The 137202-nt window shown below is 36.1% G+C and overlaps 9 protein-coding genes, 2 long non-coding RNA genes and 1 other non-coding gene across 16 annotated transcripts in view; 6 read left to right on the top strand and 6 right to left on the bottom strand.

The window, feature by feature from the left end:
- The window catches only part of LOC149502776 (uncharacterized), a 2426-nt gene extending 1844 nt beyond the window's left edge, over positions 1-582 (top strand). Inside the window, exon 2 of the mRNA XM_089728489.1 lies at positions 389-582. Coding sequence (XP_089584615.1) covers positions 389-582 — 194 coding nt within the window. The remainder of the gene's footprint in view (positions 1-388) is intronic.
- Positions 583-4970: 4388 nt separating this feature from the next.
- Positions 4971-23203, top strand: Ppcs (phosphopantothenoylcysteine synthetase). Of its 4 annotated transcripts, XR_016323245.1 has the most exons (8): positions 5804-6025; positions 8375-8523; positions 9197-9425; positions 10388-10602; positions 11081-11266; positions 12414-12516; positions 12727-14032; positions 14213-23203. XR_016323245.1 is itself a non-coding variant. In XM_028170393.2 (7 exons), exons 2-7 carry the CDS (start codon positions 8392-8394, stop codon positions 12873-12875), a joined length of 1014 nt encoding a protein of 337 aa, XP_028026194.2. In that variant the 5' UTR covers positions 4971-5794; positions 8375-8391; the 3' UTR covers positions 12876-23203. The 4 variants fall into 4 exon arrangements, 3 of the variants coding, with proteins under 3 accessions (XP_028026194.2, XP_028026196.2, XP_089584385.1); XM_028170393.2 differs by lacking the exon at positions 5804-6025 and adding an exon at positions 4971-5794 and having other exon boundaries at positions 12727-23203; XM_028170395.2 differs by having other exon boundaries at positions 12727-23203.
- Positions 23204-25203: 2000 nt separating this feature from the next.
- On the top strand, positions 25204-37892 carry LOC114240038 (uncharacterized). The gene is made up of 9 exons (XM_089728490.1): positions 25204-25276; positions 25490-26764; positions 27678-27885; positions 28263-28391; positions 28982-29078; positions 34288-34386; positions 35655-35803; positions 37114-37287; positions 37665-37892. The coding sequence occupies exons 1-9, from the start codon at positions 25204-25206 to the stop codon at positions 37810-37812; spliced, it is 2352 nt and encodes a 783-aa protein (XP_089584616.1). The 3' UTR covers positions 37813-37892.
- LOC149502777 (uncharacterized) lies at positions 29641-32119 on the bottom strand. 2 transcript variants are annotated; one of them, XR_016323232.1, is made up of 4 exons: positions 32064-32119; positions 31816-31887; positions 31239-31359; positions 29641-31147 (listed from the first exon to the last, which is right to left on the bottom strand). It is a non-coding gene; the product is annotated as an uncharacterized LOC149502777 (long non-coding RNA). The 2 variants fall into 2 exon arrangements; XR_016323231.1 differs by lacking the exon at positions 32064-32119 and having other exon boundaries at positions 31816-31946.
- An 11847-nt stretch (positions 37893-49739) lies between the features above and the next one.
- On the bottom strand, positions 49740-49903 carry LOC114240053 (U1 spliceosomal RNA). Its single transcript, XR_003624479.2, has one exon. It is a non-coding gene; the product is annotated as a U1 spliceosomal RNA (small nuclear RNA).
- Positions 49904-68246: 18343 nt separating this feature from the next.
- On the top strand, positions 68247-68689 carry LOC149502778 (uncharacterized). The gene is made up of 2 exons (XR_016323233.1): positions 68247-68466; positions 68504-68689. It is a non-coding gene; the product is annotated as an uncharacterized LOC149502778 (long non-coding RNA).
- A 5745-nt stretch (positions 68690-74434) lies between these two features.
- LOC114240000 (uncharacterized) lies at positions 74435-94534 on the bottom strand. Its single transcript, XM_028170451.2, has 8 exons — positions 94370-94534; positions 91137-94160; positions 90114-90217; positions 89378-89529; positions 87251-87539; positions 86724-86861; positions 85524-85761; positions 74435-84088 (listed from the first exon to the last, which is right to left on the bottom strand). Exons 2-8 carry the CDS (start codon positions 93936-93938, stop codon positions 83582-83584), a joined length of 4230 nt encoding a protein of 1409 aa, XP_028026252.2. The 5' UTR covers positions 93939-94160; positions 94370-94534; the 3' UTR covers positions 74435-83581.
- Positions 94535-96098: 1564 nt separating this feature from the next.
- Positions 96099-101715, top strand: LOC114240005 (ER membrane protein complex subunit 2). Its single transcript, XM_028170458.2, has 7 exons — positions 96099-96303; positions 97579-97692; positions 98424-98574; positions 98872-99015; positions 99127-99283; positions 99751-99846; positions 100590-101715. Exons 1-7 carry the CDS (start codon positions 96270-96272, stop codon positions 100749-100751), a joined length of 858 nt encoding a protein of 285 aa, XP_028026259.1. The 5' UTR covers positions 96099-96269; the 3' UTR covers positions 100752-101715.
- A 254-nt stretch (positions 101716-101969) lies between these two features.
- Positions 101970-108873, bottom strand: LOC114240004 (tRNA (guanine(10)-N(2))-methyltransferase TRMT11). The gene is made up of 9 exons (XM_028170457.2): positions 108671-108873; positions 108224-108598; positions 107806-107940; positions 107389-107578; positions 106519-106592; positions 105841-105979; positions 104496-104694; positions 103126-103296; positions 101970-102126 (listed from the first exon to the last, which is right to left on the bottom strand). The coding sequence occupies exons 1-9, from the start codon at positions 108725-108727 to the stop codon at positions 102012-102014; spliced, it is 1455 nt and encodes a 484-aa protein (XP_028026258.2). The 5' UTR covers positions 108728-108873; the 3' UTR covers positions 101970-102011.
- A 275-nt stretch (positions 108874-109148) lies between these two features.
- On the bottom strand, positions 109149-112212 carry LOC114240006 (esterase CG5412). The gene is made up of 4 exons (XM_028170459.2): positions 111650-112212; positions 110525-110722; positions 109789-109929; positions 109149-109385 (listed from the first exon to the last, which is right to left on the bottom strand). The coding sequence occupies exons 1-4, from the start codon at positions 111915-111917 to the stop codon at positions 109213-109215; spliced, it is 780 nt and encodes a 259-aa protein (XP_028026260.1). The 5' UTR covers positions 111918-112212; the 3' UTR covers positions 109149-109212.
- A 2204-nt stretch (positions 112213-114416) lies between these two features.
- Mcm3 (minichromosome maintenance 3) lies at positions 114417-128463 on the top strand. The gene is made up of 14 exons (XM_089728012.1): positions 114417-114795; positions 115133-115410; positions 115946-116120; positions 116741-116979; positions 117551-117790; positions 119031-119195; positions 120486-120684; positions 121928-122076; positions 122986-123076; positions 123445-123660; positions 124644-124784; positions 125714-125821; positions 126854-126984; positions 128061-128463. The coding sequence occupies exons 1-14, from the start codon at positions 114724-114726 to the stop codon at positions 128260-128262; spliced, it is 2406 nt and encodes an 801-aa protein (XP_089584138.1). The 5' UTR covers positions 114417-114723; the 3' UTR covers positions 128263-128463.
- A 378-nt stretch (positions 128464-128841) lies between these two features.
- On the bottom strand, positions 128842-134735 carry ppan (Brix domain-containing protein peter pan). The gene is made up of 10 exons (XM_089728016.1): positions 134364-134735; positions 133888-134040; positions 133183-133353; positions 132362-132484; positions 132006-132067; positions 131344-131497; positions 131115-131215; positions 130146-130274; positions 129664-129770; positions 128842-129215 (listed from the first exon to the last, which is right to left on the bottom strand). The coding sequence occupies exons 1-10, from the start codon at positions 134547-134549 to the stop codon at positions 128887-128889; spliced, it is 1515 nt and encodes a 504-aa protein (XP_089584142.1). The 5' UTR covers positions 134550-134735; the 3' UTR covers positions 128842-128886.
- Between the last annotated feature and the right edge of the window lie 2467 nt (positions 134736-137202).

Below are 137202 nucleotides of genomic sequence, written 5' to 3' on the forward strand. Positions count from 1 at the left end.
TACTACTGGCCAACCTAGAGGTAATGGTCAGGTTGAGAGAGTCCATCAGATAATAATTGATGCTCTAAGTAAATTATCAGCAGATGATCCCACCAAGTGGTACAAACACATCAGTAATATTCAGAGATGCTTAAATGGTTCATTTCAAAGAAGCATTAAGATGTCACCCTTTGAATTACTGACAGGAGTCAAAATTAATAATAAAAATGAAGCTATCTACAATTTAATTAATGAAGAGAATCTTAAATTTTTCTGTGATGAAAGAGAAGACTTGAGGAAGAAAGCAAGGGAGAACATACAAAAAATTCAAGATGAGAATAGAAGAAATTTTAACCGAAGACGAAGAAAACCCAGGGAATATGAAGTAGGAAATCTTGTTGCTATCAAGAGGACACAATTTGTGCAATGCATCCAAGATACTTAGGACCTTATGAAGTCATGAAAAAGAAGAGGAACGACCGTTATGATCTCCAGAGGATTGGTCAAGGTGAAGGACCCCATCACACCAGTAGCTCCGCTGATATGATGAAACCTTGGGTTGCTGATGCTGTCGAGTACGAGTCATCTGGGACAGACGACTGAGCAGGACGGCCGTGTGGGAATATTTAGGTGTAACCATTGGCCACACCGACCTGACAGATGACAGATGGTGCATGAAGTATAAGTGACAGATTGATTAAGGCGAAATAAGAAAAGACGTATATTTTTGTGAACTGATGATTAAATAAAATTTAACAAATTCGCTAATTTCATTGTGCACCGCGATCCCACATATATATATAATCTGAATCTCGGAAACGGCTCCAACGATTTTCATAAAATTTAGTTTTTATTTATTTATTGCTTAGATGGATGGACGAGCTCACAGCCCACCTGGTGTTAAGTGGTTACTGGAGCCCATAGACATCTACAACGTAAATGCGCCACCCACCTCGAGATATAAGTTCTAAGGTCTCAATTATAGTTACAACGGCTGCCCCACCCTTCAAACCGAAACGCATTTCTGCTTCACAGCAGAAATAGGCAGGGTGGTGGTACCTACACGTGCGGACTCACAAGAGGTCCTACCACCAGTAATTACGCAAATTATAATTTTGCGGGTTTCATTTTTATTACACGACGTTATTCCTTCACCGTGGAAATCAATCGTGAACATTTGTTGAGTACGTATTTCATTAGAAAAATTGGTACCCGCCTGCGGGATTCGAACACCGGTGCATCGCTCAACACGAATGCACCGGACGTCTTATCCGTTAGGCCACGACGACTTCAAAAATCCATCCAGCTTATCCAGTTTCCGGACAGTTGGGCGAGCACAGGCTCAGCCAGGAGGGCTTAGCTAATACCTTATCGAGCGCTTCCGAAGGAAACCTATCAACTCAAGATCAGCCGCTTCGCCAATAATGTAAAGTAAAAATGAATATTTAAAAATGAAACCAAATATAAAAAAAAAAAATAGAAAAAAAAGACATGCCTGCTGAGTTTCTTGCCAATTCTTCTCAGGACGGAGGCTAGTTTTTGTGAATTCGCGGTAGTACATTTGACGTTCAACAAGTATGTACTTTCATTTATGTTGAATAAAAAGAAGATCAGGCGACAAACTCAGCGGACTGATGCATGGAATTAGGTTACACGTCGAACTCTTTGCCGAGTTTGACGAGTACGGTTAACCGCGCTGTACTGAAATAACAGTACAGCGCTTTTTTTTAAACTCCTGTATCAATCAAACTCCATAGAAACTGGTATCAATACTTTCAATCCCAAGATTAAAAGGTAAAAGTAGGTTTTAATTTTGGACTCGCGACAACCTATTTGAAAATCTTATTAGATTTCATGTTAGAATCTTCAAAGGACAAACCCGAAATCCATACAAACTTGGGCCTGGCGTTACAGTGCTAGAATTTGGGCATAAGTTACAATACCTAAGAAGGTTTCATGAGCCCAATTTTCAGGTCTCCCAGCAATGGCCAAATTGGTAAAATCAGACAATGTTTACATTTTAGGTTATGTTTATTGTTCGAGATATTTTAATAAAAACGATATTTTTGAGGCTATTTCCTACTAAAGATAAGTAATTTTTTACGAAACCTGTTGCAGCAACAGGTTGCTTTAAAATAAAAATGGAACCTGTTACGAGAAATCGCGCGTTAGGTTGTTTACGAAAACGAACGAAAGCCAAAAATTAAAAACAACGTAATGCGAAACGCGCTGCGCACGAAATGATTTTTTTAAGGGATTTTATGACCTGGTAACTTAGACCTTTAGATCAGTCTTATTTTAATTTTAATGAAAACTTTTTAATATGAAAAACTATATTTATATGATAACTTTTTTATATAAAATATAAATCATTACGTGCTCCCATATTATCTCATCACATTTCATTTCATTTTATTTCATGCCTTTTTTATTTTAATTTTTTATTGCTTAGATACCCTTCGACGAGCTCACAGCCCACCTGATGTTAAGTGGTTACTGGAGCTCATAGACATCTACGACGTAAATGCGCCACCCACCTTGAGATATAAGTTCTAAGGTCTCAGTATAGTTACAACGGCTGCCCCGCCCTTCAAAGTGAAACGCATTACTGCTTTACGGCAAAATCCAAAATATCTTCAGTTGGCAACATTAAAGATAACATAACACGATTTGATACATTTGTGTTTTTCTATGGCATAGTCACATTAATATAAAAATGCAAAACTACCCTTTCATGCTATATTTAATGTTGTCAGTTGTAGATATTTTGAATTGCCGCCATTGTAAGTAGTTGTGTCACGATTCGATGGCCATACTCTATTTACATTGATTAAAATACCTATAAAAACAGTCATTTATCCTAAAGCAAAAGAGTATTAATTATTTTTTACACTTGATTTCCACTAAATCGATCCTATTTTATGGATGCTCTAATTCTAATCCGCACGTTTGTGGAGCTAGTTACGGATATTTGAAATAAGTGTTGCAGATGTTTACAAAGATTGTTTAAAACAAAAAATTGAATTCAACTTATTTTCTACACTTGGCCATTGTCAATGAAGCTAAGATTTTAATAGGTTAATCAAGCAAAATAGACGAATTTTTTGGTACATATCCTATTCGTGTAACGCTTAGGCCCAAAATGGGGTTTCTCCTTTGTTAGGAATGCACCCAAGATATGGAAAGACCAATTAATATTAGGTACACACTATATTAATAAATAATATAAAAAAACATTAAAAGAAAGCATAAATTAAAAAAATGGAGTAGTCTAAAAACATTAAATATTCTTTGGGAAAAACAGAGGATAGACTAAGAAGGAGAAACCCCATTTTGGGCCTAAGCGTTACACGAATGGGATATGTACCAAAAAATTCGTCTATTTTGCTTGATTAACCTATTGAAATCTTAGCTTCATTGACAATGGCCAAGTGTAGAAAATAAGTTGAATTCAATTTTTTGTTTTAAACAATCTTTGTAAACATCTGCAACACTTATTTCAATATACATACGTAGCTAGCTCCACAAACGTGCGGATTAGAATTAGAGCATCTATAAAATGGGATCGATTTAGTGGAAATCGAGTGTAAAAAATAATTAATACTCTTTTGCTTTAGGATAAATGACTGTTTTTATAGGTATTTTAATCAATGTAAATAGAGTATGGCCATCGAATCGTGACACAACTACTTCCAATGGCGGCAATTCAAAATATCTACAACTGACAACATTAAATATAGCATGAAAGGATAGTTTTGCATTTTTATATTAATGTGACTATGCCCTAGAAAAATACAAATGTATCAAATCGTGTTATGTTATCTTTAATGTTGCCAACTGAAGATATTCTGGATTGCCGCTATTTAGTTGTGCCATGTTTGGCCGGCCAGACTATAAACTTAATCTCATTGAATAACGTAACGTAAAGCACCAAAATCTACTAACAAAAATCATTAAAAGAAATAAATAACTGTGCCATTTAGTTATGACACGAAATCATGTCGGCAACTGCAGCAATACAAAATATTTTCAACTGGCAATCTTAAATATAACATGAAAAAGTTGATTTGGTACTTTGAGTTTTTCTATGGTGTAGTTACATTAATAATTTTACTGGTGGTAGGATCTCTTGTGAGTCCGCGCCTCCCGCCCGCCTATTTTTGCCGTAAAGCAGGTTTCGGTTTGAAGGGCGGGGCAGCCGTTGTAACTATACTGAGACCTTAGAACTTATATCTCAAGGTGGGTGGCGCATTTACGTCGTAGATGACTATGGGCTCCAGTAACCACTTAACATCAGGTGGGCTGTGAGCTCGTCGATGGGTATCTAAGCAATAAAAAATAAAAATAAAAAAGGCATGAAATAAAATGAAATGAAATGTGATGAGATATTAAGGGAGCACGTAATGATTTTTAGTTTATATAAAAAAGTTATCATATAAAATATATAGTTTTTCATATAAAAAAGTTTTCATTAAAATTAAAATAAGACTGACCTAAACGTCTTAGTTACCAGGTCATAAAATCCCTTAAAAAATCATTTCGTGCGCAGCGCGCTTCGCATTACTTTGTTTTTAATTTTTGGCTTTCGTTCGTTTTCGTAAACAACCTAACACGCGATTTTTCGTAACAGGATCCATTTTTATTTTAAAGCAACCTGTTGCTGCAACAGGTTTCGTAAAAAATTACTCATCTTTAGTAGGAAACAGCCTCAAAAATATCGTTTTTATTAAAATATCTCGAACAATAAACATAACCTCAAAATGTAAACATTGTCTGATTTTACCAATTTGGCCATTGCTGGGAGACCTGAAAATTGGGCTCAAGAAACCTTCTTAGGTATTGTAACTTATGCCCAAATTCTAGCACTGTAACGCCAGGCCCAAGTTTGTATGGATTTCGGGTTTGTCCTTTACGCATTAAACTCATGAGATTTTCACGTACAAATTTGTTAAGGGTCAGTATATCATAACAATTTTCTACTATACTTATGTGTATAATCTATGTACTATACCACAAAATTCGTGCCTTAATTCGTTTCAGAGTTTGCTATTCAAGTACAGTTGTGGAGCTAACATAGAAATATATCGTATTTAATAAATTATATAACTTTTATGACTGAAATGTCATTCTAGCTTAATGTATCTTTTCATTCATGGCATTAATTGCCATTCCATAACTTTTCTCATTAACTCGATCCATAAACGCACTCAAACTGTCAAATTGACATTTCACTAATACCAGACTTAAAAAATACCGAAGCACTTAGAATATTCAGTTTACTCGTAGAATAGTAAAATCACTTTGTAGTATCACATTAATTTAAAGAACCATAAGTTTAAAATGATTGCGTATTTTGTACTTTTTTCCATGTGATATTTCGAGCTTAGGTCTATCCATAGCTTGGTAAAATTCAAATCTGAAACATTAATAAACATTTGCTACAAACTTTGAACAGCTCATTAATGCTTCAGCTTAGTACTCTCATAGGCCACATTGGAAACAAGAATTTTGATTAAAATAATTCTGTCCAATCAAAACCAGAATCATAAGTTTCCTGGAATTTCAAAAATTAGGCTGACAGCACGTATTCGTTCGTTTTGACATTTTCTATTTCCCGTTGAGATAACTCCGGGTTATCTTTTATTTTCAATTAATGTAAAGAAAATCTAAAGTAACAAAACATCGATCGTGATTGGAAGGCTAGGCCTCAATCGAGCAACGTCCAAGGCCATTTTTCTCAACAAAATATACCTATATCAGCACTTATACACATAGATTATACACTTAATATACTTGAGACGTCAAGTGGACACAAGTAGGTGCTCATTGATTTTTAATAAAGGTTTTCGGTGAATATTGCGGTGTTTAGGGGTTCCATAACATAGGGCATAATATATTGGAGATAGTAATGTAAACAAACCAATCCTTGGCGCAAGTAATTCTTAAAATAGAATTACACGAAACAGATAATTAAAATTTGTACAATTACAGTTTAATTCCTACATCCTTTTAAATAAGTTGTGGAAAATCTAAAAATTGGATTAAGGTGAGCAAAAATAATTTTATAATTACTACAACTAAGTATATTATAATTAAATTGACTAGTAAATTCATGAAAAAGATGACCTTAGAGTCAATTTATCAATCAAAATATTGGTAATTATAATTAATAATTTAAATTTTTAGGAGACTTAATCAATAATGTTTAAGGATAAAGTACATGCTTTGAATTTACATTCAGCAAATTAAATTGATCTCAAGATGAAAATTAAGTTTTACATACCTGAACAAGCTCAGTATTAATTACATATTTTTATTTGAGTCTTATAATCGTAATTCAATTTAATATTACTAAGAACTATATTTTATTTTCATTAACTAAGGCCCTTGAGAGTATTACATTATCTTAAATAGTCACTATCACTTATAATTCTTAAGCAGTGCCAGGGGTAGGACTACTGTTACTTACAATGAAGGACTTTAAAATGATAAATAACCACAGAAATAAAGAGCAGACTTTAATACGGAGTTAAATGCAGCACAGCAGTGATGATAAAATTATGATACAATTGCTGCTGTAGAATCAATCATCAGACTAAGATAATTGGCAAATCAACAGCCTTTAAAGGTCTATAACTAAAATACTAATAGCATTTATTTTCTGACCATGTAATCATAATAAATAAATTAAAAAAACAAATTTACAAATTCCTCCTCCATTATGGATTCCATAAATAAATTGACACAAAATTTCAAACTCCAAATACTTAACCCTTTGATTATATATCTATTTCTTTTCAGCATAATTGATATATTGTCTTTGTGTAATGTTTAGGTGACGATTTGTTTTATTTTAATTTAATACTATAAAAATTCATGACCCTTGTCAGAAGAAGACTTACAAAAAAATTGGACTCATCGTGTATCAAATATCCCATGCTCACTAATCCAGTTAAAACAAACTACACATTACAGATACTAAGCTTGTAAAACTTCTTTTTCATAACTTGAATTAATTGTTTAGCAGTAATAAGTGATTCAATGTATTTTGTCTTTTTAAAAATTGAATATAGTCTTTAAAAGTGAGTGAATAAAGTTAGGCTTTTATTGTCTTACTGGTTCTAAAGTACTTAAATTAGTAAGGCTATTCACTGCAAATAGACACAGTGAAGAATTGAATGAAATATTGTAACTGGAATCTCAGTTTCTACAGAAGAACTTCAGTTCTCTCTAGGTTTTGTACAGTATGTTCCAAGAGAAATGCTCTGAGTAATTGTTTGAGATGATCCCACCATATCGCTTTACCGTCATACTATCTGCCACTACAATGTATTTCCAGATTTACATTTTGTCTCATATCATCTGGCTTTGGAAGAAACTTTCCTCCACAATATTTTTTTTTTATTTACTGACGTACACTATGGTAGACAAATACCCGCCATCATGTAGGGTGTATGCTAGTATAAAAAGCCAATAAGAAAATGTTAAATGATTCAGATAAACAGTAATAATCTAATAACTTAATTTTTAAGATTTAATGTAAGTGCTTGTGTCCCTTATTAAACATTCCAATTAATTTAGAATTATCTGTCATATACAAAATGTAATGTCATGTCTTGATTATAAATGTGTCAGTCTACTATTAAAATTAACTCGTATTTTAAACAAATCTTAATTTTCTTGTTCGAGTGATATGATTAAGAGTTCAACCTGAACTCTCCAGAGACTGGTTAGATCTTCTGGTTTCCACTTAAAACCGGTGAGTCATTCGTTCATCTTCTAAATGATAGAATATTTATCAAAATGTATGAAGTATTTAAATACTATCCGATACATGGACAAATTTGAAATGTATCCGAAGAGTGAATAAGTCTAAAGTAAACTTTGCTCATTTACTAGACTTAGCATAAAGTCTTCACTTTAGTATGCCCTTAATAAACCCGAATGATTCGAAGGCAGCTTGCTAGCTGGTGGCCGTATATTGCACAATTTATAAATTTAAAAAAAAAAACAAAATGAATCTAGTATCTTTAAACAAACAATTCTTGTATATAAATAATCTGAATCTCGGAAACGGTTCCAACGATTTCCATAAAATTTAGTATACAGGGGATTTCGGGGGCGATAAATCGATCTATCTACGATTTATTTTCAGAAAATATTGTTTTATTCATGTTTTCAATAATCAACATAAACATAAAGTTAGTTTTTTTTAAAGAAAATAACAAATAATATAATATAATATATCAATATGTAATTCGTATTTAAATATAATTTCTAAAAAACACAATTTGTCAAAAAAAATCCGAGCAATCCTCTATATTTTTTTAATCGCCAACATCGCCTTAATATGTTCGGATTCTACATTGACATAACTATAGGCCCTCGTTAACAGACTAGCCATACTTCGAGATGGCAAGCGGCACTTGGGAGGAGTTCTTCGCGGCTCACCTACCTCCGCCTGACTTCGAAGACAACAGATCGCTATTGAAGGAGTTCTGCGAACGCCATGATCAATACGGCAACAGGATTGCTCTAGTGACCGTAAGCAGAATTGTTAATGTCAATTCATATATCGCACGATGTGATAAAAGAATAGTTTTTCATGCTTTCATCAAGGACCTAAATATAACAAAAGTTTTGTTTTTTCTCCTACCGACGACGAAAGTTCGGTTTTCGTCCCGCTGTACAGGGAAGAAAGTAACTTTTTCTCCCTGGGTACTGATAAGTGCGCATGCGCGTTAGTGTCTACGTCTGCTCTCACGCACCTAAAATTCTCCGCCTTCTATCTTGAAACACGAGTTCTAAGTCTCAGTTTTTGACAATACAACGGCTGCTCCGCCCTTCAAACCCAAATGCGTTACTCCTTCACGGCAGAAACTGGCAGGGTCGTACATACTCATGCCTGCTCAAAAGATGCCCTACCGCAGTTCGCGAGTCCGCACGGGTAGGTACCACCACCCTACCTATTTCTGCCGTGAAGCAGTAACACGTTTCGGTTTGAAGGGTGTGACAGCCGTTGTAACTATACTTGAGACCTTAGAACTTATATCTCAAGGTGGGTGGCGCATTTACATTGTATATGTCTATCTGCTCCAGTAACCACTTAACATCAGGTGGGCTGTGAGCTCGTCCAACCATCTAAGCAATAAAAAGAAAACAATATTTTGCGGGTAAGCATATATTTTTACGTGCTTAATCCCGTCTATATTTTCAGTCAGGTGGAACGACAGTACCACTAGAGCACAATACGGTACGTTTCGTGGATAACTTCAGCGCCGGCACACGAGGCTCTGCTTCTGCCGAGTATTTCTTGGAGCATGGCTACGCTGTGATCTTCATGCACCGGCAGAAGTCTTTGGAGCCTTTCACGAGGCACTTCAGCGGGCAGAAGTTGCTCGATATGCTGGATATTCAGGAGCGAGGACCGAATACGACAATAACCGGTAAGATTTATTAATATATGGCTTCTTTTTTTAACTTAAATTCTGTTATGTACAGCATTTTGTTGGCACTAAAGTCAAAACGTTTAGTTCGTGATAATTGTGGGAAATAAATGTTCACTTCGATTCCATATAATTCACTTTTTTTATTGCTTAGATGGGTGGACGAGCTCACAGCCTACCTGGTGTTAAGTGGTTACTGGAACTCATATACATCTATAACTTAAATGCGCCACCCACCTTGAGATATAAGTTCTAAGGTCTCAGTATAGTTACAACGGCTGCCCCACCCTTCAAACCGAAACGCATTACTGCTTCACGGCAGAAATAGGCAGGGTGGTGGTACATACCCGTGCGGGCTCAGAAGAGGTCCTACTATCACTAAATTGTTCGAATCGATTGTTAGAATTCTTCACAATTGCTTGAGATGATACCATCATCTCGTTTTTACCATCGCACCGCCCGCCATCGGAGTAGAGTTCATCCATACTACCTGGACCAACTGCGTTCATCCACAATGCGTTTCCAGAGGTATTTTTTGCCACGTACCATCCGACTTTGGAAGTAGCTCCCCTGCACGGTGTTTCCCGAGCGCTACACCTTACACTATATTGCAGTACAACTATAATAACATAACAGCCACGGCATTTCAATGTCCAAATACAATTTTCAAGCGGAAAGATTGCCGAAAGACGGTTAAAGTAATTAAGATCTGCTTAAATTTTTGGTGTCTACAGAAGTAGAACGAATTGAAAAAAATTGCCCCCCTCTAGTTATACTTTTGATTATTGGAGGACGAATTTATTAACTTATTAAAATATTCAAAAATTACCCATATTGCCGCATTATACCGCAAATGACAGTACCGTCCTATTTCGGCCTGCACGTTACATCGTTAGCTGTTAACGCCCCCCGCGATCCCCCAGTCCCCCGCCCCCTATCGAAGTCAAATAACGCTTCGACAGTGAAGCCGGACAGCGTGGACGTTCTCGCTCCGATCCTGCTGCGGTACAAGGCGGCGCATTCGGCGGGAGCGATCCTGCATGTTTCGTTCACGACGGTGTCGGAGTACTTCTGGCTGTTGCGGGCCGCCTGCGAGTGCCTCACCAACCTCGGACCCCGGGCCGTGCTGTATCTGGCTGCAGCGGTTTCGGACTTCTATATCCCCAAGGATCGAGTTGTAAGCGAGAATAGGCCGTTCTGCTTTCGTTATTAGCTTCAAATTCCTATAACTCATTGCGTCTTGGATCGAGAAGTCGGTCGCTTTTTAAGGTGGAAGTCGGAACGCATTTAATCTTTAACAGCCTAATACCAAGATAGAAACTTCGACATCTCACCACTTATCGCCGCTCTGAAACTGCAGAAAGCCAATCAGAAGCGACCATCTTCTATTGGTCATACGTTTCTTATGCTATGCTATTATCGAATGGAATTCAAAAGAAAGAGAATAAGGACGAATCATCAAAACACGAATCCTAAACTTGTAAACTTAAGTTTCAAGTTCAAACTTTAACGCAACTATAGCCCATGGCATTATCAATGTCAATAAATTCCTAGACTATCAACCTTGAGCACTCGTGTTGTCACCTGTCAAAGTCACCTGACGTTACCTATAAGATGAGTACAACTGGCGATTAACGTTTGCATCATACACTCAGCCCACTCATAAGATGCAGTCGGCAAGTGGAGCCCCGGTGATCCAGCTCCAGCTGGTACCGAAGATGCTGGCGCCGCTCGTGAACCTCTGGGTTCCGGAGGCCTACGTGATCTCCTTCAAGCTGGAGACGGATGAGAATCTCCTCGTGCCCAAGGCCAGAGCTGCCCTCGATAAATACAAACATAAGGTACCTATATAGCACTAGGAGTAAGTACTTGGACTCTAAATAGCCATTTCATTTCGCCATTTATTGCATAGTTGGGTGGACGAGCTTACAGCCCACCTGGTGTTAATTGGTTACCGGAGCCCATAGACATCTACAGAGTAAATGCGACACCGACCTTAAGATATGCGATCTAAAGTCTCAGTATTGTTACAACGGCTACTCCACCCTTCAAACCGAAACGTATTACTGCTTCACGGCGGAAATAGGCGGCGTGGTGGTAACTATCCGCGCGGACTCACAAGACGTCCTACCACCACTAATTACGCAAATTATACTTTTGTGGATTTCATTTTTTTATTACACTATGTTATTCCTTCACCGTCGAAGTCAATCGTGAACATTTGTTAAGTACATATTTCATTAGAAAAATTGGTACCCGCCAGATTCGAACACCAGTGCATCGCGCTCAACACGAATGCACCGGACGTCTTATCCGTTAGGCCACGACGACTTTGAAATACCGAATCGAAAGAAAATTTGAAAATCGATTTTAATCGTTTTTAAAATGAATAATAAAAAACTAACTTAAATATTCTCCTTGTTTCAAGTCAGTATTGTTAAAGTTACCTTTTATTTTGAACCCTGTCATTTACGTAAGAGAGTTCACTAAGTGAAATAATGTTGTGGGTATTTTTAGTAACATGATTAAGCATAAAACATTTATAAATTACCGTTTTTACTTAATCCAGTCCATAGAATAATTAACACAAAATATCACGTTTACAATTTAATATCGTTGGTCCTTTTTTTTTAAAGGCGAGCATACGACTCGTTTATTGGTAAGTGATTACCGTCGCCCATACACATTAGCAATGAGATTGGCACAAGCAAGCCGGTTCCCACTGAACAATTATTTATGATTAAAAATTCAAACTTCTATGACGTCACTTGCTATATAATTTCTATACTACCCCTCGATGCGGAAACGAGACAGCATCAACATTACATAGACATTACTGAGACCTTAGAATTTATATCTGAAGATGGGTGGCGCATTTACGTTGTAGATGTCTATGGGCTCCGGTAACCATTTAACACCAGGTGGGCTGTAAACTCGTCCACTCATTTAAGCAAGAAAAAAATAAAAAAATAAAAAAAATGTTTCCAGATGGTAGTGGCTAATTTACTTCAGACGCGCCATCATCGTGTGATACTCGTGACTCCGGACGAGACGCAGGAAATATTACTCACCCGGGAGGAGGTTCATGCGGGTATGTCTGACCGCCCCAACGGTACCATGTTTGAATGTGTCTAGGAAATCGTCTCACGAAATACTTAGAAACCAATAAATAAATAAAAAACAAAGTTGATCGTCATTTTTGTTGCTTTAAATAGGTGAGTTCTCCGAAATTAATAGATATCATAATTCAACGCACATGTCGCACTGACTGACAAATAAAACGTAATGTTTGTTTATGCAGGTGTTGACATCGAAGCATCCATAGTTCTGGAGCTGGTCCGTCTCCACGCGGAGCACCTGGCCCCCTGCGGCGCCCCCCCGGTGGCCCCCCACGGCTCGCTGGCCCCGCTGGCCCCCCACGCGCCGCCGACGCCGCGCACCCCGCGCTGACACTCGCGCACCCGACGCCGTCTCTACCTCACCGCCGACTAGACTGCACTAGCGCCCCCACAGAACAAACCACACCTTTGCGATCACAGTCGGTAAAATCAATAAATTATATCCTAGCGGTCCATATTTATGTTGAGTTGTCAAAGCTTTATAATGCTTTTTTGAGAGCGTTATAACTCATCATGAATTAGTGCCATACTTAAACCTTACTTTCGGAGACGCTTTAGATATTTGCTTCTAGATTTTCCATACAATTGATATGCATTGGATTTATTAATTAAATTTGATAAGCGGTGATCCTTGATGAACGCGACCTTTGTTCACGAATAGATCCAAAAAAGATCCAGAAGCTCTACTAAAATGATTATATAGTAAATAAAACTTTGATAAATTTTGTTATCAAGTTTTTTTAAATAGTAAAGACCACTTGAGGCTAGCCATATAAGCGTTAGTATATTCCCATATACAGAAAATCATAATAATATAATTATATAATTGGAAGCAGCTTGTTGTCGACGTATTGCCATAGTTAATGGCTGCAGTATTGTAAAGTAACGTACAAAAGTAAAGTAAAAACACACCCTGTGAACAAGAACGTTACAGCAAATCTGATGAGCGGAAAACTCGTTAGCACCAATAGGTGCCCACTAAACAATAAATGGGCCGTGAACTTTTGCATGCGTATAGAGCTGCAATAGATTACCTTTATTGTATAGTGAAATATTCGTCAAAAATTGGCTTAACACGTTGAACGCCACACGAAAAATCGAGTATTTTCATTCCCGCAACGGTGCTCACCGGTGAACCTTAGTGAGCCTTATTGAACCATTCGGGCCGTGAGGGTCACCCGTGAGTCACGTGAGGGTTCCAACGTAAACGCTTTCTACAAGCCACAGATTGCAGCTATCAAACAAAACGGGTATGGAAGATAATGGAAGTGAACCGCGTGGCCCTTAAGCCGAACCAAACAGCGTGGTTTTCAAATCCAATAGAATTTTATAGTTTTTATCAAAATCAACCCTTTTAAAATATCTTAAAAACACTAGTAAAAGTCGGTAATTTTTATCTATTTATTGTTTTACTTATAAGTGGTATCAAGTCTATATATGAGGCCGTCTGCGCAAAAGTGACCTAAGCTTACCATAGCTAGTATGGAGGTGCGGCGGGTAGCCATCATACAACGCAAGATAATTGACAGATGCCTGAATCTCGCTTACGACATTTTCAAGATAAGCTCGCATAGATACAAGTTCCGAACAACAACATTCGGACCGTCGGTCTACCGAGCAATATCACCCGCTCGGTGGAAGATCTTCCCTTTGTCGTAAGCCTCAGAGGCAATTAGGTTTGAATTTTCATGAATTTGAATTTGAGTAAGCAAAAAACACTACGCGCAAAAATAATGTTTACAAAGCTATCTGTTATCTATGGGTGAAACTATGGATAGACCGGTTTTGCATCAAAATTGATTATATTTTAAATAAATACCAATATACGTCATATAAGCTTGAATAAAAAAAATGTGGGTTAGGCCACTTTTGCCACTTTTAGCCTATCAAAATATCATAAAAACTAGACTAGTAAAATTCCTGAATTTTTATCTATATATTATTTTACTCATAAGTGGTATCAAGGCTATATATGAGTCGTCTATTATCAAAGGTGGCAATCTGTGCATTTGGACAAAATTTTTTTATTGATATGACAATACAGATTGATTTGAATATAATCGTCTCCTTCAAAGAATACGGTTCAAAACCTGCATTAAATAAAGGTTAATAGTTAACCTGTTATTTATCTAAGATGTCGTTCCGAAGAGTTTTGTGACTGCCAATGGAATACAAAGTCAATAATTCGTTTTTCTGATTTACCAATCATTGTCCAAGAGTCAGATTGCCGGCTTTGATAATAGTCGACTCATATAGCCTTTCAAAATATCTTAAAAACTAGACTAGTAAAAGTCGGTAATTTTTATCTATTTATTACTTTACTTATATGTAGTATCAAGGCTATATATAGCCTTTTAAAATATCTTAAAAACTAGACTAGTAAGAGTCGCTATTCTTCCGTGCAAATTATCGCATTTTATAAATTTTTTAATGAAAATCTCAAGTTGATAAAAATTATTGATTCCCTGATTTTGGCTTGGCCCGAATGGTTATAAAAAGCGTTCAACGTGTTAAGAAGCGATAATTTTTTTTCTACAAATTCCCTAACTGCGTGTTCCTATTACCTATATACAATGTGTAAACAGTGGGAATAGAACCAGTGGTTCTATAAGTCCTGTGGGGGGCGAATGCCGGGGCGAAGAAGACGTGTCGATGTTAATGATGATGAACATTAGAAACATTATTCGGTGATGAGTGTACATTTAAAATGTGGTGATTACGTGATGAATTTACGTGTTATAAGACCAGTCGCGGAGCGGGAAGAATTTCGGACCATAACCTGTTATTACCTGTCTTTGTTACTCCCGCGTAAATATAACGAGTCTCGCTCGCACAGATGCAATGACCACCGTCCTCAGGGATTGTAAACCTTTTACCTGAGACCGTAAGGTTTGTTCTTGTTCGCACGTTGGCCTTGAGTAGTAAGGCAAGTAGTAAATAAGGCAACCAGTAACTCCGATACAGAGGCATCGGATTCTGATTTTTGAATTTTCATTTTATTTGTCGGCCGAGTTACTGTAATTGTAACTCGATTTTTGTAACTGTTATAATCTAAATAAATAATTTATTATAATCATCATCATCATCATTCTTTCCTATTACCCTCTGCTGGGGTGTAGGGCTCGAATGAAATCCTTCCATTTACATCGGTCTTGGGCAGTCTGTTCTAGCTCTTCCCACTCTCTTTCACCCTCTTGCCCCAGACGCTTAACTCCTGCTCCACTGAGCGACGCCAAGTTGTTCTGGGGTGGCCTTCCTTTTTCCAGACACTATCCAAGTCAGTGCTCTCTTTTATAGGCGGGTATCGGACTTTCTCAATATGTGACCAATCCAATGCCACTTTCGCGTAAGGATCTCCATCTCCATTGGTGTTTGCTTGGTGATCCTCCACAGCTCTTTGTCAGTGATCGTCTCAGGCCCAAAGATTTTCAAAATCTGACGCAGGCACTTATTCACAGACACTTGAAGTTTTTTTATCAAGTCCTAGCGAACAAACCAAGTTTCGCTCCCGTACAGTAATACAGACCTTAAATTGGATTGAAATTATTATAATAGCAATAATTTATTCAATACCTAAGTTAGTAATTTTTTGCTCCTTTAGTCATTTTATGTAAACCGCACTTAATACAAAAAAGTTTTGTAACCACCGTCAGTAGGTAAAGGGGTCATTGTACCAAATTCTTGCTGCTTCGCGAACTGGGACTGTAGTCGTTTGTAAATGTAGAGATTAAAAATAAAGAGACTCGCGTCGAATCTCTCGGTATTTTTGTAAGCGTTTGAGGCGTCCATTATTTCGTTCTCGAATACATTACCAATGGTTTTCGAAGCAAAACCCTATGAAATTCAAACCAAAAATTAAAAAAAAAACCTAAACTAGTAAGTTATCTTTTTGAACATGAAAATGAATAAAGTTAATTATGTGACTATTAAAGTAAGTTAAAAATTTTTTTAAGTTACGCACGATTTAATTTCTCTTTGTTTTTCAATACAAGTAACATGTGCAGATATTTTATACCGTAATATATCTAGCGGCAGATTATATGTCATATATAATATAAAAACTGAATACATAGAATTATACGATGGTGTATTGAGAAAGGCATTGATAAAATATATTTTCTTAAAGATGTGTTTGAGAACTAATGTTAATACAGTCGCTGTCGACAATGTCAATACAGTCGCTATTGACAATGTCAATACAGTCACTGTCGACATTTTATTTTTCCTACCTATTCTAGTAACCTGGAGGGGTTATTCTAGATTCACAGAACTAGTAAGTGAGCTCGCGGAGCTAAACCTGACGTTGTTCCTAACACGAAGCAAAGCAGTTCCTAGCAAAAGCCGTGCTTCGCAGAATCTACCACCAGATCGAGAACGCGACCCACTGAGAAGATCGGCGAGACGCTATCGACAATGTCTATACAGGCGCTGTCGACAATGTTTATACAGGCGCTTTCGACAGTGTCAATAGAGTTGCTGTCAACGGTGTCAATACAGTCGCTGTCGACAAATGTCGCCATAATATTTTTTTTAAATGTAATTCTCAAATATATAATATGAACTTGAGTAGATTTAGGGAAAACTTAACATATGTATTAGAGTATAAGACGGATCTAGTTTATTTTCAACTCTACGACACTGATTAAAAATGTGATTTTTTTATTATCCCTGATTGACGTTAAGGCCGACTCCGACAGACGGATCAAAATCACATTCTTTTTTTTTTTATCTTCATCAATTTGTGGCGTCGAAGAAATGCGGGATCTAACCATCAACCACCTCCACGTGATATAGACAGTAGACAAAATATCAGCTTTAACTTTAATACCAAGTAGTATTTTTTTAAATTTGTCTACTTTTTTTTTTATTTATGCTTGTAGTTAATTCGTTTAAGTAATGAGTTTATCGACTTTGTGTGTAACAAAATAATTATAATCGAGGGTTGAAAGGCTATTTGATTTAAGCGATATTCTTGCAACTTTACGAGAGAGCTATTTAAAGCTTAAAATTTGGATAAAATATCATAACAAAAAAACTTTTTCAGCTACATATTTGAATGGATTAATTATTTTGTAGATCAATTAAGAAAATCGAATTTTTTATGCCAATACCAAATAAAACGGAGCTTTAATTACAAAGATAAATGTCGTGTATTAAGCGAAATGTCGCTTAAACCAAATAGCCTTTCACCTCTCGATATATATCCACAGAGGCAATTAGAGATTGGGTGACCATTTTTGGGTCACCCAATCTCTAATTGCCTCTGTGTTCGAGTAATATTCTCCGTGTCATCTGTGACATGCCATTAGGGTGTGCGTAATTAGAAACATGTAAATTTTATAATTTTAAATTAACATTATACCTTGACAGCGTAACTAAGGACTCGCGACATATTAGTTCGCACATACAATCATAGAGAAGTTGCTCACAGAACTTTACCTTATTAACACATGCAAATAAATAAAACGGTCTGTTGGCAACGACATAATAACAGCTTTTAAATTTATTAAATGCATATAAACACTTTTTTTTATGTCAGTCTGTTTGTTTCCCAGTCCGAACTGGATGGTCCGATTTGGACGGGACTTTAACTGGCAGTTCCAAACACACTGTAACTAAGTTACAAGCAGTAACTTAGACTTATTTAAATTGAAACAAATACATAATAATTCTACGTCAAAAAAGAAACTCGTTAAATTGTTAACAAAATTCGAGTTAAATAGGGATAGAGTTTGGGCAGTAGTTATTACATACCAAGAAAATTACTTCGTTGTGGAGATAGATGAAATTTACCTTGTCTTTCTTCCATTGGGCATTAATTTAAGCTTGTTGAAATGATTGTAAAACGACTTTCAATACTTAGGAATAAAGTATTGTTTGATTTGTCACGTCTGACGTTTGGACTGATGAAATTATATGCATAATGCTGGTAACTCTGCTGTTTTAAAAGGAGACAAAGAGACTTTTTAGAATAGATTTATTAAAAATTCATTGCTGTTTTCTCCTTCGAAATTAACTGATTAGAACACGGGAGAGGTAGCCGCATCTCAAACTTCAAGTATTTATTTAAAAATAATAATTATAAGAACCGTTTTTTTTTGGCGTTTAAAAAACAAGATTTTGTTATTGTTATTAAAATTCAATCCTCATAGTATTTAATTCGTTTTTTTTTTTAATAATGGAGCTGATATGAGCTTTCGTGTTAGAATCGACAAATTTGAACCTTGATTTGTTTTTAGGCCGATGTCTTGCGAGAAGCCGCAAATATGTGTAGCTTAGTAGAAGTACTAAGCTACCTAAAAATTTACCTGGAACTTGTAAGATTATTATTTGAAAACCCATCATCGCTTACATTCAACTGTAAATTTAGGAAGAAATCGATTATGATCTTCAGAAAAAAAAACTATAATAATATAATCTATATCAACTTTTATAAAATACGTGTAAATACCATTGAAATGGATAGATGAAAATTAAAGGTAGATGAACTTTAAAAATGTTAAGCCTTATCAGATAATGAGTCTTCCCGTGTAAAAAGATGTAACGATCATATTTTTTTAATCTGGTAACATTGATATTTTTTCGTCTAGTAACATTGAACTTCATTGTGCAGTGCGACTAAAATTTAAGGAGATTCAAAAGAAAACCGCTATTTTTCTTGTTCCGTTGACATTGTTTAATTAAGTGAGGGTAGCTTAATAGGCTAGCACGTTTCCCAGCGTAAAATAATAAAACCGACTATTTTAGGATTATCAATTTTACGGTTTTATTTAACAAAAAAATTATCGAAGAATTGAATCTTAAAATTTTAACATATTAGTACATATCAGTAAATTGTTTGACGTGTGTACGATGTTAAATGTATTCTCTCGTTTATGGTCGCGTGTGAATAGATTATTTAATCTAACTATGTGTGTTACTTCTTAATTATTGTCTCTGGTTTCAAAGTGGCACAAGTTTTTATTTTTATTCATCTTTATTAAGGCGTCTTAATTATTTATTAAAAAACTTTCTATAATGGACCTAAAGATCGATTATAAGACTTAAATTGAAAAAAAAAAAACAAGAAATTAAAAAAATATACCCACATATTGAAAACTTTGTTTTGAGTCGAATTGTGTTCCAAATAGTTCCAATCAGCACACGGAATTGCAAAACTAAAATAATAATAAAATGTATCTTATAACATCTTTTAAACAAAAGTTTCAATGTATGCTATAAAGCTTATACATTACTGGTTGAGTATGCAGAAGTTGTTATGCGAACATTGTGCACAATTCGTATATCATTACACGCTCCTGACTACCAAGCACAGCTGTCAAATCAGGGGAGCTGAACGCTACAAACTCCTCAACATGATGTACAGGTATATCCCGCCGACAGATGTGCATCCTGTCAAACTTCAATATGTTCCCATTTCAAATGTCAACTTTTTGACATGTGTCACTTTTCAACCAGCGATTATTTTTTTTTTATATTTACAGAACAATGGTGCCTCTATAATAAATCGTTGTTCTATGGTAAAATATTAATTAAAATTAAGCAAAAAAAAATATGTTTTACGCCTTTCGTTTATAGCGAATTAGGAAATTTTATTATTATTATATAATATGAAATTACTGTTTGAACATTTGACTATTGTTATTTATTTATATGTATTGTTGATTGATAATGAATTAATTTGATTTCAAATTATCTCACTATGTTCCTAGCGTAATGAACGTTGTACATTGTTCACTATTAGTAAAATCGTGTTTTTGTGATCGTATAGAAATTAAAGAGTTTATATTTTGTAAATGCTGTATAATAATACATCTTTATTATTTTCAGCTTTAATTGTATGTAATAGATGGATCTACTCAAAATTCTATCACGTTTCTTAGTTTAGTAATACATTTAGTATAGTGATAACGATTTGAATATTTATCAGATTGTATTATATTATGTGGGCAGTAATCGAATTGGGCAGCGGAACAGAATATACCGTATATATTTACAAATATACAAATTCATTCTGAAAAATCTTTTGAATTGCAATAACTTTCATAAAAAAACAAAAATAAGAATTTTATAATTTCGCTAAGGTTTTGTTTTGCAGGTTGTATTCTGTTACACCCTGTATATAATAACCTTAAATTTGGAGGGTAGAGTTAAGAATACCTGTCTTTTATAGGGGACATATTAGAAGTGTTCAGCAAAGTAAGCAGCAAATTATAATTTTTAAAAACCTACAAAAATAGCGCCAGCGTAGCAAATGGTGTGTAATATGAATGTGACAATTGTAAACGGAGTGAAATTTGCAAATTGAAATTTAATATAATAATTTTTGAAAAAATAATATAAAATAGTGGTGCCGTACTACTTGGTCGCTTTTCGACGGTCACTTTGATACTCAAAGAGTATGCTTCTTAAATCTACCCTCCATCATCTTAAAATCTCTAGAATGATAGTGGAGATGAATAAATATCGATAAAATTTACTTTAAGAAAAGTTCTTTGCATGTTTTATCTATGTCATGAATTTGCAAATATTCCGTTAAATACTTCTAAAGTCTTACAGTACGTTCTTTTCGGTACAACGTGCGGTTGTACCTCTGTTAATGTTCACTTTTAATTTATTGAATGAGACTTCTTTGTTATCAATGGCGCGTCCTTTCAAATTCAGTTAATGATTGACGAAATTATAGATGTAAAGGTTTTGTGTTGCAAATTGTTATAGTCATTCGTTTATCTTGGCATCGCGACATATCCACAACATTCGGTTTTTTATGATTAATGGATTACTGGTGGCCCGGAGGCCTTTCCAGTTTCGCCAGGACAGGTGGGCGAGCAAGGGCTCAGCCAGGAGGGGTGGGATTTGCTAACAGCTACCCGAACCCCTCCGAAGGAGACCTAACAACTCAACAGCATTCGTCTAAAGCAGTGGTCAGCTACCCGTAGCTCTATGACTCCTCAGCCACGGTTCTTCCGCGAAATGTCTAATCCAGGCACGGAATATTACTGCCTTCCTTCCGGAATATTACGATCTCAAAGTTATCGGTGTCAGAAATTGGAAGGAGAAAGCCTTGAACAGAGCAGTCGGGAGACATACTGAACCAGGCTAAGGCCCACCCTGGGCTGTAAGTTCTAAGATGATGATTAGCTATGTAAATATGGCTATTTTGGTTGACAAGGTTGCCCACCGTTGGTCTAGAACATCAATGTCTCTTAGTACCGATATGACTTAGTGATATGTCTGTGTATGACGATGTGTCCTCCTTAAACTTTTAAAATTTTGAAATAATGTTTTGCTGTGGTCTGTAGCTCGAATCACGTTTGTTCGCGATATCGGTAATATCAATCGATTTAATTGAAAAATAAATAAATAAATGTTATAAAAAATATGCCCTGAGATTAAAAACTGCTTCGTTCGACTTGTCTTCGTTGTTCTAAAGGCAAGATATATGTGTGTGTATATTTAAATATATTTATATGAATCTATTGTTGGTTATTCATAAATCTAGATATTAGTGGTTCAGTCCTCAATAGCTATGCGTCTACGTGTAAGACAATAAGGTCCAATATTCGAAGTTTTATTATGACTCGAGTACACGATACTGTTTTAATCTTGTTATAAAAATGAATACGCGGTTTGTGATTTCGTGAAGAAAGAAAAATTTTTACAACTTTAGTTGTAGTCTACTAATTTTGGTATGATTTAAAAGACTGCTATAATTTTTTATCTCGCTTTTAATTTTGACATTTGAGGTTTATTTTAAAGACTTAGTGAAAGTGCTTAGTGCAAGTTTTTTAACTTCTCGATCAAGTAAAAGTTAACTCAAATTTTTATGGAGTTGGAACAGCCTCTCTGCATTTGCCGCTAGCATATATTTGGTAAAGTCATATAAAGTACCCGACGGTAAATCCTACTTCGGTTTTGGTAGAGCGCTATCTCTGTCTCACGAAACACTGGAAGTCCGGTATGTAATAGGACCTTGAAAGACTGACAAACGTCACAAAGGTAATGTGCGACAGAGATAGCGCTCTACGAAGCCGAGATAAGTCGATTGTCTCTTTCTATATGACGATGTACAATATTTATCGCCGGGTCCTGTAGCCATCTCCTTCTTGCACATAGAAAGAGATTCGGTGTGATGAGACGAATGTTTGAATTTTTAAACACTGCGGCACGGCTTAAATATAGTATTACAAAGGCTTACTTTACTGCAATTTATTAATTTACTATTAAACTGAAAATAAAACAGATTTCCTTCGTAATCGTTTGGTAGGCTAAGAGGCTATTCCAACGGACTGGTGGGTAAGCTTACGAGGCTTAACCTGGGATGACTTACCAACACTCCCCTCTTGTGCTCAGCTGAATCAACCACCGGATCGGAATCTCGACCCACCGAAAAAAACCGACGAAAAACTCAGTGGGTTTTGTCTCTTAGTACGTACGGTGACCGATGCTTGGAGCGCCTAAAAGCATCGAGAATAGAACAGTATCGTGTTCATCTCTAACTCTTTTTATCTTACCAAGTATGTGTAGCGACTCAAATGGGTATATATTATTGTCTATCTTTGTGATATTTACTATATTGTACTGAGCTCGATTTCTCTAAATGTGTGTGTATTTTAATGGAACGTGAATTAAATAAATAGTTTATCATATTTTAATGTAGTCTGGTTGTTTTATTTTTGCGGGCGGATTGACGACTCGCGGATTTATTGAGTGGTAAACCAGATAGTATCGTTCCGGCCACTTCGATAAAGCGGCACGACACGAGAACCCTCTCATCGTGGCCGCCGGTAACTACATACCCGATCCTGCGGAAAGAATGGAAAGCAGTCGACGTCGCCCTAAACACGTCATTTCGGATCCTCTCGATCCACTAACGGTGCATTTAGGTACCTCAAGCACCGGTCACCGTTCTCGTTGAACCCGTCGCTTGCGACGAAGGGCTCGACGAGCAAATTAACCCTCAGACACAGCCCACTGAGTTTCTCGCCGGATCTTCTCAGTGGGTCGCGGTTCCGATCCGGTGGTAGATTCTGCGAAGCACGGCTCTTGCTAGGGTTCGTGTTAGCAACGTCGTCAGGTTTGAGCCCCGTGAGCTGACCTACTAGTAAGGTTCCGCTGATATAGCCTCTCAAGGCTATCAGCTTAGGTAGGAAAAAAAAATCGTTCCGGTGCGAATGCCATTTGGAGTTTTAGTTTAGTTTCCAATGCCGCCTCTGATTTGAGATATCTCAGTCTCTTAACTTAAGTTTTATAATGGATGTCCCGCTCTTTGAAACATAACACTTTAGGCAAAAGGCAGGAGACAGGCATAAGCATACGAGATCATTACGCAGAAACAAAATAAACCCACCGGACATGCATAACGTTTACGTGACTAATGTGATAGATAGGTTGAAATTAGCATTAAGAAGAAATTGATATAATTCGACATTCGAATTGAAAATTACATAATATAAAGAATTAATATTGTGCGCGCCTAAATGTGAATACTATTATGCTAAATTCAACACAACACATTAATAAATATATATTAAGGCCTACACAGCACACACAGAAAAATCGGTATTTTTCTTTTATTCTTCTATGTATTTATTCATGAGATGGCATAAAAACGGTTCGGGATACTCCTATTGTTGAATAGCAAAGTAACCTTTTTAAAGAATATTTCCATCGACGTTTCTTATTTCACTAAATACTATTGTCATGACCCGTCAAAATTATCTTGAAATATTTGTAAATACGTAATATAATCTGGTTTTCTGGGTTACACTCGGTGTTTAATTGTCTTCCATGCATTAATAATCTCAGTTGAATCATGGTAAGATGAACGAAAAAAATATTAGTTTCAAAATCTATTTATTAGTTTTTTGGTGAGTGGTTACCGTCGCCCATGGACTTTAGTAATGCTAGGGACAGAGCCAAACCGTTGAGAACTCTCCACAAGCCTCGTTTGAAGAAGGACAAGTCATAGCGCTCGGGAAGTACCGTGGAGGGGAGCTCATTCCAAAGCCGGATGGTACGTGGCAAAAAGATCTCTGGAAACGCATAGTGGATGAACGCTGTGCCTTCAGGTAATATGGATTGAACTCTATTCCGGTAGCTGGCGGTGCGATGGTAAAAACGAGATGATGGAATCATCTCAAACAAGTTATCAAAGCAAAGTGTAAGGCTTTGCGCTGGGTAAAGTGATAGTTGTCTAGAAGAGATAGCTCTTACCGATAAGACCAACCATTGTTCTTTTTCACTTTAATGTATTGATTTTATATTAGTGTACAATAAACCAGACTTGAGGAGAGCCGCAAACCGGGCTCAGTGGTGTGGATTGGGAGAGGCCTATGTCCAGCAGTGGACGACTGTGGGCTGTTGATGATGATGATGAAACCAGACTTTACTCCAGTCTCCTCGTAATGCTTAGGTTTTGAAAGACCAAATTTTTCCTTCCTTTTTCGCGGTTTCGCGCTAACAATTACATTCAAATTACTCCGTTAAATATTTTAGTTAAATAAAAGTTTTACTGACTCTGATTCATTTAATTTTACCCAAATAAACCCATTAATTGAAATGAACACTCTTGCTATATCGACTTCGAATTTTTTTGTTCAAACGTAAGATTTATTTCTCATTATCATGACAATGAGGTGGGTAAGAGAGGTTTAACCATGAATGTGGAAGGCTGTAGAGGAAGTGGTAGACCTAAGAAGAAATGGATGGATTTCGTGAAAGAATATATGTGTAAGAGGGGAGCGAACGAAGAAATGGTAGGTGATAGAAAAGTATGAAAGGAGAAAACATGTTGCGCCGACCCCAGGTGACTGGGAGATGGGCAGAAGAATGATGATATCAACGATAAACCATATTAAGATTAGAGGTACAATAAATTATTGATGAATTTTCTAATTAAAGTAGTTCAAGTGAAGACAAGTTCTAAATTAGATAGAAAATAAGCTAATTCTATAAACATTTTACAGGAATATGAAGTTGAAGATGCTATCGAAAACCTTAAACAAACAGAATCCCAGAAGAGTGTAACCATCTCTAACGTGTATTCCCCCGACTTTAGCGACAGCAGCTCAGATAGAAACATTTCATCCGATAAAAACACATACGTAATAGCCATAGATGAGAGCGATGACAGTGAAATCTTCCCTCTACATGGAAACCAGAGTGTTATTGACCTTAAAGAAACACAAAAGACATCAAATAGTAAAGAAATTTACAATCCATCTGATGGAGAATACAAATCAGTTTCAAAAAGCGTACAGAAATATGTTTTCGTAGCTCAAGAATCTTTTACACAAACTAGTAAGACTATCATGGAACTCGCCAAAGCTGATGCCAATGAAAATTATTCATGTGACAATCACGAAACGCAAACATCTTTAGTATCAATCACAGAAAACAAAACTATAAAATATAAATTTGAAATTTCTAATTGCAAATCAAATTTGAATCGGTATTACAATGATGAAAAATATTCCCGTAATACAAGCAGTCCCTATACTAAGTTTATGCAAAATACTTTAGAAAATGTTTCATCTAAATTACCCGAATCAAATTATGTAAAGACGAATGAAAATATTAGCAGCGGTTCGGATAAATATTTTGTTGATGACGAGACTGTGTCTAATGAAGAACGCTATGAAAACACAAGTAATTTTGAAGACAGTATAGGCACAGATCTAGACGAAGACTCTCTGATGGAACGCAAAAGACAAACATCAGACTGCAACAGCGGAAGCGACACCAGTGAAATACCGAAATCAGTAGAGAACGATATTGAAGAACTCTACTCTAAGCTAACAGAACATTTCGAACATAACACACATCCTGCCGAAAACAATGAAAGCAACGTAAAACAAACAGGACATTTAACGCCCTTGACGGAAGAATCGACGATTCAGAAAGACAGTATTGCGAATTCAACATCTAATTATATAAATAGTACAAATGATGACAAAGATGTTCTATTTACTAACAATGCGGGTATCAAAGTTAAATTACTTCCAGAATGTGAATATAAGGAAGAATTCAAGCTACCACCGATAAAGAGAGATCATTTGTACCTCAAAAAATTGTTTTTGTCTGATTACAGTTGTAATATAAATGTAACTACAGAAAATGATACTGCTAAAGAAGTTAGGGAAGGACTGATTGATAGATGGGAGATCAGAAACAAAGACTTGGCGTCTGGCGAAGGTTGTGTTGATAACACTAGAAATGGTAAGGAACAAGCGGTAGATTGGTTGTGAATTCGATCTGATTTTTTTATTTGAAAAAGATAGGTTAATAATCTGGATCCAAATGAAACTTAATATTCATGTCTCAAATCAGTATTCATCTTTGTGCTCCAGTAAATCCTTAGCACTAGGCTTACCTGCCTAAAACTCTAAAAAGAACTTACATTTAAATTCGTTTAATAGCGAGAATAATTAAATACTTTTGAAACAACATATCCGAAGCTTACCTTCAGCTCTAACGCTATAAGTAGGCCTAGGAACCCCGGTAACCGTACTCGTCGAACTCGGCAAAGAGTTATACGTGCAACCTAAACCATGTATCAGCCAGCTGAGTTTCTCGCCGGATCTTCTCAGCGGGTCGCGAATCCGATAGTAGATTCATTCGCGAAGCAGCTGCCCTTGAGTTGTTAGGTCTCCTTTGGAGGCACTCGGGCAGCTGTTAGCAAATCCCACCCCTCCTGGCTGAGCCTTTGCTCGCCCAACTGTCCTGGTGAAACTGGAAAGGTCTCCGAGCCAACCGCCATCTTTCCAGCGATCTTTCCAGCCATCTTTTCATAATTTTTTTTTTTTCGTTGCAAGAGTGTACTGAAATATTCTCCGATAAAATGCCTAATTTCTCTTAAATAAAATCTAACGAATACATATGTGCCAATGTCCTCATTAAATATCCCTTCATCGTCTGTCGACAAATTGTACGTTTTACAAAGATTTTGAAAATTGACATCACAGGGGAAAGCTGCGGTCTGTATTCGATAATTTAAGCTTAACGATAGTATCACAATGCGATTTAACGTTGGAATTCGATAATACAAAATCGTGCGTCGTAATTAGATATATAATTCAGTCAACCAACGGGCTATAAATACGTTTCAAGGCAACCTTGATTAATCTTCCAGACTTTACAAATAGAACCCCACGAAATAACTGCTTCCAACTGCCACCAATTGCTGGAGAAGTTCACGAAAAGCCCAGCATCAACACGGAATCATACTCGACTCATAGACACGACAGATCACCTACAAATCACTGCCATGCTCCCATCAGTATTAAGACTAAAATAGAAGAGTTGAAAGTGAGCAGTAGATCGTCCAGACGAGGAATCTCGTAAGTACCAACGCAACATGTAGCAACAACTAATACTTTCCTTTGATCTTTAGCTTTGTACCCTGCGGCAATGAAGATAAGCTGAACATGGTAACAACACTTGCCGGAATTTCGAACTAATTTAAGATACGCACTTTGAGACTCTTGAGATTTTGACAAAGTATTCTTGGGCTTAAAACCTTTCTCCTAAATAGCCCATATCTTTAGAAAGTTCATTCTCAAAAATAAAAAAATATTAAGGCTTACACATACCAGTTTTTTTTATACGGCTGTGAGCTTTAAGAAAAGGTCAAAAAGTAAAAATCTCAAAAAGTGCACATAGCAGATGTTGGTTTGACAACGACGATTTATTTAAGTTAGGTTATCTTTTATGGCAGTCCATCGGAAAGTAGAAGCATATCTCCGGGAACCATCTCACCGGACGACGGTAAGCTGTGCGAGATCGCAGAGCGCGGCTGTGAGGCCCTTTGTGTGGAAATGTTAAAGAGACTTCGTTCTTCTTCATGGTTATATTTTTTCTTATTTTTTATTGCTTAGATGGGTGGATGAGCTCACGGCCCACCTGTTTTATGTGGTTACCGGAGCCGATAGACATTTACAACGTAAATGTATCACCCACCTTGAGATATAAGTTCTGAGGTCTCAGTATAGTTACAACGGCTGCCCCACCCTTCAAACCGAAACCCTAATTACTCCTTCACGGCAGAAATAGGCAGGGTGGTGGTACCTACCCGTGCGGACGCGCCATACGTTCCACCACCAGTAAGGAAACTTGTTATTTGGAAACACACGAAACAATTTGAATGCCTTCCAAGAAAGGCGATTTTACGGGTCATCAGTTCAGTGTGAAGATGTCGTGACGCTCGGGTAATACAGGATGGATGTTTATTCCAAGCCAGGTTAGTACGTGGAAAGTAAGATATCTAGAAAAGAAATGCAAATGAAAGCAGTGATTCCAGACACTTATGAATAAACTTTACTGTGTGACAAGAAAGGTTTTTTTCATTTTTCAAAAAAAACTACAGCTATCACACATGAGTATGAGGAAGACAGTTGTATTTTTGTTGAATGTTTATTATCCTTTTGTAACGAACAGGTTGCAAGTAATTGATACGTTGGAAGATATCCCGAAAGTATTAGAAAAACACTGGAATAACATCACGGAGCAGAGAATCGCTGACTTAATAAGACAAGTAGGTATACATAGTTTTTCAAACATTCTAAATTAGTGTTACGCGCTAGAGTTCGGGATAAATAAAGTTCTACCAAAGTACAACTAAAAAAAACTGTATTCAACACTTAGAACACTTAAACACTTCACAAGCACTTTAAAACACTCAACAAACACTTTAAAACTCTCAATTCCCTTGTTCCGCTTCGCTTCAGGTGATCCGTTCGCTGTTTCGCTTCGGGTAGTTCCGATTACTGACTGACTACGTCATAGATTATACACTTAATATATTTGAGATAGATGCGCAACTCTCATTTTTATTTTTGCTTTAGTTAGAGCCCAGGACAGCAGGCGTCGCTGCTGTCGATTATTAATCTCCCTACCCCCCACCAGGTGGCTTTTTTAGTAATTTTAATATTTTTTATAATTAACTCTCTTTATGAAAAAATCTTATCGTTTAGAATCGCTGAAATTCCCGGTAGTACTTATGAAATATTAAAGAACGTTTGATTGTGTTCAGCATTCTAATCGATAAGACCTTTTCATACAGAGAGAAAACAGTTTTTTTAAATAAAAAGCTGTAATTCTCTGTAAGCTATTTAATTTCCCTATATTACAAACAATTTACTGTTAAAAGATAGTATGAACGTACAATTGTATAAAATTTCGAATAACAATAACTCCTCTAGATTAATCCTACTAGAGTACTTAATAACATTAAATCGAAAGTTATCTAAAAGTTAATTAAGTCTAGATAATCAAATCATTCAATGTCACTTAAGTCATTTGTGCGAAATATAAACATGTCAGCTTTCCATTACAAACATAGTAGACAATTTGAATTAAATTTAATAAATTTGTTTCTTAACTATAGCAGTTCTTGCTTAAAGTTGATCGTGACAGATCATGACCTTGTATGAAAATATTACATCTATAAACACTACCTATGCTTCGTCATACAATAATTGTCATTTATACTAGCATTGTAGAGATAATACACACACTAAAGTGAATACTAAATTATTCTTAGCATTCTTATAAACATTTAGAAATTTAAGAAACGATTAACCCACAATCATGTTCATAACATGTGACATTTTGTTCTGCACAAACGTTTTATTACATGATTTGAAAAACAAAAAATGTTTAAAAAATGTAATGATGATTTAAAGTACTCTTAAATATTGATAGTTTGTACTTAATGACGCTTATAGTAATCTTAGACATGATTACATTAGTTATACTTTTATTCCCTATCTAAATTATTTCTATTCTGACGTTTCTAATGCTTTAGCTTTGGTAATACTAGATGAAACAAACAGCAGATTGAAAGAAAATCATCTTAAAGTTAATTACATTCATTACAAACCATTAGTTTACATTTTGTTAAAAAAGAAACTGGTGTTCGTTACATGCAAATGAATTATAAACATACACATGCAAACATAAAATGTAAATTTATCTTTTAATCCAAATTAAATGTACACTAATATTACATCTAAATAATAGAAAGGGTTTCGAAAATTTTTATTGCACTCAACAGCAGACGAGCACGCAACACGGCCCGTGATAAGTGGTCACCAGTGCTTATAAACTTCAGCAGTGCCATAGGGGTTGCTGTCTATCACTTAAGTTTTAATAAATTATTAATATACTCAGTCACAAGCATATTGATTTCACATAATGAAAATGTAAGAAACATAATCATGTTTGGGCATTTTCATTTATATCTGCTCATACAGAAAACACAACTTAGCAAATATATTCCACAGTAAATCTAAATAATTGCAAATAATGCTTTTAAAGACCGTTGACTTTTGATCATTAATTAAAATCATCTTCTCGTAGAATTTACAAAAGGTTATTTACAAAAATTTATATCAGTATTTTCATATATTACTAACTTACTAATTACAACTATTCAAACGTAATACTATAACTATAAGAACTAAACAACCTATTTTAAAACAAAATTGCCATCAATTTAGTTCTTATGAACTATTTCAATTATTAATTTATCAATTATAAACATATTTAAAAAAAATTAAGATCCCTTGAGAGTTCACGTTCCTTGCTGAATCAGTTTCTCTTCTGAAACGGAGAAACAAAGTATCTTAAGTATGTAACAAATATTGAAAAAATACGACCATGAAAAATTTAGTGTTAATGTAATCTTACTTACAAATTAATATATTACATAACACGTTCTGGTTCAAATATAGTGCATCAATATTTTCATGTTTCAGACATTTTAGTGCTCCTTATAATTTTTCCATAAAATTTTGTCATTATCAAACCTTTGTCTACAAAAATAAAAACATTATTTTATATTGGGTAGAAGGATGAACGTGGTCACAGGCCACTTGGTGTAACTTAGTTATCAAACACCAGGAAACAAAACGTGAATGCCATCATCTAACTTTGGATGTGAGATCAATTGTGCTGTATTTTATTTAAACAGGAAAGCATGACTGATTGATCATTCCAAAAAACTAGTTCGGGCCCACTTGACAATAAGCATATAATACGCTGAGTTGCAAAACATAAATACTTCCACCCACTCGAGACAATTTTATTATCTGAGGTGTGTGTGTGATAGTACGAGACTTAATACCGACTGTTTTGATCAAAACTTAACATATATGATAGCTAGGCAGCAGAAATAGGAAGGACCATTAGTTGGTGCTAATTCATTTAATTATATTATGAATAATAATTATGTTAGCAAATAATATACCGGGAAAATAGTGTCAACTCACCGTTATCAAGGCATCCGAAATAGCATTTCATTTTCGATCTTCGAGGCATGCTGATTTTTAATAATAAACATTCTGTAAGAAATGAAAATAGTTACACAGGCTTACGAAACGCTAACGAAGAAAAAAGTATTGGAGCCAAGTTATGTCTAAAGAGAATTCAAAACAGAGTTTCTCAATGTCTAATCGTCTAATATTCTCATAAAGCTAAAAGTTGCTCTAAATTAATACTACAACGTAAAATAACTCACACCAAGACCAAAAAAAAACGATTTAAAAAATTAAATCGTTACGACATTTTGAAAACTTTTTTTTTTTTTTTGCCCTGGAATTTTGAAAACTTCAAAGCAGTGTTTCCACTTACGTTTTTTTTAACACATTTTACCCTAGTTTCTTTTGAATTTACCCTAAAATTTCCTAGACAACTTTCATAAATCCTTTATATGAGTCGACTATTATCAAAGCCGGCAATCTGACTTTTGGACAATGATTGGTAAATCAGAAAAACGAATTATTGACTTTATATTCCATTGGCAGTCACAAAACTCTTCGGAACGACATCTTAGATAAATAACAGGTTAACTATTAACCTTTATTTAATGCAGGTTTTGAACCGTATTCTTTGAAGGAGACGATTATATTCAAATAAATCTGTATTGACATATCAATAAATTTTTTTTGTCCAAATGCACAGATTGCCACCTTTGATAATAGACGACTCATATAGAAAGCGTAAATAAAATACAGAAAATAAACCACAGCATATTATTTAATGTAGGTATATATAATATAAACGCCCCCAGAAGATCATAGATCTATAGGATTAGAATTTTCAAGGAAGTCGACGCATTGCTTTTATATTCTTTTGCTGCACAACCTAACACTGTTCGGTTCTAAAATTGAGCAATTGTTTGCTGGCAAAGTTGGGAACTTTCTATGAAGCAAGCCGTTCAGGGTTTCATTAGAAAGCCTGTTTCTTTTGTCAGTTTTTAAATTTGAGAACACTGAATAATCTTTCCACCTCAGTCTTTGAAGAAGGAACTGCTAGCAAAAGTGAAATGACAATTACAAGGTTTTCGTAAATGAAATTACCATGATAATCTTTCATGGTACATGAAGTACCTGTATATTACAATACAAGTAAGTTCTGGTGACATCAACGAAAATAGGTAAATAAAAATTTGGCGGATTATACTTATTGGGATTCTGGGGAATCCCTAAGAAAAAGCAGTGGCTTAATCTATGATTTACTTTACTAGAGGGTTACTGTTGAATCAAACCTTTATAGTTTTTATACACAACTCTGTTTTATTCTTTTACTTGTCAACTCGACTTAATGTCATTCTCTCTCCATAAAATAAAATGTTCATTGTTTTACTTTAATTATCGTTTATTTTAAAATTCACAACAGTTACTAGTATAGGCTTTGCTTTTTACCCCGAAATATCCTAAATCCTGGTATTTTTTAAATTGTCTTTATCATCCAAAATATCAGCTATTTTTCCCTAAAAAAGGGAGAATTCCCTAAAAGTGGAAGCACTGCTTCAAAGTACGCTACATTTTTTATGAGTCAGAACTCATATCTGCCATCTAGTGAGTTTATTAGATCATTAATGCCTAAAAGTTACAAAAATGACGTCGCCACAGGAGTAAGATGACGCTAGTTGTATGTTATTTTCCTTTGTATGGGAGTTGCACCCCCCTGGACTACGTGCCATCTCTACAACGCTTTTATATCCGATACCTCATCCCTAGAATTATCAAGAATATTCCACAGATCTCTAGTAGTAGTTTCCGCTATCTGTCAATAGATGGCGTTGTACTTCTCGAGCGTACTACGTGCTTCTAGGTCCTTCGATATTCGTTCGACTATTCGGCGATAGATGGCGTTACTCTTACCGGCGTAACAATAGTTATATTTTTATAGTTAGCCCGGGCCTCTTTTTTTGAAGTCGTCGTGGCCTAAAGGTTAAGACGCCAGGTGCATCCGTATCAAGCGACGCGGCTGTACCGGTGCTCGAATGCCGCACGCAGCTGCTAAACAACAACAGCAAAAATTATCAATTGCGTAATTACTCGTAATGTGCCGTCTTGTGAGTCTGCACGGGTAGGTACGAGTACCACCACCCTGTCTATTACTGCCGTGAAGCAGTAATGCGGTGGGGCAGCTGTTTTACTGTAAAAATTGAGACCTTAGTACTCATATCACAAAGTGGGTGGCGGAATTTACGTTATAGATGTCTATGGGCTCTAGTAACCACTTAACCCAGGTGGGCTGTCAGCTCGTCTACCCATCTAAGCATTAAAAAAAAGACATCACAAACTTCCATATGAAATCGAAGGCACAACTATATTGTCGATGCGTGTGTGTTCAGCCTTCACACCGGACCTCAATACTGCTGCGCAGCAAAAATAGGCTGCATAGTGGTACTTACCCGTGACGACTCAGAATGTGGTATTAATATATTGACTAAGGTTAGCAGCCACGTTGAGTCGCCAAGAACACAAGTCGCGCGTTCGGCGTGCAACACGCTCGCTGTAATACTCAAGAATACCAATTATACCAAGAAACCGGTAAGTAATATTATTTACACAATCAGCATCTCTAGGTTTATGAAGAGATCAAAGATACGTGACAGACAGTAACTATACTGAGACCTTAGAGCTTATATCTCAAGGTGGGTGGCGCATTTACGTTGTAGATGTCTATGGGCTCCAGTAACCACTTAACACCAGGTGGGCTGTGAGCTCGTCCACCCATTTAAGCAATAAAAAAAACTTAAGTCATGACAGTATATTGCACCTTTTTCTTTAAACTGGGGAATCCGTTTACTGGATATTAGGCGTAACAGACAGGGTTATGTCGGACTCCAGCGCCTCCAGAGAAGAAGAGGGAGAACAGGAAGACCAAGGTTATTTTCCTCCTCCAATTCGTCCCAGGAGACAACGCTTTGAAAAAGGCACACGAGTCACCCACCCCGCAGAACCGACTACCGATTAAACCCCATGGAGCTCCATCACACCGGATAGACGAAACCTAGGGTACCACATAGTGAGCGTTGAAAGTCCTTCTTCACCAGCAGTATGTTGTACCTTATGCAAATTACACGAAGGACTAGGTTGCTCTGACTAAGAGATCGTATGATCGACATATGTAAATGCGTTGTGCGCCACCCACTTCAAGACATGAGTTCTAAGTCTCAGTTCTATAGTACAACGGAATGCCCCACCCTCCGAATCGGAAAGCTTTGCGACAGAAATAGGCGGGGTGGTAGTATGCACTAGTGCGGACTCACAAGACGCCCTGACAACAGTAACTCATCGAAGTTCAGGTCTGTCGCAATCACTCGTGTTGTTCTCGTCCAATTTTCACGAAATTGTAGATGCTCTCACAGCTCGTTTGGTATTTTAAGTTATTACCGGAATCCATATAAATTGCAATCTGAATACCATCACCCAATGGCTGTTCCGTACATCGACCCAGAATGCATGACTGGTTCATCGCAGAAAAAAACTAAGTCCACGAATAACTGGTGGTAGGACCTCTTGTTAGTCCGTGCGGGTAAGTACCACCGCCCTGCCTATTTCTGCCGTGAAGCAGTAATGCGTTTCGGTTTGAAGGGTGGGGCAGCCGTTGTAGCTATACTGAGATCTTAGAACTTATATCTCAAGGTGGGTGGCGCATGTACGTTGTACATGTCTATGGGCTCCAGTAACCACTTAACACCAGGTGTGCTGTGAGCTAGTCCACCCATCTAAGCCATAAAAAAAAATAAAAAAAAGTCCGTGCAGACCCACAATGACGTCTACCAGTCTGGTCTGAAGATTCACAATCGTCACAGGATTTCTACGAAGCGATCACGCTGCTGCTGTCGAAGACCGGTAGCTACAGCGGACCGGTGCGGAGAGCTGCAAACGTCGCGTTAGATGAGATAGTCTGCAGCGTGAATTTCACACACGCCATCACAGCTCTCTGCATACACGGGACTGGGTTAGATTACAACATCATAACAGAACTAGTCCTCAGAGCTGTCACATGGACTTCTTTGAAGTTTGAGAACCAGCAACGTCGTTTTGGTGTTTGTCTGAGGCATTGCATGATGAAATAAAATATGACAATACAGAACACCGACGATGCGGTAGGTCGTATGAACTCGTCTACCTTAAAACTAACTAAACGTCTCTAAAATCTTATGAGTCTTGTCTGAGCACGCAATGTAAATAAAACTAAACGGTCAACAACTACACACTAATTTGATGCGTGGCTTTTCAAACTACCCACAAAATCTAACTAAACTATTAACAACTTGTAACAGAATCTTTAGGTACTTTCGAAATACATTGCTGAAACCTCGTGACTTAAGATGGGATATCATATTCACATATAATTTATAATATAAAATGTAAATAAAATTATTTAATAAATGTATTTTAAAAACTAAAAAAAAATTACGCTTATATAACGAACCGAACCGCCATTTAATTTCACATATTTTTTTTTATTATCCTGTTAATGCTGGTCACAGGATATCAGAGCGAAATTGTAAGATAAAGCCCAATAAGTTTCTCGCCGGATCATCTCAGTTGGTCGCGTTTCCGATCCAGTGGTAGATTTTCCGAAGCACAGCTCTTGCTAGGGCCAGTGTTAGCAACACTCCCAGTTTGAGCCCCTAGAGCTCACCTACACACTAGGGTAACGCTGATATAGCCTCTTAAGGCTATCAGCATAGGTAGGGAAAAAAAAGTAAGATAATTTTAGTGTCTTTGATGTTTTGAAGGCAACGAAAATGACATTCAAAGATTTCATTACATGACACAAAATGTTACACATCTATACTATTATTATAAAGCTCAAGAGTTTGTTTGTTTGAACGCGCTAATCTCAGGAACTACTGGTCCGATTTGAAAAATTCTCTCAGAGTTAGATTGCCCATTTACTGAGGAAGGCTATATAGGCTATCCAACTTCATGAGTCCGATAAAAGTGGAGCACCAATAAAGAATGTTTTAAAATATTTTCACTTTCTACGTAAATGAAGTGGGGGGTAAAATTTTGCGTTATGGCAAAGTAACTATTCCACGCGGACGGAGTCGCGAGCAAAAGCTAGTATATGATAAGCGTTTAAAGAAGCGATGAAATGGTCATTTGTGAGTTATTAGGTAGGCAGCGGCTTGGCTCTGCGCCTGGCATTGCTGAGGTGCACGGGCGACGGTAACCATTCACCATCAGGTGGGCCGTGTGCTCGTCTGCCTACAAGGGCAATAAAAAAAAATCGTGTCATGAAGACTTTTCATATGACAGCCACAAAAGCGGGCTAGTGAGATGCGCGGCGTGCCGGCTGCTAGTGGTGGCTTGCGCGCTTGCGGGCGGTGGCAGGGCTCTGCTTCGGTCCCGGCCTCCCACGGCCGCGTGCGCCAGAAAACACACATTAAGATCATTGGCTGCTCTATTGGATGACAAAAATACAGAGACGAGGTACATACTTTTTTTATCAGTGCATAGATGGGCGGATGATGGTGTTAGGTGGTTAGCGAAACTCATAGACATGTACAGCGTAAATGCCGCCACACACCTTGAGATGTGAATTCTAAGGTCTTAATATAGTTACAACGGCTGCCTCACCCTTCAAACCGAAACGAATTACTGCTTCACGGCAGAAATAGGCAGGGTGGTGGTACCCACCCGCGCGGACTCACAAGAGGTCCTACCACCAGTAAGTGTGTTCTTAGTATTATTACTTTTGGTATAACCACTAGAACTCGACTAGTAAAATATACTATCAAAATTTGAAAATCGTGGTAAAAACTCGTCAAGCATTTTGTATTTACTACGAAACAACCATTTTTTCAAAGAAAATACGCTGAACGCCTGTACGCGATTCTCCGACCACTACCGAACTTTGAGGCTTACTATTTGAACGACGTAGACATAGAACTGGCCACCAAGCAGATGAAGAAATACGACCAGCTCGTCCTCTGTGGAGGGAAGAAGAAAAGATGATGACAAGCAATCATTATGTAAGACCCCATCTCTATTAATGACACAGTTCCAATGAATATCGATATACTGAAATAACAATCGATATATTTAAAACTATTATAAAATACTATTTGAAGTCGTCGTGGCCTAAAGGATAAGATGTCCGGTGCTTTCGTATCTAGCGATGCACCGGTGTTCGGATCCGGACTTTAATAGACTTTAGACTTTAGACGAATTTAGACTCTAAATAATGTTATGATATTTGCAGCGACTTGGCGAGAAATAGTTGAATTGGAACTCAATAAAATACGAATAAAAGTGTTTGATATCTGATATGTTTTAAATAAATGAAATGTTTTTTTTTTTTTGTTGTACAGAAATAAAAGAATTGTTTTGAATAAAAAAAAATTAGGTTATTCTTTCTGGGAATTTGATATTTTTAGTAGCCCTCCAGTTTAGCCGTAATCATGAGAATTATTTTTAACGAAAGTGTTCGTAGCGTGAAGTCTGAGGTTTTTTTCAAGATAAACTACAATATATTGTTCTGACATGTTACAAGTTTCTTGCTTAAGCCTTCGTCAAACAGAACGCGTACTTAGCGCCGCGTACTTAACGTCGCGCTGTTCAAATTGACTAGATGAGTCTAATGCTCCTTGACGCAACGCATTCGCCAAATCATAGTGCCTTTCGATAGCAGTATGAAAATTTAAAAGTATTAAGAAATCGAGTGATTCAGATGTGGCATTGTATAAGCATGGGTATTTTCTAACTATTTATATCATTTTTTCGGGCATTATCTAGTATTTTAATACACATTCACTCGGACGCTAAAAAAAAACTTGTAAACAATTACAACGCCTGACGTCAAAGCGTCCTAAGCGCCGCGACAGAGCGCTGCGTACTTATAGCGCTGGGGCTTTGTTTGACGGTATGTTACCATAGTAGTACAACACATCTCGGCGTCATTGCGCGCCGTTAGTTTAGCGCTCTGACGTGCGCTAATTACGCGTTCTGTTTGACGAAGGCTTTAGTGGTGAATCAAGGTCATTAGACGCAACGCGTTGCACTGACCTCAGCTTTATCAATGACGACCTTCTTATTCATAATCAGCCTTATAGTAAGGGATAGTGTTTTCTTGACTTGACGCAAGACTTTTTTTCTATTGTTTAGATGGGTGGACGAGCTCACAGCCCACCTGGTATTAAGTGGTTACTGGAGCCCATAGACATCGACAACGCAAATGCGCCACCCACCTTAAGATATAAGTTCTAAGGTCTCAGATTAGTTTTAACGGCTACCCTACCCTTCAAACCGAAATGCATTACTGCTTCACGGCAGAAATAGGCAGGGTGGTGGTACCTACCCGCGCGGACTCACAAGAGGTCCTACCACCAGTAAATGTCTGAATGGATATCTATAGTCGTGGTCAGGATCTGAGCTTTTTACAAGGTATCGCAAGCTTCTCGAGGCCTTGTTTTAAACTTTGGCTTTTGCTTCAGCGTGTACCTTACATTTGTAATGCAACATGTAATTGTATTGCTGTATTGGGATCAAGAATTATCAACAACACTAAATGCGGTTAACGACCACTCTATTAAGAGTGAAATGATTGAGAAGAATCAAGATTCAAGATTGAAATATTTTTTTTTTGTTTTTTTTGTTATTATTATATTTATAAATAGAATCCGGCGTGTTTGTAGAAATTGAAAAAAACTATTTTAATATACATAAAAGGGAGGAAAGTATTGAAAAGAAATAGAACACAAACCGATGATTATTTTTAATTATTTTCTGTATGTCTGACCCTTACTTTGCTTGGGCAAAACCCTTGAACGTTTCATCAGATTTTTATGTACTTATCACAAGTAAACAAGGATTCTTTTGAAGCAGAATAGACTTTGTTTCATTGAAACTAGATGTTTTTTTGGAATTTACTTTTATACTTTTAGATGTGAGATATAGTAGATATAGCAAACAATATTATTAATAACAAAAGTAACTGTGTGTATTTTACATTTTCACGCCCTAGCCATTGGAGCAATTTGATTTGAATATAGGAAATAGCTTGAACTCTGGGTAAGAAGACAGGTTGTTCAGAGTGTCGAGCATGGAATAAAGCCGACGCGGCCGAAATTGCCGTGGGAAAGTTACAAAAAATATATAAACTTTTTAGTTCCCTTAGTAATACAAACAAACAACATGGTTTTAAACTTATATGGAAGTCACAAACGTCACACTCTGGTTCGGGTGCGTAATATGTGATGTAATTAATCACTTATCGCAATCCAATGTTTTGATACAAATATCTCTATGTGCAAAATCAATAATAAAATATTATTTAGCTTTTAAGTGCACGTGCACTAGAGCAACCCTTATGAAAATTTATATTTATCAACAAAATCTCGAATCACAAATCAGTTTATATTTACAACGATAGTTGAGTGTTCGAATATTCAGGGTGGTAATGTTCTTCGTAGTGGAACATATTATTGTTTTGTGGCAGTAATCAACGGCATTCGAATTCAAAGTCGTCATAAGTTGGCAGAAACGCTCACGGCACACTTGATGTTAAGCTGTCACTGAAGCACATATGTATATCGCTTCGTGAATACCATTACCATTCATCTTAAGACTGAAGATCTAAGTCTTAATTGACCAATAAAATAGATGGCCCTCTTCAAACATAAACGCATTATTGCTTCGCGACAAAATTGGGCAGGCTGGTGGTACCTACCCGTGCGGTTGTTGAGTGTTGGCAGATTTTTTTTTCCAATATTTACAGCGTTTTTTTTTTAAATATACTTAAAGAAGAGTGAAAAGCATTATCAGTGACTTTCATACTGCCTTATCTACCCACCCACGACGCAGCGGTGACATTATCTTGACAGGCGGACAATCAAAGACGCCGCGGACCAGGGTCAAACGAATTACCAACTCACGAAGACTTATTGACAAACTGAACCTCCACAAGATCGAGGGGTCTTATGAAATTGGCCATAAAATCGTACGATTCTGATAAGACGGTAATTATTAACGATCCTACGCGCTACGTTCACTATCTCTTTTTGTAAATACATAATAAATGTAATATAATAACGTAAGATGCGATACGTTGTCTTCGCTGCAAGTCATTGTGGCTCAAACCAGCGGCTCTCAACTTATTTCTACTTGGTAACATATTTAAATTCTTTTTACAAGTTCGCCAGCTTACATACATATTTTTGGTAGTTCTAGTAAGGTGGATTTAGGTGCATCTATCAAATTATATATAACGATCCGCCCTCGCTTCGCTGCGGGAACTGCAATTTATTATTGATTATGAAAATGAGAAGGCAGATTTTTTCCTACTTACCTGACACTTATCGTTAGGTATATCTTGGGATATTCACACTATATCTTTTTAAATTATAACCTATATATTATTCTGATGTATCAGCTATATTATTGTAAGGTTTCATCAAAATTCATCCAGTAGTTTTTGCGTGAAAGACTAACAAACATACATATATTCTTAGAAACTTTCGCGTTTTTAATATTAGTAGGATTAATCATCCTACTAATGTTTAATGTAGTTGTACAATTAACAGGTAGTAAACAGTTTTATATTGACTCAATTGCATACAATTCCACAAGATCAACTTAGATAAGAATGGCGCTTTTAGGACCCTCAAGCACCGGCCACCGTCTTCATCTAACTCATCGATCACGACGAAGAGTTCGACGAGCGAACTAACCCATAGACACAGCCCACTGAATTTCTCGCAGGATCTTCTAAATGGATTGCGATTCCAATCTGGTGGTATATTCTGTGAAGCACTGCTCTTGCTAGGGCTATTATTAGCAAATTCTCTTAGACTGAGCCCATGAGCTCACCTACCCGCCTGGGCGTCGTTGGAATAGCCTCTTAGGCTACTAGCGAATAGGTAAGGAAACTAGAAATTTATTTTAAAAAAAATTGTACTGGTGGTAGGACCTCTTGTGAGTACGCGCGGGTGGGTACCACCGCCCTGCCTATTTCTGCCGTGAAGCAGTAATGCGTTTCGGTTTGAAGGGTAGAACGGCCGTTGTAACTTTACTGAGACCTTAGAACTGATTGATGTCTTAAGGTGGGTGGCGTATTTACGTTGTGGATGTCTATAGGCTTCAGTAACCACTTAAAACCAGGTGGGCTGTGAGCTCGTCCACACATATAAGCAATAAAAAAAAATAAAAAAAAAATTAGATAAAAATATCCTTTTATATATGATAAATCTAGCTGCATTTAAAAGGGGCGCATGACACGCCATTGCTTTTGAGAACCGTTGGCCTAATGAATAAGTCGCCTGGCAAACTCTTAGCGAACGATATGACGATATCGCGATTCGAATCCCGCATATTGTGAAAAAATTAAGTTGTTAAATTTTTAAAGAATCTTTCATATGTTCTAAAAATAACTTATGTTCCCCAGTCTCTGATATTAACTAAATACTAATATTAAATAGTTTCTCATATTAGAGCTATTTTCTACATAATACATGTACATGCGGCCAATTATTAAAGATTTCGGATCAAGTCTCAGTAATGCACAAATGGAGGGGTGAGAGGCTATTGTGTTTAAGCAACATTTTTGCAACTTTACAAGAGAGGAATACAATGAAGGAAAAAATATAACAAAAAACTTCTTCTACTATTTGAATAGAGTAAACATAATTAAAGTTCAATTAAAAACATCGAACTGTAGATGCTAATACCAATTTTTTTTATTGCTCTTGTACGCAGACTAGCATACAGCCCACCTGATGGTGAGTGGTTACCGTCGCCCATGGACTTCAGCAATGCCAGAGGCAGAGCCAAGCCGCTGCCTACCGCTTAATACTCTCCACAAGCCTCGTTTGAAGAAGGACATGTCATAGCGCTCGGGAAATACCATGCAGGGGAGCTCATTCCATAGCCGGATGGTACGTGGCAAAAAAGACCTCTGGAAACGCACTGTGGATGACCGCAGTGGCTCCAGGTGGTATGGATGAACTCTACTCCGGTGGCGGGCGATGCGATGGTAAAAACGAGATGCCGGTATCATCTCGAACAATTCTTCAGAGCACTCCTCATGAAACATACGGTACAAAATACAGAGAAAACTAAAACGCACCTTTAATTACAGAGATAAATGTCGCGTATTTAGCGAAATGTCGCTTAAAGCAAATAGGCTTTTGCCCCTCGATATGTTTCTTCGCATTATAATCATTTTATGTACTGACTAAAATGTTAAAAACAATTTTAAAAAGTTCTGTACATATTAGTCGTTTTTATTTAAAAACTAGCTGACCCGGCAGACTTCGTAGTGCCTCAATCGATAAATAAAAGACCTAAGCTTTTGTATAAAATAAACTTAAAACAAACAAAAGGAATCCCTATCCGACGGGGGACACATCAAAGGGAAAACAAAATTGTTATTTTTATTTAATTCCGAGCATTTTCATATTTATCTATGTTTTAAACCTTCTCTGGACTTCCACAAATAATTCAAGACCAAAATTAGCCAAATCGGTCTAGACGTTCTCGAGTTTTAGCGAGACTAGCGATCAGCAATTCATTTTTATATAAATAGATATCAAAGTAAAAGGCTTTTCTTGCCGATTCTTCACAGTTTTGGAATTGCATTCTGAGCATCAGTCATTAGTCTTGACTACATTAAAGCTCAAGTTCTCGAGAAGATAAAAACTTTTTGGTCTAGATTTCGATGTTGATTCAATGCAAATATTTCTTCTAAGTATTTTCTTCGTTTTTCCCGAGTCAACATAACTAAAACAAATTTTACGATTATTAATACTTTACAGTTTTCGTTCGTAGCCGTACCGAAAACCTTAAAGTACTTTTATTTTACACTAGCGACCCGCCCTCGCTTCGCTTCGGAAACATTAAAACACACATGAAACCAAAAAAAATAAAAAAAAAAAATAAAAAGTAGCCTATGTTCATCAGGGACAATGTCGGCTTCTAATGGAAAAAGAATCTTTCAAATCGGTCCAGTAGTTTCGGAGCCTATTCGAAACAAACAAACAAACAAATCTTTCCTCTTTATAATATTAGTATAGAGTATAGATATTTTGATATTTTGACATTCAACAAGTGTATCATACTGACTCAACTTGAAATAAATGAATTTGAATTTGAACTCGAAACGTCAGAAAGAATAAAATTCAAATAATAAACGCGAATTAAAGCCGTTAATGCGTAAAACTTATTTTAAGTTTTTTTTATCGCATAGATGGTTATTATATGTATTTAATTTATTAATATGGAACGTATGTGATCTATATTAACTTTAGGATTTGGGAAGTAGCTTCAGGAGTTTATATTGTAGACCTAGAAAAGAGGAGAAACGAAATCCTTTGGTGGGTCTACGTGTGGTCAGTTTTTTTTTAGTTTGCAACGGCATGTAACCAGGGACGTCTTAAACTAGGCTGGGGCCCTTGGGCACACAAGAATTTGAGGCCCTTTTGGAAAGTAAAAAAAGCGAATTATAATAACATTTTGTTACTGAGTATGTCCATTTATTATAGGTAATCAAATACAGTATGATATAATATGTCATTAATGATATTAGAATGCTGCTGGTTTTTTGGTTACGATTTCGATAACGGTTTCTTTCGGGATTTCTGTTGAGCAAAATCTTCTATTATAGACATAGTATATGCCTTGTAAATACCTTCCGATTACTAATTTGTGAAAAAAGTGTAATGTGCCCTACAAAAATGTTTTGAGAATAAACGTGTGAGAGAAATTGTCGGTATTTCGGGGCCCCCTGAGAATGGGGGCCCTGGGCACGGGCCCCGTGTGCCCTTATGGTAAAGACGGTATTGCATGTAACATAAGTTTTGTAAAAACTAAAACGTCATCCGATATTGCGGTGTCGCAGACGTAGATACGACTGTACAAAAAAATCTGATGTAACATTTGAGTTATTTAACTAATCGATAAGATTGATAGTAGCGTCAGTATCTATTAATATTGAAGGCACTAGAAAATAGTGACTAGAACGCGAAAATTACCGAGGCTGGTATAAATATTATTATTATTATTATTTTTTATTGCCTTTGTAAGCAGACGAGCATACGGCCCACCTGATGGTAAGTGGTCACCGTCGCTCATGGACGTCAGCAATGCCAGGAGCAGAAAAATCTCGTCCTAAAAGGTATCGTTTTAATGTGTTGCACTGTACAAACCCAGCTCATATCCGATCTTTGATTAGCTTTGATCTGATCACTGACAAACTTCACCAAATTATCCGCTGGGCCGTGCTGACGATTTTTCGAAAATTTCATCGTAAACGATCCGGTCGTTTCGGAGTCTACAGGGAACGCGCACATATCGACTACTATTGTATATATGGGTTAAAATAAATAAATCAATCTTTTTTTTTCCTACCTATGCTGATAGCCTTGAGAGACTACTTCAGCTTCGCCCTAACATGTAGGTGAGCTCACGGGGCTCGAGCCTGACGAAGTTACTAACACGAATCCTAGCAAGAGCTTCACAGAATCTACCACCGAATCGGAAACGCGACCCACTGAGAAGATCCGGCGAGAAACTCAGTGGGCTGTGTCTGTGGGTTAATTTACTCGTCGAGCCCTTCGACGAGAACGATGGCCGGTGCTTGAGGTACCTAAAAGCACCGTTAGTGGATCGGGAGGATCCGAAATGACGTGTTTTGGGCAACATCGACTGCTTTCCAATCTGTCCGCAGGATAGGGAATGAAAAAATTTCAATGAATAGCTGTTGTATGTAATTTATTTTAAACAACTCTCGTAGAGGCAGCTTGAGAAAGGCCGATTTGTAGTTATCAAATTTTTTTTTAGATACATTAGACATTTTAGCTACTGTTATTAATTATATTCAAGCAATTTATGTAGGTATTTTTTATTGCTTAGATGGGTGGACGAGCTCACGGCCCACCTGGTGTTAAGTGGTAACCGGAGCCCATAGACATCTACAACGTAAATGTCGCCACCCACCTTGAGATAAATTGCATTAAGGATTATCAACGCAGGATTACTCATTATAATTTTTTTTATCGCAAATCGAGATGCGTGAATTCAGTGTGTATTTTATCAAAATACACTCGTAGATAATTTAACCAAGTACAATTTTTAATGATTTTTTGAATGAATATTTAGCACACCATTATTTTAAAAATTAAATTTTAGTTTATTAAATAAATTAATGATATCGCAAAATTAATTACACTCTATCGTAAGAAACACAAAATAAAACGTAAATGATAAAACAAAGATTTTTTTTATTAAACAAAACATTATCATATTATAAACAATAAATAGTGATTTTTAATTAAAAGAGTTCAATTATATGACATTAGACCGACGAACAGCATCTATAGGAACAACTTCGCAATACATTTTTTTTTGTTTAATTCTAAAACCGTAAATTATGTCCTAAAGCTACAACTATAGTCTTATACTGGAATTAAATGGATCTCACTGTGCCATAAAAAAAAATTGCAACAATATATTACGTATATACATTGGCTAACATAATTCTTGATCCAGCCTCCAAGTTCGCAACGTCCTCTTGAATAAGAAATACACATGATACCGTTGATATTTACAATAAATACTAATTCAATAAGTACATTAATTTAAAACACACAATACTTTCAACAGGCGGTGGTAGCCTTAATAGGCTCTTTGAATAACACCAACACTGGTTCGTGCTGTGTAAAAAACAAACACTTCTAGAACGTTCTACCAAAGAATCGATCAAGTCCTCCTCGGATTGTAACTGCATAGTTTCAGCATGCAGAACGATGAGCGCCTGTGAGCATGACCCTTCGGCCGCCGCGGCCGCCCGTCGACACCGCACGACAGCAGAAGACAAGCCAAAACAGCAACGACCAAATACCAAAGACGCATCTTTCACTCGAACAGCGAAAATATCGATACGTAATAATAATTCGACCGTCAGTTATTATAACGATCACTGATTTATCTCGAACGATTGTCGGTGAACTGAAGATTAAGTGTTAACATCTCTTTATATATCGCGGAGTTATCGCGCGCGTGGAGCACAACCTGCCGAATAACGATAAGAAGTTCGATGACAGCGTCGTTCCAATGTCACTTCATTGTAGTAAATTTATCTGTTTGATAGCGAGATACTTCGAGAGCACGCACCGGACGAGCACGTGCCTGCGACGGGTGTTCCGTTTTAGTGATGTAATCTTGAGCAAAAACTGTAAAGTCGTAAATGGCGCTTGGCCCTCTGGCCGTTAACCATGCGATACGGACGTGGGACTTGAGAAATTTTGAGATATTACTTTTAATATTTCAATTAATATTTTCAGTATCTTGTCTATGGCTGATGTGATGCGTATTAGCTTTAACCGTGGACTTTTTTTTATAATATCTCACTCGTTTTTCCAAAAAAGAGTATTCTCAAATATATATTTTTTTAATTTTTATATCTGAAAGTGGTTTAATCTTCAAAATAGTATTGTGAAAACTAGCTCAACAATTAATGATTTTTCATTTTCCCAATTACTTTTCTGACTATTGAAATTAAAATGTTGTACCGTAATAGTTAACTTATTTCAAAAATGAATTTATTGTAAGTTCACCAACAAAATGTTTCAATACTAAAGCCAAATCGAACCTACCTCAATTGAGTTAAGTAGGGATGCGTTATCTTATAGGTGATGCGTGAACAGCGACCACGCAATAATGAATGATAATAATTAGTATTAAAGTCAAGCGGTGACATCAGGTCATAAGATATTCCGTGATAATATTCCAGTTGGCGATTTATCAGCGCGTAGTTTTGGCACACCGAACAATAAGTACTTCTCCAACTTTCATAGCAGTAGTCCTCCTCCTCGCGTCGTTTCCTCACTGCTGAGGGTCGTGACCATTATATGTCGACAGGATTTTGCTCCTTGTAATGTCCCGCCAGCGCCTTCGATCATTGGCCGCATGAAGGGCGCATAGCAGTAGTAAGAAGTAGTTAAAAATGAGACCTCCGTTTAATTCTTTTTATTTTATTGCTTAGATGGGTTGACGAGCTCACAGCCCACATGGTGTTAAGTGGTTACCGGAGCCCATAGACATCTACAACGTAAATGCGCCACCCACCTTGAGATATAAGTTCTAAGGTCTCAAGTATAGATACAACGGCTGCCCCACCCTTCAAACCGAAACGCATTACTGCTTCACGGCAGAAATAGGCAGGGTGGTGGTGCCTACCCGTGCGGACTCACAAGAGGTCCCACCACCAGTAAGAAGTAAATCTACATATGTGTCTATATAAATTTCTGTGGTTAATTTTTTGTATGTAATATATAAAGATATACAGATAATTAAAACATCTTTCAAATAAATATAATATGTTTTATTTCAGATTTTGGTGAGAAGAATGTTAGTAGTACCGCACAGTATAATTTATTTACAATGAGTAAACAGCCTTTAGACGTATGCAAATGGTGATTACCTTCGTGTTGACTTTCAATATCTCGTTCGCCTCCATAAATTAGCAACAATAAAACTTCACTTTTCTCTTAAATACATAAATACATATATTACCTATCATTCTGTAGGATCAAGGGAAAATACATAACGATCAAGTATTAAACTGGTTCTAACAAGATATTTGAGCTACATTCAGACATGTAGATAAAAATATCGCATCTGAGATATACAAATTTACGCGGCAACATTTTATTCAGGTCTCCATTTTTTTAAGCAATGTGGTTATTGCGAGTTTTTTAACATTCACGATAGCTTAAAAGTTAACTCAAATTTGTATGCAGTTGGAACAGCGTTCCTAGCGGCAAACGTAGGCAAACGTTTCAACACCATACAAATTTGAGTTAACTTTTACGCTATCGAGAACGTTAACAAACTCCCACTAAGCACACAGAGCGATGTTTTTTTTTTATTGCTTAGATTGGTGGACGAGCTCACAGCCCACCTGGTGTTAAGTGGTTACTGGAGCCCATAGACATCCACAACGTAAATGCGCCACCCACCTTGAGAAATAAGTTCTAAGCTCTCAAGTAAGTTACAACGGCTGCCCCACCCTTCAAACCGAAACGCATTACTGCTTCACGGCAGAAATAGGCAGGGTGGTGATACCCACCCGCGCGGACTCACAAGAGGTCCTACCATCAGTAATTACGCAAATTATAATTTTGCGGGTTTGATTTTTATTACACGATGTTATTCCTTCACCGTGGAAATCAATCGAGAACATTTGTTGAGTACGTATTTCATTAGAAAAATTGGTACCCGCCTGAGATTCGAACACCCGGTGCATCGCTCAACACGAATGCACCGGACGTCTTATCCGTTAGGCCACGACGACTAAAATGTTTATTGCATTGATGATGGCGATCTTAGGTTATCAGTTTGATTCAGTTGTCCAATTCTACGTTCAATTCATCAAATTATTTATATGTTGGTTTTATAACCTTGTATTCAAACTTCTTTCCGATTTCTGTCTCGGAAGGATGCGCCTTTGAATGGAAAAGGGATGCTAGTATTATCTATAGCGTAGAAATCTTTCTCACATACCGAATATGGAGATTAATTCTTAACTTTAACAATGAAAATGGAGGATCGTCTTCCGTTTTATTAAACAAGCATAACTCATAATTGAGTCGACTATTATCAAAGCCGGCAATGTGACTTTTGGATAATTATTGGTAAATCAGAAAAACGAATTATTGACTTTGTATTCCATTGGCAGTCACAAAACTCTTCTGAACGACATCTTAGATAAATAACAGGTTAAGTATTAAGGAGACGATTATATTCAAGTTAATCTGTATTGAAATATCAATAATTTTTTTTTGTCCAAATGCACAGATTGCCACCTTTGATAATAGACGACTCAATTAAAGTTCGACAAATAATAGCGGTACTCATCCGTGTAGGGTCGTAGCATACCTTACCAATTTAGGGGGGATGCGGCAAACACAGTCCCCACTACCAAAAATTACGCGTCCGAGTGTTGGGCATTAGAGACAATCACAAGGGTGAACCACTTTGCAGTGCAATGAAGCGGCCTCACCCTTTGTGAACCACCTATTTGATCACTGTATCCTCTAAGCCAGGGAAGTATGTAACATACTCTACCACTAGTAACTAATTAAGATTTGAAAGCAATGGCGGATCCAGGGGAAGGGTCATGGGGGTCATGACCACCCCCTGAACTGGGTCCATAACTTAGATGGACCACTAATTGAACATAATGATTTTATTTATATATTTTGTCACCATACAGATTTTATGTAACTACATAGCTTCAATATTTAATTAATTTAATATAATATAATAATTTTCTATAATGACAAACGTTTGGGAACGAACGCAACTAAATTTGACTATGTGACCCCCTCCTGACGCCAAAGCTGGATCCGCCCTTGTTTGAAAGACGTATTGAATGTTGTTTTTATATATTTTCGCGAATCATGATCATAAGATTACTTACTTATTTTTACACTTTAATCTCGCTTTGTTTTATTATTATGTTTTAAAGCATTCGTAATTTCTGAAATAATTACATAAAAAAAATCGAAATTAAACCCTAAGTTTTTTTTATGTGTGACACTTTCCTGTTATCATACGCCACTGTCAGTCAACGTAAATGTATGATGTAAATCTTTGTTAATTATTATTATTATTATTAATACTTTATTTCAGTTTTTTTTTTTTAAACCATAACATTTTGTTAGTAATTATTACTTATAATCTATGTTAGTAACTTAAAAAAATCTAACACATAACTATCATTATTTACATTTTATACCATTATATATAATTTTTTTTCTCCTTCCAAGTGCCTACTGCAAAGGCTATTGATCAGCAGTCCCTTAATGTTTGCCTGACATAGCCTAGTGCAGCCGCGTGATTTGTGCTGATATTTTTCACAAAAACCAACGGTATCTGAGCGAGACGTGTGCTTCGTGTTTATTGCGAGTTTTTTAACGTTCTCTATAACGTAAAAGTTAACTCAGTTGAAACAGCGCCTCTGGCGGCAAACATATGCAAACGTTCCGACTACATACAAATTCGAGTTAACTTTTACGCTATCCAGAACGTTAAAAAACTCGCACTAAGCACACTGAGCGAACTAATGCGTATAAAACCATAAGTAGAAACACAGCGAAGAGGAAAGCCTTATAGAAGTATCATATAAGTTGGCCGAGGTCGTCACCCTCTAATGAATATAAATTAAGATCGCAGTACGCGGTACCTTCGGGGCTTTGATTTTTAGTAATATATGATTGTGCAGATTTAACCTTAACAGGAATTTCCTTATAGGCATTATTTAAATTATCGATTACTATACATCTATGACGCACTTTTAGCTCTACGGTAATCGGGTCAATGTGATTCGAGTATCCTTGGGGTTTCTACGAATATGCCAAGAATCAAGACTTTAGACCTCTTTTCTGTTTATCTAACTAGGTTAAAGAACTGGCCTGTTTCAGAATATCTTTTTTTTTAATTATTTTACATTATTGGCGCCTTTTCGGTTTTTTTTTTTTTTTTTTTTTTCCACAGGAGAAAATCGCCGGATCCCCACCCGCGCGGCAGGTGGGGTATGTGGGAGTTGAACCCACTAAAAACTCCTGCCGCTCACAACCGGCGCCCTACCTCGGACCGGGCCGGAGCCCAGTCGAGGCTATTGAAACGGCGGGACAGGGTTGACGCAGAGCACATTACATCCATCCCACCGTCCCACGGACGCCGGACCGGTGGCCGCCAGCGACACGACCACCGGTTCCCTCGTTCAGCGGGCCGAGAGCCCGCTTTGATGGCGCCGCGTTACACCTTCCCCCAGAGCGGTCGGGGGAACGCGGTCTACCATCACCCGGCTTCCTATTGCGGGTGAGCGTGCCAAGCACGCCACCCCACGTCTGGGTCTCTCCCAGCACAAAACGGGTGGGACCCCTAGCTCTTAGGGGGCCAGGTCACGGATACGACCCCGGTCCCGACCCCCTGCTCGGCGGCGGCGGGTTTCTGCGTAATGAGGAGAGCTTTCCCTCACTCGCCCCGCCGCTTCCTTCTGCGAGATGCCTTTTCGGTTGCCAGATGTTTGCCACTGATTTGGATTACTCAGCTCATTTTGTACGATGTGGAATAATTGTTTTGCGCTGGCTATATACCAATCTATATTTACGAATGTTACTAACCACAAATATGACCTAACAATGCTATTAGCTTTGGTAAATAATATAGAACAAGTAAGCCGACTCTTATTAGGTACGTAACATGTAATATCTTCTTCGGTTTTTCCGAGTCTTACATTTATACATAATTAAGATTACTTTTACGGTTTAATTTCGCGTTAATGATTTCCGACATTTTGATAATTCAGTTTTCGTAGTCACGGATGACTTAGGTTAATTAACATTAAATAATTTGCTAAGTTTTTTTTAATTGCTAAGATGGGTGGACGAGCTCACAGCCCATCTGGTGCTAAGTAGTTACCGGAGCCCATAGACGTCTACAACGTAAATGCGCCACCCACCTTGAGATATGAGTTCTAAGGTCTCAAGTATAGTTACAACGGCTGCACCGCCCTTCAAACCGAAACGCATTACCGCTTCACGGCAGAAATAAGCAGGGTGGTGGTACTAATGTGTGCCGTCTTATATTTTTATAATATAGTTCTGGTAGTTCCTAATCGCCTGTAGCCTCGTAGGGTTATTCCAGCTATTCTTTCAGGCTGAAAGACTTTGCTAACACCTGCCCTAGCAAGAGGAGAGTTTCTCCGAATCTACCACCCGAATAATGCATACACAAGACATTCGATTGTGAACGATCTGACGTCAGTCGTCATATGTACGCTATGCATTTTAATGCACCCTTAGATGGAGGTGAATGAACTAATTGGTGTACAAATACCATTTTGTAAATACAAAGGTATTTACAAGATGATAGGTTTTGTAAATATTATTGTGAAATGAAAATAAAGATGCGTGGCTAACAGCGAAAATAGAGTAGAATAGTATCAAAATCTAGTCAAAGGCCGGTTCATCATGAAGGAGGGCCCTAAACACGTCATTACGGATCCTCCCGATCCATTACCGGTGCTTTTAGGTACGTCAAGCACCAATCACCGTCATCGCCGAACCCGTCGCTTGTGACGAAGGGCTCGACGAGTAAATTAACCCACAGACACAGCCCACTGAGTTTCTCGCCGGATCTTCTCAGTGGGTCGCGTCTCCAATCCGGTGATAGATTCTGCGAAGCACTGCTCTTGTTAAGGTCAGTCTTAGCAACACTCCGGTTTGAGCCCTGTGAGCTCACCTAAACGTCAAGGAGAAGCTGAAATAGCCTCTCAAGGCTATCAGTGTAGGTAGGGAAATAAAAAAACAAAAAAAAAGAAGGAGGTCAAACCTTTCCATTAAATTAAACACCATTACTCCTAAATTCAAGCTCTCTCAAGATAAGTGAGATGATGTAATAATGATTAATATTTAATCAAAATTATGTTTCAGTAATTTGGATACTTTATGACGTCATACGAACTCATTAACCTAAGATTGAACATGTAGAACACAGTTTTAAAGTAGAGGATAGATAGACTCTTTAGGGTAAGTAGTTTTCGCAAGATTACGATTCCGGTCCAAAATTAAGACTGAAGTTGAAGATAAAACTGAAACTCGCTGAGTTAAGCATAATGGAAAGGTCATCCAAGAAGATCATTCAGTTTGGGGGCTAGGAGGAACGCACAATGGCATTTAAAGACACGAATACACAGCTGGTGGTAGGATAACGTAGGGTAGCGTAACGTGGGACGCCCCCTGGCTAGGTGGTGCGATGACCTCCGAACGCTAGTCGGCTAGAGGTGGATGAGGAGAACCGTAAACCGGGCTCAGTGGTGGATTGGGAGAGGCCTGTGTCCAGCAGTGGACGACTGTGGGCTGTTGATGATGATGATGATGATGCTATGGTGTCTTGTGGGCCCGTCCCGATAGGCAGCACCGCTCTGCCTATTTCTGCCGTAAAGCAGTAATGCGTTTCGGTTCAAAAGGGGAGGAAGCCGTTGTCCTGAAAAACTAAGACTTAGAACTCATGTCTCAAGGTGAATGGCAGTATTTATGGTGTTGATCTCTATGGGATCCGGTAACCAACGGCGTAAGCTCGTCCAGTCATTTTATAAATAAAAAGAATATAAATCACGAAAAAACTCACTCACAGACATTAATTTAAATATACAATCTCGTATGTAATACAAAAAATTGTTTGCAATAATCGCGCCATATTTCAATTTACGCTATCTCCTATAACACGATGATAGTATTAAAAACGTTTTAATAAGGTACCACGCCTCCGTATTAATTAAAATTAATACGATCATCTGACGCTCACACTGACTCAGTTATCCGAAAATAGATTTATCAAACGTTTTTTTTTTTCGCTTAATAAAGTGCGCAGTCTTTTAAAACGTGAATGAGGTAAATAGCGTACTGAGTTTCGCAATATGTGGAATATATTTCTTATCAATATGGTATATATGGTATGGTATATGGTAATTTTTTTTTTTTTAAATCATTATTATTATATTATAATACTTTGTATTAATTGTATGTATATTTACGGAGATATGTATGTGTATATGTATGTGTACATATATGTATAATATGCATTTCACTGGAATGGTACACCGCGCGTAGTTCGTTTCCAAATGATTCTTGTCCACCTGATGGTTGTCTGGAAGCGATCGCTCTTAGCGATAAGACCGTCAATTGTACTTTTTTGTTTTTAATGTATCGCACTGTTTATTTGTTTTTTGGTGTACAATAAAGAAAAAATTATCTCTCTCTCTCTCTCTCTCTCTCTCTCTCTCTCTATAAGCAACTGGATACTTAGTTTAAATCCCCTTGGAAATACTATTATTATTATTATTATTGCTAAATATATTTGCTCAATCTGAATCTAGCATAGATTAAACTACTTTCCTTGCACAGATTTTCTTCAACCCCCTCCCCAACCAAGGGAGAATTTTCTCTCCGAGGAGTATATTTTAGCTTTTTTTTTGCTTAGATTTATTGCTTAGATGGGTGGGCGAGCTCACAGCCCACCTGGTGTTAAGTGGTTACTGGAGCCTATAGACATCTACAACTTAAATGCGCCACCCACCTTGAGATATGAGTTCTAAAATCTAAGTATAGTTACAACGGCTACCCCACCCTTCCAACCGAAACGCATTACTGCTTTACGGCAAAAATAGGTAGGGTAGTGGTACCTACCCGTACGGACTCACAAGAGGTCCTACCACCAGCTTAAATCTTCTACCTTTTATCCTCTCACAGTACGTGCATCACTAGCAAGCCACATTTGATATATGTACCTAGGTTTTTTCTTTTGGCCAGGTGGAAATCGCCGGACTTTCACCCTCCACTGGGGATGGCGGGTGGGGCATGTCGGATTCGAACGAACTAAAAACCTCCTGGCGTTCTGTTTACCCGCGTCCCAGTGATGCCAACTCCGGGGTTTTCCCCCCAAATTTAGGGGGAAAAAATCTATACAGGGATTTTTTTAGGCGGTGAAATTTTTTAGGGATATTTTTAGGGATAAAATTTTATATAGAAAAATACTTAAAAATACTAAATAACTATTGTTATTAACTAATTATTTATTATTTTTATTTATTTCTTTACTTATATTGTAATGAATAAATACTTGGTCCGTCGTTGGGGAGTTTTGTTTTGAATTTAGTGATTTTTTAAATTGCTTTAGGGGGAAAGTTTTCAAACAGTTGGCGAGACAGAACGCATGAAAATGCAAAGGGAGGAGAGTGAAGAGTTTGATGCAGAGCACATCTCTCCCATCACCCTCCCGCTATATCTATATTCCCCTTGTGTAGTAGTCATGTCCTAAAGGATAAGACGTCCGGTGCATTCGTATCGAGCGATGTACCAGTGTTCGAACCTCGCAGGTCGGGTAACATTTTTTTCTAATGAAATACGTACTTAACAAATGTTCACGATTGACTTCCACGGTGAAGGAATAAGATCGTGTAATAAAAAACAAATCCGCAACATTATAATTTGCGTAGTTACTGGTGGTAGGACCTCTTGTGAGTCCGCACGGGTAGATATCACCAGCCCGCCTATTTCTGCGTGAAAGCAGTATTGATTTTCGATTTGAAGGGTGGGGCAGTCGTAACTATACTGAGACCTACGTAACTTATTTGTCTCGTAAGGTTTCTTTCTGTAGTGTAACCGATTGCAGTCAGCTCCTTATTATTTTCTCATCATTCCGGTAGCAGGTAGTAATTGTTTGATTGAAACTTTCATATCCCAAGGTGTCACTGGGTATTCAATTAATTTATCTTGTTGGGACATGTCCCATGACATGTCTTTCTACAAGGACTCCATCGTCGAAATGTTCATATAATTGAAAAAGTTCTCGCTTCGGTTTCCTCAAGACTGAGGGTCGTGATAACCCCCGTCCTTCGTTTAAAAACTACAGCAAAATAATCTAATAGCAGATGGCAACGTGATGTCGGAAGTAATTTAACAAACACGTGCTCGATAACGCGGTAATTACGAAAAAAATCTTTTGTCGATTAGTTTTTTAGGGTAGAAAAAAAATCAAAGATAATCATTGTAAAAAAATAAGTTTGATGTTCAAATTTTATCAACCAACCTACGTATGTGTTTTATTATTAGTATTACTGTTTATATATATTTGTTATCTCTACTGGTCGCGTGTTGTGACGCAGAGATTCCCTCATGGCTGAGCCTTTGCTCGCCCTGCTGTCCTGGTGAAACTGGAAACGCCTCCGGGACACCAGTAATCCCTCATTCATAAAAAATGCATGCTGTGGTTTCAAGGTCTCGTATAATCTCGTCAGGATCCGACCTAACGCGTCAACTCAAGAGTAAATAGAAGAAAAACAAATAACTAAATATTTTTTTCAGCCCACGCACGTCCACTACTGGACATAGGACTCCTTCAAACCGGTTATTATGACGAGCTCAATGTTTAAACTGTTTTAAAGTAATCTTATCTAAAAACTGCACGAAGCTATAAACCATCTTCTCTACGTCACAATACGCTAGCAGCTAGATAGCCGCTTGAAGTAAACAAAAAATACAATAACGGGCATTTGTTACATCAACAACATTATCTCACACGCCCACAAACATATCTCATCATATCATATTTTCGTATAAAATCTTATCGTTTGACTGATTTGGATAACGCAATCAGCTATGAAATAAATATTCTAGATAGACCTACTACAGCTAATGTAGATAATCTGACTTTTGACTGATAAACATGATTTATGTGTAGTTTTGATAATTTTCAATCCCAGCGGTGGAAACTCGAGTCATTTGTCAAAAAATCCATGGAAACCCGTCTTAGTTATTTCAGATTTACTAGGCATATGTCATTAAGCTTTCACTATATATTTATTCACTGTGTACTATAGAATTGAGACTTAGGACTTTTGTGAAAAATGCGGTACATAGTAGGTGGCATTAACATTGTTGATGTGCATTGGATCTGGTATCAACTTAATAACAGGTAGACCGTGAGTTTGTCTGGTTCTGACCCAGCGAGGTATCCTGGAACACCAATGTCATCGCCCGGACGGCCTGACGGGACACCGTACCGCGGGGACCGACGTGTTGGTCGGTGAGGCCCTAAAGGGCATCCTTGGACCCGCGGTCTGTTTCAAACATCTGCAGACGTTGCCCCTAGGCGCGGAAACTTCAAATGAAGTTCGACCTCATGCCCGAAAATAAAAGAATCAGTTAGCTCATTCAACCGCCTTAGACGACGACCAGGGCCAGTGGTTCTGACATTTTTTTGGTGGAGGATTGTGAGTGTACAAATGTGAATATCGCCTTCCAGCTTATTTCTGTCGCACGTTAATTGTGCCTTCTGATTCTGATGGTGGCTACCATGCTATATATATGAACTCTTAGAATCACTTGGTTGTGGACCATGAGCTCGTCCATCCATATAATGAAAGAAACTTACATGAAACGACATACTGAAATTGTACAAAATCAAATCTTCGATCGAAACTTTCGATTCCTCTCATTTTAAATATAATGATGTCACGAAACTTATGTGTTTTTTTATTACAGTTATAGGCATACGAGAACATACGAGTCACTGTAGTAAGTAGTCATCGTCGCTCATGGGCATCAGCAATGTCAGGGGCACAGCCAAGCCGCTGCCTACTGAAATCTCAAAGCGATGTTTTAACTCTCGCAAATTTTACTTTACATTTGAATTTCGTAGAAGCTATGTATATAGTGTAAGCTTTATAGATTATTGATACAAGATCATCTACTATACATACTGCTTAAAATAAGATCAACAGTGTTTGTATGCGATAACTATAATATGAACTATGTACATAGTAGTGGGAAAAACTCTTTACAAATTTTCACCACGGCGGTGCGCTTTTCCTAAATTTTGGAAGTTTCTGCGGGGGCGAGTATCGCTAAGAGATGAACAAAAAGAGGGAAAGGACAGGGATAGGTAATGAGAAGTAGACGTACCTGCCAATCCGTCGCTGGCTTCTTACAGGCTGCAGAATCCAAGGAACGTGACTATTGGACGACGCGTAATGGTGGCGACAGGCGTGACGACTTGACGGCACTCTTCTAAATTGTTTGTTCACAAAACTGGTATACCACTCGCGCAACGACGAGTATGATTGTCAGTAAGAGTTCGTAATTTAATAGAAAAGTAGTAGGTATCCAGTCCATTCAAATATTTAGGTGAAAAAACAAGCGGCGTGTGCGTGTACAATGCGCGCGGTATAGTCGGCGATAGTCTTCTTTTTTTGTTCTTTTTCTTTTTTTGTGTTTTTTTTATAACTGGCCATACGATAGGTTTTATGTCTACTCTCATTAAAAAAGAATCAATTGGTATTCTACTTCTTACCATGTATACTAACCTAGCCTAGCAGCCCTGTTGCGCTCAGTCAGCTGCCATTGCACTATTTATACTGGTAGTACGACCTCTTGTGAGTCCGTGCGGGTAGGCACCACCACCCTTGCTATTTTTGCCATGAAGCAGTAATGCGTTTCGGTTTGAACGGTGGGGCAGCCGTTGTAACTATACTTGAGAACATAGAACTTATATCTCAAGGTGGGTGGCGCACTTACGTTGTAGATGTCTATGGGCTCCAGTAACCACTTAACACCAGGTGGGCTGTGAGCTCGTCCACACATCTAAGCAATAAAGAAATAAAAAAAATATGCTCCAGAAAGCAATATAAAATTTCCTACATCTTCCGCTTTGTAGGGATTACGATGAATTTGATAAAAATTAGTTTAGTTACGAACTATTAAATATTCCGTAATGTTTTTATTGTTTTTCTAATTAGAAAAACGTTCTTCAATGTTAAAATAGGATTTAAAATATTTCCATTGTATATGTTTTGATGTTTTATACCAAGAAAACCGTGACCTAAAAGTGTGATTCGTTGAATTTCAACTTGAAGTATTATTACTGCCCTTGTCGCTTGATACCGTATGGAATATTTCGTTGAGATTACGTTAATTACCTCAGTTTTATCTTACCGCATTAGAGCCAGGTCAGATGACCAGCGCCGTAACTCAGGTCATGGGCTCCCAGTGCTCGATATGACAACGAAAAAAATAATTTGGTTTTTTAATTATTATGCCCATTTTATTAAACCTATTGGAATTTGAAAAATCCTTATCAAAAGTGACGAAGCCCTACATTTTGTTGCATCAGTCGCCAATATCAATCTAAAACGTCAATTGGTGATTAGCCGAACATCGGAAAAAATATCCGTCAGATAAATCAGATAAGATATTGTGCGACAAGAAACTATGTCATTATATCCTAGTGCGTACATTTTGCGATAAAAACAGAACACTGTTTGATAATTGTAGACTCCGTTGCCTGTTTCGAGCCCCGTCCGACGATAAGATCATCGAACTTACCGAGCTTAAGTACCTACCTACTAAAAACATAATGATTAATACTAAACTACTAATAGGACCCTGTAAGAATTTCAAAGTTAACAGGAAAATATCGAAGGAAGGAAAATAGGAAATTAACACAAGCTTCCCCTTAAGAAAAAAATATCTGTTCCTTTTTTTTTTTTTGTTACAATAATATTAATAGGTATTTTATTCGTTTTAAAATTGTTCATTAAGTCTTAAATTTGGGAAGGTATTTTTATATATTACGATTACAGTCACAATTTTTTTTACAAAATATAGTATTACCATAGTTTCCTTAATAATCCTTAAATAAGTAAGATTGGGTGGATCCAGTTCATAGTTAAATGTAATTAGGAACATCATTAGATAAATAGGTATATCACTGATTAAATTAATTACATTTACTTTATTTTTCTGTTTTGACAACCCTTGCAAGCTTTCGACTGATAGCGTGAGTACTCGGGTGGATGTGTCGCTCGAAATCGAAGGCGTTTTTCTCGACAGTGTACAACTGTGTTAATAAAGTGTAAGATTTTCGGAAAAAAAAACAGCGACAGAAAATCGATGTTGCCAACTACAATATTAGTTATTATTAATGTTTTATTTGGAATTGAGATTGGGAAACCTCAAATCGGTCGGACGTGCTTTTTGTTAATTTTCCATTTTATTTTGATTTTCATGTTAATTTTCTTTTTTCTTTTGTTTCTTTTTTAATATTTAGATCAGATAAGTTGTAGTTTGTATATATTTTAGTAGTTAGTTAGTATTAAAGTTTAAATTTTATTTATTCTGTGTAAATTTCATACTATTGGTAAGCTTTATTTTCTTCTCTTTTCCTTCATGACATGATGGACCCCCCGGGTGATCCTGGGGGGACAGCCCCCGATATAGGTCATGTAGTGACAATTTCAAATAATGACGATGGTAGTACCATGGATACAGATGGTTCAGTTTCCCAGATATCTAGTGGCCGTAAAAGAGTGTCAGCTCTGCCCAGAATCTGCAGGCACTGTAATAAAAGACGACGAAAACACCGTGGTGATAAGAAAGATATTAAGGAAAGTGATTGCCAATGTGTAGAAATTAGTAAACAAATACTTTCCAAAGTCGATTCCGGCAATAATTCTTCTATAGTAGTAGAGACCACACAAAACAATAACACAGACTCTCCACCACAACCACAGCCCCCTGTTGCAAGGCTGTTATATAACTCATCCGATGCTGCTCCTTATGTTGTTCACATTCAAAAACAATTTTCATCTCCCGACGATAATATTACTTTACATCCAGTTACATTTGGACGCTTTCTCAAAAGAAATTCTATTAAAAATATTGTGAATGGAAGTTTAAAAAGGATAGGCCGGAATAGATTATCCATTTCTTTTTCTAAGCATCAAGATGCAAATGACTTTGTTGAAAACAAAAATTTAGAATGTGAAAAATATAAGGCTTTTATTCCATCATTTTCTGTGAGCAGAATAGGAATAGTAAGAGGAGTTCCAGCTGAGTGGTCCGAAGAGGAAATAAAAGATAATGTTTCTGTTCCTATTGGCTGCGGTCCAATCATAAAAATTAGGAGAATAAAACGGAAGATGATGATTGATGGACAAAACCATCTTAAATGTACTGAGTCTGTAGTATTTACTTTTGATGGCCAAATTTTGCCTAAACGTGTTTATATGTGCTACACTGCTCTTACTGTAGACTTGTATATATATCCTACTATTCAATGCTACAATTGTTGTCGGTTTGGGCATGTCAAATCTCAATGCAGATCTAAACCAAGATGTTTTAGATGTGGTCAAGGACATAGTGGTGATAACTGCTCCATTCAAGAAGATTTTATATCTTGTTGTCTATGTAAGGGGTCCCATATTGCAACCGATAAAAAATGCTTAGAATATGAAAGACAAAGAGCTATAAAGGAATCAATGGCTAAGAGCTGTATTTCCTATTCAGAAGCTTCAAAGCTACATCCATTTGTCTCTCAAATTTCTTATGCAGATGCATTGCTCTCATCACCTAACATCACTCCTAATACTTTTCCAACCCAGCATCAACATCCTACATCTAAAGCTATGAACAGTAGTACTTCATATAAAAAAACTGTTTTTGTTAAACCAAAGCCTCCACCTACACTTAGCAAAGGGTATGACAAATCAGCTCACCAAGAAATTTTAAGGGATTTTAATATTCCCCAACCCTCCAATGGATGTGCATTAACTAACAAAGACAGTGAAAACCCATTGGAAACCCCAGTACTTAATTTAATTATCTCTCTTATAAAATCTCTTAGTCAATCGAATGAATTTACACCGTCCAACGCTGCCTTATTAGTCTCTGCAATTACTCAAATTTATAAACCAAATAATGGACAAAGTTCTTCAATGGAATTGTCAAAGCATCACTCCTAAAAAAAGTGATCTTATTTATTTATTAAATAAATATAAACCTTATATCTGTGCTCTTCAAGAGACATGGTTGAAACCAGGATCTTTATTTAAGATTCGTGGTTATTCATGTCTCAGGGAAGATCGTGTGGATGGGCATGGCGGAGTAGCCATGCTTGTGAAACACCCCCTTTCTTTTTCTCTCTTCTCTACTCCTTCTCACAGTAATAATTTTTCTATTATTGCTGCTTTAGTCGAAAATATCTGTTATGTATCTATTTATATACCTCATCCTTCTTCTGCAATCTTGAATGAAATTAAAGATATCATTTACATTCTTCCAAAGCCTTTTATGATCCTTGGCGATTTTAACTGTCGCCATGAATCCTGGGGTTACTTATCTTCTAATAGTTATGGTAACACATTAATAAATATATTTGATTCAGTGAATTTGTGTATATTAAATGATGGTCGCCCTACTCGACGTTCTCATCCTGACGAGGGCCCAAGTTGTCCAGATTTAACAGTCTCTACACCTAATCTTGCTTCTTCTTTGTCTTGGGATCCATTGCGATCTACTTTTGGTAGTGATCACTTCCCATTATTATTATCATTTCCAACCGGCAATAACAACAATAAAGTATTACATAAAACATATTCTCCTCGTCTAAAATATAAGCTTAATGATGCTGATTGGGATTTATATAGAGATCTAATAAAAAACAAAATTATTACACTTCCAAAAATTAATCCAGGTACAGAATCTCAGTGTGCAGATTTTTTGGCAAGAACATTTATTGAGGTCGCCAATGAAATTTTTCCTATTAAAAATAGCTCTTTGGGTTTTATTCCTTCTCCTCCTTGGTGGGATAATGAATGCACTCAGGCAGTAAAGAGAAGAAAATATGCTGAAATTACATACTGTGAATGTTCCACTGATGAGAATTTTGAAATTCTTACAAAGATAATGTCAGAAACCTCAAAATTTCTAAAGAAAAAGAAATTTGATGGCTGGAAAATCTTCTGCTATTCAATATCACCTGATGTCAAACCATCTCTTGTCTGGCAAAATATAAGGAGGTTTAGATCTGCATTCAAATATTCATCTCCAAAATCAATACCTTCTCATTTAGTTAATAGCTTTTTAGATAAATTAGCTCCTCCTTTCGTTCCCGAAGACTTAACAATTCCCTACCCTGTAAAAAATTTAAATAATCATAACTATTTTGGTCTAAACAGTATATTTTCTCTCACTGAATTAAAAGGTGTATTGTCACATGTTAAGGATTCTGCTCCTGGACTGGACGGTATACCTTATTCCTTTATTTCTCATTTAAATGATGATGCTTTATTTTATTATTTATCTCTTATAAATTCCATAGTGACATCTGGTAACATCCCCTCCACGTGGAAACGCCAAGAAATAATTCCCGTTCTGAAACCTGATAGGTGCTCTTCAGACCATTCTGCCTATCGCCCAATCGCACTTTCTTCTGTTTTGATGAAAATTACAGAACATCTTATAAAAAATCGTTTAGAATGGTTTGTTGAGCATAACGGTCTATTATGTGAATCCCAGTTTGGTTTCAGACGTGGGAAAAGTACTATTGATAGTTTAAGCATATTCGTTTCTGATATTCAATTATCATTCTCAAATAATAAATCAGTAATAGCTGCGTTCTTAGATATAAATTGTGCGTATGATAACGTAGTGATAAGTATTTTAAAGAGTAAGCTTTTACAACTTAATATACCACTGCTATTAACAAAGTTTATCATAAACATGCTTTCCGAAAGATACATAGTCCTGAAACTAGATGACGGGAAGTCAATTACTCGACTTGTTTCAAGGGGCCTTCCTCAGGGATCAGTACTTAGTCCAATATTATATAATATTTATACTCAAGATTTAAAATCATCACTTAATAGTGTAAATGTCCTTCAGTATGCTGATGATCTTTTAATTTACTGTTGTGATAAATCTATTGAAAAAGCTAGTTCGTCTATAACACAATCGATGATAAATTTAAAAACTTGGTTGGACCTAAATGGCCTTGATCTATCACCTGCAAAAAGTACAATAGTTTTATTCACGAGATCAAGAAGGCCTCCTCCTATCTCTATATTTTACAAGGGTAATCAGATTCCAGTCAAAGCTAATGTTAAGTTTTTGGGAATTGTCTTAGATTCGAAACTGACTGGTATCCCACATTGTGATTACCTAAATACTAAATGTGAACGTGCTCTTAATATTTTAAGATGTTTGTCAGGCGTTAGGTGGGGTGCTCACCCTTTTTGCATGAAATTGTTATATAATGCACTTATAAGAAGTATGTTAGATTATGGTACATTCTTGCTAGAGCCTGGGAGTGTTAAAGCATTTAAAAAGCTAGATCTCATACAGTCCAAAGCTTTACGAATAGTTTCTGGTGCTATGCGGTCAAGCCCTATCAATGCTCTTCAAGTAGAATGTGGTGATCCTCCACTATATCTACGTCGTCAATATTTAGCAGACAAATTTATATTCCGATCTTTTCAGTTTCTTAACCACTCTCTTTATAACAAACTTCAGCAACTTTCTCATTGTATAGATACATCTGCATATTGGAGACATAAAAAACCACCTTGTCTAATCAATAGTTTTAAGAAATTTATTAACATAAAAGCTCCTATTCATCGATCCATTAATTACCCTCTTTTCAATACTAGCTTTGAAGCATTAATGTCTCTTCCAGAAATCCATTTTAACTTTGATTTAAACAAGCACGATATTTGTACAAAATTTTCATTTAATCTTCTTAAAAATACTGTTTGGGTTGATTACCATCATATTTTCACGGACGCGTCTAAACACTCCTCTTCTGATCCTGTTGGTGTAGGTGTCTATCATGCTCAATTTAAAATATCACAGAAAATCAAACTTCCTCCGGAAACATCAGTGTTTACTGGGGAATGTTACGGTATTTTTAAGGCTATTGAATATATTATTCTATTTAAACTTCCAAAAACAATAATTTTCTCTGATTCAAAAAGTGCCTTACAGTCTCTCAATAGGTTCCCATTTAAATCAAAAAATATTTCTTCTGTTGTCATAGAAATAAGAAATCTATTAAATAAATGCAATCATTTTGGTCTTTCTGTGCTCTTTGTATGGATCCCTAGTCATAGTGACATTGCTGGTAATATAAAAGCAGACCAACTAGCTAATGAAGCCGTGGAAGATGGTGACATTTTCCCTTATAAAGTTTATTGCCAGGATCTAGGCGCTCTTCCTGTAGTTCACCTTCAGGATCGCTGGAATAGACTATGGACTGAAACTGGTCAATCAAAAGGCAGGAGATATTTTAACCTTCAGCCAATTATTTCATTAAAGCCATGGTTTTTCCGTGTCAAATGCAATAAGCTAGTATGTTCTTCTATCATAAGAATGCGTTTGGGTCATGTTTGCACTCCTGTTCATCTTAATAGATTAGGCATTGTATCTACTGACATATGTGAATGTGAATCCGATAAATGTGATCTAGATCACATTTTCTTTTCATGTCCTCTATACGACCGCTCCTCATTCCTGAATGATCTAATATCTCTTAATGTTCCTTTTCCTACCTGTATATCCTGTATAATTATGTATCCATGTATATTTTATAAAATATTGTCATCTTTCATCCTTCAGAACCATATTAAAGTTTAAATATTTGATTTGTAAGTGTATATATGTATATTTATGAAATTTTTATTGTCCGTTTCAAACTTCTTCCTACTTATCTGGTCGTTTCTCATGTTTCGTATCCTATTTTAACTTGGTTTCCCAATCTTTTAATTTACGTCATTGGCAAAAAGTAAACGCTATTGCCAAAAGAAGAAGAAAAAAAAAAAAATTTTTTATTTGAAACATTAAATCGAAGCTAAGCCAACAGGTTATTACGTAAATGCTGAATAGATCAGCTGTTAGCACGTCAATGCACTAGAATCGGAAAGTTTAGAAAACATCAAAACATCTGACACGTGATACGGTGTGGCGTAGCGCCATGACCCGCTTCTGCACAGATACAGAGAAACCAACATGACGATTATAAACGTTTGACGTAAAGGATTACGCTTAATCTATATAACGAATAAGTTTTTATTACGCACAGCAGACCATTTGCATAGATAATACACGTAATTCTTAAGACCATTTGACATGTGCGACTCGAATTTATGACCGTCAATATTTAATTCTAACTAAAATTAAGAGTTAAAAACAAATTAACTTGTGAGATGAAAATAACAAAACCAAATAAAACACGATCGGTGCATTTCCCTTATGTCATAACGAAGATAATTGTATAATATCTTATTCCGCCTCAATCTGGAATAGATAATAAAACAAACTTATCTATGGTCAGTTACTGGAAAAAATATTTGTGTAAGTATTTATTGTTTTTTGAGGTGGAGTGTCCTCCGAGGTGTTTCCATGTTTCTCGGAGGGCGCCGTGACATCTGTCCGAGAACTCCTCAGGTGCAACTCGAATAAAGAACATATATATTAAATAAACAAAACATATATATGTGCATATGTGTGTGTGTATGTATAAATATATTTACTTAATACCGCGTGTAACTCGTTTCCAAATGATTCTTGTCCACCTGATGGTTGTCTGGAAGAGATCGCTCTTAACGATAAGACTTTTGCTTGCGCCAATTGTACGTTTTTTGTATTTAATGTTTCACATTGTTTTTTGTTTTTTGGTGTACAGTAAAGAATACTCTCTCTTTATCTGTTTCTCTCTCTGTGTCTCTCTAAAAAATTGAAAAACCATATTTCTTTTAATTCACAAATTAAAAATACGCTTGGGGCACTACCGACCCGTAGCGATTGTCTCACAACGAATATCGAACATCGAAAGCTTGTCCCATGATCAGTGACTCCATTCACGTACACAAGTTAGATCTAGAACAATTTTATATCAGACGGTACTTTTGATTGTCGTAATTGAAGATAATTTCATCAATTTCCTAACCAAGCGTATAAAATGAAACAATCTACCTCTACCCGCGATCGTGGCGATTGGAACAGCGACAAAATATCGAGAACCCTCATAATGTGATAATCGTATAAATAATCCGTTACATAATAATGTGTCTTTAATTTAGACATCCGTTAATTCCTAAAACAATTCATAAAAAAAAGCTGCTCTTTTATTCCAATCAGTCTGTAATAAATATCGTATATTATAATCTTTTTAGATGATAATTATTAATGTGATTAGATGATAATTTTAATGATGATAATTATTAATTTTAGTGGTGGTAGGACCTCTTGTGAGTCCACGCTGGTGGGTACCACCTATTCCTGCCGTGAAGCAGTAATGCGTTTCGGTTTAAGGGGTGGGGCAGCCGTTGTAGCTATACTGAGACCTTAGAACTTATATCTCAAGGTGGGTAGCGCATTTACGTTGTAGATGTCTATGGGCTCCAGTGATCACTTAACACCAGGTGGGCTGTGAGCTCGTCCAACCATCTAAGCAATAAAAAAAAATGTGATTATCTGTAGCAAACGCGCAAAAAACTTACAAAAAGGTTATCTGCGTCTGTAAAAGATACTGTTTCAGTCGTTTTGACTCCTTTAAAGTTCAGTTACCCGATACAAATCGAGATACGATTTATTGTTTTGATAAAAACCGTTCATAAATTTATTATTAACGTCTCAAAAAAAAACTGTCATACACGAACGGCAGAAACTGTTTTTGTTCTATTATTTGAGTAGGTGTTTGATTAAACACTTAAGAAGCTAACTTTAAGTTAACTTAAGATATTACAAAAACTAAGCAAACAATTCATTAACGTTCATTAAGTGATAATGTAGTAAATTTCCCTAAGCAACCGTAGAGTGTAATTTATTTTGTGAACTGTTTAGAAATTAATACTTTTCGCGCCTGAAGTATAAAGGTGGGTACAGAACGATGATACTGAGCGTGATGTACCATTCGCAGCGAGCATGCTACGTTACGCCGCGTGCTAAATCCGTGTAATACATCCGTTTCGAAGTATTTGCTCGTCCGTGTTGCAGATTCGCAAGCCAATATCAATTAAGACGTCGGACGACGAAATTGTGTTGGGATCTTTATTTTTGCACAATTAGGTAGTTTTCCAATTACAGCACAAGAGCGCATTATGCGGCATAATGCTCAACGTTGAATGTTCCAACTACAGCAACGCTTCGCACAATCGAGCACTCTCAAAAGTACTGCTCTCGCGTGATACTCGCAATCGATACCGACTCAGTGACAGAAAATTGACAAGTGTTTTTTCTTTAAGTTGGCATTGATCGAAATTTTGTTTATATTATCGTTAGTAATATTATTTAATGTTGAAAAAAATTGTAAGGCTTTCGTTTCGTCGTAGTTTCTTAGAAATAATCAATGTTAATTAAAACTGTGCTAACTTAGCGCACTCTGCTGATGCATTTGAAAACTAATTCACGTTCCAATTAAGCTTCAGCATAATTCGGCATTGTGCGTCACTGAGTCGCATTATGCTCTGTAATTGGAAAACTACCGTTATTGGACACCACAGACATTACCTACGTATCTGGTAGTTTGTCGTTAGTCAAACAAAATAACACAAAAATGAATCAAATGATTACTAGACACTCGGGTTTTATTTATTTATTTTTTATAGCTCAGATGAGTGGACGAGCTCACATCTCACCTGGAGTTAAGTGTTTACTGGAGCCCATAGACATCTAAAACGTAAAAGCGCCAGCCACTTTGAGATATAAGTTCTAAGGTCTCAAGTAGGTATAGTTACAACGGCTGTACCACTCTTTAAGCCGAACCGGCAGAAAGGTGGGGTGGTGGTACCTATCCGTGCGGACTCACCACAGGTCCTACCACCAGTAGTAATACAGTAACCGGGTCCTACAAACTAGTTTCTTCTCGATATTTGTCTATGAAACACAGAGTATCCTCTTTGACCCACTCCTTCATTACAGCAGCAAATGTTCACAATAATCAAAATCAAAGTCTAGAAGCACCTGGTTGCTTCGACGCTTGTGCTACTTACGTGCTGCGACGTACAGACAGAAGCGCGTAAAACTTAAAGGATTCGTTAAAAAACTTGCTCGTTGCTCGCTGCGAGAGCCTTTGTTTTCCCGTACTTAGTGTGTTTATTTTAACGTTCTCGATAGCGTAAAAGTTAACTCAAATTTGTATGGAGTTGGAACGGCACCTCTAGTGGCAAACGTAGGCAAACGTTCCAACTCCATACAAATATGAGTTAACTTTTACGCGATCGATAACATTATAAAACTCGCACTAAGCACACTGACTGCCATGAACGCACGCTGCGTAACACGTTACATTACGCGCCGTGAGTAACTCCAGTCAGTACCCACCTATAAAATTGAACTGAATCGTTGGTTGATGAAAATTTTCGTAATGTTGCAATATATTTTATAAATAGTCCGAAACCAGTTTCAACTGGTTATTTTAAGATATTTTATCTGTATGCCCTCTGATAATACAAAATGTAAAATTAACGAGGCAATTCAAATGAGAAATTTATATAAAATAAATGATAAAAACTTACGTTATCAAAACAATACATATTATCACGCAAAATTCTCTCAAGTCTTAAAGTCTTATCTATCTTCTTTATGATCTTATGTGTGAAAGAATGAATAAGGATCTTGTTTAAAAGACTCTTGAAGTATTTGAGAGCTTGGATACCTAGACCAACTTGACGTCCAGCGAATAAATTTGCTGAACATTATTCTATGCGTCCTAGTCATAACCACAAGATGGTTACCATGACTTCCATCATCAATGCCAGTCACATAGCCGAGACATTGCTAAGCACTAAGGAATCCTTTACTGACCAGTTCGAAGAATTAATTCTCACAGGAGGCATCTCCGTTGCCAAAGATTTTAGAAATTCAGGATCCGGTTGTTTCTTTTTTTGCTGTGATGGTTTGACGAGCTCACAGTGCACCAGGTGTTAAATGGCGACCGGAGCCCATAGACATCTACAACGTAAAACCGCCACCCACCAAGGTGGGTGGGTGGTCAAGAGACATGAGCTCTTAATCTCCGTTATTCAGTACAACGACTACCCCATCCTTTAAACCGAAACGCATTACTGCTTCACCGCAAAAATATACAGGGTGGTGGTACCTACTGGTGGACCCACAAGACGTCCTACCACCAGTAATAATGTTATACTACGGATGCATAACATCGTATTTGTATTTCTGAATTATAGACGTCTAAAGACTAGAAGCAATGATTTTTTATATAACAGATATGTTATCTTCATAGTAACTGACTCTTCAAATCTGATGCGCCATGTACATGTCTACATACCTACCTACCGATATAGTGCACACATGTTGACAAGTAGCATTAATGAAAAGTACAAAAGATTCTTTTTACATATAAAATCATTGACTAGGAGACTGACTTTTACGGTAACTTGTAGCAAAACGATTGCTAAGTCGGCTGACCCTAACTGCACGGCCTAGCAAAGGCAATAATTAAAATCCTAAATACTAGAAAACAGACCGAAATGTCTAGGCCAAGGATGAGTAGGCAGAACGCGGCCCGCTAGGTTTTAAAATTTCTAAAGTTGAATTTATTTTATCGACTTTCCGTTCGTTTTTCTGTTCTTTTCTTGTTTGTTTTTATCTTGCATTAGTATATTATGAAATCTTTACTTTTTTTAGTTTTATATGATATCCAACGGTGCTATTATGCCGAAGTTCAAATCACGCAGTCGGGTAAGGTCTACGAACGACGAAGGAACAACATCGTCTAGTAAAAGTTCTGTAGTTCTGTAGTTACTTGATTAGTTAAGATTCGTTTTTGAAGTTATACTTCTTTAGGCGCGTTATGAAAAATTGATGAGAGTGAAATTTTACGATGCGCGCGCACCGTGACACAAAATTAACAGAAATGAAGTTGCCCATTAAATCGCTCATTACAATACGACCGACGTAACTTGGCGAGTCTGAATATAGCAGCAGGTGAACTTTCGCGCAACACTCGTAAAAAAAAGTGTTATTAGCATTCATTTTTTAGTAATATAAATGACAAAATTATTATTCAATATAATTCATACTAAATAGTATTAAATTATTAACGTTAAATATTTATTAAAAATTATTTAATATTTAAAAAATAATAATAATAATAATAAAAATAAAGTATAACTTCTTACGCGCGTACATAAGTACACGCACCCTTTTTTTGCAAGGTTGAATCGTAATTTGATGTGGGTGACCGCATCCACATTGTTATATTATGACTCCTTTAACCAGATTACGCCAGCCGGGCAGTCGGATTGTTCAGCCAATCACGCAATAAAATAAGTTTTAACAACCCAAATTATCAAAATCGAGTATAATATATTCTAGACAAAACCGCAATATTAATAATTAAATTAAATAAACACAGACCCGCGTTATCGCGAAACACTAATTACTACGTTTTTAATGTTTAATTATATAATTATTTTTTTATCTAAAATTAAATATTATATTGTCTGGGGGTTTTAGATATCAGGCGGTATTAGATATCAGGGGTTCTTAATTTGATTAAATCCAATAAATGAACATTTATTTCACATATTTATTTATTACACTTCATGTAAAATTTACATTGGCGGACTTAATGCCTAAGGCATTCTCTGCCAGTCAACCAAAGGTAGTGCAGAATGGATAGTGGTAGGTACAATGAAATTTATATTAAGTTACAAAAATTGCATACATGCATACATAAATATATACATATATACATACACACATACATACATACATACATACCTATAATAGTTTATACAGTATTAAAAGGAATATATTAATGTTTCACATTTGCCGAGTAGCATTTTCTCTTGTTCCTAGCAATGGACGTCAAATATAATAGCCGGCAAACTTCTTGAGCATTTGTTGACGTAGTGGGGGTAAGTTCGCGCATGGTACACTCACGTGCAAAAACATTACTTACTCTGCGTCATAATGCTATTAAATTATTAAAATCAACTTATGTATTTATTTATATATTTATTAGAACATCAACAAAACATATAGGTTAATAATTGTAATAATTTAATCTTGGGGTAAAATAGATATTCCTTCTATTAAGTCAAAACTAGAGCTGTTGCCAGGTCTTGGTTCAGATGAAGCGAAGCTGGTATTTGTAATTTTTTTTTTCGTTATCATAATCTTGACCATCATCATCATCACTGTTTTCATCACCCGAGTCGCTATCATCGTGATTAGTCGACATAGGGCTCATCGGTGTAGTTTACAACTCGGTCGATTCGGTCTTCTTTTTTGTGTATAATGAATAATTTTTTGAAGATATTCGATTCGTAGTAATCGAATGTTACTTTTTTCAATTACCAACTTCCGATTATTTTCTGTTCTTTTTTTCCATCTGAAGCCTAGCTCTTTCATAATACGTCGTAAGCTTCATTCCGAGCCATTAGAAATTATATCTTCTTAAAATTTTTCGAAGCCTTTCTACGGTACGGAGTTTCGCTGCTTGTTATTTAGTTATTATGATTACATCTTTTTATTACAGATTGAACGAAACTATCCATTCCGGTAACTTTCTTCTACCCTGATCTTTTCTTACCCGGAGTCCGAAACACGGCGAGCAAGCCAGAGCCTTTAGCTTCGTTAATATTGCACCTAACAGTACTCACTGATGTTTTTGTTGCTTCCGAAGTCTGTTTTACTTTTTCCATATCATTCTTCCCCTGTTTTATAATGAAGCAATATGCGTCGTACACAATTTTTTTACCCTTTCTTTTGAATAGTACACCAGTTTGTCGCGGCATAGTGTATGTTTTATAAAAAATCAACAAACACTCAACAAATAGCAATGGCAACAAAGTTCACAAGTAATTATAACAAATAACTTAACGATTAATAACGATAGACTTTCCACTGTACGCAAGCGTACTTTTGGGAGCAAGCGGAATGAGGGCGCGGTGCGGGGCGCAAGGTTCGACTGATCTACCAATAACGCGCTCGATACGATTTCCCCTGCCGTCGCGCCTCACCCTCGCCACCAAAGTGATCTAAAATTCGGTTCTGCGCAGTCAAGGTCATTTGCTCAAGAAGTTTGCCGGTTACTATACCAATGTTTTAGCAGATACTGAGTTGCGTCATGATACATGATGTCGATAGGTGAAAGGCTATTTGGTTTAAGCGACATTTTTGCATTTGAGTCACTTAATGTTTAAAATTTGAATAAAATACAATAAAAAAACTTCTTCAGCTATTTGGTTGTGGTATACCTAAAGTTCAATTAAAAACATCGAATTGTTGTTACTAATACCAAATTACAAAAATAAATGTCGCGTACTTATTAAGCGAAATGTCGTTTAAACCAAACAGCCGGTCACCTTTTTAATGTATTATTTTCTTCGGTTTTCGAGAGCCGTAGACATAAACTACTTTTATGGATTCTTTTCCTTTTTTTGTTTTCGTTAATATTAAACCAGCCTAATATTCAAATTTCGACGAATAAGGTATTAGTCTTTAGTCGTTTGTGACTACGAAAACTATCGAGTATCCCAAACGTCGGAAATAACATGACGACAATAAAAGCCCTAGATTATGCCGAAAAAGTAGTTCTAATTATAAATAATTGTTTTTTTCTCCTACCGACGCCGAAAGTTCGGTTTACGTCTCGCTGTACAAGGAAGAAAGTGTAACTTTTCCTCCCGCTGTACAGGGAAGAAAGTGTAACTTTTCCTCCCTGGGTACTGACAAGTGCGCATGCGCGTTAGTGTCTACGTCTGCTCTCACGCACCTAAAATTCTCCGCCATTATTGGGCTCCGGTAATTTGCAATATTGTGTTTAGTGTAAAAATGAAATAAACAAAAGGCAATAAAATTTAATAGTGAAGTATTAAACCAAGATGAGTTCATCAGACAGTTCTTATTTAATCAAGAGAATAGTACATTGTGCACCAAGGGAGAAAAGTTGGACATTTCCTCCCGCCGTGTAAAATTGTCAAAAACTTTTCTCACTTGGTGCACAATGTACTATTGAATCTCCATATTTTCCATTTCAGATACGAGCACCCTTTTTTTATTGCCCTTGTAGGCAGACGAGCATACGGCCCACCTGATGGTGAGTGGTTACCGTCGCCCATGGACTTCAGCAATGCCAGGGGCTGAGCCAAGCCGCTGCCTACCGTCACTTGTGTACACGCGGTAGACTATCTCTGCAAGCTGGTCCAAATTAAACTTATAATTACAAATGTCATATTTCGTATTTTTAAAAGAGGTTAAATAAAACAGATTAGTTTAAATCCTTATTAAATATTTATTGCAAACACAAACCCCTCAGTTCAGTGACCCCGCCGAACCGTTCGCAAAGTGTTGCCGTACAAAAAAAAATTATCTACATTAAATACAGCCTATAACAAAATAAATAACCGAATTCCCTCTTACAACCGAGGATTTTTAAACTGTAGCGTAAAATCAGCCCACATATTGTGTATACATGTAGCTTAGCCGGAAAAGATAATTATGAGAAGCACATGACATAGCGAAACAAGTTCTTCTTTTTTTTTTTATTAATTAAAATCGCTGTTTTTAGGAGTATTTTTATCTAAACTATAAGGACCATATCTCAGTGACTCTATTAAAATAATAAGCACCAACAACATTTTGTTCAATTTTCAGTAGACTACAATCGAAGCGCTTACGACTATTAGGTCCTGAACAAAACTCCAATTAGTATTTTCCTCCTTTTTATACATTTATACATATATAGCTAAGTTAATAATAAATTTAACTCATTCAACATTTACAACTTAAAACATGACTTATTGAGATCAGAATATCTGTAGCGACCTCTATCGGCGATTAGCGGAGACCTGGCAGTAGCCTAAAACGAACAAAAATTAAATAAAAAAAAAAAATGTTCTATCATAGTATTCGATAAATCAATTTTCGCCGGGCCCAGAACTATCGGTGCGCTTAGTGCGAGATTTTAACGTTCTCGATAGCGTAAAAGTTAATTCAAATTTGTATGGAGTTGGAACGTTTGCCTACGTTTGCCGCTAGGGGCGCTGTTCCGACTGCATACAAATCTGAGTTAACTTTACGCTATCGAGGACGTTAAAAAACTCGCACTAAGCATTCTAGCCGCTGAAAGAAGTCGCTACAAATTTACATATAGTTACTAAAAAGTCCACGAGAAGATCAAAATCATTTCGATAAGAACATTGTTCAGAACAAACGCGCTTGAAGATTATACATTATCAAACGATAATTGCCTAGTATTTATTGTCGACACGCACATCAAGATATATGAAAATAATAAATTGATCAGGGTAACTTAAGCTTTCAGTTTAACATTAGCCCACTTACTCACCTTTTACATATTTATTTATTTTAATTTCCAAACGGGATACATGTTACCATAGACTTTGAAATTTTTAATTAGGATGTTTATTATTGAACGACGAAAGCGCGCCAAAATTTGATATCTGTCAACAAAACTTTTGTTTCTTGAGGTTGATTGTGATGTGGTAGTAGGGAGGTAATAAATGAAACATCGCTGCAAAGTTTTTTTATATTCATACTCTATCCACATCGCTATATGACACGCAAAAAAAGGTGCGTGTACTTATGTACGCGCGTAAGAAGTTATACTTTATTTTTATTAAATTTATTTCTTTTTTTTTAACCAATTTGAAAAAAATCGATTAAGCAACATCCTCAAACACGCATATTGGACATCCCTTTTGTTGACATCGTATAAATTCGGTAATTCTCGGTACGGTTCGGAAAGTTCACCTGCGGCTACATTCAGACTCGCCAAGTTACGTCGGACGTATTGTAATGAGCGATTTAGTGGGCAACTTCATTCTGTTCATTTTGTGTCACGGTGCGCGCGCATCTTAAAATTTCACTCTCATCAATTTTTCATAAGGCGCCTAAAGAAGCATAACTTCAAAAATTACAATATAAAAAAAATTTGATGCTTATACGGTTCATAGAAAGGCACCTACGTAATATCACTTCAAAACAATGTCCATAAACGAAATAGTTTCACTCAAACGAACATGTACCGACTTCTCGGGAACCTTTCGTTATAAAAAAAAACATAAGTCCTGTAAAATATATGAACATGTACATACTTTACATATTTAAAATATAACTGGTTGAATTTTAGAATCTTTTTTAAAATTTAGAATTATGATTGAATGAAAATTTAGATTTTTAATACAGGGTGCTATTTTAATTGAATATGCAATTTCGAAAAGGGCACATGTCGCATATTTTGTCAAATACGTTTTTTCATATATATGTAGTTTTGAGGCTTACCTACACCCGTTTTATAATAATTCCAGTAATTTTCAATTGCTAATTAACACTAAACATATATCTCAAAAGTTAATATTTTAAATTTTACACTGCTTTAGAAAATAATCAGTTTTTTTTTCATTTCCTGAACATTTTACATTTTCAGAGATGTGCCCTTTTCGAAATCGCATATTCAATTGAACTTCAATTAAGTTTACTCCATTCAAATAGCCGAGACAGTTTTTTTTTGTTTTATGATATTTTTTCGAAATTTTAAACTTTAAGTTGCGTTCCCGTAAAGTTACAAAAATGTTGCTTAAATCAAATAACCTTCTATGTGATTTCGACTCGTATTCATTTTATAAATTATATTTGCAGACGTTTCTAATGCGATGACAAAGAAATTAAAAATACTTTTTTTTTAAATTAAAACGCTTTAAATTTTAAATAACCGAAAAATCAATGTTGAATTTGAAAAGAAATATAATGGTAAAATATTAACCGTACGTCGATACAAGACATGCATAAACAATAACAATTTATAATTATTGTTACGTACGTCTAATAAATAATTTTAATTTTTTGCTTATATACTAAAAGTGATGCTTTAAATATTATTTTACTTTAGAGATTGTATTAATCTGTTTTACAATCATAAAGTTAATCAGAGTGACTTTTTTGATGATATAAAATATGTATGTATATTTTTTTAAGCAACATCATCTCATCTAACTCAGATTTCTTTTCTGTACGTTAAAATAATATACAATGTCTGCTGAGCTTCTCTAAAATTACGCTTGATATGTGAAATAGAAATGTTTTTAATTGTAAATAAAGGCAAACGAACATACAAATTCTATTATTTATTATATAATAAAATTACATACAAGAACGTTAAATACTGACTGGTTTGTTTTATGAGTGCTACTTTTGTATCATAATAATGAAAATGAGTAAAATGACATTTAAAATTGTTTAAATGACATCTCACATTTTATAACTTTTTTTCTCTATCCGGCTAAGCTAACGTACATGGATTTAAAAAAAAACACCTTACGCATTAATTTTACTTGCGGGTCCGCTACGAACCATAGACAACGGATTTACAACAAAAAAATTACATAACCTCAACTTTACACTAGCGTTATTTTAAAACCTTAACGAAAAAAAAAACACTTCTTTTGTTTTAATTTAAATATAACGAGATCATTGTTATTCTATGCGTAAAAAATTACATTCATTCATTATATGAACACAGCTGGTGTGTTTTTATAATATATAAAGAAGAAGAAGAAGAGGAAAAAATAACCGAACCGAGTATATGTAATGGAGTCTACTAAAATATGTATTAGGTGCACGTTTGTGGAATTTTAAAGTAACAATTCTTTGGCGCCACTTCGTGAATCACGTGGAAATCTATCAAGTATTAACTTTAGATATGGAAGGCCTGGTCACCATATGTCGCAGAACCGATAACCGTTGGGGTTGACGTGTTCTGGAGTGGAGACCGCGAACCGGCAAATTTAGTGTAGGATGCCCTCCTGGTAGATGGAGCGACGACCTGCGTAAGGCAGCTGGCAGTGACTGGATGCATATAAGCCGCGCCAATAAAGAAACGAATCGAAAATGGTGTCTATTTACCTGCACTGACAGATGGTAGGGTCAACAATTAAAAAGAAAGATATCAAGAAAAAGTTGTTTATTGTAAAAAAAATATAAAAAAATAAATGAGAATGTACTTTAGTGCCCTGGCAGAGGTGTCTCATCTGGGATGCAACTTGCGTAGACACTTTTGCTGCCCGTCACCTAAGTCGATATTTTTTTTTTTTTTTTTATATTTTTTGAACTGATATTTTTTTTGCATGCAGTACACGCCGTGTGCGACTAAAGACAGCAATAGTTTAGAGTGAGAGCGCATGATCGCCGCCGCCATTTTAGATTCGTTTCTTTATTGGCGCGGCTTATAGAATCGAACATCGGGTTCAGTGGCGAGCTTTGAGGGAAGCCTATGTCCGGCACTGGACTGCCGCAGGCTGATGATAATGGAAGATTGGTTCATTTTTGCGAGATTTAAAAATTTTATGATAGTAAAGGCCTTGCAGCGTAACGTTATACGACAAGTAGCCAATTTGTAGTTGAAGTAAAATAAAGATCATAGCTTATCTTGCAAGGGCTATGCGATACGATGCGATGCGATTTGTAGTCGCAGTGGCTTCATATTTATATCTTTTGAATGAGACTTTATACGCTTTATAATTGAACTAGATTCATTAGTCATAGTTTATACTCAAAACGAGTTTTTATACGTGTGTCCTTCGTTACACAAGTCGCATTATATCGCGTCGCAGCTCGTGGCTCAAAAGATAAACTTTGCGACATCGAAAAATATCACAATAAAACGTTTTCATTAGCAAATTCTTAACGAGCACTTGTTGGAAAACGATTTTTTTTTATTGCTTAGATGGGTGGACGAGCTCACAGCCCACCTAGTGTTAAGTGGTTACCGGAGCCCACAGACAGGTACAACGTAAATGCGCCACCCACCTTGAGAAATAAGTTCTAAGGTCTCAAGTATAGATACAGCGGCTGCCCCACCCTTCAAACCGAAACGCATTACTGCTTCACGGCAGAAATAGGCAGGGTGTAGGTACCCACCCGCGTGGACTCACAAGAGGTCCTACCACCAGTAAACTCACAAAAGGTCCTACCACCAGTAATATTTTCCGAATTATAATGAAAGCCTGTAGATGTTCCTAAATTAGTCACCCTGACATGATATTAGCTCTCGTTTTTCTGTCTCGAATAAGTAATTAATATGAGTGACCAATCATACGTCATGTTATAAATAATCATTCTTCAAAACACAATCTTAATCACACGTCGTTACAAAAACTAGTTCATCCTTATGATCGAACGAAGGAGCCGATATTTTAACGTAAAAAATAAAATTCTTTAATACAAGACCGAATGTCTAGAGCTTTTTTAAGAGAACTTTTTTTTGCGCACAAAGCTAATCTGAATTAAACACATATTTAATTTTTTTACATTAAATGTGACCAGTATTATGAAATACATTAAAGCATATGTAATAATAATAATTAAAATATTCTACAGAGACAAAAACAGAACCTTTTTTTTTCAATGACGTCTAAGTGTTATTTATAATATAGATAAACACATAAAAATATTTTAAATAAATTGGTTTAGAGTTTATTATGAAACAATTGCGGAGCTAATTTTTTTAAATGTTTCAAGATATTATGTAATTTTTCTGCATGCTTTCAATTTTTTTTAATACTGCATGTCTTTTTTCCTCAAAAAATTTCCAACATGAAGTGTTTAATTAATTTAATTAATTATTTCAATTATGCAAATTAATTAAAATTTCTTTACCATTGTTAATTTTAAAACTTTACAATATTTCAATATTTAAAGCATTGAGTTTTATTTCATTGCATACAATATGTACCGGAAATAAAATTTATTTCCACAACTGGCAACCCCCAGAAAATTACTTTGAAACAAACATGACAGCACTCGTATTCGAAATCAATTACATTTTCAAACAATATTTAAAAAACAAAACTAAACTATTATTGCACAGCGGTATTGATAATTACAAGTCATTGATTAAGTAGTCATTTTCTATTAATCTGTTTATACATATATAATATTATATACAAAATATTATGTAGGATTCACACAAGTCTATTTCAGTAGCGAAGCAGAAAGCTTTTTGAACTGTCTCTAGAGGCTTTCAAACAAAGTCGATCGACGGTATTTTACCACAAAATTTTGACAATAATTGGCTGCTATGTTTCATGTTACTGGTTTGAAATTTCAGGCACAGAATCAATTACAATAAAATTTAGTTATTTCGGTGTGGAGGTAACTAATGTTTAATTAATATGACAAAATATATAGTGAAGACAAATAGAATAACGCTCTTTAGATGTAGGTCTCCTCAAAATCCAATTACATTTTTTTCTAGATTCAATATTGCTTTTCGGACTTCTTTTAATAAATTATCACGAATCTTTATTAATTGCTAGATGTATTCTTCATTTTACGGAGCATATGATTATTCCTGGTTACATTTTAAAGTTTTTTTGTTATAAGTTAAAAGAAAAGTTTTTATGTAAACAAAATTAGTATTGTTATGAAAATAAGATAATAATATGTGGTATAAATAATTAGGATACTATAGAAATTTGCGAACTCTCTTCCGTGCATTTAATATTTACCAAATATGACGTCGCAATGTAATATATATTATTTGACATTCCCTTATTATAATTGAAAGGATTATATGTGTTTTGCTGAGCGAGCTAAAACAATCTTTCAGTATCATATTACACAAGAAAAACTTTAAATAACTAAATTCTTGAGGAACCTGACCTTCGGAAAGTGCTCATTCTGATCATCTTTGTTTTGGGACTAAATTGTCAAGACTACTAGAAACAACTCGTGTGAACAACACAAATAAGAAATGCAGAGTGTAATAAAACCTTTTCCGATTCACGAGGGGCGTACAAGTAAACGAATAAAATATATCCGCCGCTACGGACCTCTAGATGGAGAAGTAATAGCTTAAACACCCATCAACGTCATTGGAAAAATCAGTCTTAATCGTGGCCTTTTTGCCACATTAAATCAAATGGTACACGAAAGCCAGTGGGGCTCCGATAATATGACGTGCCTATAATATATGTGTATACAAATTTATTTAAACAAGTAACGCTTTGTATGGATATATGTGTTATGAATACGCGATATATATCACAGTCAACGTGGACGAAGCTACTTGCGGAAAGCTATATGCACTTTATCGGATTAAAAGTTCCTCTTTTTCATTGGCTTCCGGACTACGGAGAACCTTGTGGCAGTACTCTAGTCCGACACCGTCTCGCAAAACATTTGTCAGTCAACTGTTTATGAAATGCAAACAAACAAAAGCGAGACAATACTCCGCGTTATTGTTAATGCTCGAATCGTGATAGTATACATTGCCGTCTCAGTCACGGAGCCTCACTAGCGAACGTTAATGGATGCCTTAATACGCTGGTTACAAATATTTGACATCAGCAAAAAAATAATTCCTCATTTTAACTAGACGGGTCAATGGATTCCAAACTATACACTCGTGGATCGAAACAGTTTTCATTGCGCCCTTACATTTTATTTTATGGTTTAATTTGAATTTCAACAGACTACCGTCATATTAGAAGTTCAGTGAGTTGCTGCTACAAAGATAAAATGAAAATTATTATTAATAAATAAAAATTAAAAACTAATTATTTTAATATAATATTTACATGTATAACTGAGCTTTAACTCAAAATAGGGTAGTGCACAATAATATTTTGGTAGGTTTTTTTAGATCACGGCCAAAAAAATTATAATTGACGTAAAGCTAGAACTATGTATTACAAAATTAATAAAGTATCTAATTTTACAAAATGACGAAGCATAAGTGACAACAGATTTTTTTTTTTCCAATACTTATAAAATCAGCACGTCACGAATTAAAAAAGCGTACGCCACGAATCCAGAACCTTCTTTCTTGTAAAATCGGCTAAAAATACAAAAGAATCCTATCACGCGTTTTCCTGACATCACCATTTAAAATATTTTACTCTCAATGACCAACAACAAAGGCAAAAATACATACCTACTATAAATAACATATTTTTTTTCAATGATGAATATAATAGTTTTTATTTAATTATAAAATATACTAACTTATTAAGATTTATATTTGTACTACAAGAATGAACGTACCGCTAGTCCGCGGAAATATTGCTTATCTGTTGCTCAGAGGAAGCTTCAACTCCAATACAGTTGAAGCTGCCGATCAATTCACAATAATTTTAGAATTATTAATAATTTTGTTACGATTGAACTCAATATACAGTGTATATATGGTGATTAACATGAGGTTGACAATGTTAGAAAATTAACCGATGGTTTATGAGGGTCTAGACTATTATAGCTACAGGGTCGCGTCCTATTTCAATACGTCTATCATGCCCACATTTTTAATTTATTTAAAATTTATTTCTGAGCATGTTTAAAAACAACTTCTTGTACATTTTAACCACCATTTTACTGAGTCAATTTTCGTACAGTAGAAACAGTTTAGTGATAATGTTACCAAAAAGGACTGCATTCGAATAATGTTGCCAACCTCAACTAAAATCACGCGAAAATCTACCACAAAATAATCAGCCGAATTTTATACTGTTATTAATTGCTGCTTAAAAAACTGACCTGTTTATTATATAAAGAGAAAAATATATAGAAAAAAATACATATTTATTTATTTATATATAGTTCATTGTAAGCGGGGTACTTACACCGAAATGCCCTCAAAATTTATTTGACTAACTTACAAAACTATGACTGTCACGCACGATATTAATCTTACATGTCTTTTAATAACTTAACTATATTCTAAAGCTACATTATATTTACAATTTTTTTATATTGAAAAATGTGAATAGGTAATCGTGTCAAGGCTCAGCCTTTAAGACGCCGTACATCTTGGAAACATCAATCGCTTATACGCCACAGAATTAACTTGGAATATAAATCGAATGTTTCGTGAAACTACTGCTTGTGGTTGAACAAAGACCGCTCGATAATATCGTGCGCCAAAGTTTTACCTCGTTTACGAAAACCTAGTCGACTCTCACACGCCCGAACCCGTTAACGAATGAAATCGAATGAACCTTCCAACGAACGAATGAAAATCGACGAGGGCGCAGACAACGTGAACCGTAACAACATCGCTTACAACCCATTCGTTTCGTTCACTCTTGGTCCGTATTTACAATTTAAAAAAAATATATATATGTATAAATTTAACTAGTTATTTACAATGACGACGATGACGCCTTCAGTAAATATTATTTAAAATACGTATTTTTAAGCGTTTGAGGAGCTCGTTAAGATTTTAATATTACATAATTAATCTATGCTATATTTTTTTTTTAAATTGAAAATCTACCTATTATTTGGATATAGAGAAGGTAAGTATTTAAAATTTAATTACATTTACTAATTTGGCTATTTATATGGATTGTCGCTTACGCGAGCCCCTCAAACGAATAAGTGGAAGAACGTCGGAGGCGCCACTACGCCTCTGTGGCCACGGGCTCCCGCGCGTGGTGGATCTTTATGTGCTTGTTGTGGTTAGACTTGTTGCTCGATGTCTTCCCGCAGATGTTACAAGCGAACGGACGGACCCCGCTGTGGACCTTCATGTGCTCGGACAGATAGTAGCTCCGATGGAACGACTTACCGCACTCCTGGACCTTGCAGACGAACTTCTTGGCCGTCTCGTGCTCCCGGACGTGCCTTTGGCAGTTGTACTTCCTGATGAACTTGCAGCCGCAGTAGTTACATGTGTAGGGCCGCACCGACTTGTGCGCATTCATGTGCGACACGTACTCCGACTGCCGGATGAACGCGCCCTTGCACAGGTGGCACTTGAAGGGCTTCGCGGACCGGTTCATGTGGGTCCACCGGTGCAGCTTCAGGTTCCACTTGGTGGTGAACGACTTGTTGCAGATGACGCACGGGAAGGGCCGCTTCCCGGTGTGCGTCTGCATGTGCGCGCGCAGGTTCGTGCGGATGTACAGCTGTGGGGTGAGACAGGAAGATTAGTTACTACTCACTCAGTCGGCAGTGCCTGCCATGTATTACGGGTTAAATTTCCGATTTCTACTGAAAAAATTAAATTCCATTTTATTAACATTTAACATATTTATTTAATCAAAATATCTATCACTAGCGACCCGCCCTCGCTTCGCTTCGGAAACTGTAATTTATTATTGATTTCTCCACTATTTAATGAATGTTATTATACATATAAACCATCCTCTTCAATCACTCTATCTATTAAAAAAAACCGCATCAAAATCCGTTGCGTAGTTTTAAAGATTTAAGCATACATAGGGATATAGGGACAGAGAAAGCGACTTTATTTTATACTATGTAGTGATTATTATCTATATATTGCTGCCATCTTATAGGAAGGTCATTTATGCCTTTGCGATAGAACTCTGGTGATCTAGATTCTACAAACTGTGTGAAAGCATTTTGAACTGACTCTTGGAAAGAAGACTTTTATCGCGTAGAAAAATGTCCAAATCACGAAAAAAAAAGGTAATTCGTTGGAGCAGTCTGGCGAATACGGAGGGTGACGAATGGTTTTTAATTGCGGTTCCTGTAGAGTTTCAAATCACTCGAATTTTCAATATATCCATCTTTCTTGTCTAAGCTTAATAAAAACAACAACTTAAAGTCGATAATCGAATGTTGCACATTTTTTAAAAGTAGAACCTCATAGGTACCATTTGAAAAAAGTTTCACTTGAAAATCTCAAACCATGAAGGTTCTATATCAATTCGGAGTACCTATTACAATAGAACGGCAATTTCATACTTTAACCCCTATTACGAAGCGGTTTCTAGAAAAACATTTCAATTCGATATATAAAATGGAACGTGCCAACTAGGCTTTCTTATAAGGCGGTTATTAAGTAAAACGACTTTTTGGCGGGAACGCGAGGAGTGAAGTTGTGTGATTTGTTTTATTTTGTCTATTTAGTGTTTCTTCAGGTTTAAATGTATAATAACGGTGGTTCATTAACTGTTTAATATCTGTGAAAGTGCACAAATGTGGGAAAATGAAACAACGCCGCTGGACGTAACTTCTCGGGATCCTACAAAATGCCCACCATTTTACTGAGATTATATTTCATCCCAGATCATCTCATCTCATTTCATTTAATTTCATCCCAGTTGATTGATGTCTCAAATTAATCATCTTCATTTCATTTCACTTCATATTATCATTTTCCATAAAAATATCACATATTATATCATCTCATCTCATTTCATTTCATGCCATGTTTCACATATTAATCAATTTCATTTCATTTCATAGTATCAATATTCATAAAATAAAAAAATATATAAAAGATTAGGCTGTATGGTATGATGCCTTTGCCTTTCCATTTGGAAAAATATAACTACTACTAGTTAAGTAAAGCAGTAAGATAGTAGCAGAGACCTGCTTGCAGACGGGGCAGGGCACGTCGAGGTGCGGGTCGGGCTGGCGGTGCGTGCGGCGCAGATGGCGGGTGAGCGAGGCGGCGTGCACGAACTTGTCGCTGCAGAGCGCGCAGGCGTGCGGGCGCGCGGCGTGCGTCTCGCGGTGCCAGCGCAGGCGGGCGCGCGACGCGAACACCAGCCCGCACTCGCACGACACCTCGCGCGCGCGCACGCGCTTCGACAGGTGGTGCCGGTCTCTGCGGACGAACTTTACTTATTATTTATTTATTTTTTATTGCTTAAATGGGTGGACGAACTCACAGCCCACCTGGTGTTTTATAGTTACTGGAGCCCATAGACATCACGCAAATGCGCCACCCACCTTGAGATATAAGTTCTAAGGTCTCGAGTAGTTACAACGGCTGCCCCACCCTTCAAACCGAAACGCATTACTGCTTCACGGCAAAAATAGGCAGGGTGGTGGTACCCACCCGCGCGGACTCACAAGAGGTCCTACCACCAGTATTTTTATTCGGTTTATTATAATTTCCCCATTGTATTTTTGATGACTTGCACTGTCACTTGATTTTGCACTGTCACTAATTTCAATGAGAAGAATCAATCTGTCAAACGAAAAGCACTCACATTAAGCGTTACTTAATACTCACACCGAAAATTGAGTGTGCTATGCTTTTAACAATTTAATTTTAATGCTAAAATAAGCACGCTTTTTAATACGCTTTTATTAGCTTCAGAGGTACATATGTATGTTAGTAACGAAAACTTTGAACATGATTTTGACCCCCTTCAAAACGTCGGATTAACTCGAAATTTGGTATACTTATTAAGCACCGATGACAATAAAAAATAATAAAAAAAATTGAAAATAAATGAAAAAAATTAAATACAACTACAAAATGAAAAATAAATAATAGTTTACAATAAAATCATTTTTGCATACACAATTTTTTTTATTTTTTTATTAAAATTGATTTTCTATTTTTTAGTTGGATTTCCTATAAAGGCGTATTTTGTTAGTTTTTTTAAACTTTTTTTTTAGATAAACATTAGCCAATATCGCATTCCGGTTTAAACATTATTTATGAAAAAAACTCGGACCTATCGTACTTAAAGTCGAAATTCCAAAAAACAAAATATATAATCTGGAATGAATCTAATAAATTATATATCGCATTCGCGACGCTCGTCCGCTGCATACCTGTGCTGCAACATATTGGAGTATCTCTTGAAGGTCTCGTCGCAGTGGGTGCACTTGATCGGCGATCGTCCCGTGTGTATGTTGTGATGTTCCGTCAACTTCTGTCGCGTTATGAACCTCTTCTCGCAGACGTCACATCTGAAATTGATAAAATGAACGAAATGAAAGGTAGATAAATATGAAAATGCTCGGAATTAAATAAAAATAACAATTTTGTTTTTCCTTTGATGTGTCCCCCGTTGGACGGATTCCTTTTGTTTGTTTTAAGTTTATTTTATAAAAAAGTTTAGGTCTTCTATTTATCGATTGAGGCACAACGAAGTCTATCGGGTCAGCTAGAACATGTTAAATTTGTCCTATGTCAAACATTTTTTGTAGAACCAACATTTCACAGCCAGTAACTTACTTGTAATAGAGATTGAGAACAGAGGAAGATGCCGAAACATTATCCAGTGAAGGATAATGGGAGGAGATAGTAACGACCTTCGGACATGAGGAATGCGACTCGTCCAGGAGGAGCAACTTACTTGTAATTCTTAATTCCTAAATGCGTCTTTATGTGAAGGGCGAGATTGGCTCTCCTGTAGAAGCACTTCCCGCAGGTCATGCACTCCAGCGGATGTATCTTGAGATGCGCGTGGAAGGCGGCGTCGGTCAGCTGGTCCACTTTGCAGGTCGAACAGACGAAGTCCTTCCTTCTACGTTTCGTTTCCTGCTTGATCAGACCCTCGATCTTCGGCTTGGAGTCCTCCATGTCGTATGACTGAAGTATCGTGGTCGTTATCGAAGCCTTCGAATCGACCGTTATCAGATTACCTGTAATATTTGAGGAGGGGAATTTATGTTAGTTATTCATTAGTGACATTATTGGCGATAGAGGAAGCGCTTTTGCCGAGAACCAAATGCGTTCATTAAAAGGGGTAGCAATTTTTTTTTCTGCCTAAACTACTAACCTAGAAGATAGAGATAGGTCGCATTTATTAAAACAGACCAGAGTATTAGATATTTTACGAGATTAGGCTGCATGTAATCCCATTTTGTCGATCTGTATAATCTGTATAAATGCCTAATCCTAATCATTCAAATAATGATCCAACGATCACATTAATCCAATCCTAATAACGAACTCAGAACTTGAGATTAAGAATAGGCAGATTGAGATTGCTTGCTAAGTAAAGTATTGGTTGTGAATGAGATTAGGAAGATTATGTGGATTATGTGGATTGGGTATTTGGATTAGGTATTTCTTAAGATTAGGAACAAGTGGACCTAGTATCTGATTTACCTAGCACGAACCATCTCCACTCTACTAGAAGAGTTATGCCACCGGAACCGGGCAAGTAGGTGAGCTCTCGGAGTTCTGACTTAGTGACGTTGCTAACACTAGGCCTAGCAAGAGCCGTGCTTTGCAGAATCTACCACCTGGTTGGAAACGCAACCCACTAAGAAGATCCGGCGAGAAACTTAGTGGGCTGTGTCTATGGGTTATAGGTACAGCTATTATACAATACAATCGAAATTACGACCTCATGGCTCAAGATTGGCGATTGTGTTCGCATTGGCAACAGTAACAAAATCATGTAATTCTCTATCGAAGGGATCTTTGTGAATTATTCAAGATCATAATAAATTAGTCATCACTGGTGGTGCGACCTCATGTGAGTCCGCACGGGTAGGTACCACTACCCCGCCTATTTCTGTCGTGAAGCAGTAATGCGTTTCGGTTTGAAGGGTAGAGCAGTCGTTGCAACTATACTGAGACCTTAGAACTTATATAATATCTCAAGGTGAGTGGGGCATTTACGTTGTAGATGTCTATGGGCCCCAGTAACCACTGAACACCATGTAGGCTGTGAGCTCGTCCACCCATGTATGCAGTAAAAAATAAAAAAGTTATATTTTCGCCATTGGAGACAATGCCGGAACTGCTTTTGCAAAAATAGTTTTAATACTAACTCTTATGTTTTTGTTTTTTTTTTAGTCATATTCTCCAGACAAAATATTTATTCGTTGTTGAATGCATATCATTGCTAAATCGAACTGATAACATGCAGTATTTCAATAGCTGTGATGTGATGGTTCTGATGTATTGATATAATTCGGTTTGAAATATCACATTTGTAAGATATACTTCGAGGAGTGAAAGGGCTATTTAGTTTAAGCGACATCAAGGATGACATCGAGTTATATACATATTCGGAATCAGCAAAATTTTCTCCGTCAAATAATGCTAGATTCGTTGTTTTTAATTAAAGTTCAATTAAGTGTACACCATTCAGATAGTTGAAAATTATTTTGTTTTGTTTTTTTTTCTTCAACTGTAAGTGGCTCTCCTGTAATGTTGCGAAATATCGCTTAAGCCTTTAACCACTTCATAGATGTAATTTTTTTTTGCTTAGATGGGTGGACAAGCTCACAGCCTACCTGGTGTTAAGTGGTCACTGGAGCCCATAGACATCTACAACGTAAATACGCCACCCACCTTGAGATATAAATTCGAAGGTCTCAAGTATAGTAACAACGGCTGCCCAACCCTTCAAACCGAAACGCATTACTGCTTCACGACAGAAATAGGCAGGGTGGTGGTACCCACCCGTGCGGACTCACAAGAGGTCCTACCACCAGTAAATGTTTAATTATAAAGCATGCGTTACACGCGGCTCTGTTGCGGGCGGCGCTCCGCTCGCGCTTGATGGTCCGCGCGGTGAGCAGGCGGCTGTACGACACGCGCGACGCCGCGCCCCCCGGCCCGCCCCCCGCCGCGCCCGAACCGCCGCGCACCTTCTTCAGTGTCACGTCATCGTCCCTGAAACACGCACGCGTTCGTACATTCATAAAAATAGCCCTAAATTTATGTAAACTGAAATCAATGTTAAATAGAAACATTCAGTACATTATTAGGCATTCTTTAAAATTTCTTTTCGATCGTCCGCGACAACGAAAACTGTATAGTAATCGAAAGGACGAAAATAATTAAAGGTAGTAAAAAATGCGAGATTACACCATAAAAGTAATTTTAATTATAAAAATAAATAGTTAAAGTACACCCTGTATAAGTAAATACTAAAGCACGTGTTAATGCGTATATAATGTGTATATAATTTTACACACAAATGCAAATGTCCCAGATGGACACACACTAGACAAGAAAAGGAATATTCTGTTTATGTATAGTATTCAGACGCAACAAAGCCATTTTTTGTGTCAGTATATTATTTTTCTTATTTCTCAAAAAGGAATGCACTTAACACAGGACTCTCTACACCACCCTTTGGTTGACTGGTAGAGAATGCCATAGGTACTAAATACGCCACTGTACTTTTGTGCATATTTGAATGTATGAATCAATAAATATATCATTGTTGTATTATTATATTTAAGAATACTAACAGTGTTTCCATCTTCTCAGCAAGATCCACTTCGGAGCCGTCCGAGACCCAGCTCTCCCTCGCGATGAGGTCATAGGGCTCCGACGCGGTAACCTCGGTGTATATCTGTGAATAAAAACAACCAACTAAAAAGACATAACTTGCACGGCACCAATTCTGGTAACCAATCTGGAAAATTTTCGATATTCACCGAATATTAAGCTAATTCAAAGAGCTATAGTAAGTTTCATTTCCCTTCACTATTCTGTTAAAAGGAATTTAATGAAATATCTGTGCGATTGCGTCTAGTGGAGAATTCAAGATTTCTTTAACTTAGCTACCTAAGCCACTCAAAAGCAAAAATATTCAATGTCCCAGATTTTTTTTAGATAATCTTAATAATAACAATTTTCATTACGAGTTTCTTGTACAGAATAAATTGAGTAACTACCCAAATCAACTGATTTGCAGCAAATCTATAAAAAATATGTTAATATTTTTAAACACGAGACACATAATATGTATTTATCTGTAAGGAGATTAGTGTAGAATTATTTGTTTAAAAATTATCAAGTATTTTAACATAATTAATATACTTCATCTATTAAAGGAGTGATACAAAGATATGTATCCTTCTCCATTTTAAAGAATATTAAATTACATGGTTAATATGAACATCACTTGACTGTCCTAAACTTAAAGGGACATAACAGGTTTATTGAACTGATATTCTTTTCACTAAAGCTCTTATTTTGTGAGGTAGGTAAAGTCTGAAAAGGTGTAGTTAAAACTTATTTAAAGGTAAGAGGATTTTACATAGTATTGGGTAGTCTGTTAGATTGTTAATTAGAGTATAAGGCACATAACCCAAAATTCTGGCCTATCCAGACCTCACCTAACGAATTCAAAGCCTTGAGCCAAAGCAAAGAGGATTGACTTCAGACAGATGGCTGATGTAAAACTGTATCCAAATAAAAAAATATATAATATTATATTTAGTGATTTTTTTATACAAAATATATGTAAAGTAGTAGAATTTTCTTACCCCACTCCAAGCCGACTCCATATCACCATTGCTTTCCTGTCCACTGAGCTCTCCCCGTGCTGGCATACGCTCATCTGCACAAATATTCAATGGAGTATCACCCCCGCTCCTGCTTTCACTTAGTACATCAGCCTTGCTGTCCTTCTCACAACCATCGCCTTCTTTATCTCCCTGTCCCTCTCTTCCAGAAAATGCAGAGTAATCTATACCTGTACTATCTGTAATCTTGTATGTATCTTGTATGAAATTTGGTAATACAAATTCATTTTCCTTCTGTGATGGTTCACCCCAAATGTTGTACATTCCATCTTTCTGAGTAATTTCCCTTTCATTACCAAAAGCATCACGGTCCGTTGTGAAATAATCTGGATACAGATTTTCGCCAAAGTAGTTCTCGTTCATCATACTGACAAACTGTTTGCCCTTGGAGGCTGCTTCTAGATCCAGCAGTTCTCTGTGGTTGGACTCATCATCAAAATCTCCAGCTGACATATTACTGTATGGTATGACATGGATTGGTCGCAAGTTGTCCTTAGTTTTAACTGCAGGTGTATCATTAGAAAAGGCACCTTCATTGCTTGTATTCACTTCTTCCTTCACTTGAATTTCAACTATTTTCATGTCATTACTGTCATTTAGACTATTTCGTTGCCCTGGTTCCATTTGCATAGGTGTCCCAATGTCTGTGTTAAAATCATCAGTTTCATCATTTTCTTTAATTTCCTCAACTGACACAGTTAGGAGTGTGGTAGTTTCCATTTGTCCGTTCCTGTCATGCATCATAATGAACTTCTCTGGTGATTTACTGGTTGATGTTGATGGCACTGGCTCTGGTTCATTCTTCTTCACAATGTTGCCTAAAGTTTTAGCATTCTTTATTTGAAGTATTTTCTTGGTCTTCTTAACAAAAATGTTGTTCAATCGTGCAGAATTGTTTTTATTTGATTTTACAGGCAAGGTGGTCTTCTTTACATTAATTTCTTTATTATGTGGAGTTTCAATGGGTCTCTGTGGTTTAGGGGAAATTGATATATGATCGGTGGAATTATCCCCATTCTCTGATAGTTCACTGCATGGTGATATCGATGGTTTCTCATTACATATTAAATCAGGAATGGGACAGCTATCACTAAACTCGGAGTCGATTACTTTATTACATAACTCTTTGTATGGTGAAACATTATTTGAACTTTTCACGTTGGTGAATGTGCGTGGTACTGAACTGATACTGCTAGAATTTGAAGGCGGAATACATTCACTAATATTGTGGTTATCGTCATCTAAATCAGGCAGGATTTTCTCTGGTGATCTTGGGGGCTCCGTGCTATCCATGAAATCAGGATCGTTTGACTCTGTTAAATCCATTAAAGTATTCACCATATTTTTGTTATGCTGTACTGGGACTTCAACTTTGATATTGCTGAGAATTTTTAGTCCTTTACTTGAACTTGATGCCTCACTCATGTATTCAAGTTTATTTATGGTGTCAGATGTGTCTGTTACATCTGATTTAACTGACACACCAGACGATGGCACCACACTGGTTGATGTAGATGTAGATGAAACTGATTCAGGAGCAATTATTGGACCAACTTCTATGATTAAAGTTTTTGGATCATTTAAATTATTTTTACACAGTTGGGAATTTGGAATTAAGGTATCGGTGTCTGTATAAACAGTGGTAGTACACGATTTAGGAACAAACTGTTGAGGTGGTGTGTACATGCAAGATCCAAATTGATCCAAAACCATTAAGTTCTGATACATTGAACTACTTTGTGCTACATTTGTCACGGCATCCGGTCCTGTTGTAATCATAGTGGGCATACTTGAAATAAAAGGCTTACCATCTATGTTATGCACCATTTCTCTGTAAATTATTTGTGAATTTTGAGTCACAACTGTTGATAAACTGGGAGTGAAGGCACCTGTTGACATGTTATTGAATTGGGCGCCTGATAATTGTGGAGCTACAACTTTAGCATCAATATGGGCTGATGAATTAGAAATATTTCCTGAGATCAGCATGTTGTTCTGTATATTCTTCTGCACAAATGTTGGTGTTGTCGGCACCATGACATGCATAGGTTTCACTCCTGATGTAATGTACTGTATCCCACCTACATTGGTTTTCAAAAGTATGTTATTGGGCTTTGGTAGAATCTTTACAAAATCTTGGGCTTTCTTATGTCCTGCTGACACAAGATTGTTTTGCGGTGGAAACCTTAAGCCAGCAGCTATTGGTGGTATGTTATATGTAAAAACATTGTTTACATTATCCATGGCAGTATATTCAGCACTCCGTGAATATTTAATCTCTCTATCTTCTTGTGGTTCTTGAAACACTGTAAATGGCTGTTCAAAATCTGACAGTTGAGAACTTTGAAACTGTTGCATTTTATCACTTTTCAATCCATATGACAAAGAATGCTGACCTGATGGAACTGAATTTGTGTCAAAATTAATACTATCTCTAATTTCAGGTGTCTCATTCCGTGATAGAGATGTAATTGATGTTGATTTGGGAGTCCTACTTGGTGGCCTTCGCCAGTAGCGGTCAGGTTCACTGCTTCGCTGTGATCCATTCCATCTGTCATCTGCAGGTGTCCGAGACCGACTTCTGTATGAGCGTTCCGAGTTTGCAGGAGTTGATGTTCTACTGCCGAAACCACTGCCTTTTGAGGTAAGACAACACAAAGCTTTGATAACTTGGTCCTTGGGGTGAGTGTCGAGATGTGATTCCAAACTCATTCCATTGTGAAGGTAAAGGGTGCACACAGGACATTGTATTAATTGATCCATTGTTGGGTGTTTCAATCACAAATTACTGAATGCTTAATTTGTGGTAAGGTCGAACGAAACAGTTTAGTTGAGACTTTTTTTTTCACTATTAAAATGCGCGTTTGTAGTCCGTGTGACCCGTTCGTCCAGAGTGCGTGACGTACATATCTACATTTCATACGCAAGGCTCTCGATCAAACACCAACAACACATAACTTCCTTCCAAATACGTTGCTTATCGATCTGCGAAACAAAATACAGTATAAAATATAGGTATCTACATTATAAACTCGCACCCGACAATCGTATGAGCTGCGCAACATGTAAACATGGTACAAAAGAAAACAAAACTTGAAGATAAAGGCCATTAGGACATAAAAAGTCTGGCACCAAGTACAATGAAATACGAAATGAGTTCATGAATTTAAGGGTAAGTCAGCTATAGCGTTTACCTATTATATCGTGTGTTGTACATAGTCCATTGCTTCAAAATCATCAAATATTTGGCTCTATTCATTTACGTTTAAGCGTATTCTATAAATATTTCTAATTTGTCAGACATATTGCAGACGTCTCGTTCACGTTCACAATACTTGTTTCGTTCTACGTTACGAAATGTCGATGAACTTTTCAAAATTGTCATTTCCGACGTGTTTTCATCAATTTCTAAATTATTCTGCGTAGAAGAGAACGTAAATGACAAACATGATAAAATTGTTTTGTCTGTATACGCCTCGTAAATCAAAGGGTACCAGCCAATAATGGATTGAGTGAAAGGAGGACTCACTTATGTATCCAGCTCTGATGACCATACGATGGATGAACAAATAATTTTATCATCATCCTCATAAATAAAAAAATATTTGAGGCGCAGCTCTTAACGCCATACATACGATTTGCAATTACCTTGTTTCCTAATGTACTTCAATTAAATTGAGATATTCAAGATAGGGAAGGTCTACCTTTTAAAAAAAATGTTTTTTTACTCTCCTCTCAATCTAATTCCTTCAATGCGTACAATTCTCAATTCTATTGAATGTTTAATTTAAAATGCAATTTAATTGTTCATAAATGACTTTGTGGACATTTGTAACAAAATTCCTTACTTTACACTGTAAGGTGTGCAGATCGTATTTTGATTATTCTTCTTTTTTTATGGAAAGGAAGGATAACAGGAAATCGGTTAAGGGGGAAGCTTACTAACCAGTGCCTGAATGCACTCGTAGGAGACCTAAGAGCTCAAAAGCAACTATTTCGTGTTCTACATCGATATCACTGTGTTAAGGATCTCGTCAAACTCTGCGCTGGTTTCGACAAGTACGGTGACCTGTATTTTGTTTGCTGCTAGCGTTAGTACTACTAACGTCCTACAGCAGCACTAGGAGTGGGCAAGAAGGAAGGACGTATGTATATAGGGCCTTGGCGGTGATTGACTACTGCATGAGCCGAGTCTGAGCGTAGTTGTCGGCAGCCGTGATTAGTTAACATGTCGCACCATCACCCAACGTAGTGATTCGACGCTTTCGTAATATACTTACGGATAGATTCGGATATGCACTGATTAACGTAAAAATCCATATTCCTCATGTTCCACATTGTTTCGACGGCTATTCTGCAGATATAGGGCTGTATTTTCTGAAGGGAGTATAATTGTGCTAAGTGGTAAAATACCAAAATTTGTATATCTATCGCATGTATAGACCGTATTACGGTTTTATAAAGGATTGCCTTAATACAAAGGATCATTTTACTTCACTTGTTGGCTTGAGGTAGAACTTGAGTCTAGGGTAGAGGGTGCAGTCGCGAATAAACTTTACACGAGGGCGGAAGGTCCAGGTTCCTGGCCCAAGGTATTGTATGGGCAAATAAAGCTATCAAGAATTGGTGTTTCTTAGTTTGATGCGGGAAGATATTCACTTCGAATTCCCGAATGAGAACGCGAAGAGCGGAGTCTTGAAAATTATTTTATTTTGTTGATTTTGTTTAAATTTCTGTAGCACTCTCACTAAGTAGCCACATTTTACTTAGAATTTTAAAATTCCAATATCTCACCTCATTAAATTCCATTTCATTTCATTTCTTTCCCCTTTTACTTTGAATGCAAAGGCTTCGCCCTTTGTTTCAAAAAATTAAGCAATATGGGTCAAGTTTCTTTTGCCTGTCTATAGAAAAAAAATATCATTTAGTGCTGCCAATTTTGCCATAAATGTTTGAAAAAGATAATTTAAGATAGTGTTGTAGGTCACTTAAAAATACTTAGATTTTTGTTGTTTTAAGTGTTTGTAATTGTTTCAGTCCGTGATATATTAGTCCAAGTTTTAGGGGTAAATTAAATTAAAAACAGTAAACAAAATGTCTTTTAATTACGAAGAAATAAGCCACAATGGTAAGCTGTTTAACAGTAATATGATGAATAACTGTGGGCTAGTTATCATAACATGGTTCAGTCTATGACCAAAATTAAATATCTTAATTGAAGTAAATATAGTTCCGGATTTTATAATTAGACTAAAAATTTTACTTAAGGATATAACCTCCATAACAGAATGTGTGGATTCGCACAAAAACATTATAAAAAGTATACTCTGACCCTTACAATCGCAATGTATGAATTCTTTGCAGTATACATAGTAAGATTGTACTTATATGGGCTAAAAATACCTCAATTACTACCAGTATCGAGTATTGTACGTCTGTTTGTTCATTTTAGAAAGATTACTGTATTAGAACAGTGAATCCAAAAAATGATCTTTGATATAGCTATCATATTAACAGGTAAACTAAAGAAAAAAAAATTGCTGTCTTAGATGCAGAGTAAATTGACCGAAATGAATGTCAGGAATTTTATTCAAAATGCATGACATTTAATTTTGAATACTATAGCGATCACATCCCTACTGTTATCGCTTATGAGCATCTGAGGAGGATGCATGCAAATGGGGCGGGAGTAGATGCTGGCAAAAGACCTTAATGCAATTCCATGACCACCAGTCTTTATTAGTCAATAGAGGAAATGTGTTTAATTGTGTTTCAGATTAGCTAGACATCTTGTAGTTAATATAATATTAGGTCATTGTTCACACATCATTAAACTAGACCTTTTAATGTGAGAGTTTTAATTTGAGTCGTCTATTATCAAAGGTGGTAATCTGTGCATTTGGACAAAAAAATGTTATTGATATGTCAATACAGATTGATTTGAATATAATCGTCTCCTTCAAAGAATACGGTTCAAAACCTGCATTAAATAAAGGTTAATACTTAACCTGTTATTTATCTAAGATGTCGTTCAGAAGAGTTTTGTGACTGCAAATGGAATACAAAGTTAATAATTCATTTTTCTGATTTACCAATAATTGTCCAAAAGTCACATTGCCGGCTTTGATAATAGTCGACTCATTTGTTATAATACAAAATATGAACATAACGTTTTATATTTTTAAACAATTTATTTGTTAACATCAAGTGTGCTTGCATGTTAGAAGAATCAGCTTAATGTAACCGAATCTACTACTGTACTAATAGCAACTGACAAAACAAACTCAGCTGTCTGAATTGTTTAAGTCACATTACGTTAATTGAGGTCATCATAGATAACAGACCAAATTGATAATCAGTATTTAGATCTCAGATATCACAACTTTGAAATATTGTTTTGTAGAAGCAAAGGATCTTCTCCGTCAGTGGAGGGAAAACAATGAGAGGAGAGGCAAAGAAGTCCTGGAACTTTGGGATGTGGTTCTCAGAGAAGATGTAAACAAACTTGGAAACGAGAGTTGGTATAGATCTTTTTATGTTTTGAATCACTTAAATTGGCAAATGTACAAGCAGCTCAAATACTTGAGGATAAGTAAATGAAATATAACCGAGAACACATCTATTCACCAGCCAACACGCATTGTGGTTTTAGATTTTTTTTTTTTCTCTAGCTTCTACTATTCTAGTAGACAATTAATTTGGTTGTAAAAGCACAATGACACAATGCTAGTTTATAACTTTTAAATAACTTATAACCCTGATGTGTGTGAGTTTTGAATTTTGGAGTATTAGTCAAACCTGTTCTTAATGCAGTTCAATGATGATGTTGATAGAAAAAGTTCTTTAAAGGTTGCCCTTGTGAAGTTTTTTTTATTGCTTAACTATATTGCGGCCCATCTTCTCTTAAGAGAGTACTGTATGCTGCCCACCTTTATACATGAGTTTTATAGTATAATGGCTGCACCACCTTTAAAATTCATTACTGTTTCAGTAGAAACTAGTTATGCTATCTCATCCTCATCGATTCTTTTGCGAGTGAACTCTCAATACCTAGAACTGTAGCAACCGTGAGAACTTTGAATGTACCAATCACATAGATATGACATAGAAATACCAAATTCATTAAAATATAATAAAATTTACAGTTGTGGATAGTTTGATTTTATAATAATATCTCATGACTGTGTTTATGTAATATCTGTAGTGTATAATTATATACACCATCTATATATGTAGCATTTGTTACAGAACACGTTATATTGGAGCAAGTAATCTATGCAGCATTGGACTGTCACATGTACTGCATAGCAATGTTGTGCCTTGTGATGCTATCCAATGAGTTTCCTGGTAGCCTAAGAGTTATGAAATTAAAAGCAGCTGTTTTAGAGGCAGAGGAGAAGTAAGTTGTTGCTTGTAGACTATTTTATTTTGGCTCTAAGATATTCCTTACCATAAGCAATTATTTGTTATTAATAACAGATGATTACTATTAAGCAGTCATGTGATCCAGTTTAATGGGTCACACATCATGTCTCAAGGTGAATGATGGTATTTACGTTGTGATGTCTATGGTCTCTAGTATCCAATTGAAATCAGGTTCGTTGTAAACTGATCTGCAACATTTGATTTCGTTTCCAAGTATTGTTATGTACATTTTAAATTAAAAACAGCTTCTCATGCTCATAGTATTTTATAGGTTCGATGAAGCTTTAGAATTACTGGACAACATAATCAAAGTAGACGAAACTAATTCAGCAGCACGGAAGCGCCGGATCGCCATTCTGAAAGCTCAAGGTTACATAGTCGAAGCCATCAAGGAACTTGTGGACTATTTGAAAAAGTATGTTTACTTTGTTATACTCATATAATTTTTGAAAGCACCTGTCCTCATTCATATCAAGTAGCCCAAAAAATTATTGTGGAATAAAGAAATTTACTCTGTATTATTTAGGTTTATGTCAGATGTGGAAGCCTGGCAAGAGCTTTGCAACCTGTACCTTCAGGTTCAGGACTACTCTCGTGCCGTGTTCTGCGCCGAAGAACTACTCCTCCATCAGCCTCACAGCCACTTGCATCATCAGAGGCTAGCTGATATTCGGTACACAATGGTATGTTAACATAAGGTCGGTTTTCACTTTGAACCTTCTGAAATAAGAACTACTACAAATTTTAATTTATTGATTAATTATGTACTTGATAATTGGAAGTTTAAGTTCAACAAAAATTATGAAATGGGCTTCAAGTCCATTTTTAGAGCTCTACATTTTACAAACAATTTCACTATAAGTAAATTACATATAAGATAGTCCATATACTAAATTAATGCTGCTCTACACATATACTTTGTTGTATTTTTCGTAAGCCTTAACTCCTCTCAAAGCTAAACATTTTTCTAAGCTTTTCTTTTCAAAACTGCTTTAACCAAAAACGTATTCACTTAACACCTGGACTGAATTAGTGCAAGGATGTGTCTTAATGATTAGAAATATGTACATTGAAATTTAAGAACTGTTTGGTCTGGATTATATAAATAATATTATATTTAAAACTGTATATTGTCTATTATTGTTCTTAGGGCGGCATCGAAAATCTGGAGTTGGCAAAACTGTATTACTGTCAATCTGTGAAACTCAATCCAGATAACATGAGGTCGCTGCTGGGTCTGTACTTGGTAAGTACATGTGACACAAGCATTAATCTCATAAAACGAGAACGAAGTGCAAGTGAATTAAATTAGATATAGAAAAGTGTCTCTCAATCTTAGCCATGTAAGGTCTAATATCTATGATTACATTTCCTAATTCCGCCTGACGTACGTTAATGTTGCCGTGACCAGACCCCGGTGTTGCCAACAACGAATTGAACTTACAACCTATTCTAAGCAAATGCATAGACACAAGCAAAGAAAGAAAAAATATTGTTAGAAAATACGATCTGAATGATTCCATAGTTCAGAGGAGTGAATAAATAGAACAACTTATACTCTCAGTTCGACTATTGTAAACCCACTTGAGTTTCTTCTTGGTGGGTCGCCATTCCGATCCATGACAAATTCAGCACTGCTCTTTCTATAGTAAAGGTTAGCAAAATCTCTCAGGCTAAGCCCCGTGAGCCTCTACACATCCAGTGAAGCCAGAATAGCCTTTCAAGGCTATTGGTAATAGTAAGTAATAGTAGTAGTAAACAAATAGTAGAATTAGGTTTTCACAATCCAAATATAATAATGTTTTAAAGGGCTATGTATTCTGTAGTGGTCATCCCCACACCCTACAGGCCAGAACAACAGATCAATTACGCAACAAAAGAAACAGTTAACAGTTGGGTGGTTACCCGAGCAAATTCTCATTACGTCAACATAAACATGTAAAAGAATAGTAACTTTATAAAAAAATTACCTTTGTGCCTATTTAACAGACAACAACAAATCTACTGAACCACTACAAATCATCAGGGAACAGTGGCAAGCGCAAGGAAGTCTGGAAACTGTGTCACTGGGCTCAGTCCAAAGCGACCAAACAAACTCAGCCGACAAGTCAACTGTCCCAGATGATGCTATCGTTGGCCATAACTGAATAAATTAACTGGTATCTTTCATTATGTGATGTCTCTTGGAACTCAGCATCGAGGTTTCTGGGAGTCACATGTATGTTGATAAGTGTATTTCGGATTAATATCAATTAGAAATCTATTATTATAGTAACATTGCTTAGAGGAATTGCGGATACCAGGAAATTGGAATGATAGGCTTTGACGTTATGTGTCAAGGTCAGAGGCGACAGTCACGTTGTCATGTCTATGGACCTGGTAATTGTTTACCGCCGGATTAGCTCTTTCAATCATTATATGCAATAAATAAATAAAAAAACACATGGACAGTGTACTGAAGTTATGGAGAAACAGGGCAATGTTTTTAACACACTCCGCGTTTCCTCTTGGGCTAATTTAAAGAAAATATTTGATACATTAAACATTTCAATAGATATTTGCGATTGTATCTAGTTTAATAATATTTTCATTGGGCTAACAACAAATAAATTTGGTTTGTTTCAAATGGTACATATAATAAATAGTCTTGGATGGTTACTTGCATAGTTGTGATGTGCGTATGGTTTGGTTTAAAGTAATGTAGATCAATAAAATCGGGTGAAAATTCGAGACCAGGTAGGTAGCCTTAGTTTTATTAAATATCACCAGGAACTCTGTCTATGAACACTAGCGATCTTAGATATTTATTGATCTCCTGATAAGAAAATTACTTCACAGTATTCGTGTGAGGTGTACGTGACTAAGGTGTTATTCGTCAACATATATTTGAATGAATATTCCTCTAACAACCCTCTAATTTGATATGAAATAATAATTATTATTCATTGATATAAATGATTGGCTCTTGGCTCTTGCAATCTGTGTTGTCGGTCTCAATGTTTCACTTATATTTAATTTGAAGCATTTTAAAATGTTTAAATTATATTCTATAATTTAAAGACCTAATTTAAAATATTATTTAAGTATTTAAATAATAAAGTTGTTAAATTATAAAGAGGTTTCTCTTATTATATTATATAATAACCAAAGAAACTAACCCTGCCAGAGGCGTCGTGTGACAAGTTGCGGGTTCGAGGTTGCATACACATGAGAACATATCTTATTAATTATATTATCCGTTTTCTGTAACTATTGCTGAGATTTAAACGAACTATATTACTTTAAAATATGAATATGACTAAACTACACAATCCATAGCGCCATTTGACCTAAGGTCTACACAAAATAACTAAATAAAAACAAAGTGTACTTATTTTAAAATGATATATTACAGTTTACATTTAAATTGTGCTATGTGACTTCATTACCGAGTCTCGCTTTCACCGCCGCGTACGTGGCTATCTCCTCCGCTCTCCTCTCCTTACGTTCGCGTCTTGTTTCTTCTCCGATTGCAAAGTATTTGTCTCTAAAATACAAATGAATGTTAGTCATCGCATTTTACTGGTGGTAGGACCTCTTGTGGGTCCGCGCGGGTAGGTACCACCGCCCTGCCTATTTCTGCCGTGACGCAGTAATGCGTTTCGGTTTGAAGGGCGGGGCAGCTGTTGTAACTATACTTGAGACCATAGAACTTATATCTCAAGGTGGTCGGCGCATTTACGTTGTAAATGTCTATGGGCTCCAGTAACCACTTAACACCAGGTGGGCTGTGAGCTCGTCTACCCATCTAACCAATAAAAAAAAAGTGCGTGCGTACAAAGTACACATGTCAGAAGTGAAACTTTTTTGGCGAACTAATTTATAAGTCTTGCTTATATTTATACAAATCTAAAACTTTAGATTTCCGAAACTTAGAGGAAGGGAAAAAGGAAGATATGTTCCCGCCACAAGTCTGTCAAATGTCAATCTCAAACCTCAGTGTTGAAAGTCACATTAATTTATGTTTAGATTTCTAAATTGTAAATGACTAATATTTTGCCAATTAAATTGACTAATTTAATTATTTTTTTATGTAACCCATTTTCTATACACAAATACTTTTCACTTCATTTTTATAATAGACAAGCGACCAGCTCCAGCTCCGCTCGGGTCTTTAACAAAAATTTCAACGATATTTGACGTTTAATTTTTTTAAATAAAAGAACACTTATTGCAGCATAACTATAATAGTTTCTACAAAGTCGTAGTACATTATTTTATTCTATCATCAATAGTTTTCGCAGGGCACGCGATGTAAAGAATATTTTAGGTAATTTTTTACACCTTGTGTTACATTATTGGAGTTTTAGTAAGGATGCCTAATTTTTTTCAAAAATATTATATCCTATGTCACTCGGGAACAGTGTAGCTTCCAAACAGTGGAAGAATTTTTCAAATCGGTTCAGTAGTTTCGGAGCCTATTCAATACAAACAAACAAACAAATCTTTCCTCTTTATAATATTAGTATAGATGGATAGAAGTTACCTAAAATTGGGAACTCCACTGCTGGGATCAACAGTTACACTGGATACGTCATCACATATCTTCTCAAACGTCAGCAGGCGTCGTGCTGTCAACTTGGTTAAGATCTGTTCCGAGTTTGCGATCAACTTGAGGCACGGATGAGAAGGCAACTGCTCATCTTGATAGTCGGCCCTTGATCATACAATTCAAAAACAATATTATTAATAATTAACGAGTTTGAAATCATTGTTAGCAATATAAAATTTGATCGATCTTTTTTTTTTTTTTTTCCTACCTAAGCTGAGAGCCTTGAGAGGCTATTTCAGCGTAACCCTAACGTTTGTAGGTGAGCTCACGGGGCTCAAACCTGATGACGTTGCTAACACGAACCCTAGCAAGAGCCGTGCTTCGCAGAATCTACCACCGGATCGGAAACGCGACCCACTGAGAAGATCCGGCGAGAAACTCAGTGGGCTGTGTCTGAGAGTTAATTTACTCGTCGAGCCCTTCGTCGCAATTGAGGGGTTCGACGAGAACGGTGACCGGTGCTTGAAGTACCTAGAAGCACCGTTAGTGGATCGGGAGGATCCGAGATGACGTGTTTTGGGCGACGTCGACTGCTTTCCATTCTGTCCGCAGGATCGGGAATGTGATCGATCCAATTATGTTCTTATGTCATTTTTGAAAGCAAAATTTTATATCGAGGGTTGATAGGCTATTTAGTTTAAGAGACATTTATCTTTGTAATTAAAGGTGCGTTTTATTTGGTATCAGCATCAGCAGTTCGATGTTTTTAATTGAACTTCAATTAAGTTTACCCCATTCAAATAGCTGAAGAAGTTTTTGTTATATTTTTTCCAAATTTTAATGTTCAAATGGCTCTTCTGTAAAGTTGCAAAAATGTCGTAAACCCCTCGATATCTATATATATATAAAAGAATTGCTGTTTGTTAGTCTCGCTAAAACTCGAGAACGGTGGACCGATTTGGCTAAATTTGGTCTTGAATTATTTGTAGAAGTCCAGAGAAGGTTTGAAAGGTAGATAAATGCTCGGAATTAAATAAAAATTACAATTTTGTTTTCCCTTTGATGTGTCCCCCGTCGGACAGATTCCTTTTGTTTGTTTTAAGTTTATTTTATACAAAAGTTTAGATCTTTTATTTATCGATTGAGGCACTACGAAGTCTGCCGGGTCAGCTAGTATGTATATATTTTTGTTTTAGCACTATACGAAAGTAATGCAACATTTATTTTTATTGATTCGAACGGGTGAAATAAACTACAAAAATCAGAAGTACCTTCATTCAGAAGGTACCTTCCACGTTCTACGAGGTCATTGAACCTACGCGCCTATTTTAATTTGCATATTCGTAAACGTTCGTAATCCTCACCTAATAACAGGAAACCAACAGACCAGTCTCCCGTTCATCTCCAGATGTCTTGCGGCAAAATTCAACAGGTCACTGTAGATATGAGGAAGGCCGTATTCCACTTTCGAAGGTATGTGATTTGTGAGGTGCTCCTCAGATAGAGTGTAATTGTTTCGCTCTATACCAATCTTCTCTGTTGGTTCGCGAACGCCGTACGGTGCTGAAATTTTAGGTCGTGATGTAATTTAATAAAAAAAAAAAACTGCTGTCAGGTATTGCAACCATCATGCATTTCTGAACTAAGAAACGATGTAGCCCTTCTTAACTAATTGTTACTAAGTAAGTATAGTTAACTAAGAGTTAACTTACTGAAACGAATCTGAGATTTCGACCTGTTTCAATCAATTCCCGCATACATATAATTAAAGACATTAGTGGATATGATACAATTTGTTAATTTTGAGTAAACGAGCAACAAACTTTTGTACTTGTACTTGTTCTTCGTACGTAAATCCTTCATCACATGCAATTTCTAAAAATAGCCTTTAAACTCGGAGATTTAAGTCTCAATCCCGGAGTCTAACATGGTTTATAGGCACATAACACCTTGATTCACTCATGTCTTCAATTATACTAAATCGATACAACACTAAACAAATATAAAATTTAATATTTTTTGTTTTTAGAAATATGTTGTATAATGTAATGTAACGCGAAATTAGCGTGAGTCTCCTGTGAGAGGTCATTGACCCCGCGCACCAGCTGATTTATTATTTGTTACATTAGTACGGACATAGTGCATTAAAATATTACAAATATCAAATGTATCACTCCCTATCTTTTACACTGTCCGAAAAATGACTGTAATATCTCAGGATTTATGTATCTCAGTTTCTTTATTTCATTTAAGGGGTTTTGTTAGCTTCCTTACATCATCCAGAGTGACAGCAACTTTTTATTTTTGGCAAGGACTGTTGTGGTTTTTTCATTTAACATTTAAATTGTTATCGTTTCAGGAAACAACTTTACTAGTTCATTTTAATTTTAATAAAATCTGTGTTAGACGCCTCCTACTAATAAAATTCAACAATTTTTTGTTTACTACAATGAATTTGTATATATTGTTGTATCAAAAAACGTATCCCAAAAAAGTGATAGAGTAAGCGAATTGCAAGAAAGTTATTTGTTATTGAAGAAAACCAATGGTTCACTAGATTCTAAATGGTTATGATCACTCATGAACATCAGCATTTATCCCTTGCGTTTCTAGGCCTCAGTGGGTCTGCACAAATCTTGCGGTAGCATATCACAATAGTGTAGTTTTTAGTTTTAATATTGGAAAACAGCTTAAGTTATAGGAACTCACGATCGGTAATCATTGCGTTGAATTTAACTCCATCCCTCCAGAGCGGCAACGAAAAATCACTGACCAGTATATCAATGTATTTAGACTCCGTGCCATATTGCTTCAAATTATTCCTAATACTCTCCTCTTTTGATCGTACCTGTTGCAATTGTGAGAGAATGTATCAGTTTATTTATTATTAGTAATTATATTTAATTTTAATGTATGTTTTTTTTTTAAATGTTAATAATATCACTTGATTGTTTCTTAATGTTCAGTTGCCTATATGTAATGTTAATTATTTCAGAATAAAATAGTAACACGGACTTAATGTAACAATAAGAGTTCTGTTGGTGGTTCTAGATCAAAGAATAATAATCATGTTTAAGCAGTCATATATTTCAGTTTGTGGGATGGGCCAGACACAATAACAGTTATGCAACAAACATTAGCAATTATATACGAGTATAGAATCATTTTATATTAAAAGGATTGTGTACTCTCACCATTTGGTGCAGTAAAAAATTCTGTGAAATAAAATTAAAGCATAACGTAACGAAGATCTTATGTAGTCAAGACTTAGATCTCATACAGACTCAATGTTATGTATGGTATTTCATCTGTTCCAATAAATAATAATAAATCTAGTTATTACGTTTACATTCCAACACCACATATATTTAATACATACACTGTTACCTTTTGACCGACTCGTGTTGGTCTCGTTCTACCATGTAGCATCATGTAGTCAATATCTGAACCCCATACATATGCTACAAACAAGCTAATAGTTATTACATTAGTTACAGAAGAAACAAATACACAGAGACATATGAAGTCATTGTAGCCTAAAGGATAAGAGGGCCAGTGCATTTGTATTGAGCAATGCGAATGTGCCAGTGTTCGAATTCGCATGTAGCTAGTTTTGTAATAAAACATGTACTAGACAATGTTCACAAATGATTTCCACGGCGAAGGAATAACAACATATAATAAATCAAACCCACAAAAAATATAATTTGCATAATTACTGGTGGTAGAGCATTTTGAGAGGCCGTACGGGTGGGTACCACCACCCTCCCTGTTTCTCTGAGCAGTAATGCATTTCGGTTTAAAACATTATATTTTTAAAAAGGGAGAATTGGAACTCATATCTCAAGATGAGCGGTGGGATTGTTAGTTAGTTTAGTTTAGTAGTTAGTTTAGTTTAGTAGTTAGATAGTTGATGTTTACAGCCTCTGGTGACCACTTCACACCAGGTGGTCCATGAGTTTGTCCACTCAAAAAATATTCAAAAAATCCTCTTGAGTATGGTAGTTTAAATAATCTAGTTTCTTTTATGCTCTATCACGTAAGTACCAAAGAGGCACGGTGTCCTCTGACTTGTTTGAGAAATGACCAAAGGTAGCTAGAAATTGGATGAGGTGGACAGATTTTCACTATAAGTTGGTAGGAGTGACAGTGGTGAAGTACAAGTAAATGATAATTAAGGCGACTTTAAATAATAAGTAGTTCAGTTTAAAATTTTTACAATAGCATAGAAGATACAAAAGTTATACAAACAAATACCTCCAAAATGTGCAGCTGCAATCAACAATGAACCAGAGCCCACAAAAGGATCAATCACAATATGACCGGGAGCAATTTGGGCTTGATTAGCCATCACAATAGCTAATTGCGCATCCATGCTTGTGTTCCCAATGAACTTGCGTTTTTTTAATGAATGAAACCGAATTAAATCCCTTTGACCTTCAGCTATCTACAAATTTAAATATTATATTTTAAATTAACACTTTGAATTTAGTAAACACGGTGCTTAGGAATGAATGTAAGAAGAAAATTAGAAAAAAAAACCTTTTAGAAGACAAATCTTATAAATACTAAACTAAGTGGGGCAATAAATTTAGAGCATAATTTTACACCTTTATTATAACCTAATCATGAAACCTTTAAAGATTTTTATATAAGAAAACATAATTATTTTACCCATTTTCCAAAGAACAAGTCATAGGGTTGTTCAGGTACATTATTAGGATTAACTCCATAAAACTCCAGGTATGATAATGTAATATCTGGATTCTTTAATTTGACTGATCCTTTCAGTGGTAAGTATGTAAATTCCTGTAATTTATATTTATTAATATCTTAATACTGTGCTGTAATTGAATAGTTTCCTACCAAAATTTATGTAAACTAGTGTTTTCCTTTTCTTTATAATTTAATGTATTCAAAATAGTTTAGATTTCCTTTGAAAGAATAATAATAAATAATTTGATTTCATAAGTAATCATTCAAAAGTTTATTTTATAGTTTTACCATGGGAGGTTTTGTAAATATTTTTTAAAGAAATTAATGAGATAAGATTAATGAGAGATATTTAGCAAATTATTCATTTAATACAGACCTCAATTTTATCCAGTTTTTCCTGGATTGAAAAATGTTTGCAGAATGTTTCGACTTCTATTTTAAATGAACTGTTAGGTGAACAGCACACATCAATCAATTCTTTAGGGCAGATATGGTCAGCACATTCCACATTTTCGAAAATCCATTTAGAGGTGGTATTTTGAACTGATTTGCGTAAATTAATATGTAATTGGTCAATACTTTTAGCTCTTGACCACAATTCTATACAATTTTTCATCAAAACAGACCGAGAGGCGATCTTTTTCGCACAATCTTCTGAAGGGAGTTCTACAATCCAATACGGCTTCTCCAAACACGGTTTCTCAATGAATTTGATGGGTATTTTGAATAAGGACAAAATACTATTGATTTCCTGAAACATTTAGTAAATGTTTTTAGTAATAATGCAATTTAATTCTGATAACACCAAAAGATAAGCACATACAGCATGTCTGAAATCAACGTGTTCGTGAGCGAACCATAATAAATATCGCCGCCACATTTTAACTTCAAGTATACATTAGTTCCATGAAATTTTTGTATTTCTATTAACTGTAATTATCTTTTAATTTATCATTAATCTAAAAATGTCACGTGCTGCTGTTTTTATTTTGGTTAGATTTTTTTTCATGTACTAAGGCAGCGCTGCTTGTATCTCGACCTTTAAGCCTAAGTAATTAAAATTTCAGAATGGTAACAATTAATATTGTCATGTTATACATTTCCGACAATCTAAGAACACATTTTGCATAGTAAGCTCTTCAGAATGAAAAAGGTCTTTCTTTGGGTAGTAAAAAATAAATGTGTTTTAAGTGAAAACAATTCTAGCTCAAAATCTCGAATATTATAAAGGAATTTTGGGGACATACATACGCGTCGGTAATTTTTAATATGGGAATGCGGAAAAATAACAACTACATCGCTGACGTAATTACTTAATTCTAATTTAATATTTACACATCACAAGTACATATATTAAAACTAAAATTATGTCTTCTCATTTTTATCTGAGCTATTTTCTTCAACTAGTTCCTGATGCCTGCTCTTCAAAAAATCTTGGTATGTATACTTTAGGCCATCAGAACAAGTAACATAGTGTCCGCCAGAGTGTTCTGATACCGTCGGTTTTATGAATATGTTGATTAGAGATTCACTCATTTCTAAAACAAAATAATTTCTTTTAGTTTCTCAACTTAGTTCTTGGGGGGTTCAGCAGGTACCAATATCCAGTCCATTTCCGCCATGAATCATACATTCCAGTTTGAGTGGTGAGGCAGCTGTTATGCATAACAATTAAGACTTGTCAAATGGCCAGTTGCAGGAAACCAATTGCAATAGCGAAAAAAAAACAAGAAAAAAGCTGCCGAGGTCATTTTCTCAGTAACCACTTATAGACTGCCTATATTTTTCCCATTGCTTCATTGTATAGATCAGAATTACACAAACCAGTTGTCTTTAAATTTAAGTGTCTCGTGAATATTAGAGGACATACCAATTTTTTCAATCTTTCCCTTCCCATGTGGGTACCAGATTTTCGTTTATTAATTAATGTATAATATATACCTTTTGGTATAATGGAGTCACTTTCGCCATAAACATGTAATGAAGGCAATGCAATATCCTCATCATAAAAACCTTTATGTACTAAACTCTCCGATCTGAATCCTGATAGAAATATTGCAAAATCAAAAGCATACTTTAAATCTGAAAAAAAACATTACATCTTTAAAACTTTTTTGCATTAATGTATGCAAAGTAACGAAGTCATAAGATAATTTGAATACATGATATTACGAGAAAGATTTGGAACTCTTTGCCTATGAGTATCATGCTAGCTTTCTTAACTAATAGCAAAAAATATCAGCGATAGGTGATGTATGATAAGTATTATTATATTACCGGAATCCAATCTGAACCCTTAAATCCAATTCAACAATTAAATTTATGTTGTTGTTTGTGTGTGCCACAAATGCTTTTCCACATTTTCTATTTAATTATGGTGGAATAAGTGTTTTTACAATAACATTGTATTTTAAAAATTGTAATTTTGATATAATATCTGTTAGCTGGTTAAGTGTCTGTGGATAAGTTAGCTGGATAAGAGCATTCATACTGTGATGTCTTGTGGCTGTGATAACCACTGAAGACTTAAGTCATTCAACTTTATTATACATAACAACCTGGCAATGATCCTGGAATTGTTGACATCCTTGAGTGACGATAACCACTCCCCAATAAGTGAGGCATATGTTCTGCCTACAAATAAAAAAAAATCTAAAAACATTCATTTTTAACTTACATCCTTTTTGTTGCATGGCCGCCAATAAACCCACCAAACATGCTCCCTGTGAGAAACCCATGAATCCATGGAAAGGTCCATGCTCCTCCACAACCAACTCAATTAATCTCAAAGTTTCTTCAAAACCCACAGCCGGACCTCCTAAACACTTGCCGCTGAATGTGTTATCTTCTGAATTGAACCACCATGAGCGAGAATCTGTGAAAAAAATTAATTATGGCTTAAAATCTAATATGGATAATCTTCTTTAGAAATGTAGAATGAAATTTTGTTTCCTGAGGCTATAACATAGCTTTCTTCAAGTGAGCTTTCGAGCTCATGGTCTTGGCATACTCCTAACATTGCTGTTGTTCAAGAACAATGATAACTGCTTACCTGATGATGATAACCACTCATCATCAGGTAAGCAGTATGCTTGTGTGGCTACAAAGTTAATAAAATAAATAAATAAATATTGTTAGTAGTGTGTTATTGTTCTCCCTCTATTTTTATGTTCACCATTAGATTCTAGTCTCAATTAATAATTTAATTTTTATTTTTTGACATAACTTTCATGCAATATTATTGTTCATCACTCATCCTATCCATGGATAAGCAGAATGAAAAAAAATCTTAGATGAGGATTGTCTTTAGCTATTAATCTCATAACTTTTATATTATAATCTAAATTATAATATAAAAGTTATCTAACATCTACAACAATCATAACTTTTATATTATAATTTAAATTATAATATAAAAGTTATGATTGTTGTAGATGTTGGAATTATAATATAAAAGTTATGATTGTTGTAGATGTTGGGTTGCTCTTTGATTTTTCTGTTTGCTTCATAAGACTGTGAGCAAGTAATCTTTTATCGTGGTTTCTGGTGCAAGTAAGACTTTGACCTTAAATGTAAAACTTTGTAGATGTAGATTTCAAGTCCTTATAGCTTCTGGTAACCGCTTTACACAAGGTAACCAGCTGAATCTATAACAATAAAAATTAAATAGAAATAATAGACTACTAAATATCCATGCTATTTGATCATGCTAGAAGAAGGAAACAAGAGTTTGTGGAATTAAAATTATAAAATTTATAGTTTTCAATATTAAATTATATATTTACAGCAGTAAACAACAAACCTTCACTTCCACTGCCATCATTCAAGACTTTATGAGGGGCAGAAATAAAAGTTAGCTGTGCGTATTTAGCAACAGCCTTCCGGAATGATCCTATTTTAGCTCTGAATACGGTACCGTTCTGCCGGTAACCGTGAAAAGCCAATATTTTTAACTTGGGTTGTTCCGTATCCATCATGTTTTCTGATTGGTTGGAATTTGAATTGTGTTCAGACATGGCTCGTACAAATATCGAGTTTCTGTTAATTACTATACGTTTCAGAGTAACCATAAAAAATTAAGGTAAACGAAATAAACTCTTGATGGACTAACACCAGGCCTACTAGACACCACTTACATTACTTTAATCTTTTGGTTAGAATGAGCAGCAAATTTAGTATTTAATTTATTTGTACGCCGCAAAACATACACCAATTCATAAATTAAACAATAATAATAATTTTATAATTAAATCCCATTGACTCGCACATTTTGCAGTCCTTAAATTTTTTTTTATTGTCACTTGTAAAAAATGTAAAAATTAAGTGTACCGTATAGTCTACGGTTACTTACACGCGCACGGTTTGTGCATTAGCCAGTGTCAAGTACTAAGATTTTTTTCGCCGTTTTAATTATTTACAGTTTATTAATAATAATAAACGAAGGAAACTGTCCATGTTGGTCATTATTAATATCAGTGTAGGTATGAATTAGATTAGCAGCGTGGGACAGTATTGATAAATTAGGTTGAGAAAGTAATTTGATTAATATAGTAATTAACTCTGCAAATGATAATATGAAGTGAAATGAAATGAAGTTGATTATATTATGAAGCAAGGCATGAAATGAAATGAAATAAAAAGAAATGAGATGAGATGATATGGAATGAAATATAATCTCAGTAAAATGGTGGTCATTTACCAAGATTTTTTCAGTAGACTTTTTGGAGGATCCCGAGAACTTAGTCCAGCGGCTTTGTTTTATTTCCCACATTTGTGCACTTTCACAGATACTAAACAGTTAATAAACCATCGTTATTACACGTTTAAACCTGAAGAAACACAAAATAGACAAAATAGAACAAAACACACAATTTCAGTTCACGCGTTCCCGCCAAAAAGACCTGTCAACGTTCAGTAATAATTTCATTATTCAAATAGGTACAGGTAAAGTGCAAATATTACACCATACCTACATACATACGAATCTTTCATTTTCCTGTATGAGCCCTCATGCTCGCTCATACGTTTTGGTGAAATTTTAGCAATTTCCTTCTTAACATAAAACCCAAAGAAATATGTGTGTAACTGTTTAGTATCTGTGAAAGTACTGAAAGTGTATAAATGTGGAAAAATGAAACAAAGCCGTTAGACGTAGCTTCTCGGGATTCTCCAAAAAGTTCACTGAAAAAGTTGCAGTAAATAACGATATAGCAACCCAAACGGTAGCCGCGTCTGATCGCACGGCGCGGCGCGACCAATCAGGGACTCTCGTTGTCGGCTCCCAGCAAAACTCAAAGAGCAATGAGCGAGAGATTTCTTAATTCTTTTTCACGCCGCGCCGCAAACGCGTTCTTTCGGACTCTGGCAGTTCACCCGCATCTTCAGTCGGCGTCGATGCGCCACTTCTATAAAGCGGCACGATACGAGAACCCTCTCATCGTGGCCGCCGGTAACTACATTCCCGATCCTGCGGACAGAATGGAAAGCAGTCGACGTCGCCCAAAACATGTCATCTCGGATCCTCCCGATCCACTGACGGTGCTTTTAGGTACTTCAAGCACCGGTCACCGTTCTCGTCGAACCCGTCGCTTGGGACGAAGGGCTCGACGAGCAAATTAACCCACAGACACAGCCCACTGAGTTTCTCGCCGGATCTTCTCAATGGGTCGCGTTTCCGATCCGGTGCCGCGGTGGTAGATTCTGTAAAGCACGGCTTTTGCTAGGGTTCGTGTTAGCAACGTCATCAAGCTTGAGCCCCGTGAGGTCACCTACTAGTTAAGGTTCCGCCGAAATAGCCTCTCAAGGCTATCAGATTAGGTAGGAAAAAAAAAAGCACCGGTGCATCACTCAACACGAATGCACCGGACGTCTTATCCTTTAGGCCACGACGACTTCAAAAGACATTCATTTCATTTCACATGTTATTCACATTCACTTAATATTTTTCATTAAAAATATATAAAAGATTACGCTGTATGGTATGTAACCTTTGCGTTGACATTTGACAATGAATAGAAGTCAAAATTCAAAACCAAACAACATCAATGGTTTGCATTAGGGATGTCCGAAAAGCAATAAAGTATCGATATGTATCGTATCGATACTTTTGGAAATTATCAATGTCAATTTAATTTTTTTTATAAAAATATCGATATCGATGTAACGGTATGATTTGACAGAGAATATTCGTGCTAATCAATAGACATAATTTTTAATGAATCAAGAACAACTATTAAGAAATTAAAAAAAAAAAAAATTAAGAAACTTAAAAACCAAATTTTAAAACAGCAAATCGAGTTGACCAAAAACAAAAAATACATAAAATATGATTTGTTAAAAATATGTTATGTTAGTATTTAAAAAATCTTTTTAGGATTTTTTAATCTTAAAACCTATAAAATGAAACGTTTAATGGTCTGAAAAAAATATCGACTTTTATACCTTTTCGATACTTGGAATTTTATATCGATCGATATATTATTGAAGTATTAAATAAAGCTCAAAAATAACTATAATTTGAAAAATTAATATCGATATATCGATGTATCGATATTTTTTCAACAAGCCTAGTTCGCATTGGCTATTTGCGAGAAATCGCGCCAACTGCGGAAATTTTTTAGATTTAATTTTTTGTGATAGTTATAATTTAGATAAGATTTTATTTGTGTAATTGTTAAAGTTTTCTACTAAAGTTTGAAATAAACCATAATATTCTAACGCTATTCATAGCAGTGATCGTGAGAAATATTGGACTCTACAACTCTCATCTCAATCAAAATAAATTCAACAATACGCAACGACTTTTTGATTTTGGTTAACTTTAGGTGTTAAAACAGCTAAAACAAAATATAACAATTTTTAAAAGCTAAGTTCAATATGGAGGAAGGTGATTTCGATCAACGTTTGAGAGATTTACAAAGGGAGTACCTCGAATTTCTTGACGATGGTGTGAGTTAATTATTCATGAAATTAGGTATTGAAGTAAATGAAAGCTTTAAATTTTTTTCTGGTTACAATAAATTTTAATATCTGAAATAAAATAATGAAGTATTTCAACCTCCTGTCCCATTAAAAATGGAGGCACTCATCTTTATAGATATGATTTTAAATAATGACAAGTTAAGTGCTTTGAAATTATAGAAGAAACTGATTTATTCTATTTTTTCCGTTTCTTCATTTATATTTTATGTGGATTTCAATATTGCTAAGTGATCATAATCAATTTACGACACGTTGACAGCTTCTCTGTAATTTGTTAATATATAAATTAATTTTAAATATCCAGGAAGATCAAGGAATTTATATGGAAAAAGTGAAACAGATGATAGAAGATAAATCGAAGCGCCTCTTAGTCAGCATCAATGACTTAAGGCGTAAAAGTCCTGAACGTGCCAAGAATTTACTAGAGAATGCCTTTGAAGAACAGATAGCATTCCAAAAGGCTTTAAAAGAATATGTGTCTTCAATAGACCCTACATATGCTAAAATTCAAGAGGAGTTTTTTGTGGCATTCTCAGGAAGTTTTGGTAACAAGCATGTTACACCCCGAAGTTTGACATCTAGGTGGGTTATTACTTATAAACATGCTATTAAAGTTCTACTGCTGAATGATGTCATTTTAATTTTAAGATGTGCCATAGTTAACGAACTTGTAAGGTTAAAACTAAGTTTGTTTTATGATATGTGATGTGTTCACCTAAAATTTAGTTTTGTTTGTTTTCTGTGTGCAAAATTAATCTGTTTGAATATATATTAAAGTACTAGATTCAATGAAAAAAATATTTCATAATTATATAGTTTTAAGATTCAGTGCATACTATACATGTGGAGATGGAACAAGAAATTAACTGCTGAATACTACTGAAAATTTTACAATCTTCCTTAAATATTTGAGCTGTAAACATTTTTTTTATGATCATATACAAGAACAGAGGTCTAAAGTGTCTAGATGAGTCTAGATATATTTACGAAAAATTGCATAATAGAAAGATTCAGGATAAGTTACAATGTATTGTGCTTTAGATATTAGTCAGATTAGAATTAATTGAGAAAATTATTTGTTTTTCTTACACTTATCTAATTGTTGTAATGTTTCCAGGTACCTCGGAAATCTAATCTGCGTGGAAGGCATAGTGACTAGAGTATCATTGGTTCGTCCCAAGGTGGTCAGAAGTGTACATTATTGTCCAGTTACCAAAAAAGTGATGGAAAGGAAATATACTGATCTAACTTCATTTGAAGCATTTCCCACCTCTGCTGTATACCCTACTAAGGTCCATAGTTTAGTCACTAATTAAAATTAGAATAAATTAACAAGAAATTGATAGTGAAATATAAAGATCTCATTAGAATATCTTAGACTTCTTCAGCACAATGTGGTATTTCCTCTGTATTTTGCCAGTTGTAATAGACAGCTACTACGCATTCATTATTTATTTTGCTACTTCGACTACTTATTTTCACGACACATTATGATCAGAATCTGCGAGCTAAACTTATTTTAAATATTTTCAAAATAGGTAAAGATAAGCATAATTTTAACTGATTCTTTTGCTATATTGGATGACAATAAGTTACTAATTTTAAAGTTATCTTACGATTTATAGATATATTAGCACTTCCATAATTGTAGGCAACATTTTTTAACTATTTATTTCTTAGATGGGAGGACAAACTCACAGGCCACCTGGATTTAACCTGGAGCCCATAGACATCAACAAAATATCATCACCTACCTTGAGCCATGAGCTCTAAATCTCAGTTTAATAGTAGAATAGCTGTGTGGTCCACCTTTCAAACTGTGTCATAGTAAAAATAGGCAGGTTGGTGATATTTTGCCATTTGTGTCTGAAGTTTATGAGTAACATTTATAGTGTAACTCGTATGTTCATAGGATGATGAAGGCAATCCTCTAGAAACCGAGTATGGACTTTCACGGTACAAAGATCATCAGACCCTTACCGTTCAAGAGATGCCCGAACGGGCACCAGCTGGGCAACTGCCAAGAAGTGTAGATATTATATGTGATGATGATCTAGTAGACAAATGCAAACCAGGAGACCGGGTGCAGATTGTAGGGAACTATAGATGCCTGCCCAATAAGCAGGGAAGCTTTACTGCTGGAACATTCAGGTATGAAGAGAAGTTACCTTTTGATATACATTTTTTTTATTGCCTTTGTAGGCAGACGAGCATACGGCCCACCTGATGGTGAGTGGTTACCGTCGCCCATGGACTTCAGCAATGCAAGGGGCAGAGCCAAGCCGCTGCCTTCCGCTATGAAATATACATTTGAAAAGGATTGAAGAATTGATACATTTGATTATAAGAATTTAATTAGGTTTTGTTTCTTTTGAATTGTCATCAATATGTGTCTGGTGCTGTACATTTTGAAGGACCACTCCAGTATATAGTGCTCAAAGTCCTTTACACACTAAGGTACCGACAGTGTGGGTATTCAAGAAAGTATTTGTTCTTCTTTTAATAAAAAGGATTGCTATTGACACTGAACCATCTTGGGTAACCAGCATGTTTTCTTAAATTTATAATTCACTAAACAAAATAATAAAACAATAGTACCTTCATTTAAAACCATTATTATATACTTATTCCTGAATATTACATACTGAATTCATATTTTACATTTGTCTATTTACCCCAGTCCATAGAGGATTCAATTTAAAGTAATGTTTTATTTTTTCAGAACAATCCTTATAGCAAACAACATAACACAAATCAACAAGAATATGAACATGTCAATAAACAGGGAAGATGTTAAGATCTGTAAAAGACTCGCAAAGAGAAAGAATGTTGATATGTTTGAACTTATGAGCAAATCTTTAGCTCCGTCAATCCATGGTCATGATTATATCAAGAAAGCTATTTTGTGCTTATTGCTTGGAGGCATGGAGAAGGTACTGCCAAACGGTACAAGATTGCGAGGGTGAGTATGTCTTGGTGGCTTTGAATACAAAAGGATGTATTTGTTTGTTTGTGACCTATATGTTTGCATGTTTTTAAATTTTAATCTGAATGAGTTGCAATTGTGATCAGCCATTGGCAGTTCGGAGAAGGTTTTAGTCATAGGACTATTAAAGTATGGTAGTTCTGTATTAATTACTTCACAAATGAGTTGTTGTTGGTAGTTAGGCATATTTGTAAAATAGGGTAACTTGATTTCACTAGTTAATTCTTACTTACGGGAGAATGTTGCAAAGTATAATGAGGACTTTGTTATACTTCGAAGTGTTACTGCCATTTTGTTACTTTATCACTACTTTGTCTATTTGTTTGGACAATTAATACAATAACAAATTGAATAGATGAAAATGCAATCCCTATTGATCCTTCCTCTTAAAATAATCTTAAATCATCATTATAAAAAAAATCTTAAATCACATAATCACATAAAACTGATTAATCACCTTAAAGAGTAGAAGAAGAAAGCTTGGAAAAGAAGGATCTTGGGTGACATAATTGTATTAAATAGTAAAATGCAGTTTCCCTAAAGATCAGATTCTATATGTATTTCGGGAAGAGATCCCCAAATTACAAAATGAAACAATACCTTGTCTTATTTTGTATCTCGCAAGCCTGTTTGATACGTCATTGTTTTCGATTTTGTTCTGCTTGGGACATTCCACCCGGCGGACATCATGGCCTGCACACATGGAGGCCGGTTTCGCGTACCTTCTTATCTATATATTAATACGTGAAGCAAAAACTTTGAAACCTTTTTACGAAAAGTGCGCGGACGGAGGAATATAATATTTCCCACACTTATAGAAAATATGAAGAAGGAGTGCAGAATGTTAATATTTTTTAAAATAATGCATAAAACATACTACTTTTAAAATAAATCAATAAAGAAAACATTACACACACTAACATTTATTTGACACACACGCATGTACCTGTATATTACTATTTAGTTTATTGTTAAAGTCTGTCAAGTTGAGAACAGATTAATATTGTTTTTCTTTAATTTGTTTGTCTATAGTGTAGCCTTAGCGAAATCTGTGATTATAGAAGTAAAGTCTTTGACAATAGAACCATAATAATCTTCAAACTTTAATTTAAATTAATAATTATAGTCGAATTTCGACTACCAGGGGACCTCTACTAGTTTATAATTAAAAGCTGTATTTTAGTAGTAAAACTTTTTGGTTGTTTTTCGTTTACAGAGACATCAACGTTCTGCTAATCGGCGACCCATCAGTGGCGAAGTCCCAGCTGCTCCGCTACGTGGTGCAGACCGCGCCGCGCGCCATCACCACCACCGGCCGCGGCTCGTCGGGCGTCGGGCTCACGGCTGCCGTCACCACGGACCCGGAGACAGGCGACCGGAGGTGGGCGCAGACACATAACAATACTATTCTTTTAAGTCTCAAGGTGGGTGGCGCATGTACGTTGTAGATGTCTATGGGCTCCAGTAACCACTTAACACCAGATGGGCTGTGAGCTCGTCCACCCATCTAAGCAATTAAAAAAAAAAGTCTTCTTAATTCTTTGAAGTTGTCGTGGCCTAAAGGATAAGACGTCCGATGCATACGTATCGAGCGATGCACCGGTGTTCGAATCCCGCAGACTGGTACCAATTTTTGTAATGAAATACGTATTCAACAAATTTAATATTTCAGTAATGCGTTTCGGTTTGAAGGGTGTGGCAGCCGTTGTAACTATAATAAGATCTTAGGATTTATATTTCAAGATGGATGGCGCATTTACGAAGCATTTTCTCATGTGTTGACTAAAAGGTAACGTTCGGTTGTTGGAACGCTAAGACCTCTCTCCTCGCGTCGTTTTCCTCATTACTGAGGGTCTTGACTCCCCCGCTGCATCAGTTTCTCCCGTACGATTTCCCTCCATCTGCTGCGATCCTTAGCTTCATGAAGGGTATTGTGGAAGTTGATGTTTAGAGAAGATTGTATTTGGTCCGACCATCTCGTCGGACTGCGTCCTCTGGGACGTTTACCATCTACCTTTCCAGTCACCATCAACTGTTTTGGATTGTGACCCTCTTAACGTTTAGATCAATAAGTAATAGATATAAACCATTCCAGTTGTATCACATGTGTCGTACAAAATAAATAAATCATCTATCATGTATTTAAATTATCGGTGTATTTATCAAATATATTTTTTAAAGGATTATATGACCTGATAACTAAGACCTTTAAGTCATTAGTCTTATTTTAATTTATATTCTTATTTTTATGAAAAATGATAATATGAAATGAAATGGAGATGATTAATTTGAGACGTTAATCAACTGGGATGAAATTAAATGAAATGAGATGAGATGATATGGGATGAAATATAATTTCAGTAAAATGGTGGTCATTTACTGAGATTTTTTCAGTGGGCTTTTTGGAGGATCCCGAGAAATTACGTCCAGCGGCTTTGTTTCATTTTTCCACATTTGTACACTTTCACAGATATTAAACAGTTAATAAACCACCGTTATTACACATTTAAACCTGAAGAAACACTAAATGGACAAAAATAAAACAAATCACACAACTTCACTCCTCGCGTTCCCGCCAAAAAGTCATTTATCAAAGAGCCGGTCCCTGACACCAGATCGCTTTGCGTTCAGCATAGAGTTGCCAGTGACGAAATCTCACGCTGCGTTGCAGGCTGGAGGCGGGCGCGATGGTGCTGGCGGACCGCGGCGTGGTGTGCATCGACGAGTTCGACAAGATGTCGGACATCGACCGCACCGCCATCCACGAGGTCATGGAGCAGGGCCGCGTCACCATCGCCAAGGCCGGCGTGCACGCCTCGCTCAACGCGCGCTGCTCCGTGCTGGCCGCCGCCAACCCCGTGCTGGGCAGGGTACGTATATACTATATAGCTCATAGCACATCAATATCGCGCACCATACATGGCTGTGGACACGTTCACTATATGGCACTATAGTATAGCGTAGTCTGAAATCAGCTTTAGACGGTTCTATTTGAGGGAACTGGGCTCTGTGTGCTTACTGCGAGTTTTTTAACGTTCTCGATAGCGTAAAAGTTAGCTCATATTTATATGGAATGGTGTCGTTTGCCTACGTTTGCCGCTAGGGGCGCTGTTCCAACTGCAGAGAAGTGCAGAATGTTAGTATTTTTCAAATTATGCATAAAAAATACATTAAATCAATTAAAAAAAACATTACATACACTACCATGTATTTGACACACACACGCATGCATACTATTTGTTTATTGTCAAACTTTTCTTATTGCTTATAGTCATTTTTTAAAGGGATTTTAAAGGATTTTAAGATTTTAAGACATTTTTAAAGGGATTTGAAGTCGTCGTGGCCTAACGGATAAGACGTCCGGTGCATTCGTGTTGAGCGCGATGCACCGGTGTTCGAATCCCGCAGGCGTGTACCAATTTTTCTAATGAAATACGTACTCAACAAATGTTCACGATTGATTTCCACAGTGAAGGAATAACTGTAATAAAAATGAAACCCGCAAAATTATAATTTGCGTAATTACTGGTGGTAGGACCTCTTGTGAGTCCGCACGGGTAGGTACCACCACCCTGCATATTTCTGCCGTGAAGCAGTAATGCGTTTCGGTTTGAAGGGTGGGGCAGCTGTTATAACTATAATTGAGACCTTAGAACTTATATCTCAAGGTGGGTGGCGCATTTACGTTGTAGATGTCTATGGGCTCCAGTAACCACTTAACACCAGGTGGGCTGTGAGCTCGTCCACTCATCTAAGCAATAAAAAAATAAAAAAACTGGTAACTAAGACCTTTAGGTCAGGTCTTATTTTAATTTATATTATTTTTCTATGAAAAATGAGATTATGGAGAGAAATGAAATGAAATGAGATGAGATGATATGGCATAAAATATAATCTCAGTAAAATGGTGGTCATTTACTGAGACTTTTTCGGTGGACTTTTTGGAGGATCCCGAGAAGTTACGTTCAGCGGCTTTGTTTCATTTTCCCACATTTTTGCACTTTTACAGATACTAAACAGTTAATAAACCACCGTTATTACACATTTAAACCTGAAGAAACACTAAATACACAAAATAAAACAAATCACACAACTTTACTCCTCGTTTTCCAGTACGACCAGTACAAAACGCCCATGGAGAACATCGGCCTGCAAGACTCTTTGTTGTCGCGTTTCGACTTGTTATTTGTGATGCTGGACATCGCCGACGCCGACCAAGATAATATGATCTCTGAACACGTTCTTAGGATGCACAGATACAGGTCAGTATGCCTGTCCATGCACACCGTCCTCTCGCGAGCAGCCTACGGTCGATACTGTGGCCCAATCATTAAAATTTGACCATAATATGAGACCTCATGATTTAGATTCATTTTGTGTATAACATGCCCCTTGCTGTGACTTATTCAAAGAAAACTTACATGTTTTTTTATGAATAACACTAAAGCTCTTTGAGAAATAATTGTTTTATCTATGCCTATTTATATGCTTAGCTTAAATGGCATTAAAACATAATTATTGATTGTTCCGAGAAGAAGTGTTGAAACAAACTCATCGTGCTCATTTTATGTTCTTTGTTCTCTTAAAAGTACTTTAACTAATCAATTGTTATTACAAATACAAACAAATAGGAAATGTAATGGATATAATAACATGAAAAGCTTTAGAGCGAGCATCTTATTTCCACATTGTGCTACACCTTTTTTGGTAAACCGGTAAATCCATCCAATAGTTCACGACCCGCCTTATTGTTAACTCTCTAACGGAGTTTAAAGCATCGCAACCTGGATGCCGCTGCCCATCTTGATACTCGTCTCAATTATTTCATTAAATTACAATTTTTGCAGGTCTGTATTTATTACATGAGGTTATTAGTTTATATTAAATTTTTCGTGAATGTGTGTTAACTAAGAATTTTATTACAAAAATTGATACCCCGCCTGCGGGATTCGAACACTGGATAGTCGTATCGCTCGATATGAACCGCGAGTCTTATCCTTCAGACCACGATGACTTTGTCTCTCTATAGATAGTTTTAAAATTTTCTTTTCTAAAGCAGAAGGTATTTTCGCCAAGGTTATAGTTTGTGTGCGATTGAATATTAATCTCAGAAGCACAAAGAAGCCTCATACATTTGTTTTAAAACTCATATTTTTATTATTGTTGCACAGAAATCCAAAGGAACAAGACGGAGAAGTATTACCAATGGGATCACTAGTCGAAATGCTTTCTACCGAGAACCCTGACAATGATGAAGTTGATGTATGTATTTGCAAGGTGTATTATTATTTTCAACCACAGCATTTGTTCCTAATAATTTTGAATGAAAGTGTCTGATAAAACCTGCATTATTGTACTGTTGGTTCTTACAGTACAGGGGATCCAAGTTTAGGGCCAGATGATGCTGCATAATTAGTCATGAATTATCTATCTATATATATTATCAACCACAACACTTTCCAGTAGTTAGTTTTAATAGAAAAAAAAAAAACTATATAGTTGCCTTGGTAAACATTAACCCAAGCGATTTTTCTTCCCTATACGAATTAGACAAAAATAAAACTACATAAATATATACATATATATTGTAAAACCCTGAAATAATCCATGTTCCATATTTGTCTTCCAAGGATACAGCCGAATCCATTTACGAGAAATACGATCCTCTGCTCCACGGCAACACTCGCAGCAAGAAAGATCAGATCTTTAGCACCAAGTTCATGCGGAAGTACATAGACCTGGCTCGACTCATGAAGCCGAAACTGAGTCAGGAGGCGTGTGACGTCATCGCCGATGAGTACGCTCGGCTGAGGAACCAGGACATGATGGATAGCGACATGGCAAGAGTGAGTTATTACATCCATTTTTATTTTATTTTTATTGCATAAATAGTTGCTTTGCCGGAACCTATACATACTTCAATCTCAATGTCGCTACCCACCTTGAGAAATGAGGATTAAAATCTAAAATATATAGTAAAAAGGTTGTGTCACGGTTAAACCTCAAATAGATTACTACTTCGCGACAAGTACAGAGAGAGTGATGGTACTCACCTGTGGTGGGCCTAACGTAGCCGGAACCACCAGTTATGCAATTATGAAAATAAAAAAATTGCGAGTTTCATTTTTATTTCACGATCTTCATCATGAAATGTCATCTGAATCTGTATTAAGTACGTATTTTATAAGAAAAAAGGCACCTGCCTGTGGGGTTTGAACACCGGCACGATTGCATCGCTCGGAACGAGTACACCGGCGTCTTATTCGCAGGCCAGGAACATTTTAATTTATTAGCCTGTGTTATGTACGTATTGGATGCAAACTTATATATTAAATTCTCGTGTCACAATGTTAGTTACCATACTACTGACCGATTTCTATGAAATTTTATATGCATGTTCAGTAGGTCTGAGAATCGGCTACTATCTATTTTTCATACCCCTAAGTGATAAGGGTTGTCCACCCCTAACATAATTTTTTTATTTTTTGGGTTTTTTTTTTGTTATAATGTGGCATTAGGTATGTGGTTGAATGAGATTTTGTTATTTTTATATTCCCTCATCTACATATCCTCATCTTATGTTCTCTCACTTACAATAAGTTTTTTTTTTTTCTACACTAGAAATTTCCTAGAAATCTTATATATGGGAAAACAATGTTTGCCGGGTCACCTAGTGGACATATAAAATACTCCCTTTTATTCTGTGACATCTCGCAGAACTTCTAATAGAACGTATAACTTCGATAAAAGACAAGCAGAGCACTGTTACTTCCCTTTGTGGGCCTTTAAGTATCCCTCGTGATGTGATATTCCCCTCGACTATTTGCAGACGCAACCGGTGACCGCCCGCACGCTGGAGACGCTCATCCGGCTGTCGACTGCGCACGCCAAGTGCCGCCTCAGCTTCCAAGTCACGCACGACGACGCGTTGGCTGCCATACAGCTAGTGCAGTTTGCTTACTTCAAGAAGGTATGTTCGATACTCACATTGTAATAACACCGGGTTAAACAAACCACTTGCGTAGCTGGAACTGTAGTCATACTTTACAATAATCACCAAGCAATGGTTAGTGCTCCTGGTAGCAGAACCGAGGGCCCTGGGTTCAGTTTCCAGAATTCATCACACATGCATCAGGCAAACATTTGTATTGTTTGTTTTTTTGTCTGGGTGTTTAATATCTATAATTTTATATTGAGACTTATATTGAATCCTGTTTGGGACCAAATAGCATGTAATTTGTCTCAGAATAAAAAAATACTTTATAAAATTAAATGTGTATTACAATAATTATTGTAATTCTTAGGCATCTACTGTTTAAATCGAATTCTTTAGTATACTTTTAAATGACAAATGTATTAGATATTTGTTTTATTTGAGTGCATTTGATTAGCTGAATGAATATGCAGGGTCGTGAGAATCGATTTTGATTCTTCGATTTTATTAAATCTCATTTCGTTCGTCACAAGAGGTCAAAGGTCGTTGACCCTGTACATCAGCTGATTTTGTTTACAGGTTATTCAGCAGTTTAGTTTGCTGTTGTCAACTCGTGATAAATAATTCTTACTCAACCATATTGGGGATAAAATAGACTGAATATCCGGTCATAGTTCTCGTCGAACCCGTCGCTTGCGACGAAGGGCTCGACGAGTAAATTAACCCTCAGGCACAGCCCACTGAGTTTCTCGCCGGATCTTCTCAGTCGGTCGCGTTTCCGATCCGGTGGTAGATTCTGCGAAGCACGGCTTTTGCTAGGGTTCGTGTTAGCAACGTCGTCAGGTTTGAGCCCCGTGAGCTCACGCACTAGTTAAGGCTCCGCTGATATAGCCTCTCAAGGCTATCAGCTTAGATAGGAAATAACTGAATATGTAACTGTTTCGATTTGTATTAATTTTGCGTAGGTGTTAACAAAGGAGAAAGGTCGCAAGCGCCGGGCATCCACTGAGAACGAGGACGCAGCCTCTGACACCGAGCCTGCCCAACCGCGACCCAAGCGCACTAGGAAAACTGTGAGTCAATCACTACAGAATATTGCCTGAATCCAAAATGTTGTATAGGTCTAAAATGACAATCCGCCTTTCTGGCTATACTTACTAAAGAATATAACGTGAAGCGTGTGTAGGTTTTTGGGTAAGGTTGGGTGGGGCCACTATGCCATACTATGTCAAATCCAACTGTAGGTGCCATTATCTATATATATATATATAAATGAATTGCTGTTCGTTAGTCTCGCTAAAACTTCAGAACGGCTGGGCCGATTTGGCTAATTTTGGTTTTGAATTATTTGTGGAAGTCCTGAGAAGGTTTAAAAGGTAGATAAATATGAAAATGCTCGGAATTAAATAAAAATAATAATTTTGTTTTCCCTTTGATGTGTCCCCCGTCGGACGGATTCCTTTTGTTTGTTTTAAGTCCATTTTAATACTAAAGGTCCCTCTTTTATTAATCGATTGAGACACTACGAAGTCTGCCGGGTCAGCTAATTTAACATAAATATGTACTTGTGTACCTTGCATATGTTCATCAAGAACTTTCGTGATAAAAAATAACAGAGTGTTATAAAAAAAACGAGCGTGCTTTAGACCACAAAACTATAGTACACGTACGTTTATTAATTTTCTACAAATATTCAAATTTATTATAGGTTTTCATTGATAAATTAATATTATTGAATGAGAAAAGAATTTGAATAAAATTGAGAGGAAGAGAGAAAGAAAATGTATACTAGCACCTCTCTGTTGTCTCTACAGTAGGTAATAAACGAAACATAACTCTCTCTTTCTATCTTCACTAACTTGTATCTTCCTCTCAACTTCTGTTTGCCTCGCATCACAGTTTTCGTAACGCTTTCGTCACGAATTTGCCAGCTTACTCCTCAAGTCAAGTGTATGTAAAGAAGTTTTACTTAAACAAGAAACTTATGTTTTACTGGTTGTATTATGAGCCAGAATTAACGCGTTGCGTGAACGCCGCTGACAGCTTCATACTGAGTCGTATTGCTTAATAAACAAAGTTGAAATTAAATTGTCATATTTTTATAGCAAGAAGGTCAAGATCCGTACGAGTTTTCGTCGGATGAAGAAATGGAGCCGGTGCTACGGGCAGCGAGGTCTTCTCAACCAGAACCGGAGCCGCACACATCCAGTTCCAAGAAGACTATTCTACCTGCCAGGTGAGGAGATGTAGAAGGTTGGTTGGCAGGGTACGGGAGCAATCTCCCTGGTGTGTCATTGTATAGCGGCCATATCTTTTTTTTATTGCTTAGATGGGTGAACGAGCTCACAGCCCATCTGATGTTAAGTGGTTAGTGGAGTCCATAGACATCTACAACGTAAATGCGCCACCCACTTTGAGATATAAGTTCTAAGGTCTCAGTATAGTTACAACGGCTGCTCCGCCCTTCAAACCGAAACGCATTACTGCTTCACGGCAGAAATAGGCAGGGTGGTGGTATCTACCTGCGCAGACTCACAAGAGGTCCTACCACCAGTAAAAATCTCATTGTTCAAACTTAACTCACCACGTACGAGCAGGTTTCTCGTTTTTACTACCGCACCGCCCGCCACCGGAGTAGAGTTCATCCATACTACCTGGAGCCACTGCGGTCATCCACAGTGCGTTTCCAGAGATCTTTTTTGCCACGTACCATCCGGCTATGGAATGAGCTCCCCTCCACGTTGTTTCCCGAGCGCTATGACATGTCCTTCTTCAAACGAGGCTTGTGGAGAGTATTAAGCAGTAGGCAGCGGCTTGGCTCTGCCCCTGGCATTGCTGAAATCCATGGGCAACGGTAACCACTCACCATCACGTGCCGTATGCTCATCTGCCTACAAAGGCAATAAAAAAAAAGGTGCGTGTACTTATGTACGCGCGTAAGAAGCTATACTTTATTTTGATGAAATTTATTTCTTTTTTTAATTTAAATTTTAATTAATTTGAAAAAAAAATCGATTAAACAACATCCTCAAACACGCATATTGGACATCCCTTTTCTTGACATCGTATAAATTCGGTAATTATCGGTACGGTTCGGAAAGTTCACCTGCGGCTATATTCAGACTCGCCAAGTTACGTCGGTCGTGTTGTAATGAGCGATTTAGTGGGCAACTTCATTCTGTTAATTTTGCGTCACAGGGCGCGCGCATCGTAAAATTTCACTCTCATCAATTTTTCATAACGCGCCTAAAGAAGTATAATTTCAAAAAAAAAAAAGGTTTTTGACGCTGCAACACTCCCTATTTGTTACAGGCTAGCCCAGTTCAAGTCAGCCCTGCACGAGCTGTTCAAGTCGGAGCGCGCTAACTCACTTCCCCTCAGTCGCATCACGAAACATCTCGACGAGAAATACTCCCACGAGATCTTCGACTCGGCCGAGGTCCAAGCGGCATTAGATTCCATGACCAGTGACAACCAAGTTATGATGGCCGATGACATGGTTTTCTTAATATAGAGGGAAGTACATGCTAAATTACAACACCTCTTACTGTGATGATGATCATTGATGATCATTTCCAGTGCTTGAATCTGAATCATGATATACAATATTATTAAGACATAAAGATGCCTTGCTCAGTGCCTTGATTATATTTGAATCTACCAATAATCACATGTTCAAACTATGTTTAAGTTCAATTAAATGATTTGATACATATTTTTTGTTGTTATTTAAGCCTATCATTTGAAATTATTTATTTTGACATAATTACAATTTTTTTTAAAGATGCTGCCACTCATGTACTAACGAGCATGGTAGATGAAATTTATCTAATGCAAATCTTCTAATCTTAGCTCTCGTAGCTTAGAGACCATCCGTTGTGCACTATAAGGTGGAGCAGCAGTGACAAGCAATTGGTTTTCTGTCCAGTTCCACATAGTACACATTCGCAATAAGGTGTTATTTGCTAAGAAGCTATGATGAATTATAGCTGCACTAGACCACCAATAGTGACAATGACTTTTTAAGGAGTACGTTTTGTAGAAAATCACATTAATTGGTGTATTTGAAACCATCCGACTTAGGACCAAAGTGTAAAATACATACATTTATTTAACAATTTATGTACATAAATAACAATTATTTCCGCCCTTTTCCTTTGCCGGAGTTCTTCCTACCTTTCCCTTCCCTCCCTTTGCTGCCTTTATTAAACTTATTCTGAACTTTCCCTCCAAACACTTTCTTCTGACCTCCTTTATTCCTAAATTTATCTCTATCTCCTGAATTCTTATTTTTGAAATCCTTGTTTTGGAACTTCTTGTCGTTGCCTTGTTTCTTTGTCTGTTGGCCGCCATCTTGATTTTTCTGATATTTCCTTTTTAATTTCTTGTCGAGCCGCATCTTTTTGAAACCTCTTACAGAATTGTCATCAGCCCTTCTCTTGTTCGACGTTTTGGGTGTGAACAGATCTATAAAAAAAAAAAATTATTACTATGTTAGCACTCAGGGCAACATTTATAGCGATAAAAATAAAGTCTCATTCAAATAACATTCATACTCCATTTTTACAGAACACAATATCGTGCTTTGTAATTATGGTATGTCATGAATTGTCACACTTAACAAATCCCATACCGAATATGACATTGAAATATACAAATCAATGCGGCTATATAATTCCAAGATAAAATTGTTGCAATTTTTTAAATAAGTTGAGCAACACATTAAAAAAATATTTTTTATTTTTTATTTTAACTTGGTTTACACTTCGTTACGTAATTCCCTCATAAGCGAGTAGCGGAATACAAAGTATGGAAATTAAGGTAACTTCAAATATTAAGTTTTAGTTAATATGTTTCGACTTTTATGATGGCTAACATCTTCACATAACTATCGAACAGACATTTATTGCGGTACCTTTTTCCGGTTCGGCTCCCACTTCCTGTCTGTAGTAATCAGCGTCATCGTCTTCCTCCATATCTTGATCATTGTTCTGAGACTCGGCGGCCGCCAGTTCCATTAACCTGAACACAAAGTTCATAATTGTGACCTCCGATCGTATGAACGAGATGTCACAGACGGAAATTGCGACTATGATGAGAGATCTCGATTGTGAAAAACGGAATTTAAAGGTCGGAACTTGCGTGAATTTATCAAATATCACCGGATTTTTTTGTTTAGTAATTTATCCAACTCCAAAACAAAAGGTCCAAGGGGGAGGGAGGGAGGTAGGTAGGTAGCTCGGTAAAGGTTCAAAATTTTAAAAGGTCCAAGCCAAGTGTTTGCATGATTATAATCAAACAGATTGACTAACGAATCGGTGATTTGGGGAGCTGTAGCTTCATGCGAGTAAGTTCATGGACAGAATCATTTCAAACCCAAGTTCAATTTTTTTTTACCTCTGACTCTCAGTCGATTCTTTCTTCTTCTTAATGCCTTCAAGAGCCTTCTGTTTGAGTTCTTCTTTTTCTTTCTGCTTCCTCTTAATGTTCTCTTCTTGTTTCGATTTACGTTTTTCTTTTAGACGCCTGAAATCAAATATTAAATTTAAAAAAGTTTCTAGGTAAAAATGAATGTATTCTAAATTAAAACCTACAAGTTATTTTAGTGCAGTTACATTTTTGGACTTTAAACTTAAAACTCTTAAAAAAATTGTAAAGTTCTTTGTTGCAAAAAACTGCAATTTGTTATTTATATTTCCCACATTTGTGATACAAGATTTATAACATTCTAAATTTAAAATTATTTCATAATTGGTCAATAAAATTTTCATTAATAGATCAAACAGACATGGAAATAGATCTATAGTTTCATTACAGGCACGTCATGAAGTTTGATTTAAATTCCTTCTTTATATTTATCTAAATCATAATCCTCAAAATATTAGTTATCTAAGAGTAAATGTAATGATTAAGTGTACCAACTTTCCAACATGTATGGCATCATCTCTCGAAACTCTAACAGACTTCACTAAAATGCATACACAAGTGAAAGCAGAATATGTTGTGTCCAATTGTAACAGGCAAACCCCTTAATATTGTTTTATTACATCTCAAATGAATTTCATTTTAATTTCTGATTAGAATGAAATTTCAATATTCAGCTAGAATACATGTTTAACCAGGTAGCTATCATAAAACACGAGATATTTGATAGATGCCTGAATCACGCTACCAATATTTTCAAGATTAACATATATTCAAGTTCCGAACAATAACATTTGGGCCATCGATTTACTTAATCATTTTGCATCCACTTGGTCAAAAATCTTCCCTTTGTCGGTAACTCCCAAACATACAATAATTTCTATTTAAAATATAAATCATAATATTTTTCTATATTATTAATGAATCAAAAGTGAGAGTTACCTCTTTGCTTCTCTTCTCTTTTTAATTAATGCTTTTTCTTCTTCTGTTTTTTCTACAAGCTCATGGTATAAAACTTCACCATCCATGAGACCATCTTCAACCTGGAAGTCATAAAGTACTGATGTTTCCGATGTTTACAAGTTGTTAATGAGAAACAAATTAGATTATGAGTTCATCGAGCGTTTTACTTATCAAGCCACGGACCCCTCATAATAGTCCAACTCCTTACCTTTATAAGTTGAAACGTTATCCTTGGTCCGAGCTCGAACAATCTGATAGCTGATTTTGAGTCGACAGCTGCTCCCCTCGACGCGAGGCTTTGCGGAAGAACTATTTGAGAATTTGGATCATCCTCGAACTCACTCTCAGATAGCAAGCCCGCTCTGTTTCAATAAGCAATAAACAAATAAATGGACAGTTTACATGAAAAAGATGAAGCATGTAAGCACATGATGTCATTATTAAAATTAATTTTCTGTTTAGCAAACAGACCAAATCTCTGTATAGGTTATGAACAGGTTTTAGAGAATTGTATTCTTGGAACAGTCCAAGTCAGATACGGTTTTCATTAACTTTTGTAACGTCTTGTGGATATAAATGCCACCAGTTTTAGGATAGCATTTACCTACTTACATAACAGATCTACTAAATAGTCAGTAGAGACATCAAGAGGGGTAAAAAATATATATATCTTCAAGTGAATTCGAAATTTAATGCGAATTTTTGCAAAAATATTCCAAATTCATGTATAACAGACTTTCCTGTCTGAATATGGGTGACAGCATTGACTCAAGTGTTGTCTATGGGCGTCGATAGGCTAAGCATCTAGGTAGAACAGTTAGTAGCTTAATTCTTCTACTTATCTAACTAGATACTTAATCTTTGACTTACTTGTCAAAGAACTCGGACATATCTTTACATCGGTTCAAATTTGGTATTTTGCCTTGTACCACCTAGAACAAAGAAAGAAAATAATTATTATAATGTAAAAAGGGGTTATCAAGGTTCAACAAACAGTTCACCTTATAAATCTGACTGGAAGTGGCAAAAGCAAATACACTGGCATGATTATATAAAAAACATTATTTGAAATAGGAGAATTGTCATAGAAAGATCGAAAGCACCTGTTTTCACAAACAATACTGTTGCCTATAAAATGTGATTTCTCAGACCAGGAGAACCATTATAATGTATAGGAAATGGTTATTTAATAAATAACCTAATCATACATAATAATTAATAAATACCTTTTTAGTTCCTTTATTAAGTCCAACCGGTGTTGCCCTAATTACATAATGCCTCATATCTATTAGCTTTGTGGACGGATTGTAGTTCATTAACACACATCTCCTTATATTTTTTAGTTTTACCTGAAATAAATAAACATAATATTCAATGACTATTCACAATGCTGTAATATGTGATAATGTGATATACCACATTAATTTGAATGGGGAACTGTTATTTAGGTTAATTGGTAAATATTATCTACTAAGGTAAGTTTATTTTATTTTTGATATGCTTAAATCGCACATACATCACTTATACAAACCATGTAATTTTTCAGGAGAAGCATTAAAAAATTCAACATCTTACTCTTCTTGACTAAAGAAGTAAAATGATAATATTTAAATTAAAGCAAACATCTCACTAATAACTATTAAAAAATGTATTTTCTCATACTTAATTCAGTTTTAACAAAAATTGCATAACTGACATTATAGCACCGTATGTGCGATATCTGAGAATGACAATATGAATATTAATATATTGTGGAATGAAATGCAGAACTAAAACATTATGAGTTCAAAAGATGGTTTTTATAAAATAAATCAAAATAGACACAACAAGAAGTGGGCTGACTTTTTACTACTACTACTACTACTACTATCAGTAACTGGTTTTGATTGAATTATACAAATGAATTTGTTGTTAATTGTAGCAACTGCACTTAACCTCCAGTTTAAAATATGCACTATAATCTGATCTTAATTACATTAGATTAGTGGGATTAGTCATTTGCTATAAAATAATTTCTCATGGGTAAACTTAAAAGAAAGATACTCACAGTAGTAATATTAATTGTTGGAAACATATTTTGAAACATTGTGGCCATAAGTTTCATGTGCATGCCTTCACCGGAGAAGGTGTTTAGCACAATGAGAGGTGCATTTTGGAAGGCACGCATCATCACATATTGTTTTTTTAGTGAAGATATTACATCACGAGCTAAACTGTACTGAAAATTTTAATAACGATAATTATTTTAGTTTAGTTAGTTCAGTTTTCTTTATATGAATAAAGCAGGCACTGCTGTTGAACAGAATTTTATGTTTAGATTATGTTTCTTCTTAGTTTAACTTACAGATTTGTTTCATTGACAAAAATCATGTGTGAAGTGGTGGAAATAGATGCATGATGGCATTAACATTTCATTGTCTATAAGGCTGTAACCACTTAATATTGTTTGAATCATAAGTCAATCGAAACATATAACAAAAAAACAATTATTTTTAAATGCCCTGTTTGTGTTTTGCATTTGTAATTACTCAATTACATTTGGTACTTTTTGAGTACAATGAAGTAGTTTATGGAAGTTACTTTTTAAATTATATAATATAATATGTATATACTGTAAAACCTGAGACTTATTATTAGACTACATTGTAAATGTCTATGGGCTCCAGTAACCACTTAACACAAGGTGGCACGTGAGCTCGTCCACCAACATAAGCAATAAACAAATTAAAAAAATTAATACAGAAATACTTACATTGTGTATCTTAAAAGTTAGCGTAGGCCCTCGAGGTAGTCTGGCAAGTCTCATGTAAGAACCAAGTTCAGTTTCCGTAAAAAGGACCATGTGTGATACATGAAGATAACCAGATATGGACACAAAATCTTTGATTGTATTTTTCTTGCGTTCCTGTTAATAAAATATCATATTTCTATATACTGCACAACGGAAATGTTACTGCTAATAGAAATCTTATTTCATTTGTTATACAAACAGTAGCAATGAATTCTAATAAATAAAACTAAAATGGTCATAGCTTTGGCCTATGATAAAATGCCCAGTTTATTAACATCACCTTGCCTAATTCTGTTTTAAAGCATTTGCACTTAGAAATCATGGCCAAGCTGCGTAGTAGCATTGATGTTGTAGTGTCTATAGGCTGTGGCACTACTTAACATTAGGTGTGCTGTGAGTTCGATGGCCATTATGAAAAATCTGAACAAAAAACGAACTTTTAATTGTGAAGCAGTGAAAGGTTCCATGATCTTTCTGAAGTCTCTAGTTAAGTCTACGAGGTCCTTGCTACATTGCCCTCTGTGAATCACGAACGAATGTGGCGCTTTCACTAGGTTTTCAGGCTCCAAAGCTTCTTTACTTGCGGAATTCTTCTTCACGCATTTTCCTTTACGTTTCCCCATTTTGTAGAGTTAGTGAATCACTGATAGTGATGATGTAAATAATGTGAACGTTTTTTCATGTAGGATTTTCAGTAAAATTCGACACGAAAAGTATATTTTTTAAATGTAATAAAGAGGTTATGTTTAAATCGTAGCGCATGCAAATGTTTTGACTTTTTGACAGCTAAGTGTAGTAGTGGTTCTATTTTCCAACCGAAAAGGTATGACACCATACAGCCTAATTTCTTCTTTATTCTGTTTTATGAAAAATAATAAGGAAGGAAAAAGGATATGAATGCAATGAAGTACAGTTGATTTATTTGAAATGGCAACTGATTGGGATGAAACCAAATGAAACGAGATGAAATGTCAAGAAATATACCTAGTCTAAGTAAAATGGTGGTTACTAACTGTAACTTTTTCAGTGGACTTTTTAGAATATCCTGAGAAGCTACGTCCAGGTGCTTTCTTTTATTTTTTTACATTTATGCACTTTCACAAATATTTAACAGTTAATAAACCAACGTTATTACAAATTTCAGCTTGAAGAATCACTGAAGTTAAAAAAAAAAAACAATTCATACAGCTTCGCACCTCTCATTCCCGCCAAAGAGTCCCTTAAATATTAAATACATTATCTGTTTGTCTTTTTGCATAGATTGTAACATGCAGCAAGTTCTTTTTAGGTGGATTAAATACACAAACTAAAGTATAATAAGTACCAGAAAAAGGTTTTAATAGTAATTTTGTTCGTTTTTTGTATGGAAGGTGAAAGGGAACCAATTAAGGTGGCACTATAGTAACAAGTGGAGGTTTTTAAAATAGCGCCATCTACCACCACACTTCACTCTGTTTAAAACTGCCTTCATCATATGATTTCCACGTTCTAGTGCTATTTCGGTAAGTTCTAACAGTAATTTGCTGTTTAGAGGTGGACACTTTTAGTACTTGCCTCTTAAATACGATGGTGATCTTTACCTCTGCTCTCCATAGCTTTTCGGGAATAGCTAGATTACGTTAGGGTTTCGATAGACCCTCAAAACAGAAAAAAAATATATAAATTTCACCCTTGCTACAGATATACTGGTGGTAGGACCTCTTGTGAGTCCGTACGGGTAGGTACCACCGCCCCGCCTATTTCTGCCGTGAAGCAGTAATGCGTTTCGGTTTGAAGGGTGGGGCAGCCGTTGCAACTATACTGAGACCTTAGAACTTATATCCCAAGATGGGTGGCGCATTTACGTTGTAGATGTCTATGAGCTCCAGTAGCCACTTAATATCAGGTGGGCTGTGAGCTCGTCCACCCATCTGAGCAATAAAAAAAATAAAAAAATCTGTCACTTAGGTTTAACACATATTTTTCTTATTTAAATGAGTGGATAAGCTTACAACCCACCTGGAGTTAAGTGAAGACATCAACAAGTAAACGTCGCCATCCACCTTGAGACATGAGTTTTAAGCTTTCAGTTTTTACAGCACTGCGCCTACCGCAGTCGCAGTTTTGAAGTCGTCGTGGCCTAAAGGATAAGACGTCCGGTGCATTCTTATCTAGCGATGCAACGGCGTTTGAGTCCCGCAGGCGGGTACCAATTTTTCTGATGAAATACATTCGTACATAACAAATGTTCACGATCGACTTCCAGAGTGAAGGAATAACATCGTGTAATAAAAATCAAGCCCGCAAAATTGTAATTTGCGTAATTACTGGTGGTAGGACCTCTTGTGAGTCCGCTGGTCTAGGTACCACCACCCTGCCGATTTCTGCCGTGAAGCAGTAATGCGTTTCGGCTTGAAGGATGGAGCAGTCATTGTAACTATACTGAGACCTTAGGACTTACATCTTAAGGTGAGTGGCGCATTTACGTAAATGTCTATGGGCTCCAGTAACCAGTTAAAAACAGGTGGGCTGTGAACTCGTTCATCCATCTAAGCAATAAAAAAAACCGCACCATTTAAAACGGAAACGCATTACTGCTTCGCGGCAGAAATAGACAGGGCGGTGGTACCTGCCCGTGCGGACTCACAAAACGTCCTACCACCAATAGGCGGTTGTGCTACCACCACAATCTTCTCATTTTATTTTTCTTCTTTCAGAATCACCGTTATGCAAGACAAAATTTCTTATTATTAGGAATGCTACAAATTTTAGTTTACTACCATTAAAACAGCAAATACTTATATAAAGCGATAGTCGAAATACTTTATGGATAATTAAAGTGAACAACTAAGTTTCTTAATTTCTTTAACAAATATAAAAATAAAATATATATCTCGCGTTGTCTATAGACTTCAATAACCATTTATTATCATGTTGAACGTGAATTCGTAAATCTCCCCGTGTAAGCTGATACAGCCCGTTGATGATATATTTTTGTGCGTTGATTCGTTAAGTCTGTTTTCTTTGCCTGTCGCAAGTCGCGATTTCGATCCGATGGTAGATTTAGTGAAGCACTGCTCTTATTAGTTAGTGTTAGCAACTCTCTTAGATTAAGTCCGTGAGCTCACCTACCCGACCGCGCGTAGTCCTTACGGATCCATCAGATCCAATAACCTTTGCATTAGACGCCTTCAGCTCTAACACTAGGTCGCGATTCCGATCCAGTAGTAGATTCATTCGCGAAGCAGCTGCTCTTGAGCTGTTACGTCTCCTTCGGAGGCCCTCGGGCAGCTGTTA

The sequence above is a fragment of the Bombyx mandarina genome, chromosome 06 (genome assembly GCF_030267445.1).
Source record: "Bombyx mandarina strain Sakado chromosome 06, ASM3026744v2".
In the NCBI taxonomy this organism is placed as follows: Eukaryota; Metazoa; Arthropoda; class Insecta; order Lepidoptera; family Bombycidae; genus Bombyx; species Bombyx mandarina.

What these genes read in the sequence shown, in the direction of transcription:
- Ppcs (XM_028170393.2), top strand. Translation starts at nt 8,392, where the DNA reads ATGGCAAGCGGCACTTGGGAGGAGTTCTTCGCGGCTCACCTACCTCCG. An exon ending in ACAGGATTGCTCTAGTGACC is followed by an intron (nt 8,524 to 9,196) that starts GTAAGCAGAATT and finishes CTATATTTTCAG; the next exon opens with TCAGGTGGAACGACAGTACC. An exon ending in ACCGAATACGACAATAACCG is followed by an intron (nt 9,426 to 10,387) that starts GTAAGATTTATT and finishes ACGCTTCGACAG; the next exon opens with TGAAGCCGGACAGCGTGGAC.
- LOC114240038 (XM_089728490.1), top strand. Translation starts at nt 25,204, where the DNA reads ATGAATGTGGAAGGCTGTAGAGGAAGTGGTAGACCTAAGAAGAAATGG. An exon ending in TGTTGATAACACTAGAAATG is followed by an intron (nt 26,765 to 27,677) that starts GTAAGGAACAAG and finishes TTAATCTTCCAG; the next exon opens with ACTTTACAAATAGAACCCCA. An exon ending in GACAAAAATACAGAGACGAG is followed by an intron (nt 37,288 to 37,664) that starts GTACATACTTTT and finishes ATTTTTTCAAAG; the next exon opens with AAAATACGCTGAACGCCTGT.
- LOC114240000 (XM_028170451.2), bottom strand. Translation starts at nt 93,938, where the DNA reads ATGGATCAATTAATACAATGTCCTGTGTGCACCCTTTACCTTCACAAT. An exon ending in GCTGAGAAGATGGAAACACT is followed by an intron (nt 89,530 to 90,113) that starts GTTAGTATTCTT and finishes TGCGTGTTTCAG; the next exon opens with GGACGATGACGTGACACTGA. An exon ending in TTAGGAATTAAGAATTACAA is followed by an intron (nt 86,862 to 87,250) that starts GTAAGTTGCTCC and finishes TATCAATTTCAG; the next exon opens with ATGTGACGTCTGCGAGAAGA.
- LOC114240005 (XM_028170458.2), top strand. Translation starts at nt 96,270, where the DNA reads ATGTCTTTTAATTACGAAGAAATAAGCCACAATG. An exon ending in CGAAGAAATAAGCCACAATG is followed by an intron (nt 96,304 to 97,578) that starts GTAAGCTGTTTA and finishes ATTGTTTTGTAG; the next exon opens with AAGCAAAGGATCTTCTCCGT. An exon ending in AAACAAACTTGGAAACGAGA is followed by an intron (nt 97,693 to 98,423) that starts GTTGGTATAGAT and finishes CATTTGTTACAG; the next exon opens with AACACGTTATATTGGAGCAA.
- LOC114240004 (XM_028170457.2), bottom strand. Translation starts at nt 108,727, where the DNA reads ATGTGGCGGCGATATTTATTATGGTTCGCTCACGAACACGTTGATTTC. An exon ending in ACGTTGATTTCAGACATGCT is followed by an intron (nt 108,599 to 108,670) that starts GTATGTGCTTAT and finishes TAAATGTTTCAG; the next exon opens with GAAATCAATAGTATTTTGTC. An exon ending in CAACGCAATGATTACCGATC is followed by an intron (nt 104,695 to 105,840) that starts GTGAGTTCCTAT and finishes CTAAAATTTCAG; the next exon opens with CACCGTACGGCGTTCGCGAA.
- LOC114240006 (XM_028170459.2), bottom strand. Translation starts at nt 111,917, where the DNA reads ATGGTTACTCTGAAACGTATAGTAATTAACAGAAACTCGATATTTGTA. An exon ending in GGCCATGCAACAAAAAGGAT is followed by an intron (nt 109,930 to 110,524) that starts GTAAGTTAAAAA and finishes GTTTTTTTTCAG; the next exon opens with ATTTAAAGTATGCTTTTGAT. An exon ending in TGACTCCATTATACCAAAAG is followed by an intron (nt 109,386 to 109,788) that starts GTATATATTATA and finishes ATTTTGTTTTAG; the next exon opens with AAATGAGTGAATCTCTAATC.
- Mcm3 (XM_089728012.1), top strand. Translation starts at nt 114,724, where the DNA reads ATGGAGGAAGGTGATTTCGATCAACGTTTGAGAGATTTACAAAGGGAG. An exon ending in CCCCGAAGTTTGACATCTAG is followed by an intron (nt 115,411 to 115,945) that starts GTGGGTTATTAC and finishes TAATGTTTCCAG; the next exon opens with GTACCTCGGAAATCTAATCT. An exon ending in TGGATAGCGACATGGCAAGA is followed by an intron (nt 123,661 to 124,643) that starts GTGAGTTATTAC and finishes GACTATTTGCAG; the next exon opens with ACGCAACCGGTGACCGCCCG.
- ppan (XM_089728016.1), bottom strand. Translation starts at nt 134,549, where the DNA reads ATGGGGAAACGTAAAGGAAAATGCGTGAAGAAGAATTCCGCAAGTAAA. An exon ending in AAGAGAAGAGAAGCAAAGAG is followed by an intron (nt 130,275 to 131,114) that starts GTAACTCTCACT and finishes ATTTGATTTCAG; the next exon opens with GCGTCTAAAAGAAAAACGTA. An exon ending in GAATCGACTGAGAGTCAGAG is followed by an intron (nt 129,771 to 130,145) that starts GTAAAAAAAAAT and finishes CTTTGTGTTCAG; the next exon opens with GTTAATGGAACTGGCGGCCG.